This window comes from Dasypus novemcinctus, chromosome 9 (genome assembly GCF_030445035.2).
Source record: "Dasypus novemcinctus isolate mDasNov1 chromosome 9, mDasNov1.1.hap2, whole genome shotgun sequence".
Taxonomy (NCBI): domain Eukaryota; kingdom Metazoa; phylum Chordata; class Mammalia; order Cingulata; family Dasypodidae; genus Dasypus; species Dasypus novemcinctus.
Window position 1 is genome coordinate 95773414 of NC_080681.1, and position 144179 is coordinate 95917592.

General features: G+C 41.0%; 4 protein-coding genes, 1 long non-coding RNA gene and 1 other non-coding gene across 7 annotated transcripts; 4 read left to right on the plus strand and 2 right to left on the minus strand.

Moving 5' to 3' along the window:
* Window positions 1-16643: 16643 nt before the first annotated feature.
* Window positions 16644-29849, minus strand: LOC131279790 (uncharacterized). The gene is made up of 4 exons (XR_009187246.2): window positions 29682-29849; window positions 29415-29518; window positions 28989-29132; window positions 16644-19193 (listed from the first exon to the last, which is right to left on the minus strand). It is a non-coding gene; the product is annotated as an uncharacterized lncRNA (long non-coding RNA).
* A 270-nt stretch (window positions 29850-30119) lies between these two features.
* On the plus strand, window positions 30120-75870 carry RHBDL2 (rhomboid like 2). 2 transcript variants are annotated; one of them, XM_004467117.5, is made up of 8 exons: window positions 30120-30226; window positions 48228-48494; window positions 51413-51561; window positions 54870-54982; window positions 66195-66295; window positions 69309-69369; window positions 74845-74906; window positions 75606-75870. In XM_004467117.5, exons 2-8 carry the CDS (start codon window positions 48249-48251, stop codon window positions 75783-75785), a joined length of 912 nt encoding a protein of 303 aa, XP_004467174.1. In that variant the 5' UTR covers window positions 30120-30226; window positions 48228-48248; the 3' UTR covers window positions 75786-75870. The 2 variants fall into 2 exon arrangements, with proteins under 2 accessions (XP_004467174.1, XP_004467175.1); XM_004467118.5 differs by lacking the exon at window positions 30120-30226 and adding an exon at window positions 39115-39200.
* LOC111766229 (U6 spliceosomal RNA) lies at window positions 40657-40758 on the minus strand. Its single transcript, XR_002798326.2, has one exon. It is a non-coding gene; the product is annotated as a U6 spliceosomal RNA (small nuclear RNA).
* A 6694-nt stretch (window positions 75871-82564) lies between the features above and the next one.
* Window positions 82565-84053, plus strand: GJA9 (gap junction protein alpha 9). The gene is given in 7 exon segments (XM_058304724.1): window positions 82565-82662; window positions 82664-82821; window positions 82824-83013; window positions 83015-83636; window positions 83639-83755; window positions 83924-84025; window positions 84027-84053. Coding segments are annotated over 7 exon segments (1314 nt in total).
* A 1200-nt stretch (window positions 84054-85253) lies between these two features.
* MYCBP (MYC binding protein) lies at window positions 85254-92912 on the plus strand. The gene is made up of 5 exons (XM_004467116.5): window positions 85254-85364; window positions 85544-85616; window positions 88895-88943; window positions 89188-89317; window positions 90682-92912. The coding sequence occupies exons 1-5, from the start codon at window positions 85281-85283 to the stop codon at window positions 90724-90726; spliced, it is 381 nt and encodes a 126-aa protein (XP_004467173.2). The 5' UTR covers window positions 85254-85280; the 3' UTR covers window positions 90727-92912.
* Window positions 92913-94769: 1857 nt separating this feature from the next.
* On the plus strand, window positions 94770-118782 carry RRAGC (Ras related GTP binding C). The gene is made up of 7 exons (XM_004467114.4): window positions 94770-95132; window positions 96810-97013; window positions 99193-99392; window positions 102116-102230; window positions 103507-103649; window positions 107958-108106; window positions 116218-118782. Exons 1-7 carry the CDS (start codon window positions 94896-94898, stop codon window positions 116367-116369), a joined length of 1200 nt encoding a protein of 399 aa, XP_004467171.1. The 5' UTR covers window positions 94770-94895; the 3' UTR covers window positions 116370-118782.
* Window positions 118783-144179: the final 25397 nt, after the last annotated feature.

A 144179-nucleotide genomic window follows, 5' to 3' on the forward strand; every position in this document is an offset into this window, starting at 1 on the left:
GTCTTCAGCATCAAACTCCAACATCAAAACTCCAACATTGAAAGCCCTCAACTCTGTTCTTCCCCATGCCTTTTATCTGTGAGTCCCCACCCAACAAAAGACTCAACACCCAATGATAACTCAATCATGCCCAGGTACAGATCAGATTACAAGAATAATCCAATATTTCTTTTTGGAATTCATCAGTTATATCAAACTGCTATAAATCCCTTTGGAATCAATAGATTGGTTGACATTTTAAAATATTGAGCTTTCTATGAGCATAGTATATTTGTCCATCTCTTTAGGCCTTCTTATTCAATGAAAGTTATCTAATTTTCTCCATACAGGATTTGCAAAATTTTCTTAGATTTCATCTTATACTTTATATTTTTTAAAAAATATTGTGAATTATATCTTTGTAAAGTGTTTGAATAACTTTCTTTTTTTTAAAAGAGGTACTGGGTTTTGAAACCAGGACCTTGTACATATGAAGCAGGCACTCAACTACTGAACTACACCCACTCCACTAATGACAACTTATTAAAATAACTCTTAATTTTGAAACACTTTCAAAATTACAGGAAAGTTACAAAAATAATACATACTCCATACAAAGAACTCCAATATACCCCTACCTACCCCACCCCCAGATACCCAGATGCACAAATTTTAACATTTTGCCACATTTGCTATATCCTTCTATCTATCTATCAATCTGTCAATCCATCCATCGCTCTGTCATCTATCTCTCTGTCTGTCTGTCTATCTATCATCTACCTATCTGTCTACCTATCAATCCATTTTTCGAACACATGAGTATAGGTTGTATATATCATTATCCTTGAACACTTCATACTGCCATGTACATATCCTAAGATCAAGGATATATAATCACCTTAAATGCAGTTTTCCAGTTCAAGAATTTTAACATTAATATAAAGCTTATGGTCTATATTCCAATTTTACCATATTTCCCAATAATGTCCTTTTGAGACTTTTCTCTTCCTGTCTTAGATCCCATCCAGGAACAGGTATTGCATTTAATTGCCATTGTCTCTTTAGTTATGCTTTTTAAAAAAATTGTGGGAACACACAACATAAACTTGCCCATCTCAACCACTCCTTCACATATCATTCAATAGGATTAATCACTTTCATAATGTTGCTGTACCCTCACCACCTTCCATTACTAAAACTTTCCAACTCCCCAAACAGAAATCCTACACCATTAGGATTTCCATACATCAACTCCTCATGCCCCTTGCTTGGCCCTGCCTTTGCTAATTTGTCTCTTGACTTGCATATTCCCTGATATTTTCTTTGTAGTCTCAATGGGGCTTAAATTTAACACCCTAAACCTATAACAATCTCGTTTGCTTTAATACCAAATTAACTTAAAATTTACACACAAACATGTTCCTATACCCTCTGTCTTCCCACCTTTATGTAGTTCTAATCACAAATTCCATGTTTATACATTGAATCTAAAACCATTGATTACTGTTACATGCTATGCACTTGCCTTTTAGATCTTGTAAGAAGTAAAAAGTGGGATTGCAAAGCAAAATACAATAATACAGGTATTTATATTTACCCATGTTATTACCCTTACTGAGATCTTTATTTCTTCATGGCTTCAATGTATTGTCTATTGTCCTTTCCTCTCAATTGCAGAACTCTCTTTAGCATTCCTTGTAGAGCCAGCCTAGTGGTGATGAACTCCCTCAGCTTATGCTTATCTGGAAATGTCTTAATCTCTCCCTCATTTTTGAAGGATGGTTTTGCTGAACATAGAATTCTTGCTGGCAGTTTTTACTTTCAGCACTTTACGTCATTCCACTGCCTTCTCCGTGGTTTCTGATGAGAAGTTGGCATTTAGTCTTATTGAGGCTCCCTTGAATGTGACATATTGTTTCTCTTTTGTGACTTTCAGAATTCCCTCTTTATCTCTGGCATTTGACATTTTGATTATAATATGATGCTGTGAGGGTCTGTTTGGATTTATCCTGTTTGGAGTTCATCGACCGTCTTGGATGTGTGTTTATATGACTTTTGTTAAACTTGTTAGTTTTTAGCCATTATTTCTTTGAGTATTCTCTCTGCCTCTCTCTGTTTCTTCTCCTTCTGGGACTCCCACAATGCATACATTGGAACAATTTTGATGGTGTTACACAGGTTCCTCAGGCTCTCTTAACTTTTTAAAATTTTTTCTTCTTTCTGCTCCTCAGACTAGATTACTTCACTTACCTTATATTCAAGTTTACTGATACTTCAGTCAGCTCCAATCTGCTATTGAATGTTTCTAGGGAATTATTTTTATTTCTGTAAGTTTTACTTGATTGACTTTCAAATCTACTTGATTAACTTTGATAGCCTTTTTCTTGGTTGCTTTTCTTTTTTTGCACACAATTTATTATACTTGTGTCATCAGAGTATTTTATAAAAGCACAGTTTTATTTTTTTAACTTTATTTTGTACATTTAATAATTGAAAACATAAACAATTAAAAACAAAAAAGAAAACACAGTTGAATAAAAACATACATTTCTCAATTAGATGTACTGGATACATATAAATTTTTTTTTAAATCATAAAATATGTTACACAAAATAATTGGTTTATAGTAACACAATCATACAGTATTTGTCCTTTTGTGTCTGGCTTGCTTCACTCAACATAATGTCCTCCAGGATGGTCACCTTTTTATTTAAACATATTAAAAACCCTTAAATTATATTCTATACCTGATTATAACAATATATCTAATATTTGTGTGTATTATTCTATAGTTGGTTTTTTTTTTTTTTTTTTTCTTGTAGGGGTTTGTTTCCTTGTTTGGTTAGAGGCTTTTAAAAAAATTGTGAGTCATGTAATTCAAAACTTTGTGGGAAATTTTCAAGGCCTAATGTGTTAGGGTTCTCTAGGGAAACAGAATCAACAAGAGATATCTGTCAATAGTATGCAATTCTATAAGAGTCTCTCACACAGTCATGGGGATGCATAAGTCTAGGTTCCACAGGCAGGCTGCAACCAGGGGCTGCAATGAAAATCCAATGAAGGTTCTTAATGAGTTCTGGGAGACGTTGGCTGTCCAAAAATGAGTTCAGAAATTCTCTCTCAATGCTGGAATCACTTCCCCTTTTAAGGCATTCAACTGATTGGGTTAAGTGTCACTCTTGCTGATGGCAATCTCCCTGACTGATGTGATTATAACCAACTATCCCTGATTTATCACTGCAGTAAAGTCAATGGTGACTAAAGCCCATAAATGCCCTTTTATTACAGTTAGCTCAGTGTTTGCTTGACCAAACAACTGGGCACAATTACCTGGCTGAGCTGACACAATAGCCTAACCATCACACCTAGGTTTAATGGCATTCTTCCAGAGAGTTGGGTTTACTTCTGCCAGTGGTCTGTTGGCATTATCAACCCAAAAATACTTTAAATTTTCCCTCTGTAGTATTTTGAGTCATACAAATAATATAATTCCTTCCCTAAACACAGGTGAGGGTAGATATGGGATAGAGAATTCTCAGAAGAGTATTTTTTGCTTGTTTATTTTCTTATTTACTCTACTCTGATCCAAGGCTCAGACAAGCTTGCATACCCACTGTCCCCCTAACATGGCAGTTTTATTTTTGAGTTTACTACTGAAGGTATTAGTTTGGGGGTGGGGTGAGAAGGCCAAATTGTGTGCTCTGATTCTACTTCCTGTTTCATTTGAGCCCTGACAGCCCCCTTTTCCCTCTCTCACCCCTGTGATCCATTAAAACACAGTACTACTAGGTCACTGGGGATCTACATATGCCCCCTCTGCATATGAGGGCAAATATACCTCTCATAATTGCTTACTTCTATGGATTCAGACTGTTTTCTCCAACGGATTTATTTGCATTCCCACCAAGGGCACTTAAGTATTAAAAAGATATTTTTCACATCTTTTCTATTTTTTCAGTTTTGCTGTACTGGTTTTCTTGTGAACTATTAGTAAGTCATATTTCATAAACAGAAAATATTTTTAAAAATTCATATTTCCTTTATATAATGCTATAACCCAGAAGGAAAGCTAAAATATTGGGATACTTATATTTGCAGTTCATCCAAAAACAGTTAGCAGAGAATTCAGCACTTGAGAAGTATGCTGCAGAAAACCCAGAAGACTACAATGAATAACTGTATGCATCCTAGATTATATTGTTTCTTCTTGTGTGGTTTGACAGCTAGGGGCTTTGGAATTGTCCCAGGTGGTCATCTGGTCCACCTCCAATGACTCATCTGTAGTTTTACAGATCAGATTCAGACAAGGAGCCACAGAGACTTGACCTGACTGGTGCTCAGGCCTGGGGAGATTCCACTTTGCTGATGATGGAAATATTGGGGTCACAACCATCTACACACCTAAATTCAATAAGTTAACCTCAGTTCAAAAGTGCAACAAGCATTTATTAACTCTGTGTTAGATTTGGGCACTATTGGATGGGATACAAAGATGAAACAGAGGTTACTGCCCTTGAAGAATTTACAATCTGGGTGTATTTTCTTTTGAGAGAAAGGGAAAGACGCATACCCAGATAATTTAAATACACAGTGGTAGGTGTTACAAAGGTGGTAAACTCAAAGTGCCATGTAGAAGATCAGCTTATTCTGCATCTCCATGCAAGGGACTCTCTGCTGTTCCAAAATTTACTATTTTTAGTTTCAGCAACAAGTACTGACTAAGAGTAAGTTCTTTCCATCCCAATTACAAATTCTTACGAAAGGGTATTAAGTCAAATAAAATGGCCACCTGCACAGGGGGTTGCTGAGAAGGGCTTGACCAGATGACAAAAACAACTGACCTGTTGGGGCTTTCCCAGAAAAACACTTCCTCACTAGAAAAACCCTCACTTGCTTCTGTGTTCGCCCTAACAGAGCTTCCCCTTTCCGTGCCTTCGGGGGAGCTCCCTTCTACTTTCCCAATAGGACACTGCCTGATTCATGAATTGCTCAATAAGCTGTGAGATCCTAAATTACATGAAAAGTTTTTCTTTTATCAGTTTTGGCAGTGAGGGCAGGATCCAAAGCAACTACTGATGGCTTTTCTGAGATGAGAAAGAAGAGTGAAGGTGCCATAAATGCTTTGAATTCTGTCCTCCTTGCCGCCTTCAAGGGTTATTGGGAGTGCCTCTCAGATTAGAGCTCCACTCTCTTTGTGGTAGAGCTCACTGGTTTTATTAGCTTGTAGTTCAAAGGTTAGTAGTCAATCTTACTGACAAGAAGGTTCAAATTTTGAGACCAAGTCCCTAGCCTTTTGGTTCAGTCCACAGTTTCATTTTTGCTACTTCTGGTTTATTTGACCTGTGCAGAAGATAAGAAGTCAGATGATAAAAATGGGATCCTCAAACTCTAAAAACTTTGATTCTCCACCCTCTGGCACCCCAGCACATTACATGTTGAAAAATCACAGGGATAGGGGAGCAGATGTAGCTCAAATAGTTGAGTGTCTGTTTCCCATGTACGAGGTCCCAGGTTCAATCCCTAGTACCTCTTTTAAAAAAAAACTCATAGGGCTGGAAGCTGTGCCTATCTACCCAAATTTTCCAAAGACAATATAGAGTTGCAATGACTATTGTGGGGAACATTCCATCTAGACAAATTTATTCATCTCAGAGAGAGATGCACTCAAGAAAAATGGTCCCCAAAACAAAGCAGGTCAAATGGCAGGCCTTTATATTTTTTAAAAGATTTATTTTATCTATTTATTTCTGAACCCCCTTGTTATTTGCACTTGTTGTCTGCTCTGTGTCTGTTGTTGTGTGCTTGTCTCCTCTTTTTTTAGGAAGCACTGGGTACTGAACCTGGGACCTCCCATGTGGGAGGGAGGTGTCCAATGGCTTAAGCCACTTCCACTCCTACTTGTCTCTTATTGTGTTTCCTCATTATGTCTCTTCATTACATCATCTCATTGCATCATCTTATTCCATCAGCTTGCCACCTGTCATGTCAGCTTGCTGTCTTACCCGTTTTCTTTAGGAGGCATTACAAACTGAACCTGGGACCTTCCATATGGTAGGTCGGCACTCAACTGCTTGAGCCACATGTGCTTCCCTGGGATGCCTATTTTAATTGAGACTCAGAGTCTAAGAAATTGGAAGACTCTAAAAATAGCTTATATAAACTAGTGAGTTATGAATTTCTGTTTTTTTGTGTTTCTGTACTTTTACATCTAACTCATGGCTGAAAATTTTTAAATTGAAGCTATAAGTCTTATGTGCTGTCTGTATGTTTGATGTATGATATTTTCCTAACTCTGGATGGCATTACCAAATCAACTTATGAAACTTCTTAAAAGAGGTCTATGTAAATTGACTTAAAGATCAATAAGAAGTTTGTGTGCGAAGATGGTGGCTGAGTGAGCTTGCCTTGCCGTCTCTCCTGGGAAGAGGCAGCTGGGCACCGCTGGAGGTTCTCCGGGACCAGGCTTTTTCAGGATTTTTTCAGGGCAGGAAGTGTCTGGACATCGATTTGGTGGGAAGGTAACGGAAAGAACTGGTCTATAAGATATAATTTGGGACTTTTCAGGAGGGGGAGGCAAGATGGCGGCTGAGTGAACTTCCCGGTTACTAGCTCCTGGGGGGAATCGGCTGGGAGGCGTCGGAGACTCTTTGGGACCGGCTGTTTCGGGATTTTTCCTGGTCCGGAGGTGTCTGGACATCGATTTGGAGGGAAGGTAACAGAGAGGATCCATCTGTGAAATATACACGGAGATCCCAGCTACATGTGGAGGACTCCCTCCTTGGGTAGGCGGAGCCGAGGCAGCTAGCACCGCGGCGGGTGGTGGGCGGGAGAGCCCAGCCGCGCTGTGCCGCGGCTGGCGGCGGGCGAAGGAGACAAGCCCAGCCGAGCCTAGCCGTGCCACGGCGGGCGGCGGGCGGCGGGCGGGAGAGCCGAGCCGCGCTGCGCCGCGGCGGCAGGCGGTGGGCGGGGAAGCCGAGTCCGGCCGAGCCCGGCTGAGCCGCAGCGGGCGGGGGGCCCCGAGCCCAGCCACGCCGCGCCGGGTGGCGGGCGGGAAAGCCGAGCTCAGCCGAGCCCCGGCGGGCGGCGGGCGGGGTCCGGAGCCCAGCTGAGCCCAGCCGAGCCTGGCGGCGGGGTTTCTGTTGTTTTTTTTTTTTTAATTTTTTTAATTTTTTTTTATTTTTTATTTTTTTTTGTTGTTGTTGTTCTTTTTTTTTTTTTTTCAATCCTCTCTTTCTTGTCCCCAATATTCTTCTTATACTATTTTACCTTAACAATACAATAGGTCCTACAGGAAATACCTCACATTTGCTGGGTCTCCTCACCCTCCACTGCCTCATTTCTCTGTGAATAGAATTAGCCTATCTACACTATCCCCTTTCCCCTACAACTTGATATCCTCCACCATCTGCTATCTCTCCTATATTCCATCTCCCTTTCTTTGATCCACAAAGTGTCTAACTCTTAATTTCTAATACCTTTGTTTAGTTTTCCATCTGGTATTCGTCCCTGAAACTATTACCTTTCTTTTCTCTTTCCCTCTCTCACGAAAACAATAGCCTCTTAGTACGTACCACATTCCTCCCATATTCAGTCGTCTACCTCATTATAGGTACTTTCCTACTACTATAACTCTACACAATTTACATGATCTAACCTCCATCCTCCCAGAACTCATATTGTTGCTTTGTAAACATATATCACCAATACTACTTCACACTTTTTCCTTCCTTACACAATTGACTTTCCCCAGCACTAATACTTTCCTTTAAAGTGAGCTTAACTAGCAATAAGAAATTGGAATAAGAAGAACAAAGTGACAAAGAGAAGATATAACACTTACGCAAAAACAACAGCTAATTAATCTCCAAGACTAGACAAAGAAGCTAAGGAACTGATTAAACCCATCAAGAAAAAATGCTAACAAGACAGCAACAAAAATCTACAAACCAAACCAGTAATCAGGAAAACATGGCTGAATCCAATCAACAAACTGAAAATCAGGAAGGGGGGCAGGACTTCGCACAAGCAATGAAAGATCTCAGAACATTTATCACCGACAAATTTGATGAAGTAATGAAAGAGGTTAACAGCGTGAAGACAACACTTGGAGGGGAAATTGCAGACATGCGCAAAAAAATAACAGATATGATGGAAATGAACACCACAATTCAAGAAATCAAAAATACACTTGCAGCAAATACCAGCAGACTAGAAGAGGCAGAGCAGAGAATTAGTGATGTGGAAGACAGTGCATTGGAAATCAAACAGATAGTAGAAGTGGTCAATAAAAAGGTAGAAAAAATCCAGATAGGACTTAGGGACCTGAATGATAACACAAAACGCTCAAACATACGTATTATAGGCATTCCAGAAGGAGAAGAGAAGGGAAAGGGGTCAGAAGGAGTGTTGCAGGAAATAATGAATGAAAACTTCCCAAATCTACTGAAAGAGACAGATGTACATATCCAAGAAGCACAGCGCACTCCACTGGTCATAAACCCCAACAGGCCCACCCCAAGACATATACTTGTCAAATTATCCAATGCTCAAGATAAAGAAAAAATTCTAAAAGCAGCAAGAGAAAAGAAAACTATCACATACAAGGGAAACTCCATAAGATTAAGTGCTGATTTCTCATCTGAAACGATGGAGGCAAGAAGGCAGTGGTATGATATAGTCAAGGTACTAAAGGAAAAAAATCTCCAACCAAGAATACTCTATCCAGCTAAACTAGCATTCAAAAATGATGGAGAATTCAAAATATTCACAGATAAACAGAAACTGAAAGAGTATATCAACAAGAAACCTCCCCTTCAAGAAATTCTTAAGGGAATTCTGCAGGAAGAAAGGAAAAAACAGGACAGTCAGAGATGGAGGAGAGTGTAAAAGCAACAAGAAAGACAAAAATAGAAGGGGAAAATAAAATAATACAAACAAAATATAACAAACACAAATCCAACCAAAATATGGCTACCATAAATAACTCTCTAAACGTAATAACACTGAATGTCAACGGATTAAACTCACCTATCAAAAGATTCAGACTGGGACACTGGATAAGGAAATACGACCCATCTATATGCTGCCTACAAGAGACACATCTTAGACCCAGAGACTCATGGAGGTTGAAAGTGAAGGGCTGGAAAACAATCATACAAGCAAACAACAACCAAAAAAAGGCAGGAGTAGCTATATTAATATCAGACAAAATAGACTTTAAATGCGAAACAATTGTGAGAGACAAAGAAGGATACTATATTTTAGTGAAAGGGACAATTTGTCAAGAAGATCGAACAATCATAAATATTTATGCTCCTAACAAGGGCGCCTCTAAATATGTGAGGCAAACACTGGAAAAACTAAGTGAAAGAATAGATGCATCTACAATTATAGTGGGGGATTTTAATACACCACTATCAACTCTGGACAGAACATCTCAAAAGAGAATCACTAAAGAAACAAAACATTTGAACAGTATATTAGAAGAGCTGGATCTAATAGACATATATAGATCATTACACCCAAACACAGCAGGATATACATTTTTCTCAAGCACACATGGAACATTCTCCAAGATTGACCATATGCTAGGCCACAAAGAAAGGCTTAATGAATTCAGAAAGATCGAAATCATACAAAACAATATCTCTGACCACAGTGGAGTCAAGCTGGAAATTTGCAAGGGACAGAGACCCAGACTTCACACGACAATTTGGAAATTAAACAGCACACTCTTAGAAAAACAGTGGGTCAAAGAGGAAATCTCAAAAGAAATCAATGACTACCTTGAAACAAATGATAATGATAACACAACATACCAAAATTTATGGGATGCAGCAAAAGCGGTACTGAGAGGGAAATTTATAGCCATAAATTCATATATCAAAAAAGAAGAAAGAGCAGAAATTGAAGAATTAACTGCACATTTGAAGGAATTAGAAAAACAACAACAAAGTAACCCAACAGGAAGAAGAAGGAAGGAAATAACAAAGATAAGAGCAGAACTAAATGAAATAGAAAATAAGAAAGCACTTGAAAAGATAAACAAGACCAAGAGCTGGTTTTTTGAGAAGATCAACAAAATTGACAAACCTTTAGCGAGACTAACAAAGAAAAAAAGAGAAAAGATGCAAATACACAAAATAAGAAATGAGAAAGGTGATATCACCTCTGACCCCACAGAAATAAAGACTATCATAAGAGGATACTTTGAAAAACTATATTCCAACAAAAATGACAATTTAGAGGAAATGGACAAATTCCTAGAAATACATAAGCAGCCCATACTGACGAAAGAAGAAATTGATGATCTTAACAAACCAATCACAAGCAAAGAGATAGAATCAGTCATTAAAAATCTCCCAACTAAGAAGAGCCCAGGGCCAGACGGCTTCACAGGTGAATTCTACAAAACATTCCGGAAAGAACTAACACCAATCCTGTTGAAACTATTCCAAAAAATCGAAACAGAAGGAACACTGCCTAATTCCTTCTATGATGCCAACATTACCCTAGTACCAAAGCCAAACAAAGACACCACAAGAAAGGAAAATTACAGACCAATTTCTCTAATGAACCTAGACGCAAAAATACTTAACAAAATACTTGCTAATCGTATTCAACAACACATTAAACGAATTATACACCATGACCAAGTGGGATTTATCCCAGGTATGCAAGGATGGTGCAACATAAGAAAATCAATCAATGTAATACACCATATAAACAGATTGAGAGAAAAAAACCACATGATTATATCTATAGATGCAGAAAAGGCATTTGACAAAATACAGCACCCCTTCCTGATAAAAACACTCCAAAAGATCGGAATACAAGGAAACTTTTTGAACATGATAAAGAGTATATATGAAAAACCTAAAGCCAACATTGTTTACAATGGCGAAGTCCTGAAATCCTTCCCTCTAAAATCAGGAACAAGACAAGGATGCCCATTGTCTCCGCTCCTATTTAACATTGTCTTGGAAGTACTGGCTCGAGCACTGAGACAAGAACCAGATATAAAAGGCATTCAGATTGGAAGGGAAGAAGTCAAAATTTCATTATTTGCAGATGACATGATCCTATATATAGAAAACCCTGAGAGATCTTCAACAAAGCTCCTAGAACTCATAAATGAGTTTAGCAAAGTCGCAGGTTATAAGATCAATGCGCAAAAATCAGTAGCATTTCTATACACCAATAATGAGCAAGATCAGGAGGAAATCAAGAAACAAATACCATTCACAATAGTAAATAAAAAATCAAATACTTAGGAATAAATTTAACTAAAGAGGTAAAAAACTTATACATCGAGAACTATACAAGATTGTTCAAGGAAATCAAAGAAGACCTAAATAAATGGAAGAATATTCCCTGTTCATGGATAGGAAGATTGAATATTATTAAGATGTCTATCCTACCAAAACTGATCTACACATTCAATGCAATCCCAATAAAAATCAACACAGCCTTCTTTAAGGAACTAGAAAAACTAACTATGAAATTTATTTGGAATAAAAAGAGGCCCCGAATAGCCAAAGACATATTGAAAAAGAAAAACGAAATAGGAGGAATCACACTTCCTGACTTCAAAACATACTACAAAGCTACAGTAGTGAAAACAGCATGGTACTGGCATAAGGAGAGACACACAGACCAATGGAATCGAATTGAAAGTTCATATATAGAACCTCATGTATATAGCCATATAATATTCGATAAAGCCACCAAACCCTCTCAACTGGGAGAGAATGGCCTATTCAACAAATGGTGCCTGGAGAACTGGATAGCCGTATGTAGAAGAATAAAAGAGGATTACCATCTCACACCTTATACAAAGATCAACTCTAGATGGATCAAAGACCTAAATATAAGAGCCAAGACCATAAAGACCTTAGAAAGCAGTGTAGGGAAACATCTACAGGACCTTGTAATAGGAAATGGCTTCATGAATATCACACCAAAAGCACGAGCAGCAAAAGAACAAATAGATAAATGGGACTACCTCAAAATTAAAGCCTTCTGCACCTCAAAGGAGTTTGTCAAGAAAGTAAAAAGGGAACCCACACAATGGGAGAAAATATTTGGCAACCTTATATCTGATAAGAGACTTATAACTTGCATATATAAAGAACTCATATATCTCGAAAACAAAAAGATAAACAACCCATTTAAAAAATGGGAAAAAGGTTTAAACAGACACTTCTCCAAAGAAGAAATACAAATGGCTAAAAAGCACATGAAAAAATGCTCCAAATCCCTAGCTATCAGGGAAATGCAAATCAAAACTACAATGAGATACCATCTTACTCCCATAAGATTGGCAGCCATGAAAAAAACAGTAGAATACAAATGCTGGAGAGGATGTGAAGAAAGGGGAACACTCATCCATTGCTGGTGGGAATGCAGAAGGGTCCAACCATTCTGGAGGACAGTTTGGCAGTTTCTCAAAAAATTATCCATAGATTTGCCATATGACCCAGCAATACCACTGCTGGGTATATACCCATCAGATCTGAAAACAAGGACACAAACCGATATATGTACACCAATGTTCATAGCAGCATTGTTCACCATCGCCAAAAGTTGGAATCAATCCAAAAGCCCATCAACAGATGAGTGGATCAATAAAATGTGGTATATACACACAATGGAATACTACTCAGCTGTAAGAACCAATACACTACAATCGCACGTGATAACATGGATGAACCTTGAGAATCTTATGTTAAGTGAAGCAACCCAGGCATTGAAGGAGAAATACTATATGACCTCAATGATATGAAATAAGTTAACTGCCTCAGAGAGCTAGAGTCTGGAAAAGTGGCTTACTGGAAATCGGGGGGTGGAGGAAGGATGTGAGTTAATGTCTGTAGGGGTGGAATCTGTGATGAGCTGGGGGTAAGTATGAGCACAAAGAAGGGACAAAATGGGGGCAAGGGGTTACCTTCGGGTGGGGTTTTCTGGGTTTGAGGGGGGCTGGGGATGGGAAGAGGGGTAATATGGTCCAAGAAATAGGTGGGAGGGAGGGGCAACATACAAACATGGGAGAGTGCCAGAAGTTCATTGAGAACTAAATGTTGAGTAAAACGTATCAAAGTATAAATAGGAGGGTCACCTGGTTAGGACGCTCAGGGGGTATGGTCTGATGCGGGACGGACTCCGGAGGGAATAGCTGAAGGCTCATTTTTCCAAGGTGGGTTCTACCATTGGGTGGGGTGGACCCATATCCTGGGGAAGACTAATGCCGTCGAATAGAGAGAACTGTATCTCTCGTGAGAAAGGACGGCTCCCAGGGCATTAGATTGGCAGGCGTTGTGGGCCCTAAGGGGAGGGGAAAATGGATGTGCAATGGATAGAACAAAGGTAAATAAGGGGGCAAAAGAGGAGTTATGTGAGAGTACACAAGGATGAATATAAAACAGCTAATATTACACCAAAAACATATAGGGGACGACAGACTAATAATGAAAACCATAAGACAAAACATAGGATAACTAAAAAATTTAGAAAACTGTACAACCTAAAGTATGGACCACATAGTAAGCACAGATGTTACCTTGTTTGAAAACTATAGTTTCGGAATCTGTACATCAGTTTCAGGAAATATGATATGAATAAGTTAAAAGATTATTGCTGTGGAAGGGAAAAGGTTTTATGGTGGATCTGGGGAAATACTGTATATTGTATATATGAATTTTGGTGATCTAAGACTCTTCTGAAGCTGACATTATGTTGGGATTCACTTTACGGGAAATTTTGGATCACAGAGTGGTTCAACAATGGCAGCGGAGGAATACTGATATGGGATGTTATTGACAGGATATATATGGTTGACAGGGAGTTATACAGGGCATATGCCCAGGGTATATGGTAATGTCTATATATACTCATAGTGGAAACAATTAAAAACAACAGCTGGGGGGGTACTGGGCTCCTGGCCGGGGGGTCACTGTTGTGGGCCCTGGGAGAGCAGCGGCAATCCTCCAGGTGCAACGGCAAGAACCAGGAAGGAAGGAGGGCCCAACAGTGGGCTCTTGATACTAATGGCTACACTTTTGAGCCTATGCACCTGCAATAAGAACAAGGCCTAGAGTAGCATTGTGCCTGGGGGTTTCCTCCTGACAGCCTTCATGTTACTCAAATGTGGCCACTCTCACAGCCAAACTCAGCGTGTAGATGTGATGCATTCCCCCCAGCGTGGGACACGACACCCGGGGATGAGCCTCCCTGGCACCGAGGGATCACTACCACATACCAGCTGAAGAAGCAACTAGAAAATGACCTTGAATTAAAGATTCAATGCGGAACAGCAGAATATACCTGTCTACATATAATAACATGACTTCGGGAAGCGGTTTGACCTAATGTAGGGGGGAAATGGAAAGGAGAAATGAGATTATAAGGCTGTGAGTCTCTAAAAAAGAGTCTGGAGGTTGTCAGAAGGAATACCTCTATGTACAACTGAACAGAGTCTAAGAGACAGATAAGGTAGATACAACCCCAGGTATTGGTTCTTTTGAGGGATAAAGAGACCCACGGGTTCTATGGTCATGGCAGAAGGGGTTCACTGCCATGACAGATGGCCCTTCTTTGGAGCTGGTGTTTCTGCGTGATGGAAATGGACTCAGAGGGGATCTCTTTTCACAAGACTTGCATGCTACTTTATTGGAATTGTAGTTGGTGCTGAGTTTAAGATATATGTAGGGGATTTGGATCTCTGGACTGATAATATGACACCCAGGCCCAGAGCCTCAACAGACTTCAGCTCCTACACTTTGACTTATTGGATTTACTCCACTCAGCTAACATGGAGTTGAAGAAGGTCAACCACCACAACATGGAGCCTAGAGTGTCTACAACTAGAAGCGGGAAGAGTGCATCCAGTACCCATGTGGAATCTAAGCCCTCACTTGACATAGGTGTGCAATGGACACAACCAATCCAATGTCCACAGAGGAAATGTGAAATGGGTGTGGGAACGGTAGCCATGGGGGCTGCTGGGTGTGGGGACGGGAGGAAGAGATGAGATGTGGAGGCGTTTTCGGGACGTGGAGTTGTCCTGGATAGAGCTTCACGGACAATTACGGGACACTGTAGATCCCCCCAGGGCCCACTGGATGGAACGTGAGTCTGGGCTATGATGTGGACCATTGACTATGGGGTGCAGTGATGCTCAGAGATGAACTTACCAGGTGCAATGGATGTATCACGATGATGGGAGAGAGTGTTGCTGTGGGGGGAGTGGGGGGCGGGGGCGGTGGGGTTGAATGGGACCTCATATATTTTTTTAATGTAATTAAAAAAAAATAATAATAAATAAATATTAAAAAAAAAAGATCAATAAGTACTTATTATGTAAATTAATGCTCCTAAAACACCAGAAAATAAGGAAACCAAACTTCTAATATTTCCAATGGAAAAAAAAAGAGTATTGTAGAATTAAATGCAAACATTTTAAAAATATTCAGGTTCATATAATTCAGAAAAACCTTTGACAAGCAGGACTAGTTTAATATTGTTAAATAAAATAGATATACATTTTGATTATCAATGTTAAGTATGATTCAAGCACACAATTTTATTCTACTTGGGTATGTTCTTCTTAAATTATACAGGTTTACTGATAAAATAAGCTTGCATTGTAACTTCTAGATCTTTAAGATGATGAAAATGTAAATTTGTGTTTAACCACATTGAGTTATTATTTTGGCAAACGCTTTTTAAAGAATAATTTTTTTTTTAGACCTATATATTCATTTATTAGGTTGGTGGAAAAGAAACATTTTTTGCATTGTTGAAATTTGCCATTTGATACTGGAATACATTCATAAATAAATGTGGCTATGTTGTACATCTTTTAAATATGCATTTCTCGCTTTATGATTTTTTGCTAATGATTTATTAATTGCTGTTTATCTTATATTTATTTTATACTATGGAAACGATGTTAGATAAAAAGCAAATTCAAGCGATCTTATTTGAGTTCAAAATTGTTGGCAAAGCAGCAGAGACTACTGGCAACATCAACAACCCATTTGACCCAGGAGCTGCTAATGAACATACAGTGCAGTGGTGATTCAAGAAGTTTTGCAAAGGAGACGAGAGCCTTGAAGATGAGGAGTGTAGTGGCGGGCCATTGAAGTTTACAACCAACTGACAGCAGTCGTGAACGTGATCGTCTTAAACAACCCGAGAAGTTGCCGAGGAGCTCAACATTGACCATTCTACGGTAGTGCCCCACTTGAAGCAAACTTTCATTACGTTAATCATTACCAACGTCGTTAGCTTGAAAGTAGAAATGGGTGGGATCCGAGGCCTCTCCAGCCCGCCGAGGGCGCACCACCCGCGCGTCTCGCCCGCCGCCGGGGAGGTGGAGCACGAGTGCGCGCGTTAGGACTTCTGTCCCCATCGCCGCCAGGGGCCCGCGGCGGCCTGTGAGCGCCCGCGGCGGCCTCGGCCTCACGGCCCCAGAACAATTGTGTTTTGTAGGATGTTGGCTTGAAGACTTTCTAAGATCTTTTTTGCTAACTTAAATGTATAAGGTATGCCGGATGTATTTTTGTTAAGGAAAAAAAGAGTAGTTTTGTACTAAAGTATAATGACTGCTGCAGAATGAGAAACCAGAACGTGTAAGACAAAACCTGAATGGATATAGAAAGTTGTAGAGGTTTATGGAAAAAGAATTTTATTTATTGTGATCCAGGTCAGCTTATATGATTTTCAAGAGTTTTCTTATTGACAGTATCTTTATGCAAAAGTAGAATTAGGCGTTCTGTTAGAATGACATCGCTTTCTTGGATTATTGGTCTGCTCTTAGTGGCTGTAGAAGGTTTTTCTTTAACGATCTGAGTTATCAGCTTGGAATGCAAAGATTCTGTATCTTATCAGAATAATCTTTTATGTTTTATATTGACCTTATGATGATCCTTTTTTGGATTTTTATTATAGAAGAACAAGTCTTTTCAATTTTGAAAGAACTATGTTAACTCCTATTTTTAGAATCTTTTATTGTCACTTTGGTTAAGGAGGGAATCAAATATTGTTTCATAGTGACCCATGATCCTCCTATTTAACAATGTTCAAACCTGTCAATTCTTTGACATTTTGCTTCCCCAAATCAAAGCCTAAATGACATCTTATTGATCTCAGACTATCTTTGGATTTTTTCAGAGAACCCTTTGGAAAATCACAAAGGATTTTTTTCTTTCACTTTGTAAAAAGAGAGGTGCTAGAAATAATTAGGTTTATTTGATATGTTGTGAGTTTCATGGGAAATGTTGACAAATTAAAAAACGTTTGCTTACCTTCTGTTGGTTAAACTTGTATGAGTAAAATGCTATTAATATAAACATTTAAAAAATTGTATAAAGTTTCTAGAGATTTGTCAATATCCTCATTGTCCATGAGATGTCCTAGTACTGATCTGCCTGATATAAGATAACAGTATAGGGTTATTGGTCATAACTTTTAAAAGTTACATGTTATTTTTTTAAAAAGTCACATGTCACAGAAATAACCACATTTCCTTCTCAATTTAATTATCTTTGCAATGAAATTTCATTAGAACTTTCACTTTTGTAAAACAGTGATAAGTTAACCACAACCATTTTAAGTCTTTTTTCATCTACAGACAATTTTTATTCCGATGCTTCCCTGAAAATACTTGCAATCAGCTTTAGGCCAGAGTGTGTCTGCTTTGTCTTTAACCAAAACGATATCTCAGACATCCATGGAAAGGACTATGCCAGATACTCTGGGATACAGTCTTCTAATGACATTGCTTAAATAACTTTGAGACCATACCACTGGACTGAGACAAGATTCCAGAATTCTACTGAAGAAGCCAATGAATTCATGAGATTGCTAATATAAGATTGAGTGGAATGAGGATGAATTATGTAGGACTGAATGAACTGATAAAGAATGACAATAGTTTTTCTTTTTATTATTGCTGAAATTTTATTCTATTTTCTAGATACAAGGAATCCACTCTTTTCCCTTAAGCTATCTATAATTGATTAAAAAAATTATCTTTTTCCTCCCTGCATGGAACCTCTAGAATTTGAAAACTTATTAAATATTCTTATTTTTATGGCAAAACAATGGTTCTTATATGTTTAATCAGAATCTGTCTTCTTTGTTAACAGGACATAATTGGAGACACTGGTTATATAACCAAGGCTTTGACTGGAAAATCATGTTTGAGACTCATGCTCATTTAATCAGATATGACCAGAACCTTTTAAGGAATGAAGGTTGACTTCATGAAGCTAATGCTTACAAAACCCTCTTAGAAAAACCAGTCTGGTACCTGGCTCCAGGATTCCCAGTCTTATAGGTCAGTCAAAAAGTTACTTTCTGACAAGCATAAGAAGTATACGATACTTTGGGAACTTTGAGAAAGAGGAATTCACCCAAATCTATATGTAGTGCAGGTAAAATCTGGTGTTGAGTTCTTGGCTTTGGCATCCTAGCCTCAGAGGCTTTTATAAGGCTGATCAGAAGTTCCTTATGAAAACCACCAGCAAAGCAAACTTAAAAGGGCCTCTACAGTAAACCACCCTTCTTGGCTGCCCCTATGTAAATTATCAGGCCAAATCTAATGAAACCAGCCTTGTTTTATGATTAAGAATAGTTATTTTGAGGTTATTGTTGATCAAAAGGAGTGTGACTATAGGGAGAATTTGTGTTTCAAAGGAAAACTAAAGCACACTTCTGTGCATTATCAGATTCTGCTGCTGTTCACTGAGCTATTTTTCATCCCGTTTGTAAACTGCAGATAACTGCATGGTTTTGTTATCTACCTATAAATTGGACTAGATCCTGTGATCTTGCTTATGTTGTTTACCCTAAATGCCTGTCAGAAAACTTAGTATCTGGGAAATGGATGTGGCTTAAGCAATTGGGCTCCCATCTACAATACAGGAGTCCAGGTTTGATTCCGGGGCCTCCTGGTAAACGGTAAGCTGGCCCATGGTGAGCTGGCCCACACGGAATGCTGGCCTACATAGGAGTGCTGGCCCATACAGGAGTTGCTGAACTGCATGGAGTGCTGGCCTGCGCAGAGAGCTGGCGCAGCAAGATGATGCAACAAAAAGAGGCACAGAGGAGAGAACATAAGAGATGTAGCAGACCAGGGAGCTGAGGTGGTGCAAGAGATTGCGCACCTCTCTTCCACTCTGGAAGGTCCCAGAATCAGTTCCCGGTGCTTCCTAAAGAGAAGACAAGCAGACACAGAAGAAAAGACAGTGAGCATAAAAATAACGAGGGGAGGGGAGAAGAAATAAATAAATCTTTTAAAAAAACCCACAAAACTTAGTATCTTATACATCAGCTCTCAAACCAACAAGAGGGATAACACCCCAAATCCTTTGACCTACTATAATACAGGGTTTCTTTATTCATGCACACTATCATGCCTTCCCTAGGAACACAAGACCTGGAGCAATCGGTTACAAATGTATCTAGGGTTCTGATTCAGAGCTTTAATATACTGTTCTAAATGTCTGTCAGGCCCTCCAGACTGAAGGTGACAGCTTATCATCAGTACTCTTGAAAAATGGACAGGCTCTAGATACCCTGACTGCCCATGAACAATGCTGCATTTATGTTAGTAAATCTTCACAGTGATAAATAACCCGACTATTTTAAAGGACCAAGTTAAGGTGATTCATGGTATCAGTTAAGCTTAAACATTTCAGTGGACACACCTCCTTCCTGACCTAGGTTTTTTGTTTAATAGAATAAGGGGACAAACGAGTATGTTTAGATTTACACTTTTAATTATGATTATCAGTCTGTATATTCTGATATCTTGTTGTACAAACTATGGTTCATGATTCTGTTCAAATTCCTTGTCACCCTCTTGAGAGATGGTTGCTCTTTTTTTATTTTTTAAAGATTTATTTTTATTTATTTCTCCCCCCACCCCCCACCCTGGTTGTCTGCCCTCTGTGTCCATTCGCTGTGTGCTCTTCTGTGCCCACTTGCATTCTTTTCAGGTGGCACTGGGAATCTGTGTCCCTTTTTGTTGCGTCATCTTGCTGTGTCAGCTCTCTGTGTGTGCAGCACCACTCTTGGGCGGGCTGCACTTTTTTTGCACGGGGTGACTCTCCTTGCGGGGTGCATTCCTTGTGCGTGGGGCTGCCCTATGCATGGGACACCCCTGCACACAGCATGGCACTCCTTGTGCATGGCAGCTTTGCACATAGGCCAGCTCACCACACGGGCCAGGAGGCCCTGGGTACCAAACCCTGGACCTCTTGTACGGTAGGCAGACACTCTATCAGTTGAGCCAAATCTGCTTCCTGATGGTTGCTCTTAAGATAGCTAATGAAAAGGAAAAAGAGATAGAAATTGGACTGTCTCTAGTAGACTGAGACTAAAAGCAAAAATAAAAATAATAGACACCTTGACTCAGAGAAAGGACTGTACCCATAATTTACTCAACTGTCCTCTCCAGTTCTCACTTCAAGATTCTTAAATGTAATTCAATAGCCACCCAATGAATCACATTGCAATCAGGAAAAGAAACACACACATCAAATGCAAAGGAAAATGGAACAAAAGAACTGACTGAGCCTATTCAACTACCTAAGAATAAAAGAAATCAATGGTGGTGGCCAGAGTGTTTTGGCCAAGTTTCCATGAGATCACAGGAAAAATGACCAAAGGGGGGCACTAGTAAATAAAAGGAAATAGCCGCTCACATTGGCATTGCTGGGACAACACTCCTTTCTGAGAAGTGCTTGTCCACATGACAAAAAGAATTGACTTGCAAGGGTTTTCTGAGAAAATGGAGCACACCCTGCAGATGTGTTTTACCTGGTGAGAAACTAGTTTTGTTCTAATATAGACAGATTATAAGGATGGTTAAACATATTATATTAATCAATGGATATCTACTCCCTACCTTGTAAGATCACCTTATGTGAAATGGAAACCTAATGTCAGCCAATCAGAACATTTCCTCACTTGCTTCTTTGTTCACCCTATTGAGTTTCCCCTATCTACTCCCTCAGTGGTGTTCCCTTCTACTTTCTGAATCGGATGCTGGTCAGTTCATGAATTACTTGATAAAGTTGTGAGATACTAAATTGCATGAAGATCTTTTCTTTTATCAAGGGAAACTAATTGGCCCAGTCTGGGCCAAATGTCTTCCCTTTTTGGCCCCACCCCATGACCAATGTTGGTCACAGAATATATATATGACTGTCAAAATCCCAAGGGATGGTATGGGGAGATGTTTTAGTTTGCCAAAGGGGTGCAGATGCAAAGTACCAGAAACCTGTTGGCTTATATAATGGGGATTTATTTGGGGGTAAAATTTACAAGGCCATGAACTGTCCAAATCAAGGCATCAGAGATGCTTTCTCACCAGTCAGTTACAGTTGACCCAGGTGTGTTGCCATGTGGCGAAGCAAGATGGCCGCCTCTCTATTCGAGGTTTCCTGGCTCACCTTCTCTTGAATTACTCTGTGGGCCCAGTCTCTTGGTGCTTTGTGTTTAAGCAATCCCATAGTCCTCTGTTTCCTGGCATACGGTTTGTCTCTTAGGACTTCTATCCTTGCAGTTCAGCTGTAGGCAAATTTGGAGTCTTTTCTCCCATATGGCAGTTCCTTTATCCTCTTCTATCTGGCTCAGTGAGTGTTTATATCAGACCCAGCAAGGGGGGCGGGGTCTCAACCTGTGTCAAACCTCAATGACACAGTCCTATAAAAAGTCCTACAGCAATCTTACCAGGTAATATAATCAAAGTGTCCTCAACTGAATTTAATACAATCAAAGGATATCACACCAGAGGAATATATTAGTTTACAAACATAATCATTCTCTTTTTGGGATTCATAAAATAATCTCCAACTGCCACACTAAGGACAGTTCTGAGAGAAAGGGGATTGTGGTGAAGGTTTGTGGATAGATGACTGGCCCTTGTTTTACTGCAACACTCAAATCTGAATCAGTCTTACCATCCTCCTTCTCTGTTGTTTGCCTGAGCAATTAAGAAGCCACACAAAAGAAAAAAAAAAGAATAAAAAAGAAAACAGAAGAAGTAATACAAACATTTTTAGAAATTCCAAGTGGAAAAGGCCCCCTGGGGTCATGATTTTGGGATGTTGGGTGGTAGGCAGAGACAGTGCTGGGCAGGATAGCATTGCAAAGAAGCCTGACTCACTGGCCCCAAAGGGCCTTGGTAAATTTACCACAGTCCAAGTGCTCCATAGTTCTGGGGCAGAGCACTGCCAGCACTTTCCTCAGTGATGCTCTCAGTTTGCACTTGCACAGCTGCTGAGAGCTGTCCTGAGCAGTACTTTCTTTCTGTAGATGGTTTTCAACTTGTGTGAAGACTCAGGCCTAGTTCTGGGAGCATCTTGGTGCCAGCAGCCTCCACCTTGGGTCTCATCCATTTTGCACTGATCTTACTGTTTTATCAGTCAGCACAGGACCTGCTTTCCCAAGCTTCTTAGTTCTTGGGGCTCCTCACTTTTGCCGCCTTCTCCATCTGTGCCATTCTGGTTGGGTTCTCAGCATCCCTCTGTGATAATCTACATAGCTTTGGCCATCTCTGTTCTTTCAAACATTTGACTATTCCCTTAAATTTTCTACCCAGCCTCTATCCCCCTAACTCCTAGAAGATGATCTTGCCAACTACTTCAGCTAGAAAATAGAGGAGGGTGCAACTCCCTCATATGTGAGTATGAGCTCCCCACAAAATGTCTCAACTACCTATCCCTGGTGTTTCAGGGTGTCTCTCCAGGTTACCCCTCCAGCCCACTGCTCCCAAACCTTCTTATGTCCTCTCCATTTCTTGTCTAGTTTTGTGGCATCTGCATCTTATCACCCTGCTCAGTCCCTATGATGGGCAGTTTGTGTGTCTCTTTGTTATGGCCTTTCCTCTTGTTTTCCCTTGCTTTATGCTCTGCATGTCCTTTCTTGGTATTGGGGAGTTCTGTACTAGAACCTCAAGCCTTTTTCTTTTTTTTATTGTGGTAAAATATATATAATATAATGTGCCATTTTATTCATTTGTGCCCTTTTAAAGTTCCTCTAATTTCTCTCCCCAAGTAACCTCATCCATTCCTCCATTCCCATGGTTTCAGCTGCCATTTCAGTGCTAATTACTCCTACATTTCTCCACCCTTCATCCTCTGCCCTTCTCTGTGCCATGGGGTGCTGACTTCTCTGTGCTGCATCAAAGGGCTCCTTTGCCCTCTGGCTTCCAATTGAGCTCAGCCAATGAGAGGAATCCGGAAGTAGAAAAGTGGGAGAAAAGAAATAGTCAGGTATTTCTTCCCTTGCTCCCTCTTCACCCCAGCACTGGCCATTTCCATCTATAACTATAGCTCCTGACAGGGTTCCTTTCCAGCTCTCACTGGATAAGTTAACACTGCTTGTTCTTGTCCCTTCATGCCTAGGGGTGGTGCTTCTTGCTGATGCCAGTCCTTGGATGATCAATACCCCTTAATCACATGCCTGGCCCTTCCCAGATATGTTAATAGTCCTTTGGTTAATTTTTTTTCTTCAAATGCCAGCTAAATACTGATTCACTAGCTCACATGTCTCCCTAGAGTGATGGCCCTCTTTTGTCCCACTGCTACCTGGATCTCACCTCTTGTGCCCCATATTCAACAAGTCCAGCACTGAATTCATCCTTTTCTCCAAATTAGCTTTTCCTTCTGACTTCCCTATCTTGGTGTGGGCTCAGCTGGCAACCTAGTTTGTTGTTCAAGTTGGATACCTGGGATTCATCATAGACTTCTTCATTCACCAGCTCCCATTAATGCTACTCCCTTAACACCTGTTCTAGTTTGCTGGAGTGCTGAAAGCAATATACCTGAAATGGGTTGGCTTTTACAAAGGGAATTAATTAGCTTACAAGCTTACAGTTCTGAGGCCATGAAAATGGCCAAATCAAGGCATCATCAAGATAATACTTCCTTCCTGAAAATGAGCTGCTGGCAATCCTGGACTCCCCTCTCACTTGCCAAGGCACATGGCGGTGTCTGTTGATCTCTCCCTTCTATTCCAAGTTTCTTTGCTTTAGGCTTCTTGCTTCTGTGTCTGAATTTCATTCTCTAATAAAGGACTCCAGTAAGAACAATAAGACACACCCTGAAAACTTCTCAGAAGATGGAGGATTAGAGAGGAAGAAGGATCACTTCTCTCCCAGAAAAAATAGCTGGAGGACAGGAAAAGATTGTATGGAAGGCTGCTCAGGGGTTTAGGGCACCAAGGGAAGGCAAGACACCACCGAGAAGAGAGAGGGACAAAGGGAAGGAGTTTCAGCTGGCTGGGAAAATCCCATGAATAAAGCAGCAGCAACAGCAGCTGGTGCCCATCCCCTGACCCTTGGAGCAAACAGCAGTCTGGAGACTGCTGCAGCTGTGGACTGAAGAGACTGTGGATTGATGGGGCATGCAGAAGTCCTCTTCCCCAGGAAAAGGAGAGGGAAGAACACAGCCTACAACAAAGTCAGATTTTGGCCAGAAAACTTGCTGCATTGATGGGGTCTCACACTTCCAGGCCAGGTGGGGCCATAACATTGTTTGCAACAAGAGCTGGCAGGGAGCTAAAGATAACTTGCCTTCTAAAACACCCTCTCTACTGCCTACTTCCCAGGGCTGATTGCTGAGGAGGCAGAAGGAGGGAAACTGCAGCCAGCTAAGGGAGGAGAACGGCTTTTGAGCAAGGTTTATTTGTGAGGCTTGGCCAGCCCTGAAGGACACTAATTCTCTACAACCCACTGCAGAGTTACACTGAATGCATTCCCCTCTAGCACCTAGGATCTGAGTTGAGAGGTCTGCTAAAGAGTGCCATTGGCTGGCAGACTGGAAAAGTGTACAAAAAGGAAAAAATAATAAAAGAGGCAATCAGGTAACTTTACTGCCCCCCTCTTCAAGGCCCTTGAAAACTGGACTACACCCCATTACTGGGTCCTTAGTCCTGGTTTGAGTAGTTAAACAGGGACAATCCTAAATATCTAGAACAAGTTGAACTAAGAGTCAAAGCATATAGCTATTTAATAGTAAATCCCTAGGCAAGAGAGAGAAACTGAACATCAGAGTAATCTCAGAATCAAAATCAGATGACTAGAAATCAGCAAAAAATTATAAGCCATACTAATAAAAAGGAAGATATGACTCAGGCAAAGGAACAAATCAAAGCTCCAGATGAGACACAGGACTTGAAACATCTAATCAATGAGGTTCATACGAATCTCCTAAATCATGGGGAGTGGGTGTAGCTCAGTGGTTGAGTGCCTGCTTCCATTTAACCACCTGGCACCTCCTAAAAAATCATGGAGTTGAAGGACAATATGGCTAAAGAAACAAAAGACATTAAGACACTGGGTGAACACAGAACAATTTGAAATCTTGGATAGAAAAGTAAAATATAATGGAGCTTGTGGGAATGAAAGTCACAAATAACTGAGATTAAAAATAAAATAGAGGCACACAACAGCTGATTTGAAATCATGGAAGAAAGAATCAGTGACATAGAGGGCAGAACAGCTGAAACTGAAAAGAAAAAATTAGAGAGAGAAAAGAATGGAAAAATTGAGCAGGGGCTTAGGGAGTTAAAATAAGGATATAGCAAGAAGCACATCAACATATGTGTTATGGGAGTTCCAGAAGGAGAAGAGATGGGAAAAGGGGCAGAAAGAGTATTTGAAGAAATAATGGCTGAAAATTTCCCAACTTTCATAAAAGATATGAATATACATGTCCAGGAATATACATATCCAGGAAGTCTGGTTAGTGTACTCTAATCAGAATAAATTCAAATAGACCTGAATCAAGACATATAATATTCCCAATGCTAAATGTCAAATATAATGAGAAAATTATGAAAGCTGCAAGGGAGAAGTGAAACGTCACATACAAGGATATCCAGTAAGCCTTAGTGCAGATTTCACTTCAGAAACATGATCAGCATGCAAACATCAGTAGCATTTCCATACGCTAGTAATGAGCAAGCTGAGGAGGAAATCAAGAAAAAAAATTTCATTTACAATAGCAACAAAAACATTCAAATATCTAGGAATTAATTTAACCAGGAATGTAAAGGATCTGTATCCAGAAAACTATAAAACACTGCTAAAAAAAATCGAGGAAGACTTAAACAAATGGGAAGTCATTCTTTGTTCATGGGTTGGAAGACTAAACATTGTGAAGATGTCAATTCTAACCAAATTAATTTATAAATTCAAGGCAATACCAATCAAAATTCCACCAGCCTATTTTACAGAAATAGAAAAGTCAATTACCAAATTTATTTGGAAGGGAATGTGTTCCCGAATAGCCTAAAATATCCTAAAAAATAACAGTGAAGTTGGAGCGCTCATGCTTCCTGCCCTTGAATTTACAATGGCCAAAACAGCATGATGGGGAAGTGGATTTGGCTCAACTGATAGAGCATCTGCCTACCATATGGGAGGTCCAGGGTTCAAACCCAGGGTCTTCTGACCTGTGTGGTGAGCCGGCCCATATGCAGTGCTGATGCGTGCAAGGAGTGCCGTGCCACGCAAGGGTGTTCCCCCTGTAAGGGAGCCCCATATGCAAGGAGTATGCCCCACAAAGAGGGCCACCCCACATGAAAAAAGCAAAGCCTGCCTAGGAGTGGCGCCACACACATGGAGAGCTGATGCAACAAGATGACACCACAAAAGGAGACACAGATTCCTCATGATGCTAAGAATGCAAGTGGACACAGAAGAACGCACAGCAAATGGACATAGAGAGCAGACAATGGGGGGGGGGGTAGGAGAGAGAAAGAAATAAAAATAAATATTAAAAACAAAAAACAAAAAAAACACAGCATGGTGCGGGGGGGGGAGGGGATTTGGCTCAAGCAGTTGAGTGCCTGGGAGGCACATGGAGGGCCTGGGTTTGGTTCCCAGTGCCTCCTAAAGAGAAAAAAAACACAAATGGTCAATGAGCAGACAATGAGCAAAACAAAACAAAAACAATGAGCAAACAACGAGCATAAACAATAAGCAAAAACAACAAGCAAACAGACAAGGGAGCCATCTCAGGGGAGAAAATGGCATCATGGTACTGGCATAAAGACAGATACATCGATCAATGGAATCAAATTGAGTTCAGAAATAGACCTTCATCTCTACGGTCAATTGATTTTTGATAAGCCTACCAAGTCCACTTTTCTGGGACAGAACAGTCTCTTCAAAAAATGTTGCTGGGAGAACTGAATAACCCTAACCAAAAGAATGAAAGAGGACTCCTATCTCACTCTTATACAAGAATCAATTCAAAACAGATCAAAGACCTAAACATAAAAGTCAGGACCATAAAACTCCTAGAAGATAATGTAGGGAAACATCTACAGGAACTTGGAGTAGGTGGGAGTCTCTGAAACCTTATACCCAAAGCATGAGCAACAAAAGAATAAATAGATAAATGGGACATCCTCAAAATTAAAGACTTCTGCACTTCAAAGGACTTTGTGAAGAGTGTAAAAAGGCAGCCTACTCAGTGGGAGAAAATATTTGGAAATCACATATCCGACAAGCATCTAATAGCTATGATATATAAAGAGATCCTACAACTCAACAATAAAAAGACAAATGAACAAATTAAAAAATGGGCAAAAGACCTGAAAAGACATTTTTCTAAAGAAGACATGCAAATAGCAAAAAAACACACTAAAAAATGTTCAACATCACTGGCTATTAGGGAAAAGTAAATCAAAGCTGCAATGAAATATTTCACACGCACTAGAATGGACACTAAAAAAAACAGCACAGACAACTACGAGCATTGGAGAGGATGTGGAGAGATTGGAATGCTTATTCACTGTTGGTGGGAATGTAGAATGGTACAGCTACTGTGGAAATCTGTTTGGCAGTTCCTATGGAAATTAGATACAGATCTACCATGTAACCTGGAAATAGTACTACACGTATGTATCTAGAAGAATTGAGAGCAGTTGCACAAACAGATGTCTGCACTCTAATATTCATAGAGACATTCACAATTGCCAAAAGATGGAAACAACCCAAGTGTCCCATCAACTGACAAATGGATAAACAAACTGTGATTATACACATGATGAATATTATTCAGCAATCATGAAGCATATGACAACATGGATGAACCTGGAGGACATTATGTTGAGTGAAGCAAGCCAGGTGCAAAAAGACACAAAATATTGTATGATTTTGCTATTATGAGCCAAATATATTGAGCAAATTCATGGAGGAATTAATAGCTAGAATATAAGTCACCAGAGAATATAATGTGGTTAAAGAATGGAAAGCTGAGCTTTCATCTGTGCAGAATAGGTAAAAAAAATTTGTTTGGAAATATTTGGAAATGAATAGAAACGATGAAAGCATATCATAAGATTTGTATTTAGTAGTACTAACATAGGGTATGATAGAGGTTTGTTTTTGTATGTTTTTTTTTGAGGAATTAAAAATGCTCTAATATTGATAGAAGAGATGAATACACAACTCTTTGATTATACCAAATGCCACTGGTTGTATGCTTTAGATAAATTATGTGGTTTAAAAACAAAAAAAATAATAGGGTAGGTTTGGGGTAAAATATACCAAATATAAGATACGGACTATAGTTAGTAGTAATACTTTGGTGTTGCTCTTTCATAATTTGTTTCATATGTTTAACAACAATGCAAGGTATTTGTGATGGGGTGATGTATGGGAGTCCTGTATGATGTTATGCATGTTTGTTTTGTAAGTTCACAAGTTTTACTATATGCTTATTGCTTGTGTATGTTCATGTATGAATGATATACTTGAATAATTTTTTTAAATGAAAAAAGAAAAAGGCCTGCTCTGAATGTGGGTCACATCTTAAGACCTTACTCACCAAAAGATCCTCCTTAAAATGGGTCCACACCCGCAGGAATGGATTAACTTTAAGAAGGGTATACAGAGCTTCCCATCAGGACATCTCTGAATCTATCCCTTCCTCTATTCCTCTGCCGCTGCTAAGGACTTGGTTCAAGCCTTCAGGATGGGTTACCTTGACCTTTGCGCAGATTGATTGGTCTTCTTGCTCCCGGTCTTGCCCCCTCCAAACCATTCTTTACATTGCAGGTTCCAGTCATCTATTTAACATGTGATCTTAGGTTTTCTTCCTTTCCACCCTTTTGTGACTCCCCAGCACCTGGAGGATAAAGTCCAAGCCCTTTAGCAAGGCCTACAAGGTCCGTCCTGATCTGGTACTATCTGCCTCTCCAGCCTTCTGACCGGACTGGCCCTCCTGGCTCATGATCCTGAACTTGTAGTAGTTCCCATCAGAGTCCATCCTTTTGCATCACCTTTTCTGTCTGTCTGTGCTGCATTCCTCTCTTCATCTTTCACAACCCACCCATCTTGCATGCCATCTCCTTGAAGAGCCTTTCTACTAACTTCCCACATAGGACTAGTCCTCCCAGGTCCCTGCTACCTGAATCTTGGGCCAGCATCCACTGAAGTCCTTGATTCTTCTCTGTCTTCCTCATAGAGCTTGTGGGCAGGGATCCAGTTAACCGACCTCTTCATCTTCAGAGTCTAGCACATGACAGGTTATTCACAGGTTATTCTCAAAATGCGTTGAATGAGAGACCAAAAACTTATTTTACTGAGGGCCAAGGTACAACCATTTCAGTGGGCAGATCCCATGGGCCTTGCCACTAGCCTCTGCCGGTGGGGGGGTCATCAAGTCACAGCTCACCAGTGCCCTGTACCAGGCTTGGCTTTGGGAGCTCCCAAGGGGCTTGTCAGAGCTCAACGAAATGCAGAGTGCTCAAGAGACCATGACTTTTCCCAGGGAGCCGACAGGGGGCAGAAGTCAGCCAGAACGCAGGAGGGTAGAACTTGGAGAAGGGATGGCCCGTGGTGCCTGGGTAGGAAGAGCAGAGAGAGGCTGTCTCAGGCTCCCTGGCTCAGATCCAGGCAGGCGGAGGGGAGGACTCCCTGGCCGGGGGCCAGCCCGCTAGTGAGACTGAAGAGTGGCTGGCCCAGCCCAAGCCCAGCCTCAAGGCTGGGAGGCGATTTCTTCAGGCTCCCTCCCCCTGGGCCCGGAGCTTTTGGGAAACTGGATAATTTCATTCTGGGTAGGGTCAAAGGAGCGCCGGAGAGGGCAGGAGCTTCAGGGCAGCAGGAGCTTCAGGGCAGCAGGAGCTTCAGGGCAGCAGAAGCAGCACCTTGGCTCAGGACGCCAGGAACGCACGGAGCAGCTTGTCTGCCTGGGACAGCCTCTCCAGCCTCCCACCTGAGGTAAGGGTGAGAGCCGGGGGGGCCAGGTGGAGGGAGTCTGGCTGTCTGGAAAAGGGGCAGTGGCAGCAGAAAGCACTGGGGCAGAAAGGGCCCTGGGTTGGTCTGGGAAGGAGGTCTGAAGCAGGCGGGAAGTGTGGGGGAAGTTTGGGTGCTTCCTTTTAAACCTTCCTTCCAGAGTAACTTCCTGCATTGGCCACTTTGGGATTCCACACCTTCTATTTGAAAAGTTGGTGAAGTGGGTGTCGCTCAAGTAGTTGAGCAGAGACTTCCCACATATAAAGTTCCCAGCGTGCTTGGCCAGGAGTTAGGGGTTGTCACTGGTTTCTCGTCCCGGGGACATAGTGAGGAACCAGATGAAGCCACTGTCCTCCCCTCTCTGTCACATTTCCCCTAGCCTCCCAATTCCCCCCATTGTCTGCCTCCCTCTGCCTGGCCCCACCTCTGCCCTTCTGCCCTGGCTGCCCCTGTGCCCCTGGCTGTGGCCAGGATAGGCAGGCTCACGGTTTCTTCTTGCAGGGCGGATTCCCCAAGGTTATTTGTTTCCTTCTTCCTGGTATGGATATCTGAGGGATTTCATTCATTGATTCAGTCATTATTTATTACTTTATTCATCATTGTTTGATCTTATAACTGAATTCTCAGGAAGGAGGGCCACTAAATTTCTGCCCTTACTGGGAACACAAAAACTGACATTTGTTGAACAAACATTTAATAAATTACCTATAAGCTGGCAGTCAATGTGGCATAGAAGAAAATTATTTTGGAGTTACAGACTCGAATTGCCATCCTACCTGTCCTGCTTGCTTCCTGAGCCTCAGTTTCCCCACCTGTAAGATAGTACTGGTATGAAGATGATATGAGACAATGTCAAGCACCAAGGCAGGTGGCAGGCACATAGTAAGGCCTCAATAAATGTTTGTGCTCTTTGCTTCATCTTTGCCATGGCCCCTCTCTACTTCCACCCCTCCCCTTAGGCTAGTAAAGTGCTGTAAGGCATCCCCTGGCCTTTAAGGCCCTTAGACAGATGTGTAAACACATAGAACTGGACAGTGAATGAGGAGGCGGTGAAGGGAGATGGAGGCCAAGAAGGGGTGGGGATGGGGCCAGGTGGGCAAGGTGCTGGCTCCTGGCTTGAGGTAAGAAAACTGAATCAGGGCTATGACCACAGGCTTGGAGGGAGGGGATGTCTTCAGCAGGCTCTCCTGCTGTGTTTCTGAACTTGCACACACTCTCTCATGCTGAACCTGTGATGGGAAGTACCAATTCCTAAAACCAACTCTGCCTGGCTCCAAGTTAAGGGCTTTTAAAAGCATTATCTCATTTGAACATATTCCCTTATGATATATGTTATTATTATTATTATCCCCATTTTATAGTCGAGGAAATGATACAAATAGGCAAAAGGAGTTGTCTAAGGTCACATGGCTTATAAGTAGTGGATTTAAGATTCAAATCTAAGTTAGTCTCTAGATTCTATGCTCTTTCCTTGACTCCTTGCTGTCCTTCAAATTTTGAATAAGAGAAAGGTCAAAAAGAACATCTTTCTGTGGACTACTTAGACTTGGACTTCTTACTTCTTATCCATCTCCTGCTCTAGACTGCTTCATCCAGGGTGGGGAGGAGCACAATTTCCTCTTTGATTTATTAATTAATTCTCTCATTCATACATCATTCATTTAGTCAAGTGCTTTGTTATTCCATGAAACTGCAAGGTTCCAAGAGAACAGGGATGGTGTTTTTGGCTTACTATGATATAACCAGCACCTTGTTATATCCTGGTACAGAGATGTTTGATGACTCCTTAGTGAGTAAATTCATCTGACGAACATTTATTGATGCATCTCATGGCTGAATAATAGGAATTAAAAGATGAATAAAAGAAATCCTACACTCAGGATGCTCATAGCCTTGTGGAGGAGACAATTACAATACTGAGGTCATGGGTACCCTAAACATGAGCAGAGGTTGCTATGGGGACTCAGAGAGGCACTTAATTCTCCAATGTCTGTCTTTTTCTCCAGTATCCTCAGTGCCCAGCACAGTGACAGGCACATGGCAGATGCTCAATAAGGCTTTGCAGCGGAGGTGTAAAGGAGAGCCTTAAAGGGGTGTTAAGACTTCACCAGCAGAACAAATTGAGGAGGAATGATCTTATAGCCATTACAGATCTAGCAGAGGATGGCAACAGTAACTGCTAGGGGCTCAGCATGGCTGAGGCGTAGAGAGATATTGAGAGAATTGCAGGACATGAGGGTGGGTAAATAGGCAGGGTTCATATTATGGGGTCCCTCGGTGCCTTGCTAAAGAACCTAGACTTTATTCCAAGGGCAGTGGGTACCCACTGAAAGGAGACACACCGCCTGATTTGCCCTTCAGAAGCGTGGCTGCTGGCTGATAGCCCAGATGACACCGGTGTCTCCAGGCTGAGGGAGCTCCCCACCTGCCCTAGGAAATTAGCCTTCCTTTTTAGGACATGGATTAGGATTTTTTTTTTTTTAAATTCATAATGGTTCATGAATGGCCTCTGTTACAACCCAACTCCCCAAGGGGATGAGTTGATGAGGCCGCAAGACCAAAGAACACATCTGGCATTTAGTCAGGCGTAAGCTTTATTGAGACTTAGGAATAGGAGAGACTGTTTGATGGCCAAAGAATGATTGACATTAGCGCTCTGCACAGATGAGAAAATACGGGGTGAAATGTAAGGGGTTTCAGAACAAGGAAACAAGGACCGTCCATAGGGTATGAGAACAGAGTTCCTGCTAGGGTCACGTGAAGCAAATACATGGGGTGTGGTGACGTTTCCACTACCAAGGACGGTTACTGCTTTGGGGAGATTATAGTTTAGGATACCATCTATGCATTCTCTCCCCTCTGGAGAGGGTTGTTAGCCTCTAACTTATGTCTGGGTCATGCAGGCACTGCATGCTGAGGACTTCGGGAGCCTGGGTCCCGGCAGCCTCCTTAGGTGTCCCACGCATGTCCCTATCCACTGATCCACTCTGTATTGCCCTCACTATGCACTGAGTCACAGCAAATCTACTCCTCCAACTAAAAGCACTAAAATTTGCAAATGACTTACATTTGAATGGTTTGGAGCAATTTCAAGTTTATCCTGTTTGCTAACATGCTATCTCTTGTGCTTTCTTAAGTTGGAGAGAAAGGGGTGGAGTTGCGGATGGGGCTCCAGGAATTAGACCTAGCTCTGAACCGGTCCAGGGAGTGTGTGTTGAAACAGGCAGGGATCCTGGAATGGGGGTACATCAGAGAATAGCTGTACGGTAATCCATTTCCAGATCCTCAACTTCCATAGATAGGTAGGTAGTCATTCCAAAAGCAGACTGCAAGTCTGGATTCTTTAAATTCTTTTTAACTCTCTTGTTTTCATTGTCCCCCTTTTGGGCCTTTACAAAACCAAGTCACACCTCTCATCCACTCTGGGCCTTTCTATGGTGTATTGCCTGGAGATATAAAAAACCAAAATGCTCTGGTCCTGACAGAGCAAGCAAAAAAGAGGTTAGGTAAGAATAACTGAAGGAGGTAGTGTCTTACTGTAGACTCATGGTATTTATTTTATTTTAAAACAATGTTTAAAGCTAATTATGTGCCAGGCACTATTCTAAGTGCTTTAGGAATAATAAACCCATTTACTACTTATCAAATCTATAAAGTAGAGACTTAATATCCTCCTTTTATAGATGAGGTTCGATTGCCCTAGGTCACAGCCATTAAGGAGTGAAATCAGGATTTGAACCCAGGCAGTTTTCTTTTAGAATTTGTGCTCTTAACCATTATGCCACCTGTGTGTCATAAAGATAGAATTGAGTCACTAGATGGTTGTTATGGGGATGAAAATGAACACATTTATAGAAATTTTTAAGAAATAAGGTGGATTTTCATATTGGCAGAAAATCAGTTTAACTGATTGGTTTGACAGTGAGCTTTGGCAGATATTGTACATTTACTGAAAAGCTAAATCTGTAGCTACAATGTTTTGATGAAAATATATTTAAAGCATGTCTCTAATAAAGATTATGCCAGAAAGTGTGGTCTTGGAAGTGGTTTTTAACCTGTGAAAAATAATTTTAGTTATTAGTTTAAAAACATGCAAGAGGGGACATAGCTTTTTTTCCCCTCCCCCATGGATTTAAAAAAAAAGTGATGCTGTTACCAAATATACAATTTAACATTTCCCCATTTAATAACATCCAGATACATAAAGTGCTATTAGTTGTGTTCACAATGTTGTGCTACCATCACAAACATTTCTTCCCAAAACATTTTTTTAAAAAAAAGATTTATTTATTTATTTAAATCCCCCCCCTCCCCTGGTTGTCTGTTCTTGGTGTCTTTTTGCTGCGTCTTGTTTCTTTGTCTGCTTCTGTTGTCGTCAGCGGCACGGGAAGTGTGGGCGGCACCATTCCTGGGCAGGCTGCTCTTTCTTTTCACGCTGGGCGGCTCTCCTCACGGGCGCACTCCTTGCACGTGGGGCTCCCCCACGCGGGGGACACCCTTGCGTGGCACGGCACTCCTTGCGCGCATCAGCGCTGCACATGGCCAGCTCCACACGGGTCAAGGAGGCCCAGGGTTTGAACCGCGGACCTCCCATATGGTAGACGGACGCCCTAACCACTGGGCCAAAGTCCGTTTCCCCCCAAAACATTTCTATCACTCCAAATAGAACTCTGTACATTTAATCCTTTTTTTTTCCAAAGATTTATTTTATTGATTTCTCCCTACCCCCTTGTTGTCTTTCACTTGCTGTGTCTGTTCGCCTTCCTTGTTTCTTTAGGAGGCACTGGGAGCTGAACCCGGGACCTCTGATGTGGGAGGGAGGTGCCTCATCGCTTGAGCCACCTCCACTCTCTGCATTGCTGTGTCTCTCATTATGTTTTTCTTGTGTCTCTTGTTGTATCAGCTTGCCATGCCTGCCCCTTGCACCAGCTCGCTGTCTTCTTTAGGAGGCACTGGGATCTGAATCAGCAAGCTCCCATGTGGTAGGCAGGAGTCCAGTCACCTGAGCCCTGTCTGCTTCCCTGTTTTATTTATTTATTTTTAAGATTTTAAAAATTTATTTCTCTCCCCCCGCCCCAGTTGTCTGTTCTCTGTGTCCATTTGCTGCGTGTTCTTCTTTTTGTCCGCTTCTGTTGTTGTTACCGGCAGGGGAATCTGTGTTTCTTTTTGTTGTGTCATCTTGTTGTGTCAGCTCTCCGTGTGTGCAGCACTGTTCCTGAGCAGGCTGCACTTTCTTTCGCTCTGGGTGCACTCCTTGTGTGTGGGGCTCCCCTACGCGGGGGCACATCTGCATGGCACGGCACTCCTTGTGCACATCAGCACTGCACGTGGGCCAGCTCCACACGGGTCAAGGAGGCCGGGGGTTTGAACCGCGGACCTCCCATGTGGTAGACGGATGCCCTATCCACTGGGCCAAGTCTGCTTCCCTGCTTCCCTGTTTTAATCCTTAATTTCCTATTCCTATCCCCACCCCATTCCCTAGTAATCTAAATTCTAGATTTCAGCTATGAGTTTGCTTATAGTAATTGTTTCAAATCAGTGAGATAATACAGTATTTTATCTTCTTTGGCTTATTTCACTCAACATGATATTTTCAAGATTCATCCATGTTATTGCATGTATCAGGATTTCATTCCTTTTTTACAGCTGAAAAATATTCCATTGTATGTCTATACCACATTTTATTTATTCATTAATTGGTTGAAGGACATTTGAGTTGCTTCCATCTTTTGTCAATTGTGAATAATGCCACTATGAACAGCATTATGCAAATACTTTTCAAGTCCCTACTTTCAATTCTTTTGGGTGTATACCAAGTAGCAGGATTGCTGGGTCATATGGAATTTCTGTACTTAGCTTTCTGAGGAATTGCTGAACTGTCTCCCACAGTGGCTGCCTCACTTTACATTGACACCATCAAAGAACAGTGTTCCCATTTCCTCATATCCTCTCCAACACTTGTTATTTTCCGTTTTTTTAAAATAGTGGCCATTCTAATGGGTGTGAAATGGTATCTCATTGTAGTTTTGATTTGCATCTCACTGATGGCTAATGCAGTTAAGCAATTTTTCATGTGTTTTGTGGCCATTTCATATCTTCTTTGGAGAGATGTCTATTCAAGTATTTTGCCCAATTTTTAATTGGGTTGCTTGTCTTTTTATTGTGTGGAAGGATTTCTTTATATATTCTGAATATTAAACCTATATCAGATATGTGGTTTCCAAATATTTTCTCCCACTGTGTGCACTGATCGTTTTACTTTCATGGTAAAGTCCTCTGAGGGACAAAAGTTTTAATTTTGATGAGGTCCCATTTATCTATTTCTTTTGTTGATTTGCTTTGGGTGTAAAGTCTAAGAAACCAATGCCTAAAACAAGGTCCTGAAGATGCTTACCTAAATTTACTTGGCGGAGTTTGATAGTTCCACTTCTTATATTTAGTTCTTTGATTCACTTTGAGGTGATTTTTGTATGTGGTGTGACATCGGGGTCCTTCTTTTGTGTGTAAATAGAGATCCAGTTTTCCCAATATAGTTTGTTGAAGAGCTGTTCTTCCCAGTTGAGTGGTCCTTGCCACCTTGTCAAAAACAAGCTGGCCATAAATATGAGGGTTCGAGAAGGGTTTGGCCCAGTGGTTAGGGCGTCCGCCTACCACATGGGAGGTCCAAGAAAACTTCGCTCATGAATCTGGTACCACAGTGCTCTCCTACATGGCCTCTCTCCACGCAGGTAACTTGGGCTTCCTCATAGCATGGTGACCTTGGGGTAGTTGACTTCTTATATGATGGCAGGCTTCCAAGAGGAACAAAAGTGGGGGCTGCAGATCTCTGAAAGGCCTGGCCTTGGAAAGTACCCGATGTTACTTCTGCCACATGCTATTAGTCAAAGCCAGTCACAGGGCTGGCCCAGATTCAAGGGGAGGGGGAACAGACCCCACCTCTTAGAAAATCATGTATCCTGCCTTTAGTACACTGCACAAGGCTGCTGGAAACGAATAACAATAGCCACCCTGGTGGTATTGACTCACTTTTTATTGTGAGTCACAGTGCACTGTTTTGAAACAGTGTGTATGTCTTTTTCCTCTGGAAGAAAGATGACATAGAGAACAGAAAGTGGGTGGTTTTTTTTTTTAAATTGTCTTTGTGTTTCCAGAGCCTAACACATACAAGGAATTCAGGGAGTACTTGTGCACTGTCAAGACCTTAATCCTGACCCTCTGAATCCTCATCTCTGGGACTAGAGTTCCCAGTCTTGGCATAGCCCCAGAGACTGATTCCACTGACCTGGGGCAAGGCCCAGACATCACTGCATTGACAAATCTCAGGTGATTCTATTGTATAGGTAGCATTAAGAACCACCACCCCAGAATCAGAACCAGCCATCATTCACCTAACCTCCCCATAAGGTTCTGATGCAGGTGGTCCAAGATCGATTTGCCCAGGACAGTCATGGTTTTAGCACTGAAAGTCCCAGGTCCAGAGAAACCCCTCAATCCTGTGCACACCAGGGCAATTGTTCACTCCATCCATGGACATCTCGATAAGAATTATTGTAGATGAGGAGTTGGAAGCCCTTTGAAAAACACCTACAAATATCTAGAGAAAACCATGGTTCTGCCTCCTTATTTTAGGGACAGAGTTGGTACCATAATGCTATCAGATAGAGCCAAGTCCTTGAATTAAGAGGAAAGGGCTCAGAGCCAGGGCTTTCCTCCAGCCCTGTGCTCTGGTGTGTTAGGTCTGTTAACTCAGTTGAGTAGTGTCTCTGTCTTTGGGAATTCTTCCAGGCAGCTTTGAAAGCCCAGCCACAATCAACAAGGGCGACCTGTTGAGGATGGTACGAGGCTCAGGATGAAATGCCTGTATCTTACACACCAGGGTGTATTATTGCCATTGTTATTGCTATCGTAATAGGATATGTACATATATATATGTAACACATCCTTTAAATATGTCTGTGGGGAGGCAGCGTAGCATAGGGGAGAGGCCCAGGATCTGGCCTCTGGTAAGTGGGTTTGTGCCCTGGCTTTCCTGGGTGCCTGTTTTTGCCTTAGATGTTCATTTGTAAAATGGGGACAATGGTGATGTCTTCAGAGAGCAGAGGGGAGGATCCACTTGAGTAATAAAAGTGACGGTAGTTCTGTAGACTGGAAAGGGTGAGGCACCATGATTGCCTTTGAATAAGAGGGACACAAAGAAATACTGTCTATCCCTTCTGCTGAAAGGCCCTGCACATGACCAAGACCCTGGTTTCCCCTGCCCCCTGCCCCAGACCATTGCCACCTTTTAGCCCACAGGGGGCTGTGCGGGGACCTCAGGAAGCAGAGTTGCCTTCACAACTGAGGACAAGCTGGGCTTGCTTCAGGATAAAAGGCAAACTTTGGAAACAGGGGTTTGTGAAGGCATTTTTATTTTTAAATCTTTTGCCTATTTATTCCAAGTGAATTCTCAAGATATGTAATGAAAACAACCACCACCACAAACCCATAATATTGGAAAGTCAGTTCTTAATTTCTGTAGCTAAAAAGGCATCCCTTCGGGCTATAACCACAGAATGATTGCTGCGGGCCTCTGGACCTGGGCGTAATGATGGTTTGCAGTGTGACGAAGAAGTCTGTTAATCTCTGTAGCCGAGAAGTCCAATCTGTGCCCTCTCCAATTACCCAGGTTGCCTGGCAACACCACCAAAAACCTCCCCACCAGGCCCAGCTGGGCAGCAAGTGGGTCCCCTCAGCACAGCCTGCCTCCTGGGCTTCCAGACCACACTGAGGGTGGACTCAGCCGGGCAGCGGCCCGCCTGGCATGACGGATGGGTGGGGCCAGCTGTTTTAAAAGGCCAATTCAGACATTTAAAGTCTGAATGCAGCTAGGAAAGCATTAGAAACTAGTTATCAAAAGTCTCTTCCACTAAAGAAGAGTTGTCCAGAGAGTGGTGACCCTGCCAGTGCTCTCCTGGATGAGGTAAGGAAGGGAAGGGGAGCCTGACTTAGTCCTTAGTGTTTACCGAGAGGCAAATCCCTTTTCTGGACATGTGTCTCCCTTTGGACTCCCTGAGGCAGCAATGGGGAGGTGAGCATTCCCGACCTCATCTTTAGGGGTGGTGACTTGCCAATTCTTTTATAGCTCTGGGAGATGAGGGCGGAGGGAAGGGCGGGAGGAAAATTACCAAAATGAAGATGTATACTTCTGTAACACTTGGTGCTTAGACATCGCCAGGCAGGGGAACATGCAGGGTCATTGGAGTGGGATGCCCTGGGCTCCTTTCTCAGCTCATCTCCTCACCAGCTGTAAGACCTTGAGCCTCAGTTTCCTTATCCATAAAATGGGGATGTTATTATCCTACCTCAGAAGACGGTTGTGAAAATTAACGAAGAGAATGCTCATTAAGTGTTTAGAATGGAACCTGGCACACAGCAAAGGCTCACTATTATGGTTGCTCTCATTATTGTACTCGATTCTCACACCAAACCTAGGAGATACTCAGGGTAGAAATGACCTCCACGTTGAGGAAACTGAGGCCCAGTGAAATTAAGTGTGGCTGTTGGGAGTAGAACTCAGGTTTTCACAGTGCCAAGTACAAGGAATGGTTTTTCTTAAAGGTAGATGACTAGCTCTTCCTTTGTAGCCATTGCAACATGGCCGTTTCACAGATCTCTGACAACTCAATGACAGCAGAATAACACAGGGGTGGTACAGTGGAAAAGGTGGTGGGAGGCTCTTTTCAACATAAACTGCCACAAAGACTCAATTAATGTGGTGTGGATGGAATTTTTCTCCCTCCCTCCGCCCCTCTCTCCCTTTCTCTTCCCCTTCCTCCTTCCTTCCTCCCTCTCTCTCCCTCTCTACCTCACTCCCTTCTTTTTCCCTCAAGTATTTATTTTTAAACTTTATGCTCTGGAATAATTTTAGATTTATGGAAAAGTTGCAAATAGTGTAAAGAGTTTCCATGTGTCCCTTGCTGAGATACACTTTTTTTTTGCAGGGGAGGAGGGGCACCAGAGTTTAAGACTTTTAATTTGTCCTAATGTTGCTGAAGCAAAAATCATGATAAAACATTCTGCTTTCCTTTTATACCCCCAACACAAAAAAATTATTCATAGGAAAAAATGGTTTTATACATGGGATGAAACTTAATATAAACTCAAAACTTACAGAGAAGGGTTAACCCTAACACTCATCTCTTTAAGTTTATATGAATATCCAGTCAAAACCAATAGGGCATCTCCCTTGAAATATTATCTATAGGGAATCCAAGTAGACCTCAGGATTATATACTGTCTTGGAATGTCCTCAGAAGACTCTGTCATTGATCAGGGAACAGAGTAAAAGTCCCAGAGTCCTTTCTTTCAAATGCAAGGATAGACAGACAGCGACAGAAGAAACTAGTCAAAATTCATCTTCTTTTGGTTTATGGTCTAAAAATATGGAGCGCTTCATGATTTGTGTGTCATCCTTCTGCAGGGGCCATGCTTATCTTCTCTGTATCATTCCAAGTTTTTTTTAAGATTTATTTTATTTCTCTCCCCTTCCCCCCTTGTCTGCTTTCTGTGTCCATTCACTGAGTGTTCTGTGTCTGCTTACATTATCCAGCAGCACTGGGAAACTGAGTCTCTTTTTTGGTGCATCATCTTGCTGCGTCAGCTCTCCGTGTGTGCAGTGCCACTTCTGGGTGGGCTGCGCTTTTTTCACGCAGGGCCACTCTCCTTGCAGGGCACAGGCCTTGCTTATAGGGCTCCCCCACGCGGGGGATACTCCTGCATGGCAGGGCACTCCTTGCGCACATCAGCACTGTGTGTGGGCCAGCTTGCCACACTGGCCAGGAGGCCCTGTGTTTGAACCCTGGACCCTCCATATAGTAGGCAGATGCTCTATCAGCTGAGCCACATCTGCTTCCCTCATTCCAGTTTTAGTATATGTGCTGGTAAAGTGAGCACGTGAATATTTTTTGAACACCTGCTCTGGGCCGGGAACTGTTCAGGGTATAGGAATAAAGCACTGAAACCATCTCTGTCCTCCATTAGAGGATGAGAGAGTATGTGAGCTGGAGCAGTCCTTGGAGATCCTTAGTTTGTGGTTCTCAAAGGTCCCCACTTCATTTGGTGTTACTTGTTAGAGATCTACTAAATCTATTAACTTAGTGTCCTCAAGAATGGTCCCAGGAATTGGGACCATGTTGAAAAATGAATGCTAACACATAACCAGTTTTGGGAACAACCGGTCTAGTTCAGAGTGTTCATTATACAGGTGAGAAAACCGAGGCTTAGAGCCAAGAAAAAACCTGTTCCAGGTCACATGGCCAGGAAGCTCCAGAGTTTAAACCAAAAACCAGATCTCCTTCTCTGTCTCCCAAACACAGAATAAGTAGAAATGAGATTAACTTGCAATAGGAAGGCCCCCAGATAGGATTTAGAAGAATTTCTTGGTTATTTAGGGGTATCAGTCAGGGTTCCAGGTTGCCAGGGGGAAAAAAATCTGATTCTAGAAAATGAATTTTATTGAAAGCACATTGGATAGGTTACAGAATCACCAGAAGTCTGTAGGAACAAAATTTGGAGATAAGCAGGTGCAAAAGGAGACCAGGCACTTAAAACTACACCAAAATCACACCACAGTGCCAGGTTGGTGAGGCAGCCCTGTTGTTGCTGCTGAATGCTGGGTGGCACAACCTCTATTACCAATACAGCTGGCACTGGATGCTGGATGCCACAGTGACCTCAGTGGTAAGCCTGTCTGGGTACTGGATGTTGTTGCCAGCGCTGCAACCACTATAATGAATTTTCCCTTTCCCTAGCTCCAGTTTCAAAAATCTTAAGCAAATACATCTGATTGGTCAAGCCAGGGTGCCTAGGGACATGAAAAAGTGAGTATTGAGCATTTTTAACTTTTGTAGTGAGAGGTGGTTCCTGCTGCTCACCAAGATTCATAAAAGAGGAATTCTCCAAGAACACTGACAAATGACCACTACGAAAGTGTTGTCAACAGAATACAGTGGAAATCCTTGACATTTGCAAATTCAACACTTAAAATTTTTATATTTCATTAGCTACCATCAAAGGCGCTGTGTAAATGGTGAGTTGAATGACTGGCTTTTGCCTGGAGCTAGGGCTATTGCTCCACCTTGACATCTCAAATGACTCTCATTCTCTACCAGTCATAAGTGTTGTTTTTTTTTAAGGAACAACCAGCCTTTATAATTTTTAACTTCATAAAACTCATTTATCAAATACACTGTCTGCCAGAGGCTTACCTCTCATGAACATTTAAGTAGCAGTATCCAAAGCTGATATTTGCGAATCTCTATTGAGATTTCAGTCCCTGGACTATCAGTGTGTTTTTTGTTTTTTTTTTATTTTAAAAAGATATAGATCACACAAAATTTTACATTAAAAAAATATAGGAGATTCCCATATGCCCCACTCCCCACAGCCCCCACTTTTCCCACATCAACAACTTCTTTCATTCATTGCTTTTGATGAATATATTTTGGAGCATTGCTACACTGCATGGTAGTTTACATTCTTTCCCAGTCCATTCAGTGGGTTGTGGCAGAATATATAATGTCCTGCATCTGTCCCTGCAATATCATTCAGGACAACTCCAAGTCCCCAAAATGCCCCCATATCACACCTTTTTCCCTCTCCCTGCCTTCAGCAACTCCAGTGGCCACTGTCTCCACATCAATGATATAATTTCTTGTATTGATAGAGTCACAATAATTCTATAGTAGAATATTAGTAAGTTCACTCTAGTCCATATTTTATTCCCAATGCTGAGGACTCTGGGATGGTGATGCCCACTCCACCTCTTAATTGAGAGGGAGCTTTGATCCCACATGGCTGATGATAGGACTCTCCTGCTTGCAGATGTGGAGTCTTGGTTCCTTGGTGTTTGGTGGTTGTCCAGTTATAACTTTTATATAACTTGCATGCAGAGATTAAACACTTTGTTTCTTAGAGGCAAAGTAGAAAAGACTTAAAAATAAATTACTTGATAATGCCAGTGATGGAAATGAAGAGCATGGGAAAGTGGTATTTTTTTCCCTCCACAGATAGAAGTTTTACATACATTGGGATGGAGTGTGTCAAGCTCAGTGGTGTCTAGGATCTCTGATACCAATATAACCACCATGCGTGTCATAGAGATACAAGGAAAAGTGCTTTGGGGAGTTATTTTCACGAGTGCTTCAGTCAGTGCACAAATTATTCAAGAGAGAGATTAAACTTTACTAAAAGATGAAAAGAGGCACAACTAACTAGGACTTTTTTTTTCTTTTCTTCTTTGGGATCCAGGTGCAAGTGTTAATTATGGTTCATACTGTTTAAACAACTAATTTTATAATCACTTAAACTTTTTTGGCTATAATTTACAACATAATTTTGGGGAATGCTATCTATTATATAAGGAGTTGGGTATCTGAAATGTCTGGAAAGATCCCCTGTCAGTGTCAATCATATGAAAATATCTTTTTTTTTTTTTTTTTTAAGAATATACGCTAATTCTGAGAAGATGAGCATAAACTTGTCCTTTCCAATCCTGGTTAATATGCCAGTTCTGAGATTCATAACAAGAGCAATGCATATCCTAAGTAGGGAGAGGAAGTGGGAAAGTCTTTGCATGATTCCTTTTCTTAGGAATACTTGCCAGTCATGAAGGGAACACCTTTGGTTCTTGGTGTGCAGGGGGAATATCTCCATTTTTACCAGAGGCTAGAGGCATTCTTTTGACCTATCTACCCTAGTTGTTCCCTGCTGGCAGGATAAGAACGTTTCACAGCTGTTGTTGATCAGTGTGTGCGGCATTTCAAAAAAGAGTTGGTGCAAGCAGAAGAATTGCATCTGTCATCCATGTGGAATCTAAGCACCCTCTTGATCTAGAGGTGGAGTGGACATCAAAATCCCAGGATCCACAGAATGGAGAATAAAATATGGATTAGAGTGGACTTACTGATATTCTGCTATAAAACTATTGACTAGTAATAGAAGAAATTTTAGTACTGAGGCGGAGAAAGTGGCCACAGTAGTTGCTGAGGGCAGGGAGAAGGAAGAAGAGATGTGATGTGGGGGCATTTTTGGGACTTTGAGTTGTCCTAAATGATATTGCAGGGTCAGATGCTGGACTTTATATATCCTGCCATGACCCACTGAATGTACTGGGGGAGAGTGTGAACTACAGGGTAAACCATTATCCATGTGGTACAGCAGTGCTCCAAAATGTGTTCGCCTAGTGCGATGAGTGTGCCACAATGATGGGGGAGGTTGTTGGTGTGGGAGGAGTGGGGTGGGGAGGTGGGGGGTATACTGGAACCTCTTATGTTTTTTAATATAACATTTTTTGAGATGTATATATCTTCAAAAAAGTACAATTTACAAAAAAGATGGGGGGGTGGGGAGTGGGTTATATGGGAACCTCTTATATTTTTTAATGTAATGTTCTTTGTGATCTATTAACTTTAGTAAAAAAAAAAAAGAGTTGGCACCAACTTGCTGTTGGTAAGAGGTAGGAGGTGAGGCATGACATCAAGACGACTTCAAGCTTGAGTAACTGGCATGATATTTGCTTAATGAGTATGTAAGAAAGCAGTCGATTCAGTACACAGTTCCACTCCATGAGTAACTATGATTGAGAGTGACCAAGTAGATAATTTGATAGCTGTGGATGCTTTGATTTCTGTGTTGTAATTGTTGCTGACTTAATTTGAGACTCCTGATCTGGTCAGTTTGGCCTCCAAGAATTCTAGAAATCTAGTACTTCCAGTCACTACCCCAACTTTGACCTGTAGAATCCATGGGGTTTATACAGGCCACACCCAAGAAAGGACAAAATTAATGACAACAGGACCTTAGATTAGACTTGCTTTGTGAGGCTCCAGGTAGGGAAACCTTGGGCCCAGGCATGGGAATGCTGGTGAGATTTCAGCATTGTATAAGGAAGAACTACCTAAGAAAATGCAGCACCCCTATTGGAGAATGTTTAGGTTGTCTACACTTTTTCACTACTTTAAATAGTTCTGCATTGAGCATCCCTGCAATATACCTTTGTGTACTTACTCAAATACATTTCTAGGCTAGATTTCTAGAAGTAGGACTGTTCTTTTGAAGAGTATATGCTTTTTACATTTTATAGATGCTGCCCAATTAATTGCCTTCCAAAAAGACTGCATCAGTTTACCCCCCGTCAGCTGCACCCATTTCTACCTGGCTTCCTAAGTATGGAATATGATCAATCTTGTTCTGTATTTCCAATCTGATTGGTAATACTTTCAAGGTAGTTAACCATGTTCAGAAATTCAGGTGTGTGGGGAGAATATAGGAATGGGAGGGACAGAGGATATCAGAGGTGGGGTGGAGCATCTGTGAGCATCCCAATGCAGGTGCTGGAGAGAAGGTAGTCTGAGAGTGGTCCCTGCCCTAGGGAACAGAGCAGGCAGGTATGGGCGTCAAAGGGGTGATAGTGATGACTGAGAAGAAGGGGAAAAAACACATGCTGTAATCATTACCCGTCATCTTTAAGGGTAAAAGAGGCAATGGTTTCATCTGTTGCTAGAGCCTAAAGTAGCTGGTACTACATACCACATCCTTTTACTGCATACACCAAGGGGGAAAGCAAACATGCAACAAGTCTTGGTTAAATCAAATGGGTCAGATGTCTTTGCGGCACAGGAAATACGTTTCACTAAATACTTAAAATGTGTGGGCTTGAATATGTAAAATTTCTGGAAATTTTGAAATTTAGAGAAAAGAGAAAATTTAGGGGAAAATGTAATCCTTATTTTTCTAGTCCCTGTTTTTGAGGAGGTATTGGGAATTGAACCCAGGACCTTGTACATGAGAAGCAGGTGCTCAACCACTGAGCTATATCCACTCCTCTTTCCAGTTCCATTTATCTATCTATCTATCTATCTTAAAGTTTTAAAAAATGTTTAAAAATTTATTTCTCCCCCTTCCCTCCATCATCTGCTCTCTGCATCCACTCGCTGTGTTTTTTCTGTGTCTGCTTGTATTCTCATTAGGCAGCTCTGGGAACAGATCCTGGGACCTTCCAGATTGGGACAGAGATGATCATTCTCTTGCGTGACCTCAGCTCCTGATCTGCTGCGTCTTTTATTGTCTCTCCTCTGTGTCTCTTTTTGTTGCTTCATCTTGCTGTGCCAGCTCTCCGTGTGGGCCAGGCACTCCTGTGCAGGGCAGCACTCCATGCAGACCAGCACTCCATGCAGGCCAGCACTCTGCATGGGCCAGCTCATTACACAGGCCAGCGTGCCTTCACCAGGAGGCCCTGGGCATCAAACCCTGGACCTCCTATATGGTAGACGGGAGCCCGAATGCTTGAGCCACATCCACTTCCCTCTAATCCCTTTTATAAATATAAAATTGTATTGTTAGTAATGTAGAATGTTATTTTCTCATAAAATTATCATGCATGGTATTTAAATTTATGCTGTGGCTTAATGTTAATCATCTCTTATTGAATTTGCTTTTAAAACACTTTCATATTTGTGGTTAAAACTTGCTCACCTTAAATCCACACTGTAGGTTTTTCAAATTATGAGAAATGGCAAAAACTAGAAATAATCATCACTATTCAAGAAAAGCTAATGGAACAGTTGTCCTATAGGCTTAACGTCTGGCTCTGGGGAGTGGGAATAGGAGTGGGAGAGGTGGGAAGATGTAGGGAAAGGAAGAACCTTCTGTTTTCAGAAAAGTTGCTAGGAAAAATGAAAATAAAAGGAAGATTTTCTTCCCTAAATGTATTGAATACAATGTATTGTAACCTGGAATCTTGCCTAATGAGATTCATTTGAAAGTAAATTTAATTTGACCCCTTTCTATGTAACTTGCTGTATAAAAATGGGCCTCAGCTCCAGCCCCATTCCTTCCATTTATCCATCCACACACTCACTCATCCATCCATAGTCAATAACTAATTATGGAGTATTTATTATGTGCCAAATACTGGTCTAAGAAGTGCTTTAAGTGCATCATCTCAACTTTTCCAGCATTGCTGGAGGTAGTTACTATCATTATTCCCACTTTCCACTTTCAAATGGAATCTGAGTGTTCCTCAATAAGTTAAACATATACTTAGCAATTCCACTCCTAAGTATATACCTCAGAGAATAGAAACAGGTGTTCAAACAAAATCTTCTATATGAATGTTCATAGCAACTCCAGTCACAATAGCCAAAAGGTGGCAACAACCCAAATGTTCATCAACAGATAAATGGATAAACAAAATGTGGTATATACATACAATGGGATATTATTCAGCCATAAAAGGGACATACTGATACATGATACAAGGACAAATCTTGAAAAGATGCTATGTGAAAAAAGCCAGACAAAAAAGTCACATATTGTGTGATTCTATTCATTTGAAATACCCAGAATAGTTATTTACATAGTGACAGAAAGCAGACTAGTGGGTGTCAGGGGCTGGAGGGAGCTGAGGGTGAGGAATTCTGAATCTGAAACCAGAAACCTGAATTTGGCCTAGAATAGAAGCAAGATGCAACTAAGAAGGGAAATGAGACTGCTCATTGAAGTTAGACAAAGCTGTGTTCATTTATGCAATGTGCCTGGTTTGGGCTCTGAGACAAATCACCTCATGGCAAAGCCATCTTTTACACTAATGGTTGAGTGAAAGTCAGTGGCAGAGGGTAAGGAAAGACAATATGAGGTAGGGTTGCTATTTCAAGGTTCCAGTGCACCTCCTTGGGTGGGGCAGTAGGTGAAACCAAAGGTGACCCCTGGGAGCCCTTTCCCTCATTTGGAAAGACCTTAGTCCTTTGCCATAATTATGTAATGGTGATGGTGGAGTAGACATTATGAGTGTTTGGGCACCAGGGATCATTTTGATTATCTTAAGCTGCCTTCTATTAATATACAGAAGGTCTGAAAATGAATGGTTGTGCCAGAGAGCCTAGGAAAGAGCCATGGCCTGAAAGCTATGGGGTCATCTATTTTTCCCTGACATTCATGTCCCATTCAGGTGGAGGGAGGACCCAGGACAATGGCCACTGCTCATGAATTGGAGATGGATAGTATGAATCTGAATATGGCAAGAGAGATCAAAGAAGAGCTGGAGGAAGAGAAAGAATTGAGAGAGGATGTGGAATATAAAGCTCCCTTCAAGGATAGAAAGGTGTACAGTATTGTCTCAAAATGGATGCTTCCTGAAGAGGCCCGAAGAACATACTTGGATCGAGCTAACTGCCTCCCACCCCCTGTCTTCATCATCACCATCAGTCTTGCAGAGGTAAATGGGTTGGATGGTATAAGTACCACTGGGGAGTTGCAACCAAATGCTGGAGTTTAGATGCATGATTTGGAGATGTAGAATGTGAATTTTTAAATGGCTGGAAAACATGTAAGAAGAGAGCTCTTTGGTAGTAAGTACAGCAGAAAGAACCTCAATCTCACCCTCTCTAGAGCTCTCTTTTTAGGTTTTTCCTATGCTCCTGGTCACTTTCAATGAAGGGTTGAGTTTCATCTTTCTAACAGGTTCCCTACCCAGGAGTGACTCTAATTTCAGTAGCTTTGTTTCATTTTAGCTAGTGGGGTACAATCTTGGGGTTGCAAATTTGTTTGCTATCATGAGCCGACTTGAATTGATTGGAAAGGTCTTTCTGGAGACATATATTTAGAACAATTTTAGGTTGCCTCCAAATTTTGGAAGGAAAAAAAAATTGGGGTTCTCTATGTCTACTTTATGCATGAGTCTGTGTTTTCAGACTCTGATCTAGCCGGTCCTCTTATTTTCCAAAAGAAGACGCAAGGCCCAGAAAGGTGGAATGACTTGCCCGAGTTTACATAGTGCCTAGGCCAGGACTAGGCATCTCCTGAGTCTTGTCACACCCAGCTTTTACTCCCCTACTGTGTTAGTCAGGGTTCTCTAGGGAAATAGAATCAACAGGAGACATCTGTCAATAGTATGTGATTTTTAAAGAGTCTCTCACTTGACCATGGGGATGCACAAGTACAGGTTCCACAGGCAGGCTACAAAGCAGGGCTCTGGATGTAAGGCAATGAAGGTCCTTGATGAGTTTCTGGGAGACGTTGGCTGTCTAAAGATGAGCTGGGAAATTCTCTCTGAATGCTGAAATCACTTCCCCTTTTAAGGCATTCAACTGATTGGGTAAAGTCATTGCTGATGGCAATCTCTATGCAGCAAAGTCACTGGTGACTAAAGTCCATAATTGTCCTTGTATTACACTTAGCCCAGTGCTGCTTGATCAAACGACTGGGCACAATTACCTGGCTGAGTTACCAAATTAGCCTAACCATCACACCTACTATGATGTTGCATAAAGAAATTGGCAGACCTGCGTAGGGGTGCCCCATGTGCAAGGAGTGCTCCCTGCATGGGAAGCCGCCCCATGTGAAAAAAGCGCAGCCCGCCCAGGAGTGGCGCCACACACACCGAGAGCTAACGCAGCAAGATGACGCAACAAAAAGAGATGAAGTTTCCCCGTGCCACTGAGGGTGCAAGTGGACACAGAAGAACACACAGCGAGTGGACACAGAGAGCATACAATGGGGGGAAGGGAGAGAAATAAATAAAATAAACCTGAAAAAAAAAAAGAAATTGGCAGAGGGTGGCTGCCTGTGGGGTGTAACTTCAGGAGCCCTAATTCCCACTGATGTCTCAACTCCCTTTAACAGAGGCCAAGCCTCTTACGGCTCAGATAAAAGTAAGGCTAATATGTAAACATTCCTATGAGAAGCTTTGTTAAGATGAGTTTTTGTTGAAGGGGCATAGTTCTAAATTTTGTCCAGAACAAGTGGTTTTACTGTGAGAATACCTGCAACTTGGAAGCCATTAGGACCTGAAGCAGAAATTTCAGATCTGTATCCAGATTCTTTGTCCTTCTCAGCACCCTACCTCATTGTATCCTTCCAGCTTCTGTTCTCAGTGCTAATTGCCTTGGTCAGGCCAGCTTACCTTTTCACACAGGTCATGTCAGGCCACAGATCAGCCTATGGAATGATTGGCCTGTGTATGGTCCAATCAGCTGTGGGGGTGGGGTGAGGACTAAAGAATGGGTTAAGGGCACATGGTACAAAACATGCCTTTCTAGCCAGTAAGTGTTAAGGAGACGGCAATGTTCCTTGGAAGAGTCATGGAGCAGGTACAGAGACATTCACCTCTCAGAGAGGATCAGGGTTGACTTAATTTTTTTTTTTAAAGTTTCCTTTAAACAATTAAAAAATGTTTTTGGAATAATTTTTGATATACAGAAAAGGTACAAAGATAGTTTAGAGTTCCTGTATACTGTGCACCCCTTATCCAATTGCCCCCATTGTTAACATCTTACATTTCCCATGGTACATTTGTCAAAACTAAGAAACTGACACTGGTATATTACTATTAATTGGACTCCAGAGTTGATTTGGATTTTACCAGTTTTTCCATTAATGTCCTCTTTCTGCTGCAGGATCCAATCCAGGGTAACACATTCCATTTGGTTGTCACGTCTCCCAATCTCCTCTGGTCTGTGACAGTTCTTCAGACTTTTTGTTTTTCATGATCTTTAGAGTCTTGAGGAGTTCTGGCCAGGGATCCTGTAGAATGTACACCCTGCACCCCACCAATCAGAGTTTGCCTGATGTTTATCTCATGATTAGATGGGGATATAGGTTAGACAGAGGTAAAGTATCCTTCTTATCACATCCTATCAGGTATCCCCAGGACATCACTGGGGAGGTTAATTTTCATTACTTGCTAAGACAGGGCTTGCCAGCTATCTCCACCTTAAAGTTCCTGTTTTCCCTTTCTCTGTTCTATTCTTTGGAAGTGAGCATTGACTTGACTTTATATTAAGTTGGAAATGAAAGATTAAATGGTGGGGATGGGAAGATGAGGGCAGTGAGTATTTAAGAGTGGGAGAGAAATGGTGGAGAATTTAATGCCAAAGAGCAGAGTGGGGAAGAGGAGGGGAAAGGGGTTCAGAAAGGGGGCATGTGGTCTAGGACTGCTCCTAAGGGTTGGAGGAGGTAGGATATGACCACAACTGGCATGGTGGGGAAATGAATTCCTATTATCTTCTAAGCACATGCTGCAACGTGGCCCACTTGAGGGTTAATCACTTAAAGCAAGTAACCGCCTATGGACTTTAGTTGGGCCACTTTCTGAAGAACGTGTGGTTAATGTTTATGCCTGCCTCTCCCTGTCAGCTGGCAGTGTTTATATACTATACCGTGTGGAAGCCTCAGAAACAGTGGATCACGTTGGACACAGGCATCTTGGAGAGTCCTTTTAGCTACCGTCCTGACAAGAGGGAAGAAGCCTGGAGGTTCATCTCGTACATGCTGGTACATGCTGGGTATGGAATGTCAGTTAAGTCACTGATGTCAAGAACAATTACTATAGTTCATTGTAACCCCTGACATTTTTTTCAGTGCTTTACTATTGATAAGGCACTTTTCACTACCATAATCTCATTTGGTCCTCACAGCAACCCTAGGAGGCAGGTATTGCTCTCACCATTTTATGTCTGAGGTTTAGGGGATGTAGTCACTTACCCCAAGTCACACATCTAAGTTGCGAGCTAGGACCTCAACCCATGGGTTTTAATGCTGAGTCCAATGCACCTACATTGCATTATAACTGTCTAATAGTGGTATTTACATAGGAAATATTAATGAAGAGACCAAACCATTACAAAACCAAAAATATGTGTCACTAGTTTCTTCATGTTAAATGTTCCCTTTAGGTTATAAAATGTTGGAGAACTGAAGCATTAGTGCTACTCCACTCTCTCCCACTCCTTTAAAAATTATTACATGAACTAACCTACTTTCATCTCTCTCCTTCCCTCCCTAACTTTCTTCCTGAAGTTGTGGGTTTACAGAACAATCATGCATAAAACACAGAATTCCCATATACCATCCTATTATTAGCACCTTGCTTTGGTGTGGTACTTTTGTTAGAATTTATGAAAGAACATTTTTATAATTGTACTATTAACTACAGTCCATGGTTTAACTTAGGGTTCACTGTTTTTGTTGTGCAGTTCCAAGGATTTAAAAAAAATTTTATTCTAGTAACATATATATCCTAAAATTTCCCCTTTTAACTACACTTAAATATATATTGATGAATGTATAATACTGTTACCCATCTGGAATAATTCATACAATAGGAAATGTACCATCTACCTTTTAATTTGCATAGTTTCTTAAAAGCTGATAATCTTTCACAGCCTCACTTAAAATCCATGACTCACTCACCATGCCTGCTGCAGACAATGAGAATCTTCTTGCTGCTGGTCCTACCTATCTGTGGCTTTAGGTGAAGCCAACCTCATGTCTGCGACCTACCGTGCCTTGGACCTGAAAAGATGACTCTTTTGGTCAGTGGCTAAATTGGCATCCGTGGTAGGACACATGGATCAGAGGTTTGACAGGTCAGGGCCAGAATCACCAAGAATACTTCAGTTTCTGTAGATACTTCCAGAATTTAGTTTCCCATTTAACAAATATGTTCTGAGGAAACATGGCCCCTGCACCCAAAGACTTTAAAAGTATAAGGGTGGGGAGTGGATGTAGCTCAAGTGGTTGAGCACCTGCTTCCTATATACGAGGGTCCCGGGTTCAATCTCCAGGACCTCCTAAAAAAAAAAGTGTAAGGATGAAGAGTCAGCTAAATAGTAATGTAAGGCAATATAGCATTATAGTACACAGTAGTTACTTAACCTCTTTGTGCTTTAATTTTCTCATCTGTAAAATGGGATAATAATAGGACCTTTCTCATAAGGTTGTTGTGATGAAATGAGACGATTATAAATAATTTTCAGAGTGCCTGACACAAAGTAAACACTCAAAAAAGCATTAGCAAGGCTGTGTATGACATGTCACGTATGGAGGTTGTGTCAGTTAGGAATGATTTTGATACGATTAACAAAAAAAAATCTGACTAATAGTGGCTCAAAAAATAGAGGTAATTTTTTCCCCATGTAATGTAATAAGTCCAGAGGTAAGTGATTGGTTCAGCAGTTTAGTGAAGCCCAACGCTGGCATCTCTGCTAGTCTGTTGGTCTTTCTGTCATGATTGCAAGTTGGCTGCTGAAACTCTTCATTCAAGGCAAGAAGAAGGGGGAAGGGTTGGCAGCAGGTACCATTTGCATCCATCCCTTTTGTCAAGAAAACAAAAACTTTCTTAGATGTCTACTAGTAGTATTCTTAATTGCATCTCATTGGCCAGAACTATGTGCATGTCTACCCCTAGCAACAAGAGAGGTTGGGAAAGTTATTAATAATATTAGTTCTTCCAACCTTGCTAAAGGAGGTGGGCAAAGGAAAAGGGAAATAGATTGTGGATTAGCTACAGTAATATAAACAAAAAGAGGGAAAGATCAAAGTGGACATAGTTTCACAATGACATGGATTTAAGTTGGATCTTAAAAAGTGGGTAGGATTTTGATGAAAAAATTATTATTTCTATTTCAGGTATATAAAAGTATCTCATCTTTATGCTACGTCCAATATTGTGGTTGAGCAGCAGCAGGAGTGCTATCAGCCACGTTGTCCTCAAGCTATTCCCAGAGGATAGGATGCCATTCTTTGATCTCCCATTCAAATTCAAGAGCATATATTTCATATTGTTTTTTATGTCTGAGGTCCCTAAAAAACTAGTGTAACTGTCCTTGCAAGATATCTAATTCCTCATGTCTTAGAAGATGGTTTGAACACTGATAGTTGTGTCTGGGTACACTGGTGGGTATAAAAGTGAGCAATCTTTTCTGCAAGATATCCCCAGAGAGTCTGGTGAGTATTTCAATGATCTGCTGAATATTTTTGGGTAAATTATAAGCAAAAACAGAAATCCTAAAACTAATATGAACATTGCTGGACTTGGTGGAAGATCTAATGTCTATTTGGTTTTAATTTTTGGTTTAGTCTGAAATATCTATTATGTTATATAGCTACTAAGTTAAAGATTAATGTAATTTTTCAAATTTTGTTCTGGTGTTCTGCAGAGATACTTCTGGGGTTTTACAAGCAAAACAATATGAATTTGATTTAAAAAAATATTTTTATCCATTTAAAAATACCTGCACTCATGTTATAGGCTCAATTTTTGTGCATAGAGATAAGAACTTTAGCTAGTATTGCTAGGTAAATGTTTTTGTGTACAAATGGGGGTGAAGTTTCTCTGCCATCTCTGTTACACTGAAGAATAAACTAAGATTGCAAGACAGGCTGTTTAAAACCTATTAAAATGTGAACTCAGTAAAGAGTGAATTAGGATTTTCTCAATATTGTGCAACTGAAACAACATCAGATGCTGAGGCTAACTTAAGATGTTAACTGTCATCTAAATCCTCTAATTGCAGGTTTCTGTACCTTAAAGCAACCTCTCTGATCTCTGTTTGATGTTATAAGTTATTAGTTATAAAACAGAACTTAAAAAATAAAATTTATACTGCTAAAACACTTTTATCTGATTTACATTTTGAGGATCCATATGAAATTTCATTTGTAAAAAAGATTCTACTTACAAAAATTAGCGAATAGAATTCTAGTCACGCAATTCCTCATTTAGAAACAATGCAGCAATGTCCATTAATCTCCCAGGGAAAGAATTGCTTGGTTAAGTCATAATACTTGACAACTGTGTTTATCTCTGCAGAGTTCAGCACATCCTGGGGAATCTTGTTATGCAGCTCATTTTGGGTATACCCTTGGAAATGGTCCACAAAGGCCATCGAGTGGGGCTGGTGTATCTGGCAGGAGTGATTGCAGGTCAGTGTTCTGAGGGTAATACAGAATCAACACCTCTGGGCTCTTGGGATTAAAAGCAAAGGTAATAAACATTTATAGCGAGTTTCTTACCTGTCAAGATTTAATGCACTCCCAATATGTGCTAGGGAGCATGTTAAGCCATTAGAGATCAAAAGATAATCTATTGTACCTGCCCTCAGGAATCTCATGGTCAGACAGGGTTTTGCACAATTGGAAACCACAAATAGTTTGGTGTATGGGCTCTTATATCTGGTAAAAGCCTAAAACCAGCTCATGTAACAGACTAATGATTTTGGGTAGTATCAAATTTGCCTTTAAGAAAGATAACTTCAGGAGAGCGTAGAGACTAGCTAAAGGGGTTGTATTAAATCAAGTTTCTCTAGGGAAACAGAACTGTCAGGAGATATCTATAAATAGTATGAGATTTTATAAAATTGTCTCACATGACTGTGGGCATGCAGAAAGCCAAATTCTGTAGTAATAATAATAATAATACCTAGAGATCCTGAGTACGCTTTAACCAGTTATCCTCAATGGTAACATTTTGCAGAACTATAGTACTGTATCACAAACAGGATATCGACACTGATACAGTCAAGATACAGAACATTTCCATTGCTGCAAGGATTCCTCATGTTGCCTTTTCATAGCCACATGCTCTTCCCTCCTGCCCCCACACCTTCTTTAACTCCTGGCAACCCACTAATCTGTTCACCATTTCTATAATTTTGTTATTTCAAAAATATAAATGGATTCATACATTATGTAGACTCTTGGGACTAGCTTTCTTCACATAGCATAATTCTCTGGAGATTCATCTAGGTTATATTTATCAATAATCACTCCTTTTTATTGCTGAGTAGTATTCCATGGCATGAATATACCACAGTTTGTTTAACCATTCAACCATTAGAGGATATCTGGGTAGTTTCCAGATTTTGGCTATTTTAAATAAAACTGCTATAAACATTTGCATTTGTGAACAGGTTTTTATGTAAATATAAGCTTATATTTTTCTGGGATAAATGCCCAAAAGCACAATTGCTTGGTCATATGGTAGTTGCATGCTTAGCTTTTTTTTAAAACATTTTATTTTTAGACAATTGTAGACTCACATGCAGAAAGATAATACAGAGAGAGCGTATGTAATATTTGCTCAATTTCCCCCAATGGTAGTATCTTTTTTATCTTTAGGCATCAGGGCTGGGGATTGAACCCCGGACCTGGTATGTGGGAAGCTGGCATTCAACCACTAAACCACATTGGTTCCCCTGAGTTGGTTTTTTAACTTTTTGCTTGTTGTTTCATTTTGTTTTGTTTTTAGGAGGCATCTGGGACCAAACTCAGGACCTCCCAAGTGGAAAGCAGGCCTCAACTGCCTGAGCCACATCTGCTCCCAGTATTTTCTTTAAGAAATTGCCAAAATGTTGTATAAGTTGCTGCCCCATTTCACATTCCCACCAATAACGTATGAGAGATTCAGTTTCTGTGTGTCTTCAACAGCATTTGGTGTCTTCAGTTTTTATTTTAGTCATTCTGATAGGTATGTAGTGATAGCTCATTGTGTTTTTAATTTGCATTTTTTTCTCCAGGGGCTATAGTGATGTGAATATCTTTTCATGTGCTTTTTGCCATCTGAATATCCTCTTCAGTGAAATGTCTATTCATGTCTTTTGTCCATTTTTAATTTGGACTGTGTGATTTTTACCCTTGAGTTTTGAGCGTTCTTTATATTGTAGATAGTGGTCCTTTATTGAATATGAAGTTTTATTTTATTGTATTTATAAATATTTTCTCTCAGTCCAGTATATTGTATGTTCATCCTCTTAAACAGGGTCTTTCATAGAGCAAAACATCAAAAATTTTATGAAGTCCAATTTATCAATTTTTCCTTTTACGGACCTTGCATTTGGTATCATGCCTAATTACTAGGAACTGAAGATTTTCTCCTATGCTTTTTTTTTTTTTAAGATATATTTTTAAAAATTTATTTCTCTCCCTTTCCCCCCTATCCCCCACCCCAGTTGTCTGTTTTCTGTGTCCATTTGCTGTGTGTTGTTCTTTTGTCTGCTTCTGTTGTTGTCAGTGGCATGGGAATCTGTGTCTCTTTTTTTTTGTTGCATCATCTTGTGTCAGCTCTCTGTGTGCGGGCAGGCTGCACTTTCTTTCGTGCTGGGTGGCTCTCCTTATGGGGTGCACTCCTTGCGCGTGGGGCTCCCCTATGTGGGGGACACCTCTGCGTGGCACAGCACTCCTTGCGTGCATCAGCACTGTGTATGGGCCAGCTCCACACAGGTCAAGGAGGCCCAGGGTTTGAACTGCGGACCTCCCATGTGGTAGACGAATGACCTATCCACTGGTCCAAGTCCGCTTCCCATCCTATGTTATCTTTTAAAAGTCTTATATTTTGCACTTTACACTGAAACCTGTGGTTCATTTTTAGTTAATTTTTGCTTAAGCTATGAGGTTTAGGTTGAGGGTTTTTGGTTTGTTTGTTTTTGCCCATGGTCATCCAACTGCTCCAGCACCAATTGTTGAGAAGACTATTCTTCCTCCACTGAATTGCTTTTGTATTTTTGTCAAAAATCAATTGGCCGTAGTTGTGTGGGGCCATTTCTGGGTTTTCTGTTCTGTTACACTGATCTGTATGTGTCTGTCTGCTAGTACCACATAGTCTTGATTATGTGGTACATTTCTAGACTACAGTCTAGAAATGGGGTAAATTTATTTCCCCTTCTTTATTCATTTTTTTTCAAAATTGCCTTAGCTAGTCTAGTTTGTCTTTCCATATATTTTTTTTTCATTTAAAAAAAGTAATCACTTATACATAAACATACATAAACAATAAACATAAACAATAAGTGTATAATAGAAGTTGTGAACTTACAAAGCAAACATGCATAGCATCATAAAGGGGTCCTATATGTCAACCCACCACCAATACTGTGCATTGTTGTGAGATATGTTTTACAAATTATGAAAGAATATCATAAAAAATCGTACTACTAACTATAGTCCATATCTTATATTTGGTGTAGATTCCCCCAATTATTATTATTTTTAAAAATATATTTTTATTACAGAAGTTGTAAACTTATGAAACAATCATGATTATGTGCAGAATTTCTATACAACACCCTCCCACCAACATACCACACTGTGGCAGAACATTTGCTACAGATAGTGAGATAATATCATCAGACTATTACCACTAACCATGGTCTTATGTACCTTTGGCAAACTTTTTCTATACTACCCCATTAACAACTTAGTACATCTTTTGCATAGATGTGTGTTTTACAGTATTGCTGTTAATCACAGTCCATAGGTCACTCCAGTTGTATTTTTCCCATGCTTCTCCACATTCCCACCACCCTGCAATAGTTATGTACATCTGCTCTAGCTCAAAAAGGACACTCTTGTATCTGTACCATCAACCACAATTGTCACCCCTGGGTTTTCTGCATTATTCAGTCTCTAGATTATTCTCTAACTTTCTTTCATATTGACACTTACATACCTAGACTACTTTTGACAGTCACATTCCCATATGTAAACCAGCTGTTACTCACTATAATGTGTTACCACTAACTCCATACATTTCCATACTTTTACAGTAAAGTTAACTTCTACATACATTAGGCATCAGTAGTCCATCTCAGCCCTTCTCTTATCTCCTTTAAGAACTAACACCTACCACCAGGTCTTGAAGATGTTTTCCTACATTTTCTTCTAGAAACTTTATGGTTCTTGCTTTTATATTTAGGTCTTTGATCCATTTTGAGTTAATTTTTGCATAAGGTATGAGATAGTGGTCCTCTTTCTTTTTGCTATGGATATACAGTTCTTTCTCTCAGTATCATTGGTTGGATAGACTATTCTGCCTTATCTGGGTGGGTTTGACATGCTTGTCTAAAATCTCTTGACCAGAGATGTGAGGGTCTGTTTCTGAACCATCAGTTTTGTTCCATTGGTCTAGGTGTCTGTTTTTATGCCAGTACCATGCTGTTTTTACCACTGTAGCTAGGCAGTATGATTTAAAGTGTGGAAGTGAGAGTCCTCCAACTTCATTTCTCCTTTTTAAGGTTTTCTGGCTATTCAGGACCCCTTACTGTTCCAAATACATTTGGTAATTGTGTTTTCCATTTCTTCAAAAAATGCTGGTAGAATTTTTACCAGGAATGCATCAAATCTGTATATCAATTTGGGTAGAATTGATATCTTTTTTTAAAAAGATACTTAGATTACATAAATGATACATAAAAATTTTACAGGATTCCCATATGCCCCACTCCCTACTCCTCCCACACTTTCCCACATTAACAACCTCCTTCATTAGTGTGGTACCTTTGTTACAATTGATCAACATGTATTACAGCATTGCCACTAAGTGTGGATTATAGTTTACATTATAGTTGAAACTCTCTCCCATACAATTTTGTACATTATGACAAGATATATAATGGCCTGCACCTGTTATTTCAATGTCAGACATCTTAATGATATTTAGTCTTCCAATCCATAAGCATGGAATGGTCTTCCAATTATTTAGGTCTTTTTAAATTTCTTTTAACAATGCATTATAGTTTTCTGAATACAACTACTTTACATCCTTGGTTAAGTGTTTTTTCCTAAATATTTGATTCTTTTAGTCACTATGGTAAATGGAATTTTTTCCCTGACTGCCTCCTCAGATTGCACATTACTTGTGTCTTTTAAAGTCTGTTTATTCTAAGTGTAGTGACTCTTTTTTTTAACTATATGCATGGAATATCATTTTCCAGACTTTCACTTTCAATCTGTGGGTATCCTTGGATCTAAAGTGAGACTCTTGCAGACAACATATAGGTGGCTCATATTTTCTCATCCATTCCACCAGTCTGTGTCTTTTGATCAGGGAGTTTAATCCATTATATTCAATGGTATTATTGTAAAGGCAGTTCTTATTTCAACCATTTTGACCTTTGAGTTTTATCTATCATATTTTAGTTTTACCACTCTTTTGGCACTTTTAGTTACTTTTACTGATATAATCTCTATTTCTAGACTCTCTTCCAAGCCTTTCTCTCCTGTCTTTTCTTTTCAGACTATAGCACACCTTTTAGTATTTCCTGCACGGTCGGTCTCTTTGTTATAATCTCTCTCAGTTTCTATTTATCTGTGAATATTCTAAACTCACCCTCAATTTTGAAAGACAATCTTGCCAGATATAAGATTCTTGGCTGGACGTTTTCTCTTGGGGTATCCTGAATATATCATACCACTGTCTTCTTGCCTCCATGGTTTCTAATGCGAAACCGGCACTTAATCTTATTGGGTATGCCTTATATGTTATTCATTGCTTTTCTCTTTCTGTTCTCAGAATTCTCTCTTTGTCTTTGGCATTTGACATTCTGATTAGTATGTGTCTCAGAGATGGTCTACTCAGATTTACTCAGATGGGAGTATGCTGTGTTTCTTGGACATGGATATCTATGTCCTTCAATAGGGTTAGGAAATTTTCTACCATTATTTCTTCAAATATTCCTTCTGCCCCTTTTCCTTTCTCTTCTCCACCTGGGATACTTATGACATGTATGTTTGCATGTCTCTTGCTGTTGTTTATCTCCAAGACTTTGTTCAACTTTTTCCATTCTTTTCTTCATCTGTTTGTTTGGTATGTTTGCTTTTGGAGACCATGTTTTCAAGCTGACCAATCCTTTCTTCTGTCTCCTCAAATGTGCTGTAAACCCCCTGAATCCAATACAATCTAATATGCCCAGAGGAAAAGACCAGTTTACAAACATACTCCAGTATTTCTTTTTGTAATTCATCAATAATATCAAACTACTACACTGGTTGTCTTCTTTCCATATAAACTTCATATTGTCTATATGTATAAAAACTTTTGTTGCAATTTTATTTTATTTTATTTTATTTTTAAAGATTTATTTATTTATTTAATCCCCCCCCGCCCCGGTTGTCTGTTCTCTGTGTCTATTTGCTGCGTCTTGTTTCTTTGTCCGCTTCTGTTGTCGTCAGCGGCATGGGAAGTGTGGGCGGCGCCATTCCTGGGCAGGCTGCACTTTCTTTCGCGCTGGGCGGCTCTCCTTACGGGAGGCACTCCTTGCGCGTGGGGCTCCCCTACGCGGGGGACACCCCTGCGTGACATGGCACTCTGTGCGCATCAGCACTGCGCATGGGCCAGCTCCACACGGGTCAAGGAGGCCCGGGGTTTGAACCGCGGACCTCCCATGTGGTAGACGGACGCCCTAACCACTGGGCCAAGTCCGTTTCCCTTGTTGCAATTTTAATAGGAAATGTATTAAATTGGTATATCAATTTGGGGAGAATTGACATCTTTACTATTTGAATCTTCTAATCCATGAACATGGTATGTCTGTCCATTCATTCTGATCTTCTTTGATTTCTTTCCTCAGCATTTTGTAGTTTTCAGCATACAAGTCCTGGACATGTTTTGTTAGATTTAACTTAAGTATTCCTTTTATTTTTTGAATGATTGTAAATGGCATTGTATTTTTAATTTCAGTATTCACATATTTATCACTGGTATATAGAAATACAACTGTTTTCCTAAAGCATTAATATATTTCATTCTATAATTCCTCCATAGTAATTATGTGAATGTGTATGTACATATTTAGGTAACTGAATTAACCTAATGTCATACCTAATTTATTAAACAACTAATTGCATATTTTATCTAACAAAGAAAATTCATTTCATATAAAATTCATAAACGTTCCTGGGATACTCACATATGATGTTCAAGAACCATTTGCAACACTGTAGGGAGAATCAGAGGTGGGGCACAATTTTTTAGCATAAGGCATAGAGTTCTGATGAAGGGAAAAGTCAGATTAACACACAAATAGGGAAGCAGTTGTGACTCAATTGATAGAATGTCTGCCTACCATATGGATGGTCCAGGGTTCTATACCCAGGGCCTCCTGACCCATGTGGTGAGCTGGCCCACACTCGGTGCTGCTGTGCGCAAGGAGTGCTCTGCCAGACAGGGGTGTCCCCTGCATAGAGGTGCCCCATGCACAAAGAGTGTGCCCTGCAAGGAGAGCCACCCTGTGCAAAAAAAGTGCAGCCTGCCCAGGAGTGGTGCCGCACACACAGAGAGCTGACGCAGCAAGATGACGCAACAAAAGGAGATACAGATTCCTGGGCCACTGACAAGAAGGGAAGTGGACACAGGAACGCATAGAGAATGGACACAGGGAATAGACAAGGGGGGATGAGGGGAAATAAATAAACTTTTAAAAATCTAAAAAAAAATCCACACAAATAGTAACAGTTTAAGGCAACAGTAAAGAGATGCAAGTGATGATTAGCTAACAAACGAACCAAAAGGAAGGCTGAACCCTTGCAGAGACTGGCAGACATCTTGTTTCAACTTGTAGCAACAGATTTTGGTGAGGAAAGTAACTTACTCTTCATGGCTTTGTGACTGTAAGCTTCTATCCCAAAGAAATATCCTTTATAAGCCAACAGATTTCTGGTACTTTGCATCAGCACCCTTTTGACTGACTAGTACATAATGTTTTCATTTTTTCCTTTGCCTGGACCATTGCCTCCTGTTTCTTTGTATATGTTATATCTTTTGTTGAAAACTAGTCATTTTTAGATTTTAATGCATTATTGCTAGAAGTTAGACTCTGAGTTGTCTGTTCCTAAAGCTTGTATTCAGTTGTGTTATGACAAATTTTCCTTGAATGCCAGGAGTGGGAGAAAGAGAAAGAGCTAGAAAGAAAACTAAAAAACTTTTTTCAGTTTCTGCATATTGGCCTAGAACATTACAAGAATATATTTGGAGAATAGCTCCATGCCAAAGCATTGGGGCCTCCTTGATCCTTTCTGTACATGTGTTTTGGTCTTATCTAGGGCATGTATGTGTGACCTAGGAATTCCCTTGTTTACAGGGTTCTCAGTGTTCCCTCTTTCCTAGGAAACAGTTTCCTTATTGTCCTGGGCACACAACATATGCCTTATAGCCGGTAATCTCCTGCCTAGGCAGCTACAACGTGACTTCTCTCCCATAGCATTCTGTAGGAGAGCACTGTTAGCTGCCTTCTACATGTAAGGCAAGTCCTGGGGGTGTGAGCCTATAATGAGCATCCTGGCTCAATTCCACAAGCTGCCACCAGTCAGATTGTGCCAAACATACATGCTCCCCATATGTGCATGAAGATTACTCTGCTCCCTGTAGAACTGAAGCCAGGGATTCCTACTGGGAGTACAGAACAGGCTTTGTGCCTGGCCAGTGAAGGACTGGGGAGGAGTCAGTCAGTGCATCATGAGATCCTAACACTTTTAAGTAGCCTTTTTTTTTTTTTTTGCAGTTACCCTGTTTCTGCAAACTTTTAAGTATTTTGTGGAGCTTTTCTTAAGATGTTTCTGCAGTTCTTGTTATTCAAAGCCTCAATAGGAAGATGAAGTCCTGAAGCTTCTTATCCTTTTGATTTTATAATTGATTTTTTTTATATTGTTAGGTGAAAATTTATTTATATATTATAGTATCAATTTATTTTATTACAAATTCCGACCATAAACCAGGTGAGATAGACTTGAGGATATAATGATGAGCCACAAATAGTTGTATTTACTGCCCTCATGGCACTTAATGGAGGAATCAAACATTAAAGATCAGACAAAATATGAACTCTGGTGGTATCATTAAGGAGAGCTAAGGGTATAGCATAAAAATTTAATAATTTTTAATTTTAGTAATTTTAGTTTTCATAAATTATGATTTTTAAATTATCTACAGCTTTGTATTATTTATATTGTCATTCTTGATTTTGATATAGATAATAGTTTATTGTACCCAGAAATATTACTGTAGTTTAGTTCAGGGTAGACTGAGCAATTGTTATATCCTAAGTCAGGTTCCTAAAAATGGGAGTATGCTATACAATTGATTAAAAAAAATAATTATTCCCCCCCCCATTGTCTGCTCTCTGTGTCCATTTGCTGTGTGTTCTTCTGTGTTTGTTTGTCTTTTCTTTAGGTGGCACTGGGAACTGATCCTAGGATCTTCTGGAGTGGGAGAGAGGTGCTCAATCTCTTGCGTCACCTCAGTTCCCTGGTCTGCTGTGTCTCTTATTGTCTCTCCTCTGTGTCTCTTTTTGTTGCTTCATCTTGCTGCACCAGCTCTCTGCTCTGGCCAGCCTGCCTCATGGGTCAGCACTCCTGTGCAGGCCAGCCCTGTGTGGGTCAGCTTGCCTTCACCAGGAGGCCCTGGGAATCAAACCGTGGACCTTCCATATGGTAGACTGGAGTCCAATCACTTGAGCCACATCTACTTCTCCTACAATAGATTTTTGTATATTAATCTTGTATCCTGCAATCTTGTTGCTGAATTTGCTTAGTATTTCTAGGTGTTTTTTTCCCCCCTTCTATATCATCTGTAAATCATCATGTTTTATTTTTCCTTCCTGATCTGTTTGCCTTTTATTCTTTTTCTTGTCATATTCTGCTGGCTAGGATCTCCAGCACTGTGTTAAAAGAAGAGTGACAGTGGGACAGTTTTGCATTTTTCCTAAACTTAGGGGGAAGGCATTTGGTTTTTTACCACTAAGTGTAATTTTTATAATTGTACTTTTAACTATAGTCCATTGTTTACAATAAGGTTCACTGTTTGTATTGAATAGCCCTATAGTTCAAAAAAAATTATTCTAGTACATATAAACAACCTAAAATTTCCCTTTTAATCACATTCAAATAAATATTTCAGTCCTGTTAATTATATTTACAATGTTGTACTGCCATCACCACCATCCATTACCAAAACTTTTCCAACAACCCAAATAAAAACTGCAATTTAAGCATTAATTCTCCATTCTCTACCTTCACCCTGGCCCCTGGTAACCTATATTCTAGTTTCTGACTCTATGAATTTGCTTATTCTAATTATTGCATATCAGTGAGATCATATATTTCTTTTTGTGTCTGGCTTATGTCACACATTTCTGTGTCACAATATTTAATCAGGATGTTCAAAAATAATGAAACTTATTTAATGGCATTGCTCACTGAAAGAATTTTTTATTCTGTGAATGAAGTAAAAATAATTTGAAAATATTGTTTAATCACTCTTGTCCATTTAAAATTGTTTTTGTGTTTTAAAAATATATTAGTTTAGTAGTACATACATGTATAATTTGTAAATTATTATGTGTACATGCATTGTAATAGGTGCTTGAAAATTTTTTTACTGATCAAAAAAAGTCTGTTGGTCCCCTAGAGCAGAAAGGTTTCAGTGAGGGCTTTCTACCTGGCAGGGTGGCAGAGGCAGTAGGGAGATGGAGAGCAGAAACTTGTCATCAGATGCTTTGAAAAGACAGAATCAACAAGGCTTAGTTACACACATCCCACTTCCCACCTTTTTTGGATCTTATTTTTCTGTCTTTGCCTGTTTCTTCTATCTTTTATTGCCTTTTGCGATGGTCAGGTTCTGCCTGGCTCCAGCATCTACACCTCTGCTTTCCCCATAGCTTGATTTCAACTTGCGGACTTTACTGTGCCCCAGTTTCAGAGAAGCAGAGAGAGAAGGAAGAACATGAATAACCTGTTCACATCCTCTATTTCTGAAATAGTCTCTTGGCATGCATCTCTTTGCCATTCTGGTCTATTCACACTGCTGTCCAGTTCAACTTCCTCAGAGATTAGACCATATTACACCCCTCCCAAGAAAGTGGCTTTACATTTGAGATGAGTTTAGATAAAGTGTCCCAGGTATTTGGATAGTTTGACCAACTATATGAGATAATTTAAAATATTAACAATTAACCAGTATGTAAACACACATCAGGCATCATTCTAAGCTCTATAAATAAAACAATTCATTTACTTCCCTAACAACCACTGAGGTAAGTTCTATTATTATCCCCATATTGTAGGTAGGGAAATTGAAGCACAGAGAGGTTAGGTTACTTGCCCATCACTCAGCTGTTAAGTCTAGCTCCAGTGTCTGTGCTCTTTATCACTATTATACTGCCTTTCTAAGGGACATTTAATGTTAAAGAGAAATTGGGGTAATTACCCCCACATGGCTATACTTCTGTAGTATGGACGGGACAAAGTGAGTTTATTGCTTGTCACTATGATAGTGATCCACACGTACCAAACTTTTACCCTAGATCAGAAACATTGATCTCTCATGATTCTAATAGTCAGGTCTTGGTCCTTTGTTTTATTTGTTTAGGATCTCTTGCCAGCTCCATCTTTGATCCACTCAAATCTCTTGTCGGTGCTTCAGGAGGAGTCTATGCTCTGATGGGAGGCTATTTTATGAATGTTCTAGTGGTAAGATGACCTTTGAGAATGGAGTCTATGGACTTTTTATTTTTTAAATAAATGGTATTTGGTTCATGGAATTGTCATTTATCAATATTTACTGTGCACTCATCTTCTTTCTCAGAATTATACGACCACCAAATATTGAGTTTTCCTTTCATATTTATATTTATTTTTTTCTGGTCTCAAAAGTAGTGAGTACTAAATAAAATTTAGATTGAAAAACAGAATGTCAAAGTTTCCAGGATCATATCTGTGAACAATTTGATATGTATCTTCTCAGATATGTATATATTCAAAATTCTACCAGTATTAATATTACAAAAATGGAATCACCCTGATACTGTTCTGCATCTTAACATGAAATATCTTGACCATCTACCCTAGGCAGTACACAGAGATCTGCCTCCATCTCTTCATCTGCTTGATAGCATCCTCTATATAGCTGCATCATGATTTATTTAACCAGTCCTTCAATGATAGACATTTTGGGTGATTCTAGATTTTCACATTTACATATAATACCATAAGGAATGTTTTTTCACATTTATCTTTATACATTTTGTGAAATTTTTTTTTCCATAAGTGGATTTACTAAAAACTTTAAATTTTCATAGTAATTTGCTAAATTGCCCTTCAAAACTGGTGTACCATTTTCCACTCCCACAATAGTACATGAGAGTGCCAACCACTTTTTAAAAAAGGCTAAATGCCTGACTAGTTCTTAGCTCTTTAAATATTTAGGTATACTTTAAAAATACTCTTGGGGAAGCGGACTTGGCCCAATGGATAGGGTGTCTGCCTACCACATGGGAGGTCCACGGTTCAAACCCTGGGACTCCTTGACCCGTGTGGAGCTGGCCCATGCGCAGTGCTGATGCGCACAAGGAGTGACCTGCCACGCAGCGGACACATGCAAGGAGTACACCCTGTAAGGAGAGCTGCCCAGCGCGAAAGAATGTGGAGCCTGCCCAGGAATAGTGCTGCACACACAGAGAGCTGACACAACAAGATAATGCAACAAAAAGAAACATAGATTTCCTGTGCCGCTGATAAGGATAGAAGCGGTCACGGAAGAACACACAGTGAATAGACACAGAGAGCAGACAACTGGGGCGGGGTGGGGGGTGGGGAATGGGAGAGAAATAAATAAAATATAAATGTTTAAAAAAAAACCTCTTGGATGAAAAATATGAAATAATGATATAAACTGTTCCAAATAGAAGGGTCATTTAGAAAAGTTGTTTAAACTATGGGTTACAACCCATTAGTGATTGTGAAACTCAGTTTATGGAATTCTGATCAAAATTAAACAAAAAGAAAGAAAAGCCAGTGAGTGTTATGTGTAATAAGGGCAAGTACATTTATGTGTATACTGGAGTATTTCTTACTGTGTATTTCTTACTGTGGATCATGGTCACAAAAGTTTGAAAGCATCTGATTTAGAATAAACATGGTTATTTTGCATCTTAACTCCTTGGGAAGTGTCATTAACTTGAGAGGGAAGAAAGAGGTAACTCAACAAATTGAAGAAGAAATGCCTTTCTGAGACAGCAGTTCTCTCATGACACAGGGAGGGTACTGCTCGCTGGACTGAGACTTTTCAAAGCTAAAATCAAATGATGTTGCTTTTTAACCAATATTATCATTTAAAAAAAAGATTTAAAATTTAGTTAAGTCTTTGCTAACTTCTATTGGGAAAAAGGATGAAGAAGGATCAAATGAATATCAACAGAAAATACTTGGAAATAATCTTTTTGGGTTTAGTTTGTTTTATTTTTATGAAGTGAATTTTTTTTGGCAGTTGAACAAGTTGGCTTTATTGCACAAGGGAGAAAGTACTATGGGGAACCATGCACTGTGTCATTCATGCTTCTTGACTTTTAAGCCCATTACAAAGCTACAGAGTCAATACAGCATGGTACTGGCACAAGGATATATATCTAAACCAATGGAATCAAATTTGGAGTTCAGAAATAGACCTCCACATCTATAGCCAATTGATTTTTTTAAAAATAAAATTTTATTGAAATGTATCATTTATACATGAACACACAAACAATAAGTGTATAGTAAAATTTGTGAATTTATAAAACAAACATGCTTATCATCATACAGGGTTCATCATACATCTCCTCACCACCAATACCTTGCCTTGATATTAAACACTGGTTACAAACTATGAAAGTGCATTGTCAAAATATTACTACAAACTATAGCCCATTATCTTACACTTTGTATATTCTTCCCCCAACCCACCCAATTATTAACACCCTATATTAGTATTACATATTTGCTGTTGTTCAGGAGAAAATAGTCTCATATTTGTCCTATTAACCACAGTCCATCATCCAGCACTGGTCCCTGTTATACAGTCCCATGCTTTGCACAATCCATTCAAAGTGTACACTCTGTGGCTCTCATTTTCATCGAAGAGTTGTGCTGTCATCACCTCAGTCAATTTTAAGTGTTTTTTTTTTTAAAGGAGGTACCGGGAATTGAACCTGGGACCTCATGCATGTGAAGAAGGCACTCAAACACTGAGCTAAACCTGCTCCAATTTTAGAACATTTTCATTACTCGAAAAGGAAAAGTCTCACATCCCCTTATATTCTCATTTTTGACCCTTTAGTATTGAAATATCTTCCCGCCACTGCTGTAAAATGTTACAAAATTAACATTAACTATTGTCCATAAGTTACATTAGTTGTAATTTTCCTGTGTTGAAATGTTGTTTTCGTATTACTTATATTTAGATTATATCCAGCTAGTAAGATTGTGTCTAGTTTATGCCTTGGAATTAAAATATCATGTTTGATTTTATTCTCCAAATACATTTGAAAACTGGACTGTTAACCTGGCTTTGTTTTACAAATATTTAATACTCAAACTTTATTTTAAGTGGGGGGGAAAAAAAAAAAACCAAAAAAACAACAAACAACCAAAAACAAAAAAACAGATGAAGAAATGGAGTTGATGTTTCATTTGCTGACCGGTTATATTATTTTTATCTCTTTGCAAGAATTTTCGAGAAATGATTCCTCTCTTTGGAATTGCCAGACTACTGGTCATCGTCTTTATAAGTAAGTGTGTTTTGTGAACACTTTATACCTTCTATATAATTGGTTTGACTTTCAGAAGGCCTTTTCACAATTTGAAAACACTAACTTTAAGTTGATTGCTAGCCTGGAGTCAGAAAGAATTGTTGGCTCTATACCCTAGGCAGAAAGGTGTTAAGTGGAAGATTTTCAGACTCTAATGGGTGGTTCTTAGAGATGCATTTTTTTCCCCTGGAGTAAGGGACTGATCAAGTGTGCAAAGGCTGGCAACAATCAAAAAAGGTGAGGCCTCAAAAGTAATCATTGGAATCTGGCAGCCCAAAGTTTATTGGTGATCAGGACAAGGTCAATTTTGGTGAAGTCATTTAGGCGAGAATAGAAGGAGTAGAACTGGAAGGGTTCTTTGTAAAGGTGAACAGAGAAGGGAGGAAACAGCTCATGATGGATAAGGAGGTCAAGAGGAGGCTGTTATTGTTTCTAGATTGGAGAAATTACAGCTTGCTTATATGCTGACGGTAGAGATCAGAGAGAGGGGGAACCTGCTGACAAGACACAAAAGGGGAAACAACTGCTGGAGCTCTGTTCTTGAGCAGAAGAGAGATGATGGATCCTACATACAAGAGATAATAATAGCCTTATATAGGAGCACAAAGAGCTCATTCAAGTTATTCATAGTGTCAGACAGGAGGGCAGAGTATATGGTATAGAGGTGGGAGGTAGATACCATGGTGTTAAGAGTTTATAGTATATCTCTACTGATTAGTCTCTTTTCTTAGTGAAAGTGGAAACAAAGGCACTGAAGGAGGTATTAGAGATTTGAGGAGAGAGAATATATGAAAACCCCATCTGGGAGAGTAGAAAAGAGAATGTGTGACAGAAATGTAGAGGTTTGAGTTTGGTGATCAGAGATTAAAAGTGCAACAGTTAAGGATGGTTGTGCGCTTTTCTCTAGTCACATGCAACTGAGTGAGTGTAGGGGTGAAAAGTTTGATTAACCAGGGTTAAGGTTTTATAGGTAAGTATTAAGACGAGAAGAGTAAGGGAGCTAAGGGTATATGCAAGGAAGTGATTATAATAAAGAACCTTGGAATTTAAGCTGGTTATGGAGGGAAGTAAGATTTGCGGGAGGTGAGGGCCAATGAAAAGATGGTAGGATCAACGGATTGCAGATTGCAGTGGGGTCAAAGTGGACTTGCTATACTAGAGGGAGTGAACCAGTGGACAAACTGTGACCTTTGAAATATGAGATTTCGGAATGTGGTGCAGTTACTGGTAATGATAAGATCTAAGATATAAGCATGGATGGTGGCAGAGAATTGAAACAAGAGGGAGGAGGTCAAGGAACTGGAGGAGGCCAGGGAACTGGAAAGATGACCATTGTGGTTTTTGAAATCTCCAATTACAGTATAGAATTACATGTTAAATAAGTTTAAGAAGAGGAAAACGGACGTAGTTCAACTGATAGAGCATCCATGTACCATATGGAGGGTCCAGGGTTCGATCCTCAGGGCCTCCTGACCCACATGGTAAGCTGGCCCACGTGCAATGCTACTGCGTGCAAGGAGTGCCATGCCACGCAGGGTGTCCTCGTGTAGGGGTGCCCCACGCACAAGGAGTGCACCCTGTAAGGAGAGCCACCTGGCATGACAAAAATGCAGCCCACCAAGGAGTGGCACTGCACACACGGAGAGCTGACACAGCAAGATGACACAACAAAAAAGAGACGCAGTTTCCTAGTGCTGCTGGATAATGCAAGCAGATGCAGAACACATTGTGAATGGACAGAGAGAGCAGACAACGGGGGATGGGGGGGCAAGAAATGGGGGGAAGGGGAAAGAAATTAAAAAAAAAATGTTTAGGAAGAGTGTTCAATGTGGAGAGGTGATGGACTTTTAGTTGAGCCTGAAGGCATAGATTTTTGGGCGGTACCCCGCCATCCAATGGGTGGGGGTAGTAACAGGTTCACAGAGCTGCTCTAGCTGAAGCTGTATCCAGATGGAAGGTTGTGGGGATAAGGGCAGACCCTGAGGTAAGACTGTGGAGGCCTTTGAAAAGCCAAAAAAGAGGTTATATTTGATAAAGCTTGAGATTTTTTCCTGGTTTCTACAAGGTAAGAAAAAAATGATTCTGTTAAATAATATCAAGAGTTCAATTATCCACATTACAGGAACAGGGACAACTCTACTACCTCTGAGGAAAGACTAAATTTAGCTTATGAACAACTTAACTGCAAAAACACCAAGATTTCATTCTGAGATAAAATAAATTGCATGTCTATATAGTCTGTACCTCACCACATTTTTTTCCTCCACAAAGAAATCCAAAGTTAATGAAATCTCACATTTTCAGCCTTAAAAAAAAATCCATATAAAGGCAACTCTTAAAATAAAAGCCTCGAATGTTTAATGAGGAAAACGATTGACTGGAATAAGGGATTCTTTTGAGATGGGAAGACATGTCTCAGTTCAGAGTCTGTAGCAACTAAGAAGGAAACTCCCCTAGGAAGCAAAGGAGCCAGAGACATGTAGGAAGGGGGCAAGATGATTAGGAGACCAATGGGATACACAAATCAACAGGACAATGGTTACAAAGACTTTTTGAAAGAAAGCCTCCTACCTTAGAACAGCTAGACTAGACCAAAGTAACCTTTTCTAATAAGTTAGCCCATCTCTGGCAGTGGTCTGTTACTTTCTGCTTTTCTAGCCCTACCTTTGTGTGTTCTTTATTGGATCAGAAAATGCAAATTAGTTTAAAATATGAGACATGTACATTTATCAAGCATTTTGTGTCACATTTACAATTAAACTAATATTGAGAGCCTTCTCCACCTCCATTCTGCCCAGTGACTTCAATATCAATACCACACTGAAAGGGAAACTACGGAGACCACATGGCACTGATGTTATTTTCCCAAAGGCAAGGACAAGGTCTTCACATTGCCTAGGACACTGCGGGTCATTAAGTAGAGCACAGGAAATTGGGGGATGGGTGTGGAGTATGATGTCTGCATGAGACATTTTCAAGGGCAGGTACAGGTAGGACAGAGTTCTAGGCCAAGGAACCTGGAACCTTCTTTTGTAGCACACAGCTCACTTATTTGAAAATTGTCTCTAAGTCTGGCTCTTAATGCTCCCATCAGAGATTGCGGACTTGGTTTCTTTTCATGGCCCATCCTCAGCATTCCGGATAGTACTCTGAGGCAGTTAGTGCGGTAGAGCTGTGAGGAGAGCCTTCTCAGCCAGACTGTTTAAGTTTCAAATCCTGCCTCAGCCTCTCGGTTTTGTGGCCTAGGGCAAGTACTTAACCTCAAAGTTTTAGTTTCTTTAAGTAAGCCACCACTTCCCTTACTTGGATTGCTGCAATAGGTACGGTCTCCCTGCTTCTGCCCTGGCTCCCTTACAGTCTGTTCCCTATACAGCAAAATGATCTTTCAAAAATCCAAGTCAGACCCGGGGATGAGCCTCCCTGGCAACGAGGGACCACTATCAACTACCAACTGATGATGCAACTGGAAAATGACCTTATACGGAAGGTTCAATGCGGATCAGCAGAATATCCATGTCTACATAAAATACCATGACTTTAAAATGCTGTTTGACCTAAAGTAAGGGGGAAATGGAAAGGAGAAATGAGTTTATATGGCTACGAGTTTCTAAAAAAGAGTCTGGAGGCTGGCAGAAGGTTTGCCCTCATGCACAACTGAGCAGAGTCAGAGAGACAGATAAAGCAGATACAACCCCCAGATATTGGTTCCTTTGAGGGCTAAAGAGACCCATGGGAGTTACGGTCATGGCCGATGGGGTTAACTACCAGGGCAGATGGCCCCTCTTTGGAAATGGTGTTTATGTGTGATGAATCTGGACTCAGATGGGATCTCCCTTCATAAGACTTTCATGCTAATGTGCTGGAGGTGCAGTTAATGTTGGGGTTTAAGATATATTTAGGGGATTTGAATCTCTGGACTGACAATGTGATAGCCAGATCCTGAGCCTCAACAGACTCCAGCACCTACAATCTGATTTATTGGACTTACCACACTCAGCTAAGATGGAGGTGAAGAAGGACAACCACCACACCATGGAGCCTAGAGTGATTACAACTGAAAATGGGAGGATTGCATCCAGCATCCAGGTGGAATCTGAGCCTCCTCTTGACATAAAGGTGCAATGGACACAACCAATCCAGTGTCCACATAGAAGAGGTGGCATTGGATTGGGAAAAGTGGACATAATGGACAAAGGGTATGGGGAAAGGCAGGAAGAGATGAGAGGTGGAGGCGTCTTCGGGACATGGAGCTGCCCTGGATGGTGCTTCAGAGGTAATCACCGGACATTGTAAATCCTCACAGGGCCTACATGATGGAATAGAGGAGAGTATGGGCCATGATGTGAACCAATGTATATGAGGTGCAGAGGTGCCCAAAGATGTACTTACCAAATCCAATGGATGTGTCATGATGATGGGAACGAGTGTTGTTGGGGGGGGGGGGGAGAGGGGGGGTGGGGGGGTGGGGTTGAATGGGACCTCACATATATATTTTTAATGTAATATTATTAAAAAGTCAATAAAAAATAAAAAAATTAAAAAAAAAAAAATCCAAGTCAGATCACATTACTCCTATGCTCAAAATCCTTCAAAGGCTTCCTGTCATGCACAGGAAAAGTCCAAGTGCTTACAACCGCCATCCCAGGCTACTTATGATCTCATCACCTACCATTTTACCTCTCCAGGCCAGGATCAACTGGAGGCTTTGTTGAAACAAAGATTGTTGAGGCCCACCCCAGAGTCTGTTCAATAGTCCTGGAAATGGTCTAAGGATGTTTCATTTCTAACAAGTTCTGAGGTGATGTTGCTGCTGCTGCTGGTGGTCTTGGAGTGACCACACTGTGAAAACCAATGATCTAGCCAGATAATGCTTTGGTATCCTTCAAACACACCAAGTACATTCCTGCCTTAGGAATTTTGCTCAGCCTCTTCCTTCTGCCTGGAAGACTCTCACCCCAAATACCAGCTTGGCTTGTTCCTCATCTCCCACAAATGCCACGTTCTTAGTGAGATCCTTCTTGAACATCTTATTAAAAATTATACCCTACTCTTGGCATTCCCTTCTCCTTCCTTGCTTTATATTTTCCCCATAGCATTTGGCATCACTTGATATTCTGCATACCCCCAGTAGACCATCAGCTCCCAGGGAGGCAGGGCTATTTGTCAGATCTGTTCTTTGCGGTCTACTACTGACTTAGAACAGTACCTGGCATAGAGGACAATCAAGAAATACTTGTTGGATGGATAAATCTATAAAATGGGAAAATGGGAATACCTACTTGATAGGTTGTTGTTAGGATTGATGTCAATACATATAAAACTCTTAAGATAGTACCTGGCACAGAGGAAGTCTCAATGTATATTAGTTGTTGTTATTATCAGAGGGGAACCAAAAACATTTGGTGCTCTTGGTGTGGAGATGCTGGGGTTTCATCAGGTTGTTTTCTCTTCTAGTTGTATTGGACATGGGATTTGCTCTCTATAGAAGGTTCTTTGTACCTGCAAATGGGCCACTGGTGAGTTCAATTTACTCATTTTCTTAAATGAAAATGTATGATCACTTACCAATAGCTAAAAAGGGTCTTTGAATAGATGCAACAATTCTATGATTAGGGCAGTCAAATTTCCATTTGGAAGTTAAGAAAATTCTAAGGAAATCAGATTTTTGGATTGTCCCCACTTAATTCTCATAGCCCTTATCACTGGGCTCTATTTCTCTGCACCTGCCACAGAGAATAAACAAATTGAAGAACAGCACTGATAATTTTGGTCCAGATGAATTTACAACATAAAGAAAACTGACAAAGACTTCCAGTTTGGCTAGAATTAGTCTTTGGATTTGGTAGTTTCCACTTGAGTATTTCTGCAAATGTATCATTTTAATTTTAATTTGGACATCCCATCTATGCATGATCAGATTATGCTCCTATATAGATCCCTCATAGCAACTCAATTTCCATTCTTTTGGTTGGCATTATATAGAACCATCCTAACAATGGTGAAAAAAATGACAATTTTTGCCTTTGCCTGTTGGAGAGCACCTCCTCTCTGTGCACATCATTTTGTCTCTTTTGCCTTACCCTATACTTCTCTAGACTTTGATGACTCTTGCTTGTCTGTAATAATATTTGTGTTTGAATAAGAGAGGTGCAGCTGAAATATACAATTCATATTTTCTTCACTTACTTCCTTTTTTTTCCCTCTTTTTTCCAAAGGTGTCTTTTGTAGCTCACATTGCAGGTGGATTCGCTGGAATGTCCATAGGTTACACTGTGTTTAGCTGCTTTGATAAGGCACTGCTGAAAGATCCACGGTTTTGGATAGCAATTGTTGCTTATTTAGTTTGTGTCTTATTTGCTGTGTTTTTCAACATTTTCCTATCACCAGCAAACTGACCTGCCCCTAATAAAAGCCAATGAATTAAAAGAGCCGCCTGAGAAAAAAATTGGGAATTCTATGAAGAAACAGAGATGTTCCATCAAAATACCAATTCACTCACAAATTGCAAAGACTGCTTGCAGAAGGTTTAAGGACTGGGCTTTTAAATGTAAAGGGAGAAAAGAGGAAGGGAGAAAAGGGGGGTATAGTTCAAACCACAGATTGGGTCTTTTCCAGGCATACTCTATGCTTGTGCATGTATTCTATAAAAGAGACTCTTGCTTCACTTGGAGATTGCTTGATAGAATCCATGAATACTGTAATATACCAAAAATAAAACTTTTCATATCTACATTAGACTCTTGACAATCACTTTTAGATGCCAAACATTGTTTGAGGTGCTTTATATACATTATTGCTAATCTTTTCAACAACTCAGGTAGATATTAACTTTGTGCCCTAGAGACGAGGATATGGAAACTCTTCTAAAAAAATCAAGTAACTTGTCTACAAGGGAGAAGAATTTAAACATAGGTAATGATTTGTTCCCCAAATACCAAATGTTAGAACAATATAGGAGTATAGGAACAGACATCTCTATGGATGTAACATGAATGGTAGAAACACCTTACAGAAGACAGAATTTTCTGGACTGCTAGTTTAAGATTCTAGTAGTTTGTCTATAATTTCAAAGAACCTGGAACTGGCTTTCTGGGGCATGCTATGTACTTGGACTCCTTGGATTCTCGTCTGCGGTTAAGATTCTTATCCTTCATATGGCTAACTGCTCTTCTAGGAGTGGGTAGATTTATTTACAAAAGGTAAATGTCAGATCTGAAAGCTGAGAAGCCTTTGCCCTTTCCCTGTATAGAACCCAGACTTCTGGCCATTCAATTTTCTGAAATGGCAGCTTTAGGTCATCTGAACACAGGAAACAAATTTTTCCCTTCTTTCATCATCAACATACTTTATCAAACCCCCATCTAAATACTTCGCTGTATTCTGAAAGAATACACACATACACACACATACTTAGATAACGTGTAAACAGTGGTATTTTAGCATTCTAAGAAAAACTGGGGAAGCGGACTTGGCCCAGTGGATAAGGCTTCCGTCTACCACATGGGAGGTCTGCGGTTCAAACCCTGGGCCTCCTTGACCAATGTGGAGCTGGCCCATGCGTAGTGCTGATGCATGCAAGGAGTGCCCTGCCACCAATTTTTAATAATTTGTATATTATATATTATGCATAATATATAAATAACATGATGTATTATATATATTATGCACACACACATTTTTTTTTTTCCTGATGAAATGTTTGCATTTAATCTGAAAAAGTAGCTATCAGTTGGCAAAGAAGCCCAGGAAAGAATTATCTATGCCACGGCCAACACATCAGGTCACCTGTTCTGAAGAAAGAACTTTAATGACCTAAAGTACAATGTAATTGTTAAAATAGAAAACTAAACAGGATTTATCTAAGTATGAAATCAGACATGACCCATTAATTACTAAGGCTGAGTTATTGTTTAAGCAAAACAAATTTTTGGTACTAGAAATACGGGTCGCATTATCAAAAACAGTGATAGCTTACTGGGTTTCTGAGAGGGCAAAAATAACAGTGAAAAAAATACACAAAACTTCGTTATTTTAAATTTCACATCTCTGAATTATAGTGGAACCATTAATTCAGCTTAATTTGGGGCTAATAACTCTGGTCTTCCAGAATTGTGCTGTGTTGTTAGAAATATTGCAAGTATTTTCTCTGTGCTGTCCTATAAAGTAGCCACATTGGCACATGTAGCTCTCTAATATTTAAATTAAATTAAAAAAAGGTAAGCAGATGTGGCTCAAGTGATTGGGCTTCCATCTACCATATGCGAGGAGCCAGGTTCGATCCCTGGGGTCTCCTGGTAAAGGCATGCTTGCACGGCAAGCCACGCAGCAATAAGATGATGCAACAAAAGAGAGACAAAGGGGAGAATCAAGGGGAAATGCAACAGAAACCAGGAACTGAGGTGGCACAAGTGACAGTGAACCTCTCTCCACATTGGAGGTTCCCAGGATTGAATTCCAGTGAATCCTAGAGGAAAAAAAAAATGAGCACGCACACAAAAAAGAGAAAAAGACACAAAAGATCACACAGTGAATGGATACAGACAGCAAAGCAGCAGGGTAGGGGGAGAGGGAGAGGAAAAAAAACAACAAAAAACCCCAAACAACCTCAGTTCCCCTGTTGCACAAGCACAAAGCAAATGTTCAATAGCTACATGTGCTTAGTGGTTTCTTTATTGGACAGTGCAGATATAGATTATTTTCATCACTGCAGAAACTTTTGTTGGACAGCACTTTTAAGAACAAGCAAAAAGGGAAACAGATACTGGTTGATAGCTATCTCACTCACTGCACTGAACTGCAATGAACCTGCTTTACACTGCCAGAGGTATAAACTCAGAGAACAAGTTGCAGATGGTTGTGGTATAACTTCTCCTCCTACCTAACCATGATTTGCTTCAAAGATTTACCTAAACCAAGAAAAGTCTGTGTTAATGTCTCTGTTACAGCTAATTAAAATAGTTTGAGGGATGCGGACTTGGTCCAATGGATAGAGCGTCTGCCTACCACATGGGAGGTCCGTGGTTCAAACCCCAGGCCTCCTTGACCCGTGTGGAGCTGGCTCATGCGCACTGCTGATGTGCGCAAGGAATGCCCTGCCATGCAGGGGTGTCCCCCGCGTAAGGGAGCCCCATGTGCAAGGAGTGCGCCCATAAGGAGAGCCGCCCAGCGCGAAAGGAAGTGCAGCCTGCCCAAGAATTGAACCGCACACACGGAGAGCTGACACAAGATGACACAACAAAAAGAAACACAGATTCCCAGTGCCCCTACTAGGGATAGAAGCGGTCATAGAAGAACACACAGTGAATGGACACAGAGAGCAGACAACTGTGGGGGTGGGGGGAGAAATAAATTTAAAAAATTAAAAATCTTTAAAAAATAGTTTGAAATGCCTTTATATTTTGCTTTTGTATTCTATGGTACTTGTCTGTATGTATTTATCTTCATATAGTTTGCTACAAAAGCTTTAGCTCAAAGAATTTGTAATTAAATAATAATGCTTTTACCTGGGGGGGGGGGGCAGGGGGGCGGGGATAGGCAAGGGAGTAAAGAATTTATCAAAAAATAAGAACATACTCCTAGACATGGACTGGGGGTGCCCCAGGTTAGGCCTTTTAAAACCTTCTTCCCCTTCCTAACGTTATGGAGGACCCCCAGCTGTTTGCTGTTCTGATTGGATGCCTTACAATCCCCACCTGTTGGCTTTCAGGGGCCTAAGAGGAGGCCTGTTTGGGATTACCAAGGGTTTCTCCTTGGCCCCAGAAAGAGTTCCAAATGGGATCTCATAGCCAGGGTTTCATGGGATCTTTCCAGCAGCCGCCCCCTCAGGTTTCTGGACAGGGTCTCATGGCTGTGGTTTGCTGGGCATGCTTTCTGATGGATTCTCAGCTGTGACCCAAGTCTTTCCTTTTCCTATACTAATCTGCCTCAACTCCCCCCTCAGAGAGCTTACACCCTTATTCTTAACTGGGAGCTGAAGGGGGATGGTCATTCTTCTGTAGCTGCTCCTTGCTGGTTAGGGGGAGTAGGCCCTGCCTGACAAAGTATAAACCCTCTAGCTAGTCTACTGAGGTTGAGGGAAGATGGGTCCAGCACCATGGTTGGAGCTGGATGAAATTCCAACATGAGTAATATTGTGTTCTGGAAGGTGTTTATTCTAGTCTTTGGTGGGGGCTGGGAAGCATTACTTGCCTCCTCTCCTGGCTGGGCTTGCCAAATGTGTTGGTGGAAGGCTCTGGGTTCTGGTCCTCTAGGTTCTTGGCTATGCCACATAAAAAGAATTTTAAGGACACACCATAGGGTAAGCAAGGGAGTACACTTTATTAACAAGGAAAGAGTACATAGTCCTAGACATGAACTGTGGGCATGCTGCAGGGTGAGTCTTCTTCTTTTAGGAAATACTTTACTCTTTTCATTTAAGGGAAAAAAAATCCTTTTTTCATTTTCTGATTATGAAATTGAAGTGCTCATTGTAAAAAAATTAAAATACATATAATTATTTAAAAAGTCAGTTATAATCCCACCATCCAGAGATAATCATAGGTAATATTTTGATGAATATCCTTCTAGACATTTTTGTATGCATCTCTACATATAAACATATATTTTTACAATAATGGGGTTATACTACTCTATTTTATAACTTGACTTTTGCTAAAACAATATATTAGATGTCTTTCTATACTAGTATATAATTATACTGGTTGCATAGTACCACCCTGTGGCTATATCATGATTTATTTATCGAGCATTGATAATTATTTTGGATGTTTCCAACTTGTGACTACTCTAAAAAACAATGTGAATAATATCTTTGATTACATTTTAAAGTGCTTGGGTGTTAGGTCAAAGGATAGAGTATTATTAACATAATAAAGTCAAATAGAAATTTTCTTTATCTCAGGAATTCAACTTAATTTTAGAAGGCTGACACTTTTGCAAGTCTTTTTAACAGGAACCAAAAAGTCTAGAATCAGTTATATAAAAAACCCAAAACTATCACTATTTGATAAGACTTATTCAAATAACTGAGCTTTACAAGAGAAAACAGATGATCTCTTAAGGTCTCTTTCATGAAAACGTCAAGTCTACTCGAAGAAGAAAATTATCAGTTTAGTATAACAGTTATAAGCAGACTTCAGACTAACTGGATTTGAATGCCAGCTCCAGCACTGTGACCTTGGGTAAATTAGTTAATTAATGAAAATTTCTATTATACCACTACTACACCAATGAGCCAATCAAGTAATATAACATTCTGGCACTACAAAATAGTTGACAATTTTTTTTTAAATTGAGGGTTTTACTTTTGGCTTTTATTTCCCTCCCCCTCCCCCAGATGGCCCCCCTGTTTGTTTGCTTATTGTTTCTGCTCATTGTCTGTCTGTTTTTCCTTTTAGGAGGCACTGGAAATTGAACCATTGTGGGAGGTGGGCACTTAACTGCTTGAGCCACATCTGTTCCTTGCTCATTTGTTTTTGCTTGTTGTTTTTTCTTGTTGTCTGCTCATTGTTTGCCTTCTTTAGGAGGCACTGGGAACCAAACCCAATACCTCTCATGTGGGAGACAGGAAGTCAACTGCTTGAGCCACATCTGCTTCTAGGAGTTCATTTTATTTAACACGATAAAAATTTACAAAAATTTTCATAGCAAAGTATGAGAATTATATAAATATTCATAAATGTTTCTGCAATGAATTCCTAGAGATGCTCAATATTTGCCAGAAAGAAATTAGATTTTAGACATTTAAATGTATATTAAAAAACTAATCTGGGAAGTAGATTTGGCTCAACTTATGGAGCATCTGCCTACCATATGGGAGGTCCAGAGTTCAAACCCAGGGCCTCCTGACCCATGTGGTGAGCTGGACCATGCGCAGTGTTGATGCACGCAAGGAGTGCCATGCCACGCAGGGGTGTCCCTTGTGTAGGGGAGCCCCACGCGCAACGAGTACACCCCGTAAGAAGAGCTGCCCTGCACGAAAAAAGCGCAGCCTGCCCAGGAGTGGCATTGCACACACAGAGAGCTGATGCAGCAAGATGATGCAATAAAAAGACACAGATTCCCAGTGCCACCGACAAGAATGCAAACGGACACAAAAGAACACACCGCAAATGGACATGGAGAGCAGACAATGGGGGGGGGGAATAGAAAACAAAAATCTTAAAAAAAAACACGAATCTAAATTCTTATAGCAAGAGCCAAAGTGGTTTCCTCTGGTTTAATTAAATGCTTTATCTTACTGAATTATCACATGGAGAACGTTCATGTTTCTTTATGCATACACAAGATTTAAAAATCATGAACCTTAGTTATAACTTTTGTATGATCAAGTCAGTAGTTTTAGGAAAACTCTCCAAATTTCCTGCTTTAGAAACAAGACTCACACTTCCTATCAGCTAAGTAAGAAGATTCCTTTTTTATAGGGAATCCTACAATTCTATTCCTAATATAGAATATATATGAGATATTTAAGCTCTGTGTCAACTTGGCCAGGAAATGGTGCCCAGTTGTTTGGTCAAGCAAGAACTGGCCAAATGGTACTGTGAGGACATTTAGTGGACTTAAATTATCAGTTAGTGGATTGCATCTATGATTGATTACATCTATAATCAACTGAGGGGAGTGCCTTCAGCAATGAGATGTCTCGTCCAATCAGTTGAGGGCCTTCAAAGGAGAAGTGATTTCAGTGTTCAGAGAGAGAATTCCTATCTCTACTTCAGACAGACAGCTTCTCCTATGGAGCTCATTGAGGACCTTCATCGGAATTCCTAATTTGCAGCCTGCCCTATGGAACTTGGACTCATGCATCCACACCATCATGTGAGACAATTTTATAATCATAATATTTACAGATATCTCCTGTTGGCTCTATTTCCCTACGTAACCCTAATATTAATACAATATACATTCCTACCCCAGGTTTCATGTTTTTAAAACTGCATTATGGAGTCTAACCGTGAGTGATTTTTAATTCCTGATTCAATTTAAATATATTCTTGCTAACAGCTTATCACAACTATCTAAGGAAAAAGTAAAGCAACCAATGAACTGAGTGATGCTTTGTTCATATTTTGGCCACAGGTTTGCTTTAAGAAATAGTGCTCCATTGAGAATGAAAGAATTTATCTGTTTCCTTTTGATGGGGTTCAGAGCTAAGATGGTTGAGCCAGTAAACATGGGGCACCTGAAGTTCCTTGGAGGTATTTTGGAAGAAGTTCCTATCCACTCCACCATGATTGGAAAGATCTGGTTCACGATCCTGCTATATTTCGAATGCTGAAGTTGTATGGAAAGATGAGCAGCCTGGCTTTACTTGCAATACAGAACAACCCAGCTGCAGAAATGTATGCTATGACCAGGACTTTCCTCTCTCTCTCATTAGATACTGGGTTCTGCAGGTGATATTTGTGACTTCATTGTCTCTGGTCTACATGACCATATCTTGTACTGATGGAGAGTTCTAGAGAAAGAAAGGCAGAGGATCAAAGTACAATTGAGAGAACTGGAGGGGATAGAATTTGAAATACCTGGGGATCAGAGAAGATTGGAGCAAAAGCTTTGTCAGCTGGAGCAAAGGAATTTCAATATAACTCCACCAGAACTTTCATAATACATGTTTCACTTGCTCTATGGTTGAAGTTGGTTTCATGATTGAACAGTATCTTTTATACAGATTTCAGTTAGAATCTATATATAAATCCCATGGCCACTCATGTCCAAATGTAATTGATTGTTTTGTCTCAAGACCAACAGAAAAGAATATTCCTCTTATTTATTAATTCATAGTCATGGTTTCATTTTTCTTAAATTATCCAACTTGTTTTTTTTCCATCTTGATTTGAAGAAAGACTAAAAGAGAAAAAAGAGGACTTTGGACAAAATAAAAGTTGAAGGATGAACATAATGAATTCTACACAAACAAGTCAAAACAAAAACTTGCCAAATATCAGATTACATCTACAAAGTCAGTGAAGTGACTCCCTGCTGCACTTGATTATAATCTGTTAGTGGAAATGCAAATGCATGCAGCAGTGTACCCTCATTTAAATTCATCTTTTGCCTTCCAGGTAGATTCTGACAATCACTGTAGAAATAAGAAATGTCTTTCAGGTGAACAGGAAATTGTACCTTTTAATGACATTGGCACTATTAATACTATGTGTAGTCATCTTCAACAGACAGGCTCAAATAATCATTAAATAATTCAAAAAGTATTTGGAAAAGAAGTTAATGGTAAACAGTTAAGGGGAAAAAAAGAGAAACTGATGACAAAGACAGCAAAAGGAACCACTCTAGAGGTCACTGTTCTATTTCAAGTGTTGCTATAGATCTGAACAACCATGTGGGGCAATCACCCCAGTTTTCTGTCAACTAAGTGTACCTGGTAACTGAGGTAGCTTACTGTTATACTGGGTTCCCCTACAGAGAATCAGAACTGGGGGTCACCTCCTCAAGGGCTAGTCCAGAGAGTGCACAATCAGAATCCTTTCTCCTTAGCAGGGTTATTCCCAACAACGTGACTCTTTATTCTTAGGGAGAATTGTCCTTTGAATCTGGATTCATAAGAACCTACGATAGTACTAGTGCTTATCCTCCAAATCATTCAGTGTCACTGACAAACAATCTCATTGGTAGGTGAGGCTCCCACAGACCTTCAGATCTGAACAGCTGTTGGCTTTCAGACATTATGCACATTATAATATAGAAGTAGCCTGGTGGTGGTGGAGAGACTAAATAAAGGGGCAGCTTTGAAGACCAGCAGTCAAGACAGACAACTGCAAACTCATTTCAAAAAATGAAAAACAGCTCTAATTCTGAATCATAATGGAGTATCTTTAAATTCAAAGATGAAGTTACCAAATCAGGATTACTTTTTCGCAGCTCCCTTCAAAATGTGTGAAGTACCAAATTTTGGGAAAATCATTTCTTCAGCATTGAGGGTAAATGGTTTGAAACCAGGTTTTCTCTTTAAAAGAACCACAGCATTAGGATAGTGTTCTTTTCTATATAACTCCCTTCTTTTATTTTCTAATCTTTTCTTTCTGGACACTGGGTAAAATTTGTTTGCTCCCAGGACTTAATAACTTATTGTCATTATTGACTGCAACCTGACGTGTTTGGGTATAATCATAATGCCTGTATTTAGTAAATTCAATCTTAACAAAAGGATCGGTGAGTTTTCTTCACAAGTTTAACTATAGCATCGTGATAAAAAGGGGGCTCTGGAGTCAGACTGTCCGTATTGGAGTATTGTCTCTACTACTCACTGGTTACCTAACCGTAAAGGAAGTTTTGAGGAGTAAATTCAGAAACACATGGGTTTAGCACAGTGCTTAGCACACAGTAAGCGCTCAAGAATGCAAGCTATTATTATTAGCATATTACTTACCGCTCAATCTCCGGAGGCCCACGTCAAGGCAGCCAAAGAACAAGAATATAAACGTGAAAGCTGAAGCCCAAACAATACTTCTAAACATTCTCCTCAAGCCCTTGGAAGTCCAGGCATCGACCTGCGTCTGTAACGTGCTGTTTTTCACTCACGATTCATTCCAGCTTCCAAACTCCCACTTGCGAAAGGTCCTCCTTCAGGAGGGAACTGCGGTCTCCGCCGGCTCCGCAGACTGCGCCACCAGGCACCACGCCCACCGTTAGCCCCACCTGGACACTGGTCCAGACTTCTCCAAGTCTCGCTAAGCAACTGAATCGCCCCGCCGACCGGAAGAGGAAGGAGCGGTGCGGCTCCTTTGGCCAGAGGGGCGGGCGTACGCAGCCTCCCTCGGCTCGCCCTCTGTGGGGGATTCAGAGCGTCCTGGTCGTCATGAAAACAGGCCACACCCGGGCGATTCCAGACCATGTTTTGCAGGTGCGCAGGCGCGTGCGCCCTCCTGCGCATGAGCAGTGCTGCTCGGAGCCCGCCAGCCACGGTCTCCGGCGCCAGCTACGCCGCGGCCGCTGTCACTATGGCCCATTACAAAGTGAGGGGGGCGCGGCGTGGCTGGGGTTGTGCGGGCGGTAGCCAGCCGCTGGTCGGCTCCGGGTGGGAGTGGGGACGCGCGCGCACGTTTGGGGGGACCTGAGGTAGTGAGGCGTAGGCGGGGTTGCCGGACTCCCAGCGCCTTCCTGCTCCGGCCACTGACCCGCCGTGTCTCCTCAGGCCGCCGACTCGAAGCGTGAGCAGTTCCGGAGATACTTGGAGAAGTCGGGGGTGCTGGACACGCTAACCAAGGGTGAGCATGGGGTAGGAGAAGGTTCCTCGTGCCCTCGTGCTCCCCGGTGCCGCGCCCCTGACGGGCTGAGGTGGGGAAAGAGGGGAGCAGGTAGGACCGGTCCAGGCCAGCAAGGTGGGCCCCTGGCTCCAGAGCGATCGGCACGCCGGGCCGGGATGCCGGACGCCATCCTGCTGGGGGTAGCCTAGCTCACGCTCCCACTCTCCCGTCCAGGGAGTGAAACTCTTGCAGCTGTTGCAAAGTCTCCAACTTCCGTTGGTTTGCCTGGAGCAGCCGCAGTGGGCATGTTTGTTAAAGCCCGTGAGATCCGGATTCCTCCCACTTTACAGTTTTTGCGGAGCCCTCTGAATATTGAAACACTTTCCCTCGAACAATGGGACAAGTGAGGAAACTTGCATACTTAAAGTGGGCGATAAAGTAAGGCGATTCATAGCCAGTTTGGCTGTGGTTTTTCAACTCCCGTTTGAGAGTGTATATTTCTCCTTTGTGCAGATCGCATGATTAACAGTTTAAAGGGTTTGAAGCACACCAAAATGGTAATACTGTTTTCATTTTCAAAAATGGAAGCTTACTGTTACACTGTTTTCTCTTCCTCCGGGATTCAGGATCTAAATAGATTAGGTGAGCGAAAGGGAAGGTTTCCAAGAGATGGCCAGGGTACTGCTTAGTTCATTAGCTAAGCAGTAATTTAAATGCCTGTGTCATTCAACTAACTGGGATTTTCAAGGATGTAGAGCGGAAGATCTGGTCGGGAGGAGAACGTGGAACCATATGAGAGAGAATTTGATAACTGCTCTTTGGGTAAAAGCAAAGGTTAGAGGAAAATTCTGGGAGAAGAATAACTGTGGGTCTTAGCTGAAAGCAGAGCTTTTAATTCCCATGCATGGGCTGGTAATTCTGAATTGCTATCTATTTTGGGTTCAGATGTTAGTTTCTCTATCTCTGCAAACAAATTTCAGCAAACATTGAGCTACAACTCTGTGAAAGTGCTGTAAGAGGTCTCTGAAAGTATCTCCAATGCTTAAAATGTTGATCCCCTCCCCTCAAAAACCCCACAGGTTCAGTTCTGTCATTTATATAACCATTTTATTGAGCTCTCTGTTCTAGACACTGGGAATACAGCAGTGGGAAAAAAAAAGTCCCTGCTTTCATGAGCTAATGCTCTGGCTGAGGGAGACATATAATAAAATAAATACATAGTGTCAGCTAGTGATAATTATGAATAAGAACATAACAAGGTAAAGGAATAACGAGTGAGAGGTGGGATGTGTGTGCCTTAAGGATAGCCTCTTTTAAGAAGTCTGAGAAAAGACCAGAATGTGTAGTAGTATATGATGTTGAGACTTCCAAGAAGTTTAAGGGTGCCAGAGTGGTGGAATGGAGCAAGTGAAGGAGAGGATGGTGAATGGCAGAGAAGTGATGATTGTGGGAGGTAACTAATTGCACAGAAAGTGTACAGCTTTGTGTACATGGATTTTACTTCATGAGACTGGGAACCACTGGAGGCTTCCTTTCCCTTACATCCACTGGGATCTAACACCTCTTGGTCTCCCCAAATAAGCCAGTCAATTTAACATAGTATTTTTTAATACAGTCTGTTGAAAATTTGGTTTTCAGCTTCAAACATAAGGTACTTTACACAGGTTTAATTTATAGTTTTTATCCATCTTATTTCCAAGAGAATTTGGAACTGCTTATAACATTAAAACACTGTAAGGCAAGACGGCTAAAGATAAAGATCATGACAGAGTCAAGTAGAAGAAGAGGCATTTTATTTTAGCAGCACATAAGTTGATTAGTTATTTAGAACACTATTTCAGCCTCTAAAAATCCTGGCTACTAAGGCAAAAAGGGAAACCTGATCAGGTATAGCATTCTCCTTGTCTGATTAAAAGGAAGTATATGTCATCTACAGAAAAGCATAGAAAATTTTAAATTTACGTGATATTCTGTAATTATCAACAAGAGCACCATAAGTATCAGATATTGAAAGAAGAGAGGGGAGGAAAGGAAGGGTAGTGGTGGTGTAAATGTGCCAATTCCAAAAAAAAAAGTGTAAACGCATTTAGAGAGATGAAAAGTATCAGAACTCAGTTTAAGTTGTTAAATGTAGTTGCCCATTTGATTTTTTTCATACTGTCTGTATTTTGGTAAGTGATTAAAAACAAGGGAATCATGTAAGGGGGTTCTTAACTTGGGGCCTAGATAAGCACATTTTTGGGGCTGGTAGTTAAATGTTTTGGCTTTTATCAGATTTTTCAAAGGGCTCCATGACCCATAAAAAGGTTAACCACTGGTATGGAGAGTAAATTCTCAAAGGAATTTGTTCATTAGATGATAATTTAGGTAGTGCTTACATGAGCAATTGGTTCTGAAACCATCAAAGTATATACTTAAGTGGATATGAGCATGTTGATTACTAGTGAAGTTTTTGGTTGGTGGTTATTTAGCATGATGTATATGAAATTTGATTCTTGAAGATTATTTTGAATTAAAAGCTTCTTCCTGTAATTATCATAGCCCTGTTGATTTTCTCCTAAATTTTTCTCAAATCCACTCAACTTGTTTCCACTCTTCTATCCCTCAGTGCAGGTCATTTTTTCACCTGGATTACCACATCAGCCTCATAATCTGTCTTTATCCTTGTCCCATTCCAGTCCTATCTTCCACACAGCAGTCAGGAGTGATCCTATCATTCCCTGCTTAACCCTGTTAAATTATATGCCTGTTGTTCTTAGGATAAAAAATCCAGCTGAATTTTCATGATTCTCCATAGTCTGGACCCTGACCCTTTTTTCCAGCTTCCTTTCCTCCCACATTACTCACACTGTCTCCAGCCATACTTGGAGTTTTCAGTTCCTTAATATGTTACACTCTTACCCCTAGGCTTTCCCATTTTATCTGAAACATCATCTACGTCTCAGGTCTTACTTCCCTTCCTATAGCCTTTTCTGATGCCTTAGACTGAGGTCTTAGGTCTTACTTCCCTTACTAGAGCCTTTCTTGATGCCAGAGACTGAGTGTTCTTCCATATGTGCTCCCATTACCCATCATCCAGTACTGCTGTTTATGACCCTTTTTGTCTAGTTCCTTGTTTATCTCTTGCACTTTTGTTTAGAGCAGGAACCTTGTCTTTCTTTTTCACCATTGTATAGACAGTGTCTAGCAACATGTTCAGCAAATAGTAGGCATTTAATATTTGCTAGGTTATGGAATATAATTTCAGCTCTTCACATTTAAGACTTAAATCATTGTTTTTCCTGCTTTTTAATTTGCAGTGTTGGTAGCCTTATATGAAGAACCAGAGAAACCTAATAGTGCTTTGGAGTATCCTTTTCACATTTGAAGTCAGAAAGAAACTTTATTGTTGATACTCTTCTTTTTTCACATAGATAACCTTTACACTATTTTTGTTAATTGAAAAAGTTACTTTCTTTTGAGTTTTTGGTTGATGATTTCTGGGTAAATATTTGGGGGTGGGGAGAATCTAGTCAAGGACATTGATGCTACTCTGGGATATTTCATTAGTTTCATTCAGCTTTAAGAAATAAATTCTTAACGTTGATATTAGTTTTTTAAAGCATCACTTAGGAGCTGCTACCCCAGAAAATCCAGAAATAGAATTGCTTCGCCTGGAATTGGCAGAAATGAAAGAGAAATATGAAGCTATTGTAGAAGAAAATAAAAAACTGAAAACAAAGGTAAACTTTCAAAAAAAGCATCCATATTAAAATTCATTTCACCTTTAAAAATTATATAATCAGAACTGACTAAAATGGACAGTAGGAAAAAGAGGAGGATAAATATCAATTTGAATTAGTTGCAAGGTCGAACTTACGCCCTGTTTAGGAACACCACAAGTCCAGTTTAATAGGTCAAGCAAAGTGTGGTCAGGAAGAGATTCTTGGGAATTTGCATCAACAAAAAGATGAGAATATTACTGGTTAATGCTGCTTATAATTAAGTGGACTATAGTAAGATTCTTCAGAATTTGATTTATGTGGGTAATAAACGGCCACTGCTCTGTGAACAGTGCTGCTTAAGAGTTGTGCAGTATACAGTCTGCCTGGTCATATGTGGTGGCCCTGGGCTAATGTACCTTTACTAACTCATTCGCACTTAACTTTTTCTGGTGCTAAAGTTTTTCCTTTGTTCAAACTCCCATGAGAATTTATTAAACTTCAATTTAGGCAACGCCTAAGCTTTACCACATTCTGAATCACATACTTAATATTACATTACTCTAGGCATTTTTCACAATGTGCTTTATCATCTCAACAACTTTGTGAGCTAAGTGAAACAGGAACACAGACTGTTTTATAGGTGAAGAAATTAAAGCACAGCGAAGGTCAGATAAGTTCAAATCTGACAGCTACTTGGAAGAACCCAAATTTTAGCCCAGTGTTCTGTCAGGGGACCATAATTTAGCATAAGAGAAATGCAATATTTTATTAAATTATGCAAGATTCCACAATGTGCAAATGCCAGGTAACTTCCTGGCACCTTTTAAGTCAAAGATATTATTTATTCTTCATGACTGGCTAGATTAAGACCAGTCCCATATTTTTCCCTAGGCTTTTGGAGGAATATTTCAGTCAACTTTTGATGGAGAGAAGAAAGTTCCTTATTATAAACCACAAAAGTTTCTAATCTTTGGGAAGATATAGATTATTGGATATCAAGTATTTGAGCAGTGTTTTCATGAATTAAAATTAAATTTTAATTGTGGAGTAATTTTTAAACAATATATATTTATTTTTATGGAAGTACCCGGGATTGAACCTGGACCTCGTACATGTGAAGCAGGTGTTCAACCACTGAGCTAAAGTGCTCCACAAATACTGAGTAATTTTTAATGTTTACACAAAAAGGGCTTTCGTTGGGCTTGTTGGTATTAAATTGTAAGTCACTGAATTTTTGAAAAAGGATATAGAAGCTTACAGTCATACAAACTTACTGATTTAAAATTTAAATTGAATATAATAGTTAACTCATTTTGTTTTGTTACTATTTTTACCCAATTTAGAATAAAATTCACCTAAACACCTCTGTCTTTGCCCTATAGCTTTCTCAGTATGAACCACCTCAGGAGGAGAAGCGTGCTGAATAGATTCTTCTCAGTTGAAAAGACACTGAAAATGGTTTTGTATGACTTGAATAGTTTGTATAGTATATAATCTTTTCTGAAGAGATGCTATAGAACACTTTTAATATGTTATATTCAGTTATCATACTTTGTTATAAACACACAGAATCACCAATAAAAACTCAATATAACTTTCTTTGGGTCTTAAAGCAGGAGAATCCAAAGTAAATCCTGAAAAAAATCTATAAACAGCCATCTAAATAGTTTCCATTACCTTAAAAGACATCTGATTAGTAATGATGGTACTGGTTGTATTTTAGCCAAGGAAGTTTAGCATGGAGCTGTTCCTTGGTTTAGTTCAGGATATAAGCACAGGTAGAGTCATTCTTTAAAATGAAGATGACACTGTTGTTTATATTCCGTAGGCAGCTGGAGAGATCTGTGTGACATAAGATGCATTTGCACAGGTTCCCATGAATCCTCTGCTCATGTTTATATAATCAGAATGAATAACTCTTCTTTGCCACCACTCTGCCTTAGGTAACTGTGTGTGTGCCAGTTTGAACTCTGACACCACGTTTCCCTTCTATGCAATCATGCCCTATCTGATAATATTGCCTTGCTTTGCTCTGTGCTTCAGTGGATGCTAGTTCCACATTGTCCTTTCTGTGTTTTCAATTTGCTCTAACAGCAGTCACCCTGATTGTAATTTATATAACTTTAAACAGGATCCCACTGTTTCCCAGCCTTACCCTTCTGAAAATTGCTTAGCTGAGCACAGAACAGGGGCAATATAAAATTCTGGGTTCACGCACAAGCTAATATGAGAAGGGGAACGAGCCATATATCATGGAAGATAACAGTTTGTGGGTAATAATTATATAGTGCTTTTTCCCTCAAAATATTTTTCTAGCCTTGAATTCATTTTATCTTAACTATCCCTGTGAAGTAGGTAGGGCATATATAAGGGGAGGCTGGGCACTGAATTTTTAGGCCAAAGACTGATATAAATAAAACCACCTACTAATTGTAGTACCTTGGTGTATCAGTTAACTGCTCTAAGATTCACTTTCCTCATCTGTTAACCAAGAAGAATATTTGTGCTGCCTACCTCACAGGGTTGTTGTGAGGGTCAAAGGAGAATGTATGTGAAAGACTTGTAAATGGTAAAGCACTATTTACTTGTTTGTTAGTCCTTTTTCTTTTCTTTTGGAAGACCTATAGCCAGATGCTTTATTAATGACTTCTTTTCCTCATTGATTGGTTGACATTATTAAGAAGTAGTCCCCTTCAATGTATTCTATCTTTGTTGTTAGAGAACCTGTCTGTTTTTTGGCCAGAACACAGATAGAAGACAAAATAAATCCATTGATAGCTGGTTTAACTTGGAAAGGTCTCGGCATCTGCAGGAAACTGAGACGAAGCCAGTTAGAAGGGAATCGTAATCAGTCATAGTGGCAGGAATATGGCCAAATGATCTGCACCTCTTCTAGTCACAAGTTAATTTTTGGAGGAGTCCAGATACTGTTGGAAAAACATTAACTTGAATTGATTTCTCATCAATTTGAGTGCCTCCTATGTGGAAAGCAATGGGCTAAATACTGGGCATTACAAAGTTGAATGACTTTAAATTATAAGATGTATATGTAAGCAACTACAATATGGGATAGATGTGCTAAGAACCAACTTAATAATAAAACATGGTCCCATGTGGGTTTTGGAAGAGAGGGAGACTTGGCTTCTTTAAGCAGTTGGTATGACAGTCCTTTTGTGGATACAGACAGGTAGAAATTATTTTTGGCAGCCAACACTCATTTTGTTTCCCCCCTCCCCAGTGGGATTAGTATTGCTATTTATGTCAGTAAACCAGGTAACTGTCCCTTGTACCATCCTTTTGGACAGAATGGCAACATGTGGGTTGGATAATCACACTTTCAAGTGCAACTGACTTGCTTAAACTACTGGACCAGTCAGTGCTGTTTAAGAACTCAGGGTCAGCATGGCTTCTGGAGGTCCTTTTCAACATTTCTGTGAAGGATATGGATGAACACAGCACACAAGAGGATGCTCAATGGAGTAGAAAAAAGATTCCATCAGTTTATTTCGTGTTATGTTTTACCTGCCTTATCTATAAAATGTTGATTTCATATCTTGCCTACCTCACAAGGTTGTTGTGAGGATCAAATTAAATGTAATGGATGTAAAAGTGCCTTGCAAACTAAAGGACTACATCTGATTAGATGGTAGCAATGCCAAATATTGAAGCAAACTTTAAAATGATTAACATCCTGGAGTACTCAGACTGCTGGGCTTAATCCCCAGGAGTTGAAATACAAAGTCTTGCATTTCAGTTAAAAAAAAGCAGTTATATAAGTTTAGGCACCAGGTTTGCTGACAAAGTACTAGTTCCAGTGATTATCCACGTGAACCACATGCCCTATGGGTATGGATACTTAGAAAAAAATCCATTTTGGAAAAAAACAGAAATATTGTTAGGTGCTAAATAGCCATCCTCTAGGTGTATTAAGCAGTAATTTATTGTAGGTGCCAGACATCTGAAGTTGACAAGTTTGAATGCATATCAAGGAGGGTGACCAATGGGGAGACAACTTGAGAGTAAGTGTGCTGTCCAATGTGGGAGCCACTAGCCACATATGGCAATTAACATTAAATAAAATTTTAAAAATTCAGTTTTTCAATCACCAGCAATATATCAAGTACTCATTCTACATTGGCTAGTGGCTACCATATTCATCAGTGCATATATAGAACATGTCAATCACAGCAGTTCTATTGGACAGCACTGAAAAGAGGAATACTTAAAGGTGCTGAGGATGTTTAGTCTGGAATAGAGAAGACTTAGTGGATAATGAAGACTGCAGTTTATTAGTTGAAGGGTTGTCATGAAAACGATGAAAGCTGCTTCTGTTTTGTTGCATTGTAAACTCTAGGGAGTATGATTTTTGGCTTGAATAAGAAACTTTTAAACAAAGGTTTTACCACAGTGGAACTGGCTGCCTTTTAAAATAGATCTCGGAACTATTTAAGAGAAGTATCCTATTTTGTCAGATTCCCAATTCTAGTTTGATTGTCAAAGAGTGGAAAATCCTTTAGCTTTCCCTAACATTTGGCGACAAGCATTTGCTTTGGTTTGCTTTCATTATTCATTCCTTTGGTCTCTGATCTGAAGGAGGTCATAGAAGATGCAATGTGAGCTATGGAATTACTGGAGAAGTAGACTCCAGTAGTAGGCGGGAGGGAGGGGAAACAGTCTCGTTTAGTTTGAAGTGGCATTAGTATCCACACACAGCGATATAATGCAGAAAGATATTCTAGCTTGGTTGCATTCACTTTCCTATCAGGGTCTAGCACCCTGCCAAAACGGAGTAGTGTCTCACTCTCACCCATGACTGCCTGATTTGCTGCTTTGCTCCCCAGTCCGGCTTGCTCCTCCACACTTTTGCATATCCCAACCATATCCATTCATCTAGACTTACTGAGACGCTACCTCCTCCTTAAAGACTTTCTCTTCCTCCTACCTCCCGAGCTGACCTGTACCGGTGACCTTACCACCGCCTATTTCGAACCGAGGCTACTTACGCAGAGGTCCCATCTCTTATTAATCTGCGAGCAACTTGAGGGCAGGGAAGGTCCAAGTCGGTTCCAGTTTTGTGCCCCTTGGTACCCAGGAAATCGAAAGCATCAGTGAATGTTGCACGAGTGCAATCAATTCTTCCCCCAAATGCCCAGAGTCTGCCCCATTAGGGTGATTCCCGGTGCCCCGTAGAAGGCAGATGAGCGGTGAGGGGCGAGGCACGGGGCGAGGCACGAGGCCAGTCAGGACCGAAGTGCGGGTTAGGGCAGAGGGCAGAGGGCCGGGAGGCCGGGCAAGAAGCGCGGCCCGGCGAGGCCACTCTCCTCGTGACTTCTCCCCTCCCCCTCCGCGGATTCGAGTCAGGTGATTCTGAGCACGTGATGGGGCACCACCTACCCTGCTGCTCCCGAGTGGCAGCTCGGGCGGCCAATGAGGAGCTGGGCCTCGTCTTGGAGCCTATGAGAGCGGGGCTCTAGGGGGCGGGCCGGACGGTGGTGGCGGCTGCCCGGGGAGGCGGCGGCGGTGGACTTGGGGAGGCGGCGGCCTGGCTTGGCCTAGCCTGGCCTGTCAGGGCGCGGGCGGCGGCGGCTCCACCACCATGTCCCTGCAGTACGGGACGGAGGAGGCGCCCCTTCCTGGGAGTTACGGCGCGGCGGATTCGTTTCCTAAGGACTTCGGCTACGGCGTGGAGGAGGAGGAAGAGGAGGCGGCAGCCGCGGGCGGCGGGGTTGGGGCGGGGGCTGGAGGAGGGTGTGGACCCGGGGGCGCTGACAGCTCCAAGCCGCGGATCCTGCTCATGGGGCTCCGGCGCAGCGGCAAGTCCTCCATCCAGAAGGTGAGTGGGGCCGCGCCGGGGCGCTCCTGCCGCCCTCCCCGTCCCCGGGGGCCCAGGTAGCCGCTTTGCCAGGGCCCCCGAGGACGGCGGCGGCCAGGGGATTGCCTCGAGGTCTGTCCACCACACTTTCTTTTCTACTTTGGGGAGAGCAGAACCAGAGGCGCGGCTGGGAGCGAGGATCCCGACCTCTGAGTACACGCCCAAGTCAGCTGAGGCCAAGTGGGTCCCTGAAGGCGAAACTGACTGGAGGGAGGCAGGTGCCCCAGGCACCGCCCAAGACCTCCTCCCGGGACTCAGCCCCTTGTGTCATTTACAAAACTTTCCAGTTCTGACTTGGAGAAATTCATGGACTCCTTCCTCTGCCCCGTTTCTGTTTGTTCCTCTCACTTAAGGTGCCCTGAGTTGACAGAGTCTCGGCCGAGCCCCAGGGAGCAACGCCCGAAAGAGCTGTGACTAAGTCACTGGCCATATTCATACTTGGTCTCCCAATAGCTGGAAGGAGACTCTACTGTAACTTTACTGGGAATTGGGTACTGTAATTCCCCCTATTTTAGTACTTGTGCCTGGTGAATATAACTATTGGAGCTATTCCTTCTGTGTGTTTAAAAAAATCTGAGACTTTGAGAGTATTTTGCAGACTTAATGTCAGTCTGTTTGTTTTCTCTTTGGGTCTATAAAGACGAATGGAGAGCCATACACATTTTAGGAAAGAGAAATAGAGGCAAGGGTGACTTCCTCCATAAGCCATCCTCTCTCCACATCTAGGGAGCCAGTAATAAAACTGATGTCAGACACTCGGTCTTTTGCTCTTTCCACTCTCTTACCAAGGTACATACAAAATAAATCTGTGTGATATCTTGTAGATAATGTTTTTAAGAAGTAGCCCTCTTCCGTTTTGGGTTATTTATGTCTTATTTATCTTGCTTTTCATTTCTACAGTAAAATTTGGATACTTTTTCATCGTAAATTTTTAGCAAAGTGGTTTTAATTTTTCTTGTTACTAAACCTTGGGGGAGTAACTATCCGCTTATGTTTTCCCTAGAAAGCATAACAGCAAGAGGTAAATTAGATTGATGTTAGTATTGGGTGAATTGTGATTGGGATTGCCTTTCTTTCTTTCTCTTGGAAGGTTTTCCACTTGCAACTCCCATAGCCTTCCTTTCTCCCCTCTTCCCCCAACACTTTCTACCTGGTGTTAGAATAATTGTCCTTGTTTTATTTCTTTTGCAAGGTTGTAAACTCAGTGAGGGCAGGGTACAGGTTAGTTTCATTTTTCATTATTCCTCAGAGCTTGAGGTAGGTATTTCAGTGTTTCTTGAATGAATAAAACTTCTCAAACTTTAGCTCTACAGCTTTCATAATCTTAAGCAGATTTTGACAGAATTAATACACTTTAACAGGAAAAAAACAATGGATGTGAGATACTGCTACTACTAGTACTGAATATGTTGCAGATAAAGTAGACAAGTTTCAGCTCTAAAATGGATTTAATGTAATAATTTGGTTTCTTCTTTCTGGTCAGAATTGAAAGGATAGTGAGTGCCATTGGGTATGCTATTATTGAGTTTTATCTCTTAAAATGTTTGTTGTAGGATCATATTCTACAAATTATATCAATTGGATAGGATTTTGAACTTTACTAAAGTTTAATAAAGTCAAAATTTTGTCTTTTCACAGGTGGTGTTTCATAAAATGTCACCCAACGAGACCCTCTTTTTGGAAAGTACCAACAAGATTTATAAAGATGACATTTCCAATAGCTCCTTTGTGAATTTCCAGATATGGGATTTTCCTGGTCAAATGGACTTTTTCGACCCAACTTTTGACTATGAGATGATCTTCAGGGGAACAGGAGCATTGATATATGTCATTGATGCACAGGTAGTTGGGAATAATAATGTTTTCTTCCCAGGCGGCAAAATCTATAGAAACAAAGGAAAATATTGATCTTCTTTGTTTCTTGAAGGTTATCTTCACCAGTAGATTTTCCTAACAGTGTAAGAGATGTATTATAGAAGTGCTTTTGGGGCAGGCATTCCATTGTGCAGATACAAAATATCAGATGATTAGGAGTTGTAGTATACATCTTAGAGTCGTAGTTAATGAGCAGCACACATTGGTTTCCCCCTTTTATTAGCAAATGGTAGATATTGTTCAGGCCCATCAGTGCCCATAATCTATAGAGAAATTTGAGAACTAAGTCAGTGAAAATTAAAGTGAATAGTTTCCTTAATTGCCCAAAGTGAGTCTGGCCCAATAAGCATTTATTGAAAGCCTATCAAATGGCAGGCACCCAGAGAAATGGAATGTGGTTCCTGTCCTGAAGAAGCTTACTTTTTATAAGCTTTAAACATTAGTTAAGAATTCTTTGTGAGTGACCTGCTCTGTAATAGGTACTTTCATATATGTGATCTAATTTAACTTAATCTTTATAATACTGTGAGGTAAACCCAGTTTTACAGATGAGTAAACTGGGATCACAAGTTTAAGCAATTTGTGCAAAGTCACACATGTAGTAAATGGCAGAACTGGGATTGCTTTGAAAAAGTTCTGGGGCGCCGATATGGCGCAGTGGTTGAGCACTGGCTTCCCACATATGAGGTCCCTGGTCCCCAGCCAATATCTTGAAAAAGTTTTATTGTAAAGAAATGTGTTTCTTTTTCTTTTATATTACCGGTATTAAAATGTTTAAAAACTGTATTCAGCTTTTATTAAAGATACTTTCCATAAACAATCATGGCATTTCCGGCAGAACTTGGGCAGACAGTTGTTAAACTATGTAACAACTTTCAAACTCCCTTCAGTGGACTACCAAAATCAGAAAGCCAGTATAAAACCCAATGAAGTCTTCATTTGATGCTCTGAACAGGGGAAGTTTAGAGTGAGGGTTGACATTTCACACTTAGCATGTTGTTTAACAACTTTCACAAGCTGACCCTGGCATTCAGGAAATGAAATGAAAATAGAATTATCCGCAATCTAAAAAAGGAATCGCTACTCCTTTAAAGGATGCCATTTCTGTGGCATCACTGGAAAGTCCAGATAGCCTGACATTCTGGTAACCAGTTTTTCGGGGGGTCAGGCCCCAAAAGGTCTCTGGGTTTAAGGGAGTCAAGTGTATGCTGAAGGCAGAGAGAAGAGGCCATGAGGACATAAAAATGAATTTTAGTTTTTCACACTGCAGGGCATCTGTGCCAAGGTGAATGATGTTTATCAATGTCAGGGAGTCCCTTCTGGGAATAGGGAGGAAGTCTCAAAAAACTAGAGTGGAAAAGGTGTTTTCTCCCATATCAATCCAGCTTCAGAGAAATTCTGTTAGTTACATTTGCCCCTTCCCCCCAAAAACAACAGTGAAGTGTTCTGTGTGCTAACAGCATAGTTTTAAAAAAAAGAAGTAAAACAAAATTTCACATTTTTATAAAACATGATAAATAATATTTCAAACCACCAGAAGTACACAGTTATCAAAAATGCACACACTGTACTTGACATCTCCAGCACCTTCGGTTTTCTGTGTCTGGTCTGTTTTGGCATCACTGTTTTCTGCAGGGTTTTTCCTGTCCTTGCCAGCATCAGCTTTCCCTTTTTCCCCTTTGAGTACCCTCTCTGCTTTCTTTGCAGGGGCCTTTTTAGACTTGGGTTTGTTTTGGCTTTGGAGGAGCAGGTTTAGCAGATAACCTTGCAGATTTTCTTTGTGGCTTGGCTTTTCTTCTTTAATGTCCCCTTCAGCCTTTTTCTTGGGCATGGTGGCGGCAGCGGGATGTGGGCGCTGAACATGGGGATCCAGTGGTACATGGGCCTTGGTTGGTCCAGGGGTTGTTCTCGCCTTTTCTTCACACTGCTCAGTATTAAAAATTATAAGCATTAACTTGGTAATTGAATTTTTTATTTTGAGAAATTGAAGAGCTATTTAGTGAGGTAAGTAATGCATTTGAATATTTGAGTACTTATGAATAACGATGTTTTCTGTGGTTGGGGAAAGAAGTGATTTGAAGTTTACATACCTTGTTATTTCATTTTTGTAAGATTTCTTTTTAAAATATTTTATTCTGACTTATAGGATGACTATATGGAGGCTTTAACAAGACTTCACATTACTGTATCTAAAGCCTACAAAGTTAACCCAGACATGAATTTTGAGGTTTTTATTCACAAAGTTGATGGTCTGTCTGATGATCACAAGATAGAAACACAGAGGGACATTCATCAAAGGGCCAATGATGACCTTGCAGATGCTGGACTAGAAAAACTCCATCTTAGGTAATAACATGTGTTTGCTATGAGAGCCCTGAAAAATGTATTCCTGTCTCTGTCAGTACAAACACTGTAACTCTTTCCCTAATCTGTAGTGTTTTTGATCTCTTCTTTGTTGAATTGAAAACTACTTTGGGGAGCCTCATGTTACTGAGAAGTTACTTGTCTCCTCTTGACTTTATCGTAGAGGTTGAAGCCATTTGAAGTATTTCCATTAGTGCTTTAAAAAATTCCTCTCAAGAGACTGGAATCAGGCTGTTTCCTCATGACACAAATATGCTTTGGGATTCTCCCTTCTGGCTTTTATGATTTTTTCTTGCCTCAGTACAAGGACTCTCTGCAACATTTGTTGTAGAACTCTAGGTTGAGTCTTGACAGTATCTCAATAGGAAGAACCTTTTAGAGGGCTACACTTTCAAGTCTGCACTGGCTCTAAAGTATCTTATTTATAATTTGATACACTTTTATCTTTTTATGAATCTCTAAAGTTTGGGTTAAATGAGTTTATTCTATAAATTTCCTTAGGCTGCTATTAAGTTTAAAGAACTGCTGGTTTATAATTAAAGATCTTTAAGAAATTAAAGAACAATTAGATAAGATTGATGGTTTGTGTATTTGAATTCTAAAAGTGAGGAATATTTTTCTACATCTTATTGTTACTATTTTTATTATCGTTATTTTTTGGTATAGGTAAAAATAGGTATTAAAAATGTACCCAAGAGGGAATGGATGTGGCTCAAGTGGTTGAGTGCCTGCCTCCCACATGAGGGGTCTCAGGTTCAGTTCCTGGTGCCTCCTGAAAAAACAAGCAAAACAAACAAAAAAAACCAATTCAGGGATCCCGATGTGGCTTAGTGGTTGAGCGCCAGCTTCCCACATACAAGGTCCTGGGTTCAATCTCTGGCCCTTGGGACATCAAAAAAAAAAAAAGTACCTAAGAAGATACTCTTGATGATATAAACATTTTACAAGGGAAGCAGGGAAGAGGTTCAAGCATAGTTACTTCCCAGTCCCTGTCACAGTGACTTCCCTATAGGTTCAAACCAACCCCCATTCCTACCCCTGATATCCCCTAGAACCTAAGGCTCCAAGATCTTGCAATTAGTGCTTGTACCATTACTGACTGTGAAACCATGTGGACAAGTCTCATTGACGGTTAGTTTCCTGGGATTAATTTTTTAAATTACAGTAGCAATTCATACTTGGAAAAAAAACAAACAAAAAAGAAAATCCAGCAATGTTTGTAAGAGAAAGTGAAAATGCCTCCCCATAAAATTCTGCAATCCTTTTTTTGGAAATCTACTATTCTCAATTTTTACCTGAATTTTAAGCCATGATTATGTTCCTTAGTGCCATGGAGAATCCTTCTGAACCTCTTTACCTTGTATGTGCCGTTCCAGGGAATCCCACCCCGAAGGTACATACCATCCCTTTTTTCAATTCCCTACAGGGCCCTTGACCTTGTTAATAACATCAAGAATTTTGCATCAAGGTTTTGTGTAGTAGTAGGCTTATCAAAGATGTTCATTTGATTTCTAGTTTCTAGATGCTTACCTTAACTTAAATGTCCTATGTACCCTAAAGTCTTGCAGGTTCTCCTCATCTCCCAACTACCTCCATTCCTCATAGACACTGCAGGTCCTTTTCACTTTGCTAACCCTTTTTGCCTTAAGAAAACACTTTAGAATAGTTCTTTTTCCTGGTTCCTGTGGGGTTCATCTTGGCCTCAACTTCTCCATTCCAGCATTCCGTCATCTAGAGTAGAGCCCCATCTTGCTTGGAGCTAGGTTTTTAAATCAGCTTCTTGAAAGAATCTTAAAAATTTTTTAGTAAGTGTGGTATACTTAGTTCTGTATCTTTGATTTTGTAATATATATAAAATGTGTTATGGATGTAACTATGTAAAATACACTGATAGTGAAACAAAAGGATTGTTTATACTATTTAAATTCTTAAAGTGTCTCAAATATGTATTTGTTAAATCTGCATATTGTACTTCACTACTACGGTAGTTCCCTCTAACTTAATATGTTTTTTACATGAAATCTAAGCATCAGTCATATTCCTTTGTTCAGTCAATAAATATTTTAGTGAGCACTGGTCCCAGCAGTGACTTACAACTCTGAGCAAGACAAAGTCTTTGCCCTCATGGAGCTTATATTCTGATGAGGGAGATGGAACCAAAGCATTTGTAAATAAATACATAGCTTAGTTTTAAGAACTTTATGTTATGAAGAAAACTAAATTAAGGGAAAGGGGTAGGAAACAATGAGTAGGAGGTAGTATTGTAGATGGGGTGGTCAAGAAAAAACTTTCTGAGAGCTAATGTTTTAGTAGAAGCCTATATTACATTCTTAATTAAATAATTGTCTTATCTCCAATGAGCTTTTTCTTGATTTTTATCTTTGGCCTCTGTTCAGTTCTGTGCCTGAGAAATCAACCTTTTGGGATCAGATTGCAAAGATTTAGGTGAATATTCAAGTTTCTGTATCTGAAAATGCTTTATTGAGGACTACCTCAGTTGCCTTCTTTGTAAATACAGTAAAGGGATGGATAGCCACAAGCCAGTTGTGGAACTGCATTTGTCATCTTGAGCAGTAGGGATGGGGGAACAAGATAAAGAAGATTTATTTGAACTTACTGAAATTAAATGTGAACTTAAAATTTTATTTATTACAATGTCATTGAATTCAAGGTGTTTTTAAATTAAACTGTGTTGTGTTTTTCAGCTTTTATTTGACCAGTATCTATGACCATTCAATATTTGAAGCGTTTAGTAAGGTGGTGCAGAAACTCATTCCACAACTGCCGACCTTAGAAAACCTATTAAATATCTTTATATCAGTAAGTGAGCTATTTAATTCTTTTTAGTTCCTGATTCCATTTTCAGTGAATGTATTTGTGTTGTCAGATATTCAAAAATGGATCAGAATTATTTTTTGAATTCTTCTCTTAGGACTCACCCGTCATTGTCTTGAATGAAATGAACTAATGAAAAAATTTTCATGCTTTTTTTCTTTATCCCAAAATTAATGAACTTTATTTCAACTAAAAAAATTGTAAAATAGACAAAAGGCAGCTTAATATATGGAAGCATATATTAAGAAAATCCTATATGCAGGCATATTTACAAACTTACCTTATTTAATCCTAAAAACAGATTCAGTTGTTTCTCCAGTGTTAGAGAAATGAATAAATGAGCAAAGACTAGTTAAATGACATGACCAAGATCTCTGTGTTAATGAAAAAAATGAAAAAAAAAAAGCTTGGTCATGTTCACATCTCATAAAACTAAATCCCATATTCTTTTTTTTACCTTTAACATTGTTATAGTACTTTCTTTGTCTTTGCTACAAAAAGATTACAGTATTACTGTTATGGTTTTTTATATAAATTGTATTTTTCCCATGCATCATATGCTTTGCTAATTAAAAAATATGTGTATGATATGTTTCCCGAAAGAAGAGTAGTAACGGGAAAAAGCTTTGGGAATTTGACTCAGTCTTTTCCTTTTATTGCTAAGTGTAATCTTAGGATCATGTTTTACATTGTGTTTTGAAGATTCAGTGTGATAAACGAGGAGATCCCTCCAATTTAACATTCAGCCTTACATTTTCCAAAAATTACTTTGAAAGTGTTCAACAAGTGGTGATCCCCAAATTGATTTTTTTGGGGTTTGGTTTTGGTAGATGTCAAATTGAAACTCATTTATGTTTTGCTAATTGCCACATAAAACCTTTCTATTTGCAAGGCCACTCAAATCAGAGATTGATTATTTTTAACAAGAAAGAATTATTGAAAATGTAAGAATGGCTTGCTTTTTGGAAAAAAACTCTTGTTAGTTTTTTGGTGTCTGTTAGAAAATAAGTCATTTAAGTAGAGAGAAGGAAATAAATACAAACTTGACTGGTGCAATTATGTCAGTCAATCAGAGAAGAGAAGTAATTCCACTTCTTTGGATGTTAGAAATGTCTCTCAACCAAGTGCTGTTTGTTTTTTGGTATCGAGTTGCATAGTTAAAAATGACTTTGGATGTTATTCAGTAATTCAAGATCTTTGATAAGTTACACATTTTGATTCTTGAAAAGAACTGAACATTTCCCCAATTTTTTTCCCCAAGAATTCAGGTATTGAAAAAGCTTTTCTTTTTGATGTTGTCAGCAAAATCTACATTGCAACAGACAGTTCTCCTGTGGATATGCAATCTTATGAACTTTGCTGTGACATGATTGATGTTGTAATTGATGTGTCTTGTATATATGGGTAAGTTATACATATTTTCTGTAAGAGTTCAGACAGGTGGAAAACTTAACCAACTGAATATGTTGGGGAGATTAATTTCTGAGGCCTCTGGCAAGTGCAGTATGAATTGTAATTATTCTGACCAGAGTGTTTCAATTTGACGCATGATTTTTCCTTAAGTGGGCTGCTCAGAGAAGGATGGATGAAAGCATTAGGAAAAATGTGACTCGTGCTATACTTATTTATCATGAAAGTTCCTCTCTTCATTTTTTAGGGGGTTTGCACTGTGGCTTCTTATTACTGGGACTTAGCTATTTATAAAAACTAGAATAATTTATTTAAAATGGTCTGAATAACAGTAAATGCTGGTTCCTAATTTAACCTTCAGACTGTGGAATAAAAGATCCTTAAACTTTAAGGGAATAAAGAAATGAGTCAATCAGAATTTTGTATATCAGAAGGTCTTGCACATTCACTTAAAAATTTGACAAGACATACATCTAAGGTTCCAAAATAAATTTATGTAAATTCTCCAATCTTTATACAGAAATTTATAAAAGCCAGCATACTAGTGATTTTGTAGAAAAGCCCACAGGATCAGTTAAAATTGTGGAGAATTACTGGCATTTCAAATGTCATTGTCCTTTGTATCCTCTGATAGCCCTGATTCCCATAATTCATTAGTATCAGAATCCCCAAGGCACTTTCTGACACTGACATCACCTTTGCTTTAATACCTGTATCTTCTGTTATACTTCTCTTCTCTGCTCCACTAATTCTAAATTCCTCTGTCCTCTCTCTAGCCCTGCTTTAGTCTCTTTGTTTAAATTGTTAGCATCTTTCTCCAGCTGTCTTTGAGTAGGAGAATACTATATGTCTTAGTTTTTTATTTGTCTGTTGCTGTGTCCTATTTCTTTTTTACTTTTGTTGATTATGTTCCCCTTTAAGTCTTTCCATAATAAAAAGGAGATGTTGTGTATTTATTATTCTGTAAAGTTTCATGTTCTACATTGCTAATTAAAAAAAAATGGACAAGTAGAACACTTATTTGCTTTTTCTTTAAAACAAGTAAAAATTGCACATAGAGTTTGTAAGCTGTTTTCTGATAAAGGTCTAAAATTTGTATTCCTAAGGTACATTATACATACATTATACATTATTAAAAAAATGTCTGTTATTGCACTATTAACAATTTATGACAGCAACTTGGTGTGCTTTATTATAGTTTAATTTGCTTCTTACTTGACCCTAGATTTATGGTTTTTTTTGAGGGTGACTACATGTAATTCCAACAGTTATAGTTTAATAAATGAAAGAGCTTTCCGATCCTATAAGGATCTCTTTGCAAGCATCAGGGTTCCATATAGAATCTTCACTAGACCCTGTTTCTTTTAGTTTTTTTACTTAACTCCTTTTTCACGTAGAGCAGTTTTCATATTTTAGATCCTTCTTGTTTGCAGACTATATCAGTACAGATTAGTATGAGGGAATATTTGAAGCCTCTACTGTATTCCTTGCACTCTAGGGAAACAAAATGAAAGTATGAGTGCATGAAATACTGCAGCATCACAGAAAAGAGAAAGTTATCTTGTTGACACTTTTTGTCCCATGATATTTGTGCAAGCTTTTTTTTTTTTTAAGATTTATTTTATTTATCTCTCCCCATCTTGTCATTTGCTCTCCTGTGTCTGTTCATTGTGTTTGTTTCTTTTAGGAGGCACCAGGAACTGAACTTGGGACCACTGATGTAGGAGGAAGGCGGCTAATCGCTTAAGCCACCTCCATTCCCTGCCTTGTTGTGTCTTTAGTTTTTCCTTTTGTGTCTCTTATTGCTTCATCTTGTCCCATCAGCTCACCGTGCCTGCCTGTGGTGCCAGCTTGCTGTCCTGCTCGTCCTCTTTAGGAGGCACCAGGAACCTCTGCTCCCTGCTTTTTGTTGTCTCTCATTATGTTTTTTTTCTTGTGTCTCTTATTGTGTCACCTTGTCATGCCTGCCCATCATGCCAGCCTACTGTCTTCTTTAGGAGGCACCGGAAACTGAACCATGGGCCTCCCATGTGGTAGACAGGAACCCAGTTGCTTGAGCCACATCTGCTTCCCATGTGCAAGCTTTTAACTTTACAGTTTCAATACTTTCCAAGTTGTTTACCCTCTCATTATTTTCTTATGCCCCATTATGCCCTGCTGGCAGCCATTAGGGTAAGCTGCCACTAAGTAAGTATGGTTCCTTTTGGGCATGACTTTCTTGCTTTTGCCTGGGCATATTTTGCCTGAGATTTAGACAAGCATATTTTCCTAATAGTTATAAAAACTATTAAAACAACTAAATGTAGAAAGCAAATACTGTGCTCTAAAGACTCTTACTGAGCAAGCTTTTTAAGGTCATTGTATATTTTCATTCTTAATTTTATTAATCACAGCCAAATTGAATCAGTCTAAATTCCAGGCTCTGGTTAGAATGCTGCTTGCTTTCTTCTTTCTCTTGTTAGTGTCATATGCTGGTTTGACATTAGAAGCTTTACAGCTTCTCACAGCTGCTGACTGTAGGTATTATTGGCTTAAGAAATCATGCCTAGGTTGTTTTGTATTGGAACCTGTTGTTAGAGTTAGCATCTCTTATCACTTCCATGCAGCACAGAATTGGGTGGGGGGGAGGATTTTTTAGTGCAACTGATGATAAGAACACCTTGGTCTTTTTTTTTTTTTTCCACATTGCTCTTATAACCTCCTCTTCTCCAATCAGAAGGAAGTAGTTTTCTTTTATACTCTTAAAGAATGTGGCACCTTCTTCCTTACCATCCAGGCTTCCCAAATCAATTGTATTTATATTAGCTAAGAAAGATAGATAATGAAAACTGCAGGGATTTGAGTTTAAAATTGAAACCCTGAGTTTGAGTCCTGACTTTATCAGAGAGAGATATCTTGAGAGATCACTTTACTTCTAATGAATTTTTAAACTTCTACATTTATTAAAATGAACATACAGTCCTCTTATTTATATTCATTTAATTTATACTTTGACTTGTTCCACGATGAAAGTGTTAAATGGGGCTATAGTAATAATTCCTCTCTCTCAGGATTATGAAGATCAAATTAATGTGAGAAAGTCAACTATAAGGTTTAGAATAGTTTAAAAAGAGCCCCTCGGGAAGCTCATGTATCTTAAGTGATTGAGCTTCTTCCTACCATATGGGAGGTCCTGGGTTTGGTTCCTCTTCCTCCTAAAGAAGACGAGCAAGACAGCAAGCTGATACGATGGGCTGGTGCATTGAGCTGATGCAACGAGATGATGCAACAAGAGACACAAGGAAAACATAACGAGGAACAACAAAGCGGGGAACGGAGGTGGCTCAAGTGATTGGGCACCTCCCTCCCACATAGGAGGTCCCAGGTTTCTGTTCCTGGTGCCTCCTAAAAAAGAAACCAGCACACAACAAACAGACACAGCAAATGCAAACAATAAGGGGGAGTGGTGGGGAGAAAGAAATAAAGTAAATTTTAAAAACACATAAATGGCCTCTCCCCTGTTGATTACAAAAACAAAATAAACCAGATATAGAAAAATAAAAATAGGAGAAAAAAGCCATTGTTTCTCTACAAAGGCAGCAACTCTTGGCATTTTTAAGTATATTTCTTTCGTTTACTTATTTTTAAAGTCAAATACTTTTTAAAAGAAGGCAATTTTGACAGCTCTTAAATCCTAGCAGTATTTAAACAACCTTTAGACTTAACTAGAGAGTATTTCAGAAATGATTTTCAGATCCCATGTCTCTTAAAAGTTGTTTATTTCAGTATAGTTCCTGCTGTTCTCTAGATGATACTGTTTTTCTGTAGTCTAAGAATTTTCCTGCTTTTTCAAGGAAGCAAAAAAACTCTGAGAGAGGGTGTGATTAATCTGGTATATAGAATATGTCTTGAAGGAGCTCACTTTTAGGTGGTAGCAGGGCCCTTTGATTTGAGGGCAGTAAATAGAGACACCTCAGGTTGGCCAACAGAATGCAATCTGAGTCGGTAAGTAGCTCCAAAATGTTGAAAATGTCATTTCCCTGGTTAAAATCTACTTACGTCTTTACTTTTTTCTCCAAATGCCTGATTATCTGTATAGTAAAGGATGTATATGTAGTTTTAAAAATTTTCCATATGAATACCTGAAATTCAGTCTTTGGGAACCCTGTACCTAAATAACTTATGTTTCAGTATATTTAAACCAGTATTTATTCTTAAATGCCATTTTGGAAATTGGTGGAAAGACTTGTCATGAGGAAAATTAAATGTGACAAGACACCAAGTTGGGATACTTATAATGAAGAATTACTTTCTTTTAAATAGGTTAAAGGAAGATGGGAGTGGAAGTGCTTATGACAAAGAATCTATGGCAATTATCAAGCTGAATAATACAACTGTCCTTTATTTAAAGGAAGTGACTAAATTTTTGGCACTGGTCTGCATTCTTAGGGAAGAAAGCTTTGAACGAAAAGGTAATGGCATTTTAAAAAGCTGTTTTTATGTAAATTTATTTGTCCTAGTTTCTTAGATCCTTGAACACAACAGAAAATATCTCAGTGTTAGACAAGTAGTTACCATTAGAGAAAGATCAGCTTGAACTACTTTTTCCCCTTCCCTTCCTTGTATAGTTCAGATGTTCTTCCTTCTTTTGAATTTTCTTTTTTTTAAAAAATCTGGCCTGTTTTACTTCAGATCCTTTCATTACCAATTTAACTGATCACAGTTAGACTTCCATCTGAACCAGTCTACTGATACTCTTTGAGAGGTTACCAGGTTACCTTGCCACATTCAGTGGCTTTTTCTCATTCTGCAGCCTCTGTAGTCTTATAGGCAGGTCACCCGGTGAGTCCTTCCTTTATTGAAGCTTTCTTCTCTCTTTGCTTCCCTAAAAGTTGAATTCTTTGGAGTTTTGTTTGTTTCTCTGATCACTTCTCCTCTTTCATCTTTCTTTCTCTTTCTTAGTCTTGAGTTTTCTTCAGAGCCAAGTCTTTTTGCACAGTTCTTTGCTTATTCTCCTGGTCAGTTCATCCAGTCCAAGGCTTCAGTTAATCATCACTTTGTAACTGTTAGAAAAATTCACATCTCCAGTCTGAATGTTCTAGGTCCATGTTTGGAGTTATTATATCTTCTTTTTGATATTTTCTTGTTTCTTGTCCATGGTGTCAAAAACTGGTGATTATTTCCCCCTCCATTTCATGACCCTCTTGGCTAGCACGTCTGTCACTAGTTAACCATTTTTCTAACATTCAAATTGAGATGTCTTTAAGTCAGGTAATTGTTTAGTGTTATTATGGAAGGGGTCCTGGGAGATTGTTTCAGAGATGATTCAGTGCTCTCTTTTTCCCATGTTGTTTACATTGAATTTTCATCAAATCTCATTTGTTCCTTGGAACTGTTTCTTGGATTTTCATTCCATTTCCCTTGTCAATAATTCCAATCCAGGTCTGCATCCCTCCAGGCCTATAGTGCTGTAACAATCTTTTTCTTGATATTACTCATGCATTCAACAAATATATATTGAGGGCCTAGAATGTATCTTATATTCCAAAGACAGACTAATTTTTAGAAAAGTACTTTTATCATGTTATTTCACTACTCAAGGATCTATACTACCTTTCTGTTTTTACTGCCACAAGCCCCAGCTTTTTTGCCTTTTTTTTTTGAGTAGTTAAAACTAGTACTTTTATTTTTAAACTTCTAATTTTGAAATACATTCAAACTTACAGGATAGCTACAAAAATAATCTAAACCTCATACAGAGAACTCCAACATATCCCTACCCTTCTTCCCCCATATACCTAGATCCACCAGTATTAACTTTTTGCCACATTTGCTGTTTCCCTGCGCTCCCCTTCCCCCCTTCCTCTCTGCTTTCCTCTCTTTAATTTTAAAAAAAAATTTGGCCTTCCCCTCTCCTTCCCTAGCACACCATTCAGTGGGATTAATCACCTTCACAATATGTTGATGCCCTCACCACCTTCCATTACTAAAACTTTCCCATCTCCCCGAATAGAAATCCTACACCAATTACATGTTAACTTCTCATACTCCTGCCCCCCCCACCCCTGCCAACCTGTACTTTAAGTTCTGTCTCAGTGAACTTGCATATTCTATATTACTTTGTATTTGCTGTGGGACTTAAATTTAATAGCCTAAATCTGTGACAATCTCATTTGCTTTGATAACAACTTAACTCTAATAATATATACCAACTATGTTCCTGTGCCACTTTGTCCCCCCACCTTTATGCAGTTCTTGTCACAAACTACATGTTTATATAGTGGGAGTCCGAAACCACTGATTATCATTACAGTTTATGCATTTACCTTTTAGATATATAGGAATTACAAACCAGAAATACAGTAGCACTGATACATTTCCTTGCTGTTCCCTTACTGGAGATCTTTCTTCATGTGACTTCTATCTGTTGCCTATTGTTCTCTTCTTTCAACCTGCAGAACTCTCTTTAGCGTCTCTTGTAGGGCTGGTCTGGTGGTGATAAACTTCCTTTATTTTTTAAAATCTGGGAATGTCTTAATCTGTCCCTCATTTTTTAAAGAAAATGTTGCCAGACATAGAATTCTTGGGTGGCAGTTTTTTGCTTTCAGCACTTTAAATATGTTATCCTACTGCCTTTTTGTCTCTATGGCTTCTGATGAGAAATCAGCACTTAATCTTATTTAAGCTCCCTTGTATGTTACGTACTGATCTTTTGTGGCTTCCAGGATTCTCTATCTTTGGCATTCAACCGTCTGATTATAATATATTATGATGTGGCATATCATAGCATATTATAATCAGACTGTTTAGAATTTAAGTTTCTTAGGTTTAAGAAACTTAAGACTTAAGAGTTTAAGTGTTTTAGATGTATGTATTTATGTCTTCTGTTATATTTTGGAAAAATTCAGCCATCATATTCTTGAATATTCTCTCTGACCCCTTCTGTCTTTCTTGTCCTCCTGGGAACTCCCACAATGCTTAGGTTGTTACTCTTGATAGTGTTCCACATGTTCCTCAGGCTTTGTTCACTTTTTTTTTTTTTAAGATTTATGTTATTTCTCCACCCCCTTGCTACCTGCACCTGCTGTGTCTGTTCGTCCTCCTTGTTTCTTTAGGAGGCACTGGAAACCAAACCCGGGACCTCCAATGTGGAAGGAAAGAGCCCAATTGCCCAGGCCACCTCTGTTCACTTTCTATTCTTTCTTTTTTCTCTTCTTCAGACTGGATGATTTCAGTCATCTCATCTTCAAGTCCAGTGATTCTTTTCTTCTGCTAGCTCCAATCTACTGTTGAACCTCTCTTGGGCATTTTTATTTCTGTTGCTGTGGTCTTCAGCTCGGTTCCTTTCATAATTCTATCTCCTTATTGATAGTCTCCCTTGTGTTCATCTCGCATTTTCCTGATTTCCTTAGTTCTTCATCCATGTTTCCTTTTAGCTCTTTGAAGATATTAAGGACCATTATTTAAAAGTCTTTGTTATGTCTCAGGTCTGATCCTCCTCATTCATGGTTTTTAATGCTTTGCTCTTCTTCTTTGTCTGGGCTGTCACTTCCTGTTTCGTCTTTTTTGTAATCTCTTGTTGAAACCTGGGCATTTTGACATTTTAATTTGTTATTGCTGAAATTTAGACTCTTCGGCATCTGTTTCTTAAGGCTATATCCAGCTAGTGTTACAACAGAACTTTCCTTGAATGTCAGGAGTTAAAAAAGAGGATGAAAAAAAGAAAACACCTTTCCCAGTCTTTTCAGATTGACCATGCAATTGCTTTCTTTCAGGGCTTATCTGTACAATGGGTTGCATGAGAATAGTTCCATGCCAAAGCAAAGGGGCCTACCTGATCCTTTCTCCTCATAAATCTTGCCTGGGGCATGTACATGTGGCCCTAAGAATTCCCTGGCTTTCATGGTTACAAATGTCCCCTCTTCCCTAGGAAACAGTTTCCTCAAGGTCTTGGGCCCTGCTTTGAATGTCCTATAGACAGCAGCCCCTTGCCTCAGGCAGCACAACTTGACTGCTCTTTCTGAGCTGCCTTCTGCATGCAGGGCCAGTTGTTGGATAATGAATCCTTTAGACCACCACGACACAGATTGGGCCAGACATAATGTTCCCAGCAAGTGCAGAAGGGCCACTCTGGTCCCTTTGGAACCGGGGCCAGGGATTTGCACTGGGAGCTGGGGCAGAGAGCTGGTGAGAGGATGGGAGAGGGGCCAGACAGGGTGTCATAATATGTAGCTGTAGTTCATTCATTTTCTCTGCCACATTTTATGCTTTTTTTTTTACTATACCACAGTTTTTCTTCTTACTGATGGACACTTATTTTTACATTACAAGTAATTCTGCAACAGATATTCATGAACAAACTTGTCTTTGGACATGTGGAGGATTTCTCTAGTTGTATGTATTTAGGAGTGAAATTTTTGGTTGCAGGACAGACATCTTAAACTTTATTAGACATTAGCAAATTGCTCTTCAAATGGCTTTACCATTTTTCACCCTTAGGAGCATTGTGTGAGAGTTCTTATTACTCCATATCCTTCATAATGCTTTATATTGTCATACTGTTTATCTTATAGGTGGGAAGTGGTATCTCATTTGATTTTAATTTTTACCTCATAAATTACTAGTTAGGGCAAGCATCTTTTCATGGTTGTTCAGGCTTCTTCTTTGGTAATTTACCTGTTCATATTCTTAGAAGTTTTTAATTTTTTTCCATTTTAATCTTTTTTATTTTTTTGGCTTTTGATTATATAAATTTTCAGATGTACACAAAAATAAACCAGCACAATGAATCTCCATGTACTTGCCTCACAGCTTTCAACAGTCATCAACATAATGTTTGGTCTTATTTCATGTATACTGGTTCCCCTCATTAGATTGTTATTTTTAACCTTTTGTTATGGAAGCTTTCAAATATATTTTAAAAAGTAGAGAAAATAGTTTGTGCCCATTACCTAGATTCAATAATTATCAAAGTTATAGCCAATCTTATTTTAACTCTGTCTTTCCCTACTTGATTATTTTGAAGCAAATCCCTGACATCAAGTAATTTTGTCTATATAGATTAAAGTAGGTAACTATAAAAGACAGTGCTCTTCAAATAGGGGAAAAAAAAAAGCAATATAACCATTAATGAATATAAAAAGTTGACAGCGACTTATTATCATCACATATATTTGATCAGTGTTCACATTTCCCTGATAATCAATTCTAGTTTACAGTTTGCCCAGAAAATAATTTTAATGTAGTTGAATTTCTCAAAAAAAAATGTTACTTTTTAATTTTTTCACCTGGGTCTTAAGAACCACCTCAATCTGTCTCTAACCTGCTTTTTCAGACTTGATTTCCAGCATTTCCTATCAAAAATCCTCTGAAATTCCTCTCTCCAGTCAGGCCAGTTTTGTTTTTTTTTCCTTACCCTTTCCTGTCTTTCACCTATACTGTGTTCTCATTGCCAACTCCCTGCTGTTACCTTTAATTTCTCTCCTCTTTTCTGCCTAATCAAATCTTGCCCATACCCCCAAAGTTCTGCCTCATCTATGATATATTGTCTACTTTTGCCTGGCACTTGGCCCTCCCTTCTTTGTACTTCTGTTCCTATTTATAGCCAATTTTGCACTAGGTTGTTTCTGATTTGTTTCTCGTGTGTGGTGGTCTTAGTTTCCAGCTAGCATTTCCTTGAAAGCAAAGACCATACCTGCTGCTTCTTTTGACACATTGTACCTTCCACAGTGCTGTTCAATAAGTATTTAATGACATTTATCATATCAAGTATAAATTATTGAAAGATCACATCATGTTCACACAGGCCATACCGTGTATTTTAGTATTTCGCTTCTACCTGAATTGACTGATTTGAAAACTTAGATGTCTGATATGTTAATTTGGCATGGTGATGGTCATATTGCACATTTGCTGTCTGGCAGGATGCTGTGATGGTGGAGATAACCATATCCAATATCAAGCATTGTCTATCAGGCTGAGTTAGGTTTGGTACAAACCCATTAACAGTGACATAAACAAGATGAAAGTTGGTTTCTCACATCAAAAAAGTGTAGAGGCTTTCTGGGGCAACTAAGGCAGTGCCTAAGTAGCCTCTAGGACACGGCTGTTTCTCTTTCTGCTCTCCCATTCTTAGCATGGGCTTCTATTCTTAAGGTCACCTAATGGTACAGAATAGCTCCTGGAGCTCAGTCATCTTATTCATATTCTGGGCATTAAGAAGGAACATGGGTTGGGAAAAGAGTTCACACTCTCCCTTTTAGGAAGACTTCACAGCAGTCCCACAACTAGACATAGCCAGTATTAATCATATGGCTATGTCTAGCTGCAACACAGTTTGGGAAATATAATTTGGTTTGAGTACCACTGTGCTTATCCAAATTTGGGGTTTTCTATCTAAGGAAATAGAAGAAAAATGGTGGACAGCTAGTAATTTCTGTCACAAAATAGAACGCTTTGTTCAACCAAAAGTTTTTGTGTAAGTCCAGTTCATGAAAAAGATAAGAGGCAACTGCCTTGCCTAAAGAAGGGGTAAAGGCTGCCCGAAGCTCTGCCTGATGGGCCTCTCTGGAAACCTCCCAGACCCTGGAGCTCTCCTGAGCCCAGTTGGCCAAACTATGCTCTAGCTGTTTCCTCTAGTTCTCTGGTTGCCCTGAATACTTGCAAAAGGACAAAGCTGCTAGATACTTGAGAAAGTATTTTACTTGACTTTAGATTTCATTATAAATTGTTTCTAGCAAATTTACCTTCCTAATTGCTTTACTTAGATTACTTGCTGAAGTTAATCAATATTTACTTAATGGAGCCAGAGTGCAATGAAAGGTTTTGAAATTCCTAAGCACTAAAATGACAATAACACTACGTCTCAATTCAGAATAAAAACAATATTAATTTGTAAAATAAGTGCAAGGAAGTCTGACACATTCCTCTCCCCCTCCACTTTGATACTTATTTTGCTGCGTTTTTTTTTTTTAGGAGAGATAACCTTTGGGGGGTTTTGAGCACTGCACTGAACATAAAACTACAGACAAGGTGTGATTCTGACCAGATTGGTGATAAGTGGCAGGGAAGAGAAATATTATTGGTGATAATAAAGCAGAAAATAAATAAAACATGTCTTTGTGAATAGTTGAAGGTAAATTTCCTATTCTCTTTATATGGAAATTTCAGTAGTTCGTGGTTTTTTTTGAGTGTGTGACTTTAGAACTACATCCGATATTCAGGGCTAGGGAGCGGAGAGCAGTCATCTGGCCATTTGACAGAGATTCTGTTTAGAAAACTAGGGACTTAGATTCCCATTGTAGCACAAAGATTTGAGCTAGTAGGAACAATTCTAATTTTATTTTGAATATTTAGGACTGGAATCTAGAGTTTGCTTTATTGATTTTCAGCGTGGGATGAACAAAGATTTGGGACCTGCTTTTGGGGAGTAGGGGTGTATGTATATGTGTGTATTGGTGGTACAGTGTGGGGAAAGAGAAAAACCTCTTTGCTTTTTCACTAAAAGATTATATAATTATAATCTTATATATATACATATACATATATATATATATATGTATATATAATGTTAAATTGACTTTTTCAGCTCCTTTCCGTAGTTAAATCCTCTTGTAGCCTGACCCAGAGCTGACCACTTGGTAGGCTTGGTCAACACTTGTTTATTTACTTGTTCTTCACCTATTAAATATGCTTATACCATGATTCAGAAAACAGAGTAGAAGAAAGCATGGTTTTCCTTTCCAGAATTGAATCCCTTCAGCACTCTTCCTCTACAGTAGAAAGCTAATTTTTTATAACTTCTGTATCTAAGTTACTGTTAGGGAATGATTTAACAGGGAAGAACGTGGCTGTTTAATTTTAGTGACTCACTTTTGAAGTTCTTCTCTATAGTAGGTTAATGCTGGTCTTTTTTCTTCTTAAATTTTTGTTTATCTTATCTATCTTCCACCCTCGTTGTTTGAGCTTGCTGTCTGCTCTCTGTGTCCATTCGCTATGTATTCTTCTGTGTCTGCTTGTCTTTGCTTTAGATGGACTGGGAACTGATCCAGGGACTTGCCGGAGTGGGGGACAGGCTTTCAGTTGCTCCACCTCAGCTCCCTAGTCTGCTGCATCTCTTAATTGTCTCTCCTCTGTGTCTCTTTTTGTTGTGTCACCTTACTGCTCCATCCCTCTATGCAGGCCAGCACTCCTCTGTGGGCCAGCTCTTTGCACGGGGCAGCTTGCCTTTACCAGGAGGCCCCGGGAATCAAACCCTGGACCTCCCATATCGTAGAGGGGAGGGGGCTCAATTGCTTGAGCCACCTCCGCTTCCCCCTGCTGGTCTTTGCTGTCATTTGTTTTTGTTTTTTCATAATTACAATAGTAATACATGTTTCCTCCTCATTATCCCTGCCATACCAACCCCTTCTCCCCCTCCAGAGTTTAATATTAACAATTTGGATATATGCTTCATTATAGAGAATTCCTCAGTTGTGCTTGTTTTTAAATAGACATTCAATTTTTTTTTTCTGTCACCAAATGTTTCCATGTAGATAATTTCACAGTTGACACTCAGGAGGCCTAATCTTTTTCTCTATTGCAGGTTTAATAGACTACAATTTCCACTGTTTCCGAAAAGCTATTCATGAGGTTTTTGAGGTTGGTGTGACTTCTCACAGGAGCTGTGGTCACCAGACCAGTGTCCCCAGCCTGAAAGCATTGGCACACAATGGCACACCACGAAATGCTGTTTAGCCTGAACCCCAAGCTGGCATGGCTCTGTGCCAGCTTGTTCTTCACTCCAGGGTCAGATGCCATGTGCTACAGGACATGGGAGCTGCCGTTTGTGGGAATCTGGTGCCTGTGCCACTGGAGATAAGGGGAAGAGTTTCTCATTTGGATGAAAACCCCTTCAACTGGTGGTATACAACTGAAGCTACTATTTCTTTTTTTAAAAACGGCAAAAAAATTCTAGAGACCACAGAACTCAAATGTGTCTTTCCCCTCTTGAGTTTTACTTTAATAGTTGGGATATTTTGGGCCTGGAGATAACACCAATTATATATCCTTGCCAGGGAATGTTTCTGTCAATTACTGGTTGAAAAATAAGAGGAAAAAAACCCCGAATTTTTATATGCTTCACTTAGGTTTTCATTTGAGTAGTCTCTAAAAATCCTGCCTTGCTTAAGTTCTAACACTGCCTCTCAGATTTCAACTTTGGACATCGCACACCTAAAGACCTTTTAAATGCATTTGCTTGCTAACTCAGAAGATGCATAGTCTGACGGCAGAAAAGGACGTTCCTGTATTTGTTACTGAAGAAATAAGAGAAAATGTTATGCTGCATCAGCTGGAGAGCAAGGCTCAACAGTGGCTATATTAGTTCCTTTGGAAGATCGAGGGCAAAACTTTTAAACAAAAAATGTTTGCACCTGTATTCTGGGGTACCAGATGACTGGATTCTTGCATTGGCTAATTGATCATGATAATATAGCAAAGGTAATTTAAAAAATGTTTTCCCCACAGTCTCCTTCTGGGGGAGAAACTTACTATGTCACTGAACTATTTAGCTTCTTTAATCTTGATATCATCTGCTGAATATCTTTTTATTCTAAGCTGTCTAGATTCCTTAAGAATTGCTATTTTGTTGACCCTAAGGCACTGGTTGACTGTCCACTGGGAGTTGGAGAGCACATGGTGCCACAACATGTGTTGTTCTACATACATGTCTCCAGTATTCTGACACCAAGTGTCAACTGTGGTACTTTCTTTGCCTAGGATATTAATTCTTAATTGTTTATTTCTGTTGATAGTTGATATTCTTTCCGTTGATTTACATTTATACATTTTTACTCCACATGCCCAGTATATATTCCAAAGCCACTGGACCACTTGAGTACATAAGTGCCACTGTTTTAAGAAATATGTATATTCAGGTCTGTAAACCTAACAGTGTGACTTGGAGTGCTTCCTGCAGATGATTCTGACTGTTGAGTATTTACATGGACCATGATGATATCCAAAAGAAAAATGCTTTTATATTTATAGATTATTTCATTGAACTATATAAATGGGTATCAATAAATGTATTTACTCCAAAATCAGTTTTTCTACTTGCCTAGAGGTATAGGAGGGTGGGGTGATGGAGCATTGGGTTGCCCCACCCTATCATTTTCTCATTGGTTTCCCTTTCTTTTGCTTCCTCAAGTGGCTGATATTCCTTATATTTCAGGACTTCAAGTTTGGTCCTGATGCAGGATTTCATGGCCTGATATCCAGGCATCTCCCTTGGCCTTTTCTGCTTAATGTTGCAAGTCTAGCTAGGCCTAGGTGAAAATGTTTCTTGTTGTGGTGTTTCAAATCAACAAATTTCACTCATGGGAAGAATATCCAGGGCCTGGCATAATTGATGCATTATATCCAAGCTAAGAAGGGGTAAGCAGAGGAGTTAAGTAGAAAACCATATTAAAAATTATACCAAATCCAGCTTGTTGTTTCTTCCAGTTCCTGAGTTACTCAGTGATCCTTAAGTTTCAGTTAAATCAGTATTTATCTATATAAATGCTTATATAATTAGGTTGGCTCTAAACTAATTGGAGAAAAGTATATATTAAACTTTAGTAAAGTAACTAAACACTCCCCTTTTTTTCCCCAAGGATTCCAAAGGAACATAGTCTCCAAAGGGGCTGGGCAGCAGTTGAGTATAGCTGGAGTGTATCTCTGTTAATAGTAGCTTCCCTGTGCTGCTTCTAGAGTTAGGAGACTCTGGATGTAGAGAGCATCCAGGAGGGGACATAAAGGGATAGCATCTACTACCAATTATTTAGGTGGTTTATATGTATTACCTCATGTAATCTTCACAACTCCTGGTGAGGTAGGTACTATATTCTTACTTTATAGACAGGGAAACTGAAGCACAGAGAAACTGAATTACAAAGTGGTGGAGTTGGAATGCATGCAATCTGATTACAGAACCTACGTCCTTAAACTGCCACACAGCCTTGCTTCCTAGTAGGGAGGGAGGTTTGCTCATTGAGAGTCCTGCAGAAAAAGAATTCTGTTGTTAAATTTTGGAAACATGCATTCTGTAGTCTCTTGGAGATTTACTATGTACAATCAAATATTAAAGGTACTGTGAAGACCTGCAATAAAGAAACCTTGGCTTATATCCTATGTTCCTAAGTTTATTTTTACCCTTTAAGAAGTACTCAGTGCAATAAATACACTACAAGACACTTTACTGAAATGTTTTCAGAGGGATTGGAAGAATGATTTTTAACTACTATTTTCCAAGTGTCTTAATATGACCAGTAAGCTGGTTATAAAATAGAGTGAAGCTGAGAACAATTTTACAATTGAGTTTAGTAGCTTATGCTGTTCCTTTAACCTGGAATCTCCTTTCCTTTGTCTTTAGAAATTTTATTAATACTTTCTCTACTAAGCTCAGTTTAAATGCCATATCCTCCACAATTCCCTTCTCTCCCCACCACCCTTTGTGGGTGGGCTTGTTCTCTGCTCCTGTTTCATGGTGGGATAGTCCAATACCTGTCTTTGTAGACAGTGATGGGATAGGTGTATTTTGCTACTCTGTAGCATTTCCTTAATATTTCATATGTTGAGGAAAAGCTCTTGCTCATTTAAACTGCCTCTCATCCCAGCTTTTGTGAAGGCAAGGGTTGCCTTTCTGGTCTGGTTTTTTTGCTATTATTTCCTAGTGTTTAATCTCTAGATGGCAGTGTTGTATTATTTAAACCCAGCTTCTAGCTTTTTGGCTCCTGCCATTTGTTCTGTTCTAAAAGCTAAATTGCCCGAGTGCATATCAAATTTGGAGCTCAAAAAAAATTCCTGAAGTTATTTCCCCTGAGATGATATTCAGGAGTAGCACTGATTTGAGACATATTGGAAGTGGAGCAATTTGCTATTTCACTTTTTGTGTGTGTTAGTTTTTTTAATGAGCGATTGGATAAGACAAAGGTCGTAACATCATTTGCTTCATGAATTACTGGGCTACACAAAGGGGCCTTAAGAAGACTGCTCTATCAGCATTCCTGTGGTAGGCAGATCTACTTGCTCCTGAAGATGAAGATGCTGTTTGCTCTTTAAGACTCCCATCAAAGGCAGTGCCACTTAATTTGAATTATTAATAAATATCTGTTCTCATCACTTTCCTTTGCCTCAAATGAGGTTTGTAGTAATTATTTCAACCTTGGGGTTAAGACCTAAAATATTGTGAAGGAAAAGGCTGCAGCACATTATCCTTCTGTGGGTCCTTATTTTTCTTTCCTACTAGAGCTTTATCATTTCTCTACATCCCCAGTTGTAAAGACTTTGTTTTGCAAAGACAGGTTTTTTTTTTTTGAGGTCCTGGGTCTGGGGATTAAACCGACCTTGTGTGCAGGAAGCTCAGCCACTGAGCCACATCGGCTCCCTGTTGGCTCCCTTGTCTGTTTGTTGTTTTGCTCACTGTGTTTTGCTTGTTTTTGCTTGTTGTTTGCTTGTTTTTTTTTTTAGGAGGACTGGGAACTGAACCTAGGACCTCCCATGTCGGAGGTGGGTGTTGGGTGCTCAAGTGCTTGAGCCATATCTGCTCCCAAAGACAAACTTTAATGTAAAAATAACTAATGTGTCAGTGTGTCTTCAGAACTGTTCATAATTGAGAAAATTGCACAGGCCAGGTAAAATGAGGAACTGAATGAAGGAAACTACTTCTGTCTCTCCATTCCCCCCACAGAGTGCCTGCTATTATGGATGTGTTGCCCTCAGGGTGCTGCAATTTCCACTTTGAGATTCTTAACACTTTAAAAAGCATCTTTGGAGCTAGAGTGATCAAAAAGCAGCACATGGGAGGTGATAAACTTCGTTTAATATGACATAACCTGCAGAACAGACAGAAGCGTAGGCTATAAAAATGGAATATTAATTTTCTACAACGTTTTTTTTTTTTGTTTTTTTAAAGGTGTTGGTACACATGCTTTTCTAAATTACAAATCTTTCTTCTTCTCTTTCCACGTTTCCTCCTCTGTCTCTATTCAAATTGGCATGCAAACATCATGTTCCAGGTAATGAGTCAGCTGAGAAGGGAATGTTAATATGTTGAGCAGACTGGGTCTATCTTATTCTGAAAAGCATTGCTGGAACTCTGTACTGTACTGTGGCTTTGCCACAGAAAAGACATTGGCTTTACAGTTTTGGAAGATTAACTGAGGTGAGCATATAGCCCTACCAACCATTTCCCTAATACATGCCTTGACTTTGGAAATGGATCTGATTTGCCCTTTCCATGCTTGGAGGATGCTTTTCTGCTGCCCTGTAGCTCTTAAACGTCTAGGACTGAAGCCACTTTAGGCTCTGTTTCTTTACTACATAACCCCTGCAGCAGTCTATTGATGGAAATAGGATAATTGAGAAAGGCGGACTATTAGGCAGAAAGGAACTCATTCAGGTGTCAGGGGTCGCAGCCTCTCAGTGTACTCTGAACAACTAGAGTGAAGAGGCTGGGTGGAGAGAAAGAAGGCTGAGTTTAAGATGGAGCTAGAATACCGAGAGGGGCAGAACTGGGCCTTCGGGAGAGCCATGGCCGGTCAGTTGAAGGAGGATAGCCGAACAGTCAGAATGGTCCTTACAGTAAGAAGGAAGCCAGGTGGAGATGGGGTGCTCAACACTTTGAAATGTAGTACAGAGACCTGAAGAGTGAAAACAAACAGGAGACCTTAATCTTGCCCAGGAGAGGCTATTGGTCATCTTAAAATTCCCCCAAACTGGAGATCTGGGATACTTTATACTTCTGTGAGTCCTTGATTCTTTTTTTCCATTGTATTATTAAGTCCTTAAATTATTCATTCTTGATTTCTTTCAGATTCAAGATAATGATTGTGAAAGTGCTGGTTTAATTGGTATTATTTTTCACTTTTATTCTTCCCCAAACCCTTTTTAGAGTTTATCTCAATATTTCCAGAAGCCTCAATGCATATCTTAGGTCTCTTTCAAAATTTGAACTAACCTACAATAATAACAGTACTTTTTTGGGTAAATAGTAATTATTAACAGTAGCATTATTATAAGTCAATAATTGAGTGCTTACAACTTGCCAGCCATTTGTGCTGGTCCATTATACAGATGAGAAAACTGAGGGACAGAGAGGCTGAGGAGTTTGTAAGGCCATATTGCTAGTTATTGGTGGTGCATGGACTTGAAATCCCAGCTGTCTAACGGCAGTGCAGAGCTCCTTAGAGGCTGAGTCATTCTGTAAAAGGAAGGAAAGAAATGGCTACATGAGGGCTCTGAACAGTTTACCCTAGAGATTTTTGAGAGGAGTTATACACACCCATTGTGGCAGAGACAGGAAATCTGTTTATCAAAAAAATTCTATTCTCTGGCACCAGGGATAACATTTCCAGTCTCCCTTGCAGTTCGGATGGCTATCAGTCTGAGTTCTAGCCAATGGAATGCGTATGGATATGATGTGCAACACTCCATGCCTAGCCCATAAAATCCTTTCACGCATGATGCTCTATGCTCTTTCCTCTACCACCAGTTCCTGTAGGTGAGCATAGCAACACTGTAAAAAATGCAGAGTCTTGACACGGAAGGAAACCGGATTCCTGAATCACATTGTAGAAGGCTTAGCTACAGACCAGAATCACTTGTATTGGACTGTTACATAAGCAGTAATAAATGTCTGTGGTGTTGAACTTTTGAGATTTGTGATTTGTTGCAGCACTGAGTGTAATTCTAGCTGATACACCTATATGCTATGTGGGTCAAGATTCTTGGCTAGGAGCTCAGGCAAGTGGTGAGTGAGGAAAGAAATCTTGGAAAAGAAGTTAGCCAAAAAGATCCAGTTTTTGTGACAGTTGCAAAATCACACACACATACACACAAATTTCTCAGGCCAAGAAGATTATAATGATAATAGTGTTTGAAGTCTGGGGTTTGCTTGATACTCTTCAGGGAAAGCTTCTAATGCAAGGGGTTCACTGAATGACCCCAGGACCTATGGGTGGGCTCTAGGGGTTCTGAGAGCTCCTGAATTTGTACGCAAAATTGTATATATCATCTGGACAGAAGGAACTTGGCCTTTGAAGCCATTCTCAAAGGGCTCTGCACTCAAAAAGGTAAAGAACCAGTTATGAATCAGCATAAACCATTTAGGGAGTTTATTTAGAACAGGAATGCAAAAACTGACTTGGCCTCATGTTTTGGATCTCACATTTTTTCCTGGGGTTTTCTATTCTGCCCTTATATATGCAAAAACCACAAAAAGAGAGCTTTTCTTGAAACCAACACATTAGCATATGGTACAAGTATCAGCACAAAGTAAAAACAGTCTGAGTGAGGAAAATCATGGACATAAAGTGTAACTGACTTGTGGTCAAGTGGAACACTAAGCCAATAGCCTTAGAAAAACTAAGCCTAGATGATAACCCCATCTTGCCTGCCAGCTTCCTCTTCTCTATGTCTGATGGATCCCCATCCTTCAAATCCCCTGTTGGGATCCTCCTTTCTACCGAGGCTTCCCTGACCCTGCTTTTCCCTTCAAAGTAAGACTCCCTACCCATGTTTTGGCCCTCGTCATCTCCTCTTTCAATTATTCTGCATGTATAATGACAGCCTGCAAGGGCCATCACTAGGCTGAAGGGCAGGGCCTGTGGCTTACCCTCTTCTGTATCCATCAGGGGTGCCTAGTACAGGGCTGACCTATACCACACATGCAATACATAATTTACCATGTTAGGGAATAATGGGGAAGATGCAAACAGCAGGACTAGGAGGAACAACTTCTGACCCAATGAAGATTTCTTAGGAGCAATGATTTCTTGGCTTGCTGTGGGTGAGAGCAAAATAGAAACAACATTTACCAAGTGCCTGCTTTGGGCCAAGGTCCAAGGATGCTCATGAATTCATTCAACAAATATTTATTGAGTGCCGATGTGATGCAAGGCTCTGTTCCAGGTGGTGGGAACATAATGGTGATCAAGATGGCTAAGTCCTTGCCTTTGTGCTGACTGAATTTCGTCCTCCCAAGAGTTAGTGGGTATTATGAGTACTTTTTTGCAGATGAAAGAAAATGGAGGTTCAGGGAAGTGAAGTGGTTTGCCCTATATTACACAGTTGATAAGTGGGTGTCAATCTCCTGATTCCAAGTCCCATGGCCTTGTCAATACATCACAAGGGTAGTGGGGAGGGATATTAGAGGTGATTTAACTAAGAGCCTTGTTTCTTGTTTTTTAACTTATAATTGAACATTGTTCTGGACTCAGAGCAGGAGACAATTTGTTGTCTGCAGTTTCCAATGTGCCTGAATGCCCTTCTTTTGTGCCTCCTCACCTGGTCCATCTGTGCTTCTCCTGTCTTTCAGCAACTGGGCAGAGCCTGATTGTCAAGCTTCTCCAGCTCTCTGAGCATGGTCTGTGCAATTTCTGTTGTTATGTTGCAGGCCTCTTTAGCAGTGTTTTTTAACCCCAATTGCACTCTAGAATCACTTGGGGTGGTTTCAAAAATACTGATACTAGGCCCATTCCAGACCAATTAAATAAGACCAATCTCCGTGTGATTTAATGTCGGTTATGGTTGAGAACCACTGGCCTCTGGGTTGCATCGAACTATATTTGGTTATTTTGTGGACCTAGGTCTGAGTCTTGTGACACAATACAGGCTTGTATGTTTCGTCTCCCAGCTCCTCAAGGCAGAGAATCCTGACTTTTGTTTCTTCTTATTTCTTTTATTTATTTATTTTTGGTGCTAACCCAAAGTATCTTGACAATAACATACAAAAGGTGTCAGATGTATGTCTGTTAGTCAGTGCACTGTTCATTTTTCTTTTAAATTCCTGGATTATGACAGCTCAAAGTTTCTGTAGTTAATATAAAATTTATTGTGAAAGTTTCAAAGCAAGATGAATTTTGATTCTCTTGATTTGAGAAAGAAATACGTTGCAATGTACTGTTTGACAGGAGCAACCGTTAACCACTACAGGATAGTAACTGAATTTATCCATCTCTGGTGCAGGGTTGGTGCCCAATAGATACATGATGAATGAATGAATGAGTGAATGAAATGACAAAATGGAAACCAGGATAGCATAGTGCCTCTAACTCTCTTATAAGGTCCTCTGGCCCCTTCAACTACTTTCCATTCTACCTTTCTCCACTACATTTTTGATTGAGACTTAAGTTGAATATCATCATTTTGGTGATGCTTTACCTAAAACAACTTGCAAGCACTAAATAATCTTCAAGGCAAACCAGTTAAAGAACATTCACTCCAGAAGTTGGAATCTGCAGATGATCTGTCATTTTCTCACAGTGGTTTAATGCCAGCATTTTCTCTCATATAAAGACTCTAAAACACAAGTATGAGCCTCACCAAACTTCTCTGGTTGCCTCTGCTCTGTAGGAAGGCATGGTACTTGTGAAAGCAAATGTCACTGCAGCAGCCATAATTTAAGACGTCCTTTTAAAAAATTCCAATTTCATCATTTCACAGAAGAATAGATCAATATTTCTACAGTTAAGAGTTTAGTTAAAAACCCTGCTGTGCAATGAAATAATGCATCTGCTATTGGCGTAGAGCGACTGGGATGTTAATTCCCTGGTTTTGTGTCAGTTAAGGGCAAATTAGCCTTCCAGCACCAGTCATGACTCATTATGTCATTATGTAGAAGGCACTTACTGTACCTCCACTACTATGCAATTTAGATCCAATAAAAATTGTGACAGCGTTTTTATCCACTTCATTAAGCTACTAATTTCTTGTAAAAAAATGTACATTAATCTTTTTATAGCTTCATGCAGAGTGGCATATTTTTAGACTCTAACATTGATTAGGTCCTGGTTAAGAATAATTTTCACAGTACTTTTAAGAAATGTAAATAAAGTTACAATAATTTAATTTTTCAACATAGTTATGACAGTATTGATCTTAAAATGAACATGTTGGCTGAATTGAATGTGCAGCCCAAATGAAATACAGACTGAATATTTAAACCTGCAACAAATTACAAAGCATGGCTTAACAATACCCTGCAAACAGAATGAAGAGGGGGAGCATGAAGCTCCATGGAAAATATTAATTGCTCATATTTTAAGAGATGTAAATGGGGAATTTTTTTTTGACATCTGACTTTCCTTACCCAGTGTTTAAAAAATACAGTAAAAAATTGTCATTCCTCTTTGATTTTTCATTCTTTGTGAAGTATTAATGATTCTTCTGCCTAAATGTGTTAGGGGAAAAAATATAAAAGGAAAAAAAGTTCCCTCTGCCAGGGAGATGATATTAATAAGCAGGAGTCAAAAGAAATGGAGAACAGGATTGTCAGAGGATACCATGGGCAGTGGAGGGCAGGTGGCAGAAGCTGCTCCTCTTCACTCTGAGGGAAGACCCAGGTATTTTTTGAACAAGGCTGATCAAGCCACGAGTCACATCCTCACTGGCCATAAAGGTAAGCTAGCTGGCATTTGATGGAATTACTCAGACTTCCCATTAGATCTTGACCTCCCTTGCTTGACCTCACCTCCTTGCTCTGGGCTTTTTCAGCTGCATTCTGACTTTGCTCCTCTTTGGCAGTGGTGTCTCCTGCTTTCCCAGGTCTGGGAATCCCATCCCTATCCTGGCCTCCATGCCGACCTCATTCTAGGCTGTTGGCAACTGCCCACCCACGTCATCCCCAACAGGCATGCAGGGAGCCAGAAGGGGTGATGGACTATTTAATTTGATCATAGGAGACAAATAGAGTGTGAATAGTACTGTCTTGGAGTTGAAGATTAAGATTCTCCCAGGATATAGCAGCTTCCCTCTCTACACCTGTCCTTGGCTCTTAGAAGAAGGTTTTGTACAAAGGGCCACTGTAGACCTGAAGTTCTAGGACTGACAGCCTCCCTTTTATTGTAGGAATTCCTCCCTCCTTCATTCCTGGCAGTCTATGCATGGATGTTTCCAACCTTGGGAAGCTCACTTCTTTTTGTTTTATTTTTTGGCTTGTTGAATGGACATATCTTTCCAGAAAGAATTTAAAAAGGGGGTGGGTAGAGAGAAACTTCCTGCCTACAACATCTTCACTTCTACTGAGACAGCTATGAGTCAGAGCAGTCCTAAGTGCTCTTACCATCCATCCACGTCTCAGGGGACTGATGCTGCACCTGCTGCTAAGACTAATTATGACCCTATCCCCATTGTCCAGGTCTTTGATTCTGGGGCCATGTTTGTCCCCCGGCAGGCTTGTGTGGGGCTAAATGCTTGGCCTTAGGCCACAGCCTTAGAAGCATCTCTCAGGAGAGCCCAGCGTGGTTGGAAATGCTTGCTCTGCTTTTTTGGCTGCCCAGAATCTGGGTTCAAACAGGTTACTTGGTGTTTCCCTAAGCCACTCTTCTTTACTGTTGCTGCTGCTGCTTCCCAGCTATTTACTCCCAGACCATGCCGTTTCTAATAAAGGAAGCTTGTTGTATTTCTATTTCCATCTGTACGTGCTTCACCTATTAGGAAGAACAGATAACCTCAGCCCTTGTTTCACAAGAGCATCTTCACCACTCGGAGGCAGCAGATAAACTGAGACCCAGAGAGGCAAATTGACTAACCCGAGGCCTCACAGCTAGGAAGTGGTGGCACCAGGGCTAGAACCCTGGCCTAGATCCTGTGCCTAGGAATTCAGAGCTTACAAAAGGGTTTTGGTAGCAGGACAGTAGTGGTCAAGAGCTTGGGCACTAGAGTTAAGTAGATTTGGGTTCAAATACCACCTCTCCCACTTACTGACTGAAGTAGCCTGGATAGATTACTTAGCTTCTCTAAGTCTCTGTTTCATCTTGTATAAAATGGTGATAAGTACTTTTTTGCCTCACAAGGTGGTAAGGATTAAATGAGATAAAATGCGAGTCACTCAGCCTCATACCTGGCACATATTAATAAGTAGTAGCTTATCAATAAGTAGTAGCTATCATCATCATCATCACCACCACCACCACCACTACGACTCCATTTGAAACTCACCTTATCCTTGTGTGGCAGGTATTAATTTCTATAATTTATGTGATCATAATAGCAGATATTGACAGAAGGGAAGGGCGTGGCTCAGCATGGTTTGTTAGAATCTTCTTGACGCCTGCTCCTGAATTTCCTTCTGCCTCTGCTTGGAGACCTTTGTCAAGCCCCAGAGCCTGAAGGCTTTCTCCTCCTTTGCACATGCCCAGGCTCAGGGATGCTGGAGGGTGACCTCTGGTTCCCAGGAGGCCACACGGGTGTCAGCAATGCAATGGCCAGGGAAGCAGGGTCCAGCCCAGAGGAGGAGCTGAGCTGTGCCCCAAGCACCCGGCCTCTTGCTCCAGGAAGAACTAGTGTTCTGGGGTCATGGAAGTACTCCCTCCAGAAAAACTCTTTTGACTTAAGTATAGGGTTCTGTACATGAGGCTGTCTGCAAGGCAACCCTGGGGACTGGCGGGAGGTTAGCTTCTGTTTCTCTTCAAAACAATGATTCCTCTGAGGTTTATATAAGTACTCCATCAGCTTCCTATTATGACGATGTGAAGGAGCAGTTGGTTGCATCTTCATAATTAAGACTCGAAGAGAAGTCAAGGACAGGGAATAAATTAGACTTCAGTGATTTTCACCCTCCCTGTCCTTTTCTCTGTATACCTTCGTACCCTCCCAGAGTCTGGCTGCTGGCATGGGCCTGGATTCCCAGGCAGAGCTGGCCCCCACGAGCCCTAGGCATCAGGGCGAGGGAGGAGGAGGGCTGTGGGCTGCCCTCTCCCCACCAGCCTGCAAAGCCCCGGAGCAGGAGGGGTTTAGGTTTGCAGGCTCCTTTGCCAGATGGCAGTTGATACGAATATTGATGTTAATGGCGTTTGGATAATGACACTGTCTGTGGCAGGGGCTTTATTACTGTTATGAACGGCACGATCCTGGAGGGAACCATTCCGTTTAGTTACCTTTGTGTGTGCGCTGCAAATGTTTAACAGACAATTATCAGGAGACGGGGTTCTAGGGGACTTGGGCTATCCCCGGATTCCCAGTCAGGTCCTGAAATCAGGCCACGCTACGAACCGCGATGCCTTGGACGAGTCTGTCCGAACAGCCTGAAATTATTTACTTTTGTGCAGAAGCCGGTAACCCCAGCCTTTCCCATTTGTCCTCCGACAAGACTTTCCCATTCTCTGAGGGTCTGCTTTGTTGCAACCTCTCCATACCAGATACATCAAAACCCTACCTTTTACACTTCCTGGGGGAGTTTGAGCTTCTTCCTATTAAAAATGAATAATAAAATCCTCCGCTTTCATCCTAATGGGGTTAGTAGGAGGTGTTTAGCTTTTTATAGCTACCTAGATGATCGAAAGAGGCAGATGAAGCCATCACAAAATTAAGGAAGAGGTCATCATTAGAAGACCAGGGCCCAGAGTCTTTTAAAAGCATTTCTGGTCTTAATTCAAAGCGCCTCTCTGGAGCACTTCGGTGTGCAGAGCCTGTGAGATTCCTCTGTTGAAACCAAAGCTTTGGCAAGGTGGGGGTGTGTGTAGCGGGCTGCTCTGCAAGGCCTGTGGAAGGACAGGTCCCTTCAGAGCAAACCTGACACTTTTAAGATGGATTATCTAGCAGACAGGCCCATTTCCTTACATCAGGCAAAAGGCTTCTGTTCTTGTGAGAAATGAATGAACGAATGAATGGGACCTCAGGTGTTTTCGGGGGCCTCTAAAATGGCTTCAGAGTCTGGGCCGGCAGTTGTTATGGACCAAATGCTCCTGGGATTTTAGATATCAGGCAAAATGGGAAATCAGGAGGCTGAGCTGAACTTCTGGAAACAGCATAAAAATGGGTTGTTGTGTGTGCTCCTGGCTTGGACAGCACAGCTCTAAATCTGAATACAAAATAGAGAAGATGCTCTTTTGCTCCTTTCAGACTAATGATTTTGTCCTTTTTCCCTCTCCTCCTCGTTTTATTTCTTCATCTATAACATCAGCAAGAGGGCAGCCAGACTAATAAAACTGCGCTAAGCTTGCCTAATGCCAGCCATTGATCCAACAGTGGGACCCGATTAATCAGTGGGATTTTAGTGGGGCTCATGTCTCCAAGGGACATCAGGCCCAAAGACAAGCTCTTGCCTCCACAGAGGGGAAGAATCTGAGAACAGATGGGGCTGGGATTCTCTGTCTGTGGATCCTGGCTGGGCAGTGGAAGTGCTGGGCCCACCACCCCAGGTACTGCCTTCATGCAGTATCAGAGAGCCATCTTGGGTGTTCGATGGCCTTGCTTTGGGATGTGCACTTGCTCTGGCAGTATGACATCATAGAGAGAATTGCTGGGCTCCTGGGGTGGGTGCTGTAGGAGATGGGAAGGGGTTCTAGTGATGGAGGAAACCTTATCCCACATATGAGGCACGTGTCACATAACCACCCAGCCTGGGGAATCATCTCTAACTCCCTCATTGTGCAGAAGAGGAAACTGAGGCCCCAAGAGGGAAGGGGTTTGCCACATGATTCAGTGCCTTAGAACTAGAGTTCAACTGTCCTGGGTCAAGATCTTTTGCTGTCATGAAACTATCAGGCTGAGTTGGAATTAGAACCTGTTGGGACCACATGAGAGAATCAGACAAAGGGGTTGATTTACGGAATCATAGAAATTTAAGCAGTGTATAGATAGCCAAACTGAAGAATTCAGTTTGAAAAAATTACATTTAAAAAACAGGTTGGGGGAAGCAGATCTGGCCCAATGGATAGTGCCTCCGCCTACCATATGGGAGGTCCAAGGTTCAAACCCAGGGCCTCCTGACCCATGTGATGAGCTGGCCCACACACAGTGCCGATGCGCGCAAGGAGAGTTGTGCCACGCGGGGGTGTCCCCTACATAAGGGAGCCCCACGCACAAGGAGTGCGCCCTGTAAAGAGAGCCGCCCAGCGTGAAAGAAAGTGCAGCCTGCCCAGGAATGGCGCCACACACATGGAGAGCTGACATAGCAAGATGATGCAACAAAAAGAGACACAGATTCTGGGTGCTGCTGACAAGAATACAAGCAGACACAGAGGAACACACAGCGAATGGACACAGCGAGCAGACAACTGGAGGTGGGGAAGGGGTGAGAAATAAAAAAAAAATCTTAAAAAAACCAAACAAACAGGTTGGCTGTTCCTTTTCTTTGTTTCTTTAAGAATTTTAAAATTATTATTGTGAGAGATCACATATATATACAAAAGGGTATAAAACACAGATGTGATTTGACAAAAAAAATGTATAAAACAAATACCGTTGTGCCCACCACCCAGGTTAAGAAATACAGCATTGCCAGTCCCCAAAGCCCACAGTGCGCCCTTCCCTCCCCTCAGCGCCGCCATCCCGGAAGTCATCATTCTAACTTCTGCACTTACCATTTCTTTGTCTTTCTTTATAATTTTACCACCCGGTTTATTCTGCCTGCTTTTAAACTTTATATGAATGGACTCATATTGTGTACGCTTTCTCGTGCTTTGGTTTGTTAGCCAATGTTGTGAGATTCATCCGTGTTATTGCAGGTGTCTGAATTTCATTCTTTTTCATTGATAGGATTTTTTACATGAAAGTTATTTGTAAGATATCTACTGGAATCTTGCCCTGTGAAATAAGGTGGGATCCCTGACATAACTCATCCTTTAAGAAAAACTTTAGTGTCTTGATTACTTTGTGAATTCCCTCAAAACATCCATTAATTTATGGAACGCAGGGTTATGCTGCGGGTCCAGATCTTCCATGTTGGGGTGTGGGTTGGCTGGGGGTGGTGGTGATGTGGGGGTGGGGTGGAGGTGAGTGAAATCCCAGATTTCCTCTCCTTACAAATGAGGTGCCTGACCTAAACTGTGAGCCTCCTGGGGGCAGAAGCTATATTATCTGCCTGACACCCCCATGGCCCAGCACAGAGCCACTCCATAGCAGGAGATCAATAAACACTTGCCCAGTGAGTGAAAGAATGGAGATGGCTTAGTCCAGCCCCCTGCAGGATGCCTGAATTTCCTCAACAGAGTGACTTTCAGGTACCAGGGACTCAGGAAGGCTGCCAAATGCAAACAAAACAAAACAAAACAAAAACAAACACAAACAAACAAACAAACAACAACAAACACAAAAAACAAATAAAAAATACCAAAAAACCCACCCCAGCTTATTGGTAAAGGCAGGAATCTTGATCATCTTTAGCACATTTATGTGTTACATTCAAAAGGATTCTAGAAAGGTGTTAAGCAGAAACTCACCATTTCTCCAGATATTACATAAAAGGTATGTAGGGAAGAGAAGCCCTTATTAAAAACAAAGCCCACAGTGTGCTTTGGCAGGGAGCTTCTGCAGAGCCTGATGGGGCTACTCCAGGTGTCCGCCCGGGGTGTAGGGCTTATGGCCACCCAAGTGTCTCCAGGTGGCTCTTGGCCAGAGGCTGCAAAGTCCCAGGCACCTCCTGCTGCGGTGGGAGAAGAAGCTAAAAGTGGGGCCAAGGCTGCTGCTCTGGTGGGAGGGACTGGCCGGGCACAGTCTGCTGGCCGGGCTCTCTGAGTCAGGACATGTCCACCTGCCCATGCTCAGTGACTCTCACCTTCCCCAGCCAGGTCAGGCTTTAGGGCAGCAACCCTGGTAATCTAGATACAAATGTATATTATTTAGGTTAGTTTTAACTTTCTCGCTCTTTTAAAAAAGCTCATTCTGTAAAGAAATACCTTAAAATATGGAGGGCACTCTTAGGACATATAGAAATGGGCTGGATCCACCCACTGAGGGTCCCTGAAGGTTCCAGGACCTTTCATGGAACCCACCCTGAAAATTAACAATCAGTACGTTTTGCTTTGAGTTGCTCATTGTAATGTGTAGGTACGTATTTACGTGATTGTTGATATAAGGCAGTCTTCTCCACCAGATGTGAAGTCCACTACTGTTTTGATCACCGATATTCAGCTAAGAGTTTAGTGGGTACTTGGTGATGGGTAATATTTACTGATGAACGAATGCTGGGCGGTCTGGTTTAGTTGTGAGCAGAAGGGAAAAGCCCGGTCTTCCTCCCTCCCCATCCAGGTCTCAATGAAGGATGGGTTCAGAGCTCTCCACCAAGAACCACTGGCCGTCCTCCACCCCCTCGGACCCACTGCAAGGGCCACCCCCAGAGAGCCTTGGAAGAAGCCGCAGGGAAGCCCGCCTTCCAGGAAAGCCACGCTTGGAATTGTCTTCAAAAGCTGCAAAGCAGCCCCCGGAGTTTGAGCACGAATAAATCATTAGCATTTTATTTACAATTCTGGGTTTACAATTCCTAGAAAAGGATCCTGCTGTTCAGTGCGGATTCCTGCTCCGCTGGCTTTCCGCCGCGCCTCCTTCCACCCCACCCCCATGCCCGCGTCTGGGGCGACAGGCTTAGCCCAGGACCCGCTTGGACCAGCGCAGGGTGTGGAGCGGCCGCGCGCAGGGACGGGCCTCGCCGAGCGGGTGCGCCCCCCGACCCCCCAGGTCTCGCGTTTCCCGTCGAGCCGGAGCGTAGAAGTATTGTCCTCTCCCTTTTAGCGGGAAAGGAGGTGACTCGAAGAGGGCAGGGGTCTTGCCCACGAGTCACAAAGCGTGCGCTGAAGTTGGCGCCTTGGAGTCCTTGGATCCAAACCCCGGCGAGCGGCCGCCGCCCTCGGCAGCCCTCCTCCCGCTCCGGCTCGCGCAGCGCCGGCGCCTGCCCGCCGTGCCCGCTAGATGGCAGCCTTGGTCTCCGCGGCGCGGCGCGGGCTGCGGGCGGGCCAGCTGCGGCTCAGCGGCCGCCGCGGCCGCGTCCCCGAGGGTCTAGCGAAGGGTCCCGCGGGACGCGCTACCTCTGGCGCCCGAGCCCTGGATTACAAGGTCCAAGTGACCAAGGAGGAAGAGAGGTGCTGTGAGGAGCCCAGACTTCCCTGTCTGAAGTGGAGCGGGGGCTTATTCCGGGCGCTTCCTGAGTGGGGTCCGAGGGCGCGGCAGCTCTGGCCCTGGAGAGCTCGGCCGGGGGGTGGGCGCCTCCCGCTCCGGGCCAATCCGGGATGCGCGCACAGAGACCAGAGGGACGGCGTGGGGCGGGTCGCCTAGGCCACGCGTGTTGAAATCCACTGTGGGAGGATGCCTGGCCATACCCTGTTCCAGTCCCTTTAGACATGACCCGTGGTCAAAGCCTCCTGGGACAGACCTGGGGGTTTCGGGATTTCTACTACCTGTGTGACCGTGGGTCAGCTCTCCCTGCCTTTTAGCCGGGTCAGCACTACCCATGTCCTCATGCCCTGGCCTGCCATGGCAGGTAGGCTCACCCTCACCCACCTCTGGGCCTGCCCCTTTGGGTGAGAAGCGACGGGGGCTTCTCTGAAGTCTGCGTAAGACGGGACATCCGTCTTTCCAGAGGAGGTCGTGGTGGGGGGCACCCTGCCTTTCTCAGAGCACAGGAGAGGTGCCCCCAGGGGCCTGGGGCCAGTCCTGTTATCTCTGGAGTGTGTGTGATATGAAATCATGGATTCCTATCCATGAATTCGATTGGATTTTGTTGCCCCCTTTCTTTTAGGCTCAGAGTCTTAGAGTTTCTGCCTTCAAGGATCCTACCTCACTCTTCTGGGAGCTCCCTTCTGGGCAGGTGAGGTCTACAGGCCCCCAAGAAAGGGGGCTGACCTTGAATTTGGCCTGGCCTAATGGCCCTCTGTAACTTTTCATTGGGCAGTGACAGACCTGAACTGCTTCAGGTTCTGAGGCCCTGGGTCCTGCCGTGGTCTTTGGAGGTGGAGACACTGAGGCAGAGAGGAGGAAGGTGTTGCCAAGGACACTTGCAGGCATTTCAGGTGCCCCACTCCAGGAGTCTTGCTGCTGCAAAGCTGTTTAAAAGTCTTTTCTACCTTAGATTCCACAGTCCTTACAAAGTTCTGCAGTTTGCATTGGTTTTGAGAAACATCGGAAGCTTTCAGGGGTGGTAGTGGCACATGGATGGTTAGACCCTAGGATTGGGGTCAAGCATGGAAGGGGAATGGGTGCCCCTCAAGTTGGATTTCCAGCCGGGTGTTCTCTCCTAGGGGTCCTGCCTGTCTGGGGAGGGCAGGCCCGGGGAGTTGGGGAACGGTGGAATAAACATCCGCTGGTCCTGTCAGTCTGGCCTAGTAACTTCCCAGGAAAGCAGCCTGCCACGCAGGGGAAGGAGGTGAGTTAAATTGGTACCCACCGCCATGCCCTTGTGTTAAGATCACAATTTCCATGACAGAACCGCTCTCTCCTGGAGCCTGTCAACTCGGTTTAGGCCGCAGTGGCTCAGAGCACAGCGGCGGGGGAGCCCTGCGAACATGGGATCCGAGGGGTTGACCGAGCCTCGCGCCCAGGGAACGCATAAGGCGGCAGAACTCAGTTGCGAACCCGAGTTGGACCCGGCACCTAGCAGGCCCGCCATCAAATTACTCGGTAATTATTCCGCACAGCCGGGCGATCAGCGGCTGTCACCCGCGAGCCCGCCAGTCAAAAGAGGGGGAAGGCGAGACCCGCTTGGGGCTCAGAGGGCCCGTCTGAACCCACTTTATCAGGTCCCCTTTGGAATGTGCAAGGGCTAGGGCAGCTGTCTTTATTGGCAGCCCGAGAGGCTGTTTCGGAAAATGGAAAAACTTGTACGGGCGGCGTCAGTCTTGCACAAGGGTACCCAAGCAGTTTGCAGCGCTTCTGTTCCTCGAGCTGCCGCCACCGCCTCGGCGCCTCGGAGCCTGCTGGGGAGGGGAGAGGAGGAGGAGGTGACCGAGTTCACGTCCCCACCGCCGCCTCTCCTGGAGTGATGGATGGCTGTCTACTCAGGCGGGGGAGCGCCGCACAGCTCCCTCTGTGGGGAGCAGCGAGCAGCCTCCCACACCCGGGGCTGCGGCTTCTTCAAGCTCCCATTTCCCCAGATGCTCGGGGAACATGGGCCCTAGGTCAGTGGATCTGGCCAGTTATTTTGGGTTAATGAGACCATCTTTTGGCTTTCATCCTGATCTGTGACAATCTTGCCCAAACCTCCTTTTTCGGGCTGGCCTGGCCTGACCTCTTAAAACCCACGCCAGTGGGTCTTCCTTCCTGGGTGCCTGAGGATCAGGAGGTACTAGGACTTACCTGAGCTTTCTTTGGGTGGCACTTCACACTTGGGCCAGGGAACAGTTTATCCCTGGAAGATACAGAGCTTGGAAAGGGTGGGTATTGGCTCATCTCTTCTTTAAAAGACAGCACACTAAAGCATTGCATTAACTGAGGGCTCTAGCTCAGTGAATTACAGGAATAAGATTGTAGTTTGTCTCTCCTCCCTACCCCCAAATGTCCTTAGTCTATCTTCTGTAGCTGGGGATTCTGGAATCAAGACCTGGATGGGGAGTTAATGTTGGGGAGGAGATGATCCTCCTGCCGGAAGGGTCCTTAATTTTGCAGTTTGCCTCATGTCTGAGGTCTGGGGTCTAGTTCATGCTCCAAAACCAAATCCCAGCTGTGGCTTCAGGGCAGAACTCATGGATGCTACCACTTCTGGATGAATGAATGCTGAACATTCCCAAGATGAATGTTCAGTTGTGGATTGAAGGGAAAAGGCTGCTCCTCCTCTCTCCCCATCCAGGCCTCAATGAAGGGTATGGTCAGAGCTTAAAATGACTTCACCAACCGTAGTGATTATGACGACAGTGATGTACAGCTGCTACAATTTTTTGGACACCTAGTATGTGCCAGGTATTATGCTCTTTATTGCCATTTATGTCATTTAATCGTCATAGCAATCCTATAAAATAAGTCCTATTGTTATTCCCGTTTTGTAGGGAAGGAAACAGAGGCTTAGAGAGGTTAATTAACTTGCTTAATGTGACACAGCTCAAAAGGACCAGATGGGACTCAGGCAAATACCTTCTGACTCCAAAGCCCTGGACTTGAACGTTCTGCTCTCCTGCTGTTACCTTGTTGCAAAGCACACTTGTATGTTGGGATACTACCCTTTACAATTATTTTACAGTTTTGCAGTGACCGGGTGTTTGGTTTCACTTCCTTCCTCCATCCCTCTCTCTCTTTTTTCAAGATAGAAAACCATAACCAAGAAAGACAACTCTTTCACTTTCCAATGGATCAGCTAGATCAGAGGAAGAAGGAACTGCTGAGTTTCATTACTGGCTGGTAATAGGGAAGTTACCTTAGAATTAGCTGTCTTAAAAATTATCCATTAATTTAACTACTATTTGATGTGCTTACTGTGGAATCATTCTGAATATCTTCCTTGTGTCCCAGTCCCTGTTGCTAGCATCCCCCAGAATCCAGCTGGAGCTGGACAAATCTGTCTTCCCTTGGTGCCCCTCCACACTTGCCTTTTATCTTTTGTAAGGGTGAAAGAAGGCTGCCCAATGAGAAACCTGCAGAGGCTGCTTAACTGAGTTGGCTGTGAGTTGGCCCAGAGCCATGGAGAGTGAGAAACTTTCAAATTTCAAAAGTGCCCTGGGCCAATTTAATAAACTTCTGCCACCTCCATCCTCTCCACATTTTTGGATTCTCAAATATTCACTCCCGTCTTAAGACATGTACAAGAGTGGAAGGATTTTAGAATGTTAATAATGCAGATTTTTACAGCATAGCAAGGTGAATTCTCAAGGGGTAATGGTTAACATCTGTTTTCTTTTTTTCCCAAGATAACAATGGGGAAACCTGTGCTTGTGCACACGCACACACCAAGTGAGGATTGTGAGAGCCGAGTCTCTCTCTCTCAGCAAAGTGGTAAATTATCCCCAGATCCAGCACTAGGCACAATAACCAGAAAACCTAACGTAGCAAGAGTGACAGTAATAGGGAAAAAATCACAGAGCTAATTTCTCAGGGGGTACTTTCTGGGCTGTGAATAAGACCCTTTCTTCCAGGGGGTCTGGAAGCTGGCATGAAGCTATCTGCTTCCTCTCAGTGGGGCAAATCTTAGCAATCAGCATCAGAGCTGTGGTCGTGACATGCCCCCTGGGAAGCGACAGGATGCTTTGTATCAGGAGACAAACAGAGAGCTCAGTCTCTGGTTCTAGATACAGGCTCTGGAGCATCTCTGGGGGGTGGGGGTGGGGTCTTGTGCTTGTCCTTTTTGAGGGGTTCTGTGCTTCTGCCATCATATCAGCCCTCCGAGATAAAGGGCTGGGGCTATCTGCCAGCTCTAGAAACAGACGAACCTGGGTCTCAGCCCCAGATCTGCCTGTGTAACCCTACATAAATGAACTCTGGGCCTCAGTCTTTCCATTTGTAAAGTGAAGATAATAAGATTGGCCTTGTGGGTGGTGGGGTTCTTAGCATGGAGTCTGGCACATAGTATGAACTTGGGACCAAAATCAATAACTATTTAAAAAACTACGCCTAAATAGAAATGGTCCACGCTAGTTTTCTAAGGACCATTTCACCCCCTTTGAAGTTGCTCATTTTAGGGTATAAAATGGATCCAGCTGACCACGAATATAATTCCTGATCTAGCCCTGCCCTACAAATTCACTTGAATAGGTCTACGGAAATGATCCACATTCAAATCTAGGAGCATTGCAGACATCCCTTTTAAGACAGTCTCTTACTTAATTTTCCTGGTAGAAAATGACCCAGAAGTTATTTTTAAAAATGAAGGGTGCCAACCTTGTGTTTGCAACTACCTAGGGATTTTTATCACAAGATTTTTGTGCTGAAAAAAAATGCTCCTCTATGTTATAGCAACAGTTGCAGCTCAGAGAAATGTGAAGAAATGGCCAGGCTTCACTGTACAGATGCCATCCTAGCAGAATATTGGAAGCCCTGAACTGGTGCACCGGTACCGGCTTCTCTCTTTTGCTTGCATAATGCAATTTAAATCCCTTGTTAATTTCCAGGTCGAGTTTCATTCATGAGGATAATCTTTAATTGATGTTAAATATAGGGATCAAGTTAAGTGCATTATTTCTTTTTTACAAAGTGCTAATTGTTCATGTTCTCATAAATTATTTTCTCTTCTCATGTAGCAGGTTTTATGAAAGAACTTTCCAGCCAGTGCTTTTAACCTCATTGTTTGAATATTATCCTGTAATCAGTAGGTCGTTCCCATCCTTCCTGTGCTGATCATCTCTCCTGCTCTTTCAGAGCAGAAAGGAGAAGAAAAATGAGCTCGTTTTGAGAGTATGTATATGTGAGCAGGCTCACACACATTTAAAAAAATCTTTATAGCCCAACATTTTAAACTTAAAGTATATCTTTTCAGCACCTTCTCTTTCTTGGTCGTACTAAGACATTTGAAGGATTCAGTTGGAAACTACTTCTGATTGCTTCATTTCTTCTAAAAATGTTTATCCATGTTCAGGACCCTTGGCTGAGCTTTTGTAAGGATATGAGAAAGATGCCATGTCTGTCCTCCAGGAGCTTACACAAAAAGAAAGACAAGACGATAGTGATACCCACCATTTGCTGAGCTCACACATACATTATTTTATTCTGTGTTTACTATGCCCCTCTGAGGGAGACACCATGTCATTCCTATTTGACATATGAGGAAACTAAAGTGCAGAACGGTTGTCACTTGCCCAAGATCTTCACCATCAGGAGAACTGGAACCTGAACCTCAGTCTGTTTGTCTCAAAACCTGTGCCCCTGAATCCAAATAATATTGTGTCTCTTGCAAGGGTCTAAAACCCCATTAAAAAAAAAAAAACTGGTAAGGGGAGATGCATCCCTTAGGAGAGCCCCAGATGTTGTGGTAGGAGAGTTCAGAGGAGGACGAGATGGCTTTCTTGGTGGGAGTGAGAGAAGGCTTCTTGAATGAAGTGGTGTTTGGGCTGGAGTGGGAGGACGAACAGGATGTGGGTGGGCAGGGCTAGGAGGGAGGAGGAGTTCTCAGGAGGGAGTTTCACAAGCAAAGGCCCAGAGGAAAGAAGGCAAGAGAGGAGTTGAGAGCGTGGCCAGGGGTGAGTGTGGGTGGCAAGTGAAGAATGTGCTGGGCTGTAGAGATATTCACGGAGTCAGACCAAACGTGCTGGAAGGCTCCAGAGACAGGGAACGCTCGCGTTAGAGCGAGGAAGCCAGGCCGCAGCCTCGAAGTCGCAGGGCTGGGCCACGGAAGAACACGCAGGTCCCTGGACTCCATCCGGGGCGTGCTCACATCAGAGAAGGCAAAAGAGTCGGGCAGTGAGGGTGGTGGGAAAGGGCCGCAGATGCCCGAGCAGAGGCAGGAGGCAGTTCGTCATTTCCTCTTTTACTCTGAGCCCCACATCCCAGGGCAGTCCTAGGATGGTGCTGGGGGCAGTGACACATGCAAACCAGGACTGTTAGGTCTCAGGAGTCCTCTAGTTTGGCTTTGGGCCTGTGCTGAGTAGGCAGGCTGGCTAGAAGTCAGTACTTTTATCTCTTCCTACAAAGCTACTGAGTTTGCTTCTTCCATAATTGGTAATGTCCAGGCTTTTTTTTTTTTTTTCTTAACTACTGGAGGCAGCATGTGCAAGGATGGTTAGGAACTCACACTTTGGAGTCAGGTAGATTTAGGTTGGAATCCACCTCTCTCTGCTGCAGTTTTCTCAATGTGAAACCAGGGATGCAATAGGGTTATTGTGTTGATTCAATGAAATATTGCCTCCAAGAGTTAGGAGAGAGCCTGGCACTGGCCAGCACTTGCTCAGGATCAGCACCTCCTCTGGTTCTTCCCAGGATGGCTCAGGAAGATGTTTTATCCTAAGTCACACAGCACTGGCTCCCAGGCTGCTGATCCAGCCCTTGGTCTAGAACAACAGAGAAATCAGAGGGTTCCAAAGGCCTGGCTGGTGTCAAGCCTCTGACTTTGGATTTTGTGGGTCCTGCTTAAGTCAGAATAGCTTGTTCTTTGGAACTGGAGAAGTCAGACCTTGACCTTCTTCCATCCATTCCACAATATTTAAGATAACACAAGCACTGCCTGGGCTGGGCTTGACATTGTGTAACCCCTACCCAAGGCACGACCTTCACAGTTTTTTAGTCTTTTCGTGCATGCTTATGGAAGGATCTATTTTTGGTGTATGAATGCATTTTGCTCTTTTATATTCCCCAATCCCTATGCTCCAAACCAGTAGCCTGGTCCTTAGAATTCCTTTGCTTTGGGGATTTTTGCACAAAAGTAGAAGCTGATTGAAGAGAGGGCCTCTTCTTATGTTCTGTAAAAGTCAAAGCTGTTTGAATAAATGATGCTGGGTGTCTTAGATATGGGGAGTGCCTTGGAAAGAATTGAGGGAGAGAAGACAGGCTTCATGAACCAGGGGAACTCCAGGGACCCATATCAAGGGCAGGCAACATGACCTCAGAGGGCGGTTGTATGGCATGGAGGTAGCAGAGCTGTCTGGCTGGCTGGGGTGCCTGTGAGGCTGGCACCCTTGGGCATGCCTTCGGGAACATGAAGGGCAGAGGCTTGGTGGGTGACAGGAAGGCCTCTCTAAGGTGTGGTGCTGTAGAGGGTCCCAGGACCCCAGGGCAAACCTGGGGCAGGGAGGAGCCCCAGTGATTGGACTGGCAGCATTTCCCAGAGTATAGAGGAAAAGGTCCTCAGAGACCGATTTAAGCTTATTTAAAGAAAGTGAAAATATTCTTTGGACACTTGAGCTTGAAGATTATGACTTAATGCCCACCACACTCTCTATCCGTTTTAGCCACACAGTCCTGTGAGGGAAGGCTTAGAGGAGAGAAGTGGAAGGACATACAGGCCGGGAGGCGGTGAGCTGGGATTCGTTCCACTGTGGCTTCAGTGTGTCAGTGTAGGGATCCAGAAATGTGGTCCAGGGTAGCAGAAGGATGTGTTTGGGTGGCCATGCCAAGGACCAACAGACCAGAACACAGTCCAGAGTCTTAGTCGAAACTCCCCATGAGGAACCAGTTATCCCGAGGCCAGCTCAGAGGGGCAGCTGCAGCCTTTTACCCCTTCTATTCATTTGCTCATTCAACAGATTCAGAAAACTTACTGTGTGTGGAACTGTGCTGGGCACTGGGGTCCTGACACAGGATGGCAGGCCGGGATTCCTCTGCCCCCAGGGGACAGCTCATAAACCAGCACTAAACCCAATAACGGAGCCACACTCTGGGGGCTCTGGGAGCCCAGTGCAGGAAGGGAGGAGGAGGTTTCCCTAGTTCATGGGGGGATGGGGTGGGAGTGGGAGGGTGAGGGGAGAGGTTGGAGGGATGGTTTCCAGAGGCTGCAACATCTGGACTGTGTCTTGAAGGACGGGTAAGCATCAGCCAGGTGGATGAAGGAATGATGGTGGTTCTAAGCAGAAGGAAGCAAGAAGCAAGTGTAGAAGTGAGAGGGAGAATGGTGTGTTGTGTGATCTCAGGGGAGACCAGGTTTTGTGAGCCTTGTAGGTGGAGAGGAGCTGCGGTGGGGGAGGTATGGGAGGACGTGAGATCTGTGAAAATGTCTGGATCTCACCAATCTCATTCATGAGAGAGAGAGGGTCTACGTGGCTGTGCACTGTCCTTGGGAGAAAGCCCCAACTCCTGACTGCAGTCCATAGACCCTTCCTAATCTGGCCCAGTAATCAGCCCTGTGGCCCCAGCACATGCCTCTCTCCCCCTCACACTCTACTGTTCAGTCCTTCTGACTTCATCCAGTTCCCTCATCTTCTTTTGCTGCTGTCAGATCTTTGATTCACACATGCAGAGAAATGTCTATCTAAATTCTTTGTCCATTTAAAAATTGGGTTGTTTTCCTACTATTGAGATGGAAGAATTCTTCAAATATTCTGGATTCAAGTCCCTTATCAGATATATGATTTTACAAGTATTTTCTCTTATCCTGTGAATTGTCTTTTCACGTTCTTGATGGTATTATTTGCAGCACAAAAGTTTTCCATTCTGATGAAGTCCAGTTTATTTTATTTCTTTTGTCGTTTGAGCTTTTTTGTGTAGTATTTAAGAAACCATTGCCTAACCCAAGGTCATAAAGATCTACCACTATGTTTTCTTTTAAGAATTTTATACTTTTGACTCTTGGTCTTTGGTTCATTCTGAGTTCATTTTTGTATATGATGTGAGGTAGGGTCCAACTTCATTCATTTACACGTGGATATCTAGTTATCCCAGCACCATTTGTTGAAAAGACTTTCTCCCCATTGAGCTATCTTGTACCCTTGTCAAAAATCAATTGATCATAAATATAAGGATCTGTTTTAGGACTCTCAATTATACCCATTGATCTATATGTCAATCCTAATGCCAGTACCACAGTGTCTTATTTACATAGCATTGCAGTAAAATTTGAAATCGGAAAGTTTAAGTTTGTTCTTCTTTTCAAAGATTGTTTTGGCAATTCTGGTCCCTTATATTCTCATATAAATTTTAGATCAGCTTGTCAATATCTGCAAAAAAATCAGTTGGGATGGTGTTGAGCCTGTAGATTGATTTTGGCAGTAGCGCTGTGTTAACAATATTACATTTTCCAATCTATGAACGTGGATTATCTTTCCATTTATTTGGATCTTCTTTCCTTTTTCCTTGTAAAAGAAATTAAAGCCCCCTTTGACTGCCTTACCCAATCCATCTCTCACCAATATAACAATTGTTGAGTATGGTGGTGTTTTTCTTGACAAAAATATATCTGCATATGTTTATATGCATTCACTCAAAACATATTGTTTTTTTTTGTATCCTCAACATTATTGTATATCAATCTATAATTTGCTTTTTACATTCAGTGTTATGTTGTTGAGATATGTTATTCACAGACTTAGATTGTTCCTTTAAACTGCTCTATAACATTCCATTTTGTGCTTTCATCCCCCATTATTATAAACAATGCTTGCTTCAATAACCGTCTTTGTTGTCGGTGTCCTCCTACACATGTGCAAGAGTTTAAGGTTGACACCTAAGACTGGAGTTGAAAGAATGGGAGCATTTTGAATTTCAATAGACAAAGCTAATTAGTCCCTCAGAGTGGTTTTATACCCCTTACCCAGGAAACACAAGTATGTGTTTTCCAATAATAATAACAGTTGTTGCTTACTGAGCACTTTACCTATATTAATTCAATCCTTTTAATAACACTGAGAGATAGGTATTGTCTGTATCATTTCCAATGTACATACAGGGACACTGGTGCACTGATGCATCCCACCCCCAAATCAGGTTGGGTGTCCCAAATTCACGCGATGCCGTCTGACTCCAGAACCTACACTCTTACCCTTCCAGAACAGCTACTGTTCTCTAGGCCTTAGGTGGTCCTTTCTCTGCAAAACAACCAGACCGCATCCGTCTGCTTAGGCAAGTCTGAAGTGCTCCCAGAGGCCCTGCGCTCTCCGCTGCCCAGCATTTGTTGATTCGAATTGTCTCCTCTGTGTCCGTCTGCCCGTGGACCATGGACTCTGAGACTTCAGCCCACCTTGTTCACTGCAACCGCTCTCCCCCCACCCCTTACCTGGACCGAGCAATAGCAGGTGCTCAGCATATTTTGGGTCCCTGGAGTACAGCGAGTGAGGGTTGGGAAGGGAGTGCGACGTTGGATAAAGACAGGCCCTCCTCATGACTGATGCAGGGGCAGCTGGTGCAGGGGCACATATTGGGTTTCTTAGCTCTTTCTTAAGATGTCTCTTAAGCACAGCACAGGCTTCTCTGGCCCTCTTGACTGAATTCTTCAGTTTATTTATTTATTTAAACCCCCCCCCCCCAAGT

Bases quoted from the DNA above. Each gene is read 5' to 3' on its own strand.
- RHBDL2 (XM_004467117.5), top strand. From the start codon at position 48,249: ATGGCCACTGCTCATGAATTGGAGATGGATAGTATGAATCTGAATATG. The intron at 51,562-54,869 runs GTATGGAATGTC...TTATCTCTGCAG, and splicing joins TACATGCTGGTACATGCTGG to AGTTCAGCACATCCTGGGGA. The intron at 74,907-75,605 runs GTGAGTTCAATT...TTTTTTCCAAAG, and splicing joins TACCTGCAAATGGGCCACTG to GTGTCTTTTGTAGCTCACAT.
- MYCBP (XM_004467116.5), top strand. From the start codon at position 85,281: ATGAGCAGTGCTGCTCGGAGCCCGCCAGCCACGGTCTCCGGCGCCAGC. The intron at 85,617-88,894 runs GTGAGCATGGGG...TTTAATTTGCAG, and splicing joins GCTGGACACGCTAACCAAGG to TGTTGGTAGCCTTATATGAA. The intron at 89,318-90,681 runs GTAAACTTTCAA...TTTGCCCTATAG, and splicing joins ATAAAAAACTGAAAACAAAG to CTTTCTCAGTATGAACCACC.
- RRAGC (XM_004467114.4), top strand. From the start codon at position 94,896: ATGTCCCTGCAGTACGGGACGGAGGAGGCGCCCCTTCCTGGGAGTTAC. The intron at 95,133-96,809 runs GTGAGTGGGGCC...GTCTTTTCACAG, and splicing joins GCAAGTCCTCCATCCAGAAG to GTGGTGTTTCATAAAATGTC. The intron at 102,231-103,506 runs GTAAGTGAGCTA...TTTTTCCCCAAG, and splicing joins TATTAAATATCTTTATATCA to AATTCAGGTATTGAAAAAGC.